Source organism: Diceros bicornis, chromosome 6 (assembly GCF_020826845.1).
Source record: "Diceros bicornis minor isolate mBicDic1 chromosome 6, mDicBic1.mat.cur, whole genome shotgun sequence".
Lineage (NCBI taxonomy): Eukaryota > Metazoa > Chordata > Mammalia > Perissodactyla > Rhinocerotidae > Diceros > Diceros bicornis.
Window position 1 is genome coordinate 55,636,466 of NC_080745.1, and position 144,179 is coordinate 55,780,644.

Genomic DNA, 144,179 nt, shown 5'->3' on the forward strand with positions numbered 1-144,179 from the left:
AAGGTTGAGAAACTGACTTACATGTATTTCTTGGAAGAGTCAGTACTTAAGTTTCAGTTTCCCAAGCAGATTTTAGCTCAGTTGTCATGTTTCACTTTCTATTTCCCTTTTTCTCTAGTTGTCATGTTTTACAAGTTGAAAAAAATAAATTCAAAAGACAATAGACTACTTCTTTTCCCAAGATTCCACCCAACCCAACAATCTGTGAAAAAAAGATTGATATTCAAATTACATCCAGGAATTTCAGCATGTTTAACACCCACTCAACTGTCAGGTCTTTGTTTCTTCCCAATCCTAAAAATGTATATTCCTTTAAAATTTTTACAGATGTTTTTTGCATTTCTGAATTTGAATTCCTAAACAATATAAGTAGATAAGCAGGATTTTTTTTTCCTTTTGATTTTTACCATTGGTTGCTTACTTGCAATCCATTTAAACCTTAATAAGCAAAGACTATCTCTTGGCCCAGGAAGGAAACAAGTAGAAACAAGGAAGACAAACATGATCAATGAACTGGAAACTTTTTCAAATCTTGGACCTCTATTAAATTTTTCTTTATCCTTGGTAAGAAGGAAACTCTAGATTATTTTTCTACCCCAAAATAAACCATTCAGTACCTTTTCCAAAAGGTGGCTTCCCTCTTAAGATAAACATTACAATAGCCCAGAGGCACCCACCACACACATTACCTCTCTGACCTCATTTCTTATGACTTTTCCCCTGCTCTCTCCACTCCAACCGCACCAACCACACACGCCAAGTATGGTCTCACCTCCAGGCCTCTGCACTTACTCCTTCCACTGCCTTGAACACTCTTCCCTAGCTCCATATCCCCAGTGCTCACTCCATCCCCCCCTTCAGATCTTTGCTCAATTGTCACTTTCTCAGTGAAACCTTCCCTCACCAACATATCTATAATAGCAAAATTCACCACACTCCAACTCTCTCTATGCTTTTTCTCCATGGCACCATCTGACATATAATGTCTTATTTCTTGAACATCTTTATCTCCCACACTAGAAATTAACTCCAAGGAAACAAACAAGAGAGTAAGAAAATCACAAATGCACACCAAACTGCAGCTCTGTACCTACGCTGTTTGCCACGTTTAACATGATTCTGGAGCAGCAGGTACTAACTTTAAACACAAGTCCCTTTTTTCTGGCAAAACTGAATTAAAAAACAAAGTCAGCATTTTTTAAACTAGTGGCCACATAGTAAAAACTGTACATCATTGTCCACTCATTTACAAAGCAAAATCAATAGGACGACATAAAAGTGATAACCGGTGTCTTTTTTAAGTTGTTCTCAAAGTTTGAGAATTATCTTCACTCTCTCTGCATAACCAGGAGCAAGAAGCAGAAGACAGTGAGGAAGTAGGGCTTGTCCCTTGTGTATTTTATTCATTGCTATATTGAAAGTGCCTTGAACAATGTCTGGCTCTTAGCAGGTGTTTAATAAATTTGTGGAATGAAGGAATAACTGAATTCGAAGGGGACAAAACTTGAGTGTATTTATTTAGCATTTTCTGCTTAGAATCCCAATACCACCCTTCTTTATTAGGACCTTATTACAAGAAGCACGGTTGGCAAGGGCATGGAAGGCAAGCACTCTCATACGATTGTGGGTGAGGGTGTATAAACCTCTTTGCAAGCTATTCAGCAAAAGCTATCAAACTTTAAAATGTCTATACATTTTGACAAAAAATTTCTCTAAATTTATGCAACGGAAATAACGGCAAGGTGCCCAGCATTGCACCTGTGTTGTTTGTTGACTCAAGAGTGGAAGCAAGGACTTCAGTTTCAGCTTAGGGTACAGAAAGCTGGAAAGAGCAACGCTGCCACCCTTACAAAAAACATAACGCTGCACAATCTCCTGTCACGTTATTAAAAACAAAAACAAAAACAAAAACAACTCAATCGAGAGGCCCGCGGACTCAGCGAGGCAGATGACAGCTAAGCCCAAAGTCCCCAGGCCCAGCTTCAAATTCCACCCCCAAGGAGCCCGTGCTCCCAGAACTGGTCCTCTCAGCTCCTCAGACCGGCCACGGCCCCACTCAGCTCTTCCATAAGTTTCGCTTCCTGGAGCTGAACTCCGCCTAGTCGGGGATCAGATTCACTTTCTAGTTACCTTTTCCCGCCGCTCGGTCCCGCCTTCGAAAAGACGAGCGGCGCAGCACCGACCCGGCGCCGCAGCCGCCTCGCGGGATTCCCGCGCCCGCACGCACGCCCGCGCCGGCGCACACGCGCACACGGCCGAGCGCGCCGCCGCCGGCAGCCCGGGCTCCCCGTCCTGAGGAGACAGCTCGCGGGGACTGCGGCCTCCCAGGACGGGCCGCAAGCCCAGCCGCCATGAGGTAAGGGCTGTTCCCCACCACTCCTCCCCGACTCTGCGTAGGCTCTTCTTTCAAACTGGTGTTTTTCCTTTATTCCGATTCCAGCGCAGCGCAGCGGCCCTTTGAGGGGCTGAGCCCCTCGCGCCCCGCAGCCAGGCGACTGCTTTAGGGCGCTGCCCGGGAGCCCTGTCCGGGCCCCGGGCATCTGAAGTCGGCCTGTCGGGGAGAGTCTTCCAGCGCCCCCGGGAGAGTCCCGACCCTCCCGGGCGTCCGCGGTCGGCCCTGCCGGGCCCTAAGGCCGGGCGACGCGCCCCGGAGGCCTGTCCCCTCCTGCGGCTCTTCTTGGCGGCCGCGGTCTGACCGAGCTTGGCTCGCGGCCGCCCCGGGACCATGCGGCGGCGTCTCCGTGGCGCGGGTCTCCTGAGGCCCGTGGCCTTCCCCTCCTTCCGCCGCCGTTCGGTCGCTGCGGGCAGACGCGGTTGGCCGCGGCCCTCCCGGCGGCACGTCCGTCCGCTACTGCCATTTTGCCTTTCTGATTGCTGGCTCTGCGTTCTTCCCTTCCCGGGAGCTACCTTGTACCACGTACACATTCTTATTGCTCCGCCCGATCCGCTGTTTGATGAGGATTTCTCTCGCTGTCCCCTTTACTGATGTGTCGTGGTGAGGTCCTTTGCTTACCCATTTTGTATCCCCGGGGGCTAGCAGCCTGCCCTGCCCCTGGTTAGCGAACCATCCGCCTTTCCTAAGTTGAGGAATGAGAGGTAAAGATCTTGGGCGCCTGAAGCAGGTAGTCAGTGCTTTGTTCTGAATCCTGACTGCACATCTGCTAGTGGGGTGACCCAAAGCGAAGTTTATTAAACTCTGTGAGTCTGTTTCTTATAGATTGTAAAACTTGATGGCATCCGTGACTTAGGACTGTGGAAAGGGTTAATTGCTTAGCACATGATATTTTCAAATGTTGACTATTATTATAAGTAAAAAAAAAAGTAATAAGTGCCTCACTTTTAACATTCGTAAGAAGGGAGGGGGAGGTATCAGGAAGGGGCCTGAAGAAATAAGGAGGAAAGGGGGGGTGCACTGTATGTGTATACAGGATGGGGTGGAAGAGGAGTGAACCCCACTGGGGACTGTCTCCCGAGGACGGGGAGAGACCGCTCCTTCCAGGCAAAAACCAAAATTACATAAATATAAATACCCGTTCAGAAATAATAGCCTCTCTCTGCCAGCTTCCCAGAGACAAAGGTTAAAAATTAAGTAAACAAAGTTTACAAAGGAAAACTCATGGCATCCAGTTGTGCACAAATCCCAGAGTCTGGGCAAAGCACTTCAGTGGCTGACTAAATGTCACTTTAGGATCTCACAACCACATTCATAATACCTGAGGCAGCCCTCCTCATTGTCCTGGGGCTGGGCTGATAGAAACCTTCCCAACAGAAGCAGATGTTCCTTTTACTGTATGAACAGGCATGGGGCTAGTAAGCCCATATTGTCATGGATCTGGGCAGGCTGTTAAGCTCAAGGCATGAGATTTTGGTGCAATTACACCGGAGAGAGGAACAACTACCCAGGGACAGTCTTACCAGGGTTCCCCGGCAGGACCATAGGAAACAGTTCAAAACCTATTTTCAAAATCGAAACATGGAGCCACACACACAAAGCATGCCAAGACATAAAGACAGGTGGGATATGGCAGACTGAAGTGGTAGAAAGTTTAGAGCCGTTAGCAGAAGAGAAGAACTAGCAGGAATTCCCTCATCTGGCATTTAGGTGCTTTTTATGCTAGGCTTATGCCTCTGGGTTGGATGTGCCAGAAGTTGCCAGTATGTAACTGCGTTCATTTATTCATTCATTCAACAAACATTTATTTATTGAGCTTCTACTATAGGCCTAGAATAATGGATGCCAGGGACATAAGTGAAAAAATAAAATCAAAACAAGGTCCCTGTTGTCATGGGGCTTACATTTAAATGGGGAAATAGACAAACAATAGATAAGTGAGTAAATAATCAACATAATTCAGAAAGTGATAAGTGCTATAAGGAAAATAAAATAGTGTCATGGGCCAAGACAGTGACCTAGAATGAAGGGGGCTATCTTAGATAGCTCTGCCACAGGTAGCCTCTTGGGTAGGGAATTTGAGCTGAACTTACAAGAAAGAGCTAGTCATGCAAAAATTTAGGAGCAGAGCATTCCGAGTAAAAATAACAGGTGTAAAAGTCCTTGATCTTGATATGCTCAAGATAGGAAGAAGGTCAGTATGTCTAAAGCACAGTAAATGAGGAGAGTAGTAGGAAAGAACGTGGACAGGTAGACGAGGCCAGCTCCTTTAGGGGCTCGTAGGACATGGCAAGGGCTGGATTAATATCTAGGGGGTGTTGAGAGATTTTAAGCCAAGAGACTGATATCCTGTTTACATTTTCAAAAGTTTATTAGTACTATATGGGAACTAATAGTGGAAGCAGGGAGATCAGATTTTTCCCCAGCTCAAAGGAAAGGTAATTGTGGTTTAGACTAGGACATTAGCAGTGGAAATGGAGACAAGTGGATGAATTTGAGATGCATCTGGTTGGTAGACTTAATAGGAATTCCTGTTGGATTGGATGAGGGGTTAAGAGGAGGAATCAAAGATTACTCCTAGGTTGTTTGGACTGTGGAACTAAGAGGTGCCAAAGAAGGTGGGGAAGACTGAGGGAGGAACATGCTTAAGGAATCCACATTTCTGTGTTGGAGATGTTTATTTCAGTTGCTAGTTGAACCTCTAATTGAAGATGTGAGCTAAAAATTAGGTAAGTCTGGCATTCAGGGGAGAGGTCAGAGTTAGAGAAAATACCTTAGAAGATCATCAGCAGATACAGCAGAAAGTCTTTAGTTGGATTATGGGGAAGAAAGTATTTTAATTCCCTTAATAATGATGATAATTATTCTTTGATAACTAAGATTCTTGCTTTTCCTTCAGATCACTTGTAATACATTTTTACCCATCTCTTGTCTTATTTGAGAGAATCATTAATCATCCTTAAAGAAATCTCTCTGCCACTTCCTGTCTGAAGCAGTCTGCACAGCACATTATTTTGAGAAGTTGGTCCGTCTCAGAACAACTCCAACAATGTGGAATGTTGTGACTTTAGATTGAGGACTCATATTTGAAACCATTGTTTTCTTAACCTGAGACTTTTAAATATCTGGCATGTCTTTTCTAATGGGTAATCACACAGACCTCTTACTTACTCTTTAAGCTGCTCTAAAATCTCTTCATGTTTTTTTTTTAGGTCCTCTTGAGGCAAAATGAATTTTACATACATTAGATATATCTTATATTTTAAAGAAAACTATTCTAAAAAACAGCCTCCAATTTTTATATTAAAGAGGCAATATAGTATTATGCTTGAAAGGCATTTGCTTTTGAGTCAGGCAGAACTAGGTTTAAATCTCGGCTCAGCCCCATGATAGCTGTGTAAGCTTGAACTGTCTCTCAGTCCTCATCCATAAAATTGTGAAAATAATAAGAGATTGTTATAAAAATTACATGTAATTTGTATAACATGCTTGGCACACTGCCTGGCGTGTGGTAAATTATCAACGAATGGTAGCTTTAGTTATTTGTTTTTTTGAGTACTCATCTGATTCTAGATAGTATATTATAAATAGTGTAACATTTATACTATTGAGCTGAATCTGCACTGAGCCCAGGTCCTATGCATAAAGTTGTTTTTTCAAATGTATCCCTGTTTGCCATTTAATTTAGCTCTTCACCTTGAATAAAATAGCAAAAATTTCAAGTTAAAGGAGAGTTCTAACCTGTGGGCTTGAGGCCTTTTTATCCATTAAGCCCTATAGGCCCAATGTCTCCAACTAACCTGTCCCATACAGTAGTCAGTAGACATATATGGCTATTTAAATGAATTAAATGTAAATAAAATTAAAAATTCAGTTCCTCGGTACGAGCCATATTTCAAGTGGTCAGTGGCCACATGTGGCTAATGTCTACCATATTGTGCAGCACAGATAAGAACATTTCCCTCATAGTGGGAAGTTCTATTGGAAAGATCAAGTTTAGAACCTACAGTCACTAAAATCTGGGACCTGTATACATGTGTGTATGTATGTACACAGACAGAGAAAGAGAATAAATAGGAAAAAATTATAAAAATTGAAATTAATCATTATAAGTTAACTTAAATGTTAATGTTTAAATAATGTTTATTAAAGTTGGAAAACATTTCATGGAGTAATATATTATAAATATGAAATGGTTTTATTTTCCCATCGCTGCCACTAATTGTGCAATTAATCCAATTCTCTAACTCTTCTGTCATTTTTGGCTATTAGGACAGCCCTTTCCAGTTCCTAAAGACTCAGTCCAGTTCAGTTTAAAACCTCAATCTCACATTTGATTCAAAGGACTCTTCTCCTCCTTCCCAACCCCCAGAAAATATTGATATAAATGCTACGGAGAACAGGAAAATGGGATAGACTAGATTTTAGGATGACTGGCAAGGTAGAGGTGCAGCTTTAGCTAAGGTGGCCAAGGGTACGCCCCTGAAGAGCTGACATTTGAGCCAAAACCAGAATTATCAGAATAAGTAAGCCCTAGAACTCTCTTAGGAAGAGTTCACAGAGGGAGGGAATAAAAAGCAGGTGCAAATGTCCTAAGGTAGGTACATACTTGGCATAAGAAATAAGAAACAATAAAATTTTTTTAGAGGCCAGTATGGCTAGAGTGCAGTGAGTGAGAAGAAAGTGGTACAAAATGAGGCTAGAGAAGTAGACATGGGCCAGATGAAGGGCATAGCAGCTGTGGTTAGGAGTTTGAGGCTAGAGATAAAGATTTGAGCATTAACAATGGATAGCTTTATTTCTGCTTCATATTCCATCTGTCTTGCAAATTCCCCCCCCCCCACACACACACAAGCTTCATTTTTTCCCTTAATACTGGATCATTCCCATTAAGTCATTAAAAATATCATGATTAAAATTTTTTTTGACAATTCCCCCAGCCTCCCTCCAGCTGTAGCTCTATATCTCTACTCCCTTTACAGTAAACGTCCTTGCAGGAGTGCCCTGTATTCCCCATATCCACTTCTTTACCTCCCATTATTCTCTCAACTCACTCCAGTAATGTTTTCAACCCTACCATTCTATTAAAACATTTATCAAGGACGCCCACAAGTTTACTTCTGCCAGAAAACAGTAATCTCATCTCTGTCCTCATTTTCTCAACCTCTTAGAATCATTTTACACATCGAATATTCATCTTTCTTTCTTGAAATAAACATTTTCTTCCTTAGGCTTTCATGACACCAGGTTTCTTGGTTTTCCTGCTCCCTCACTGATTATTCTTTCTTGGCCTCCTTTCCTGGTCCTTCTACTCTGCTTGACCTGGAGTCTCTTACAGCTTAGTTTTTGATCTTCTCCATTTGTGCTCACTCCTAAGGTAATTTCATTCTAGATTTCGTGGTTTTAAAGTTCATCTGCATGCTGATGACTCCCAGTTTTATATCCTAAGTTCTAATGTCACTCCTCCGCATCTCCAGAATTTTCTTCATTAATATCCAACTCCATACGTGACATCTTCACTTGAATGTCTAATAGACATCTCAAATTTAACATTTCCATATAGTCCTCTTGATATATCCACTCAGTTCCTGAAGACAAAAGCATAGGAATTATTCTCAATTCCCTCTTTCCCTCATGACCCTCCCCACACCCAGTCCATCAGAAGGACATGTCAGCTCTGCCTCCAAAATATAACCATCCAGTCCTCACTAGCCCTTGACTACAACCCAAGTGTGAGCTCGCATCATTTCTCCTTGGATTCCGTAACAGCTGCTTTCATGTCTCTTTCAAGCACATTTGTTCTGGCCATGCTATTTAAATTTTAACTAACTCCCAGGCCCCCTGCCAGCCTCCCATTCCCCTCTCCTGCTTTATTTTTCTCCTTAGCACTTATCATCATCTTTTTCTTTTGTGAGGAAGATCAGCCCTGAGCTAACATCCATGCCAGTCCTCCTCTTTTTGCTGAGGAATACTGGCCCTGAGCTAACATCTGTGCCCATCTTCCTCCACTTTATGTGGGATGCCACCACAGCATGGCCTGACAAGCGGTGCGTTGGTACGCACCCGGGATCCGAACCCAGGCCGCCAGAAGTGGAGCGCATGCACTTAACCGCTACGCCATGGGGCCGGCCCCAACTTATCATCTTCTTATACACTCTATATTTTCATTTATTTTTTGGTCTTTTTATGGCACGCCCCACCCCTGTATTAGAATGTAAGCTACATGAAGTCAGGATTTTTTTTTTTTTCTGTTTTGTTCACTGTTGTATCCCCAATACTTAGAATATTGCCCTGCACATAGTAGGCTCTCAGTAAATATTTGTTGAATAAATAGCTTCCCCACTAGTTTCCCAACTTCCTCTCTTGACCCCCTGTAATCTTTTCTTCACAGAGCAGCTAGAAGGATTTTTTTAAACCTACATCAAACATTATCATTTCCCTACTTGAAAATCTCCCTCTGGGGTCTGGCCCAGTGGCATACTGGTTAAGTTTGCGTGCTCCACTTTGGTGGCCTGGGTTCCGCAGGTTTGGATCCCGGGCACGGACCTAGGCACTGCTCATCAAGCCATGCTGTGGCAGGCATCCCACATATAAAATAGAGGAAGATGAGCGCAGTTGTTAGCCCAGTCCAATCTTCCTCAGCAAAAAGAGAAGGATTGGCAACAGATGTTAGCTCAAGGCCAATCTTCCTCACCAAAAAAAAAAGAAACCAAAAAGAACCCCTCCCTCCAGTGCTTTCTCATTACAATTAGACTAAAATTTATATTCCAAGCCCTGCATCCTCTGGCCCTGCCTACTACTACACCTCATCTCCTGCTACTCTCCTTTTTGTTTACTGTGTTTCAGTGACACTTTTCTTCCTTCTGTCCTCTGATCTCTCCAAGTTTGTTCCCACATCAGGCCTTTGTTCTCACTGGTCCCTCAGCCCAACCCAAGGTTTCTCAACCTCAGCATTATTGACATTTTGGGCTGGATAATTCTTTGTTGTTGGTGCTGACCTGTGCATTATAGTATATTTAGCAGCATCCCTGGTTTTGACCCAGTAGATGCCAGTAGCATTCTTCCAGTGGTGACAACCACATTGTCTCCAGACATTACCAAATGTCCCCTAGGGGGCACAACCACCCTGGTGGAGAAGCACTGGCTTAGACCATTCTGCCCTCAGATCTTTTATGACTGCCTCCTTTTCATTGTCAAGATCTTCCTTCAATAGCCCCTTTCTACAAGGGCTATTCCTTGTCAAGCATAACTGCAATACCCCCCACCACTATCTAATCCCATTACTCTTTTTTTTTTTCTTCTTTACACTTAGTATTGTCTGGAATTATGTTGTCCATTGACTTGTTTACATGTTTATTTTCTCTCAACTCCTTTTGTTCCCTCCTCATCCAGAATGGAATTAGCATGAAGAAAAGGCCCCTTTCTGTCTTGTTTACTATACTATCCACTGCAACTAGAATATTGCCTGTCAAGTATGACTGAGGTGATCACTAAAGGTTTATTGATAGAAGTATTACTATAGTTCCCATAAACATTTATACAAATATATATTTATATTGTACATACAGGGAGGAGGGTCCTGTATGCAGCAGAAAGGGAAATACACACACACACACACACACACAATACACTGTTCATCTCATAGTTAGAGCATTTCCCTCTTGCAGAGAAGCCTTAAGTAATTTTTTTCTGTACATTTTTTGTGACCCTCAATGATGGCCAATAGTAGATTTGGAAAGTCTTTCCTGACTGCCTCACCACCACCACCATACTAAAACAAACAAGCAAATAAAACTGGTATATTAATTAGGACTGTATCAGTTATATACAGTAGAAATCCAGTTCAAACTGGTTAAGCAAAAAGAGAGAGAAAGAGAGATTATTTGCTTAAGAAAATTGAAGTCCAGTGATGGACTGGGTGATCCAGGCAAGACTGGGTCCAGGTATTTAGTCAGTATCATGAGCAGTCTGTCTTTCTTCCTGTCTAAGCTCTGCTTTCTCTACATTTGGTTCTTTCTCAGGAAGACTCTCCCCAAGAGTTTGAAAGGTGGCCACCAGCAACTACAGGCTTATATTCTACCAGCTTAAAATTTTTAGAGGGAAGAGAAATAGTTGAACCAAAGTCCTATTTCAGCAAAATCATATTTTAATTGGACTATCTCTTAATAAATGTCTAGGACCAGGGAATGGCTGAAATGTCTTGTGCCTTCCCACAGACTGGAGTGAAGAGTGGACAACCTCTCTCAAATCACGTGGACTGAGAGTAGGGGGAGAGGACATTCCACGGAGGAAAACCAAAAGAAGGGATCCTCATCAAGTAAAAGCCACAGATGTCCACAACACTGGACTATGTATCCTTCCTGGGTCACTTCCATGGAACTTTATTGGAATGCTGAGTTGTAATTGACTGTTTACTTGTAATATAGGCTCTGTATAAGCAGGGCTATGTCTTGTTCACAGTTACATCCCCAGGGTTATCAGAAGATCTTGCACATAAAAGGCTCTCAGTAAGGAATAAATATTTCCTATCCCTATCTTCCCCCTTCATCTTCCTAGTTTCAGAAACAGTGTTTCCAATGGGCCCTGCAGAGCTTACACTGTGCATCCCATAAAGGGAGCTCAAGCAGTATTTCTTGAAGTGAAGTCAATATTAAGAGCAATAAGTGCTAGCCTTTATTGTTGCCCAGAATTCCAGAGGGCAGAATGATGTGGCACTTACAAAAAACCTACTAGGCTTCTTTTCATCCTTTCCCCATCTTTTCTAAATCTCTGTTACTCTCCTTTTATCTATCTCAAACTTAATGCTTCTCCCTATCCTTGGTATACCTGTTCTTGTCTGTTTCTATGCCTTTTCTCTCTGTGGGGTTTTCTTTCTTTTGTTTTTTTGTTCTTTCTGTATGTCTGCAAAAATGATGTATTCATGTGGTTTCTCTGTCTCCTCAATGTACTACTTTTTCTTGTTTATCACTCTCTCTTCTTTTCTCCCTTCACTACTCATAATACAGAAATGGAATTTTATATTAATTATTGACTATGTATATATTCATTATTAATTTTCAAGGCTAGTAAATAAAACATTTTAAATTCCCCTTTCTAAAAATCAGTGATCCTTGTGGGTCAGTGACTGCTAAAAGGAAATACATACCCTGTAATATAGAAAACCCTGTCATCCCTCCAGAATTTGTTTTGCAATAAATAATGAGAATTTAATGAAATACTTCTAGGACATAACTGTACACAGAGGAAACTAGTATAAAGTTATAGGAGCCTACTGCTTTAACTGTAAGATCAAGTAAAAGATAAAATTGGTTGTTAAGCAAAGAACAGGATTTAAGGTTTAAAAATTGATGATTTCCTTTATTTCTTTGAAAATTAAAAAGGAGTTTGTCTTTGACAGTGAAATTCCTGAGGACTCCTTGATGGCCATCCTGTTGGAGTTAGAATGTCACTTTACATGGAGTTTACTTAAGGAAGACATTCTGTTTGATGTGGAAGACACAATTGAGCAACAGCTTGAATTTCTTACCACAGAATCCAGACTTACTCTTTATAACCTGTTGGCCTATGTGAAACACCTAAAAGGCCAAAATAAAGATGCCCTAGAGTGCTTGGAACAAGCAGAAGAAATAATCCAGCAAGAACACTCAGACAAAGAAGAAGTACGAAGTCTGGTCACTTGGGGAAACTATGCCTGGGTGTATTATCACATGGACCAGCTTAAAGAAGCTCAGGTGTATATAGACAGGGTAGGGAACGTCTGTAAGAAATTCTCCAGTTTTTCTAATTACAAGTTGGAGCATCCTGAGATTGACTGTGAGAAAGGGTGGGCACACTTGAAATTTGGAGGAAAGTATTACCAAAAGGCTAAAGCAGCTTTTGAGAAGGCTCTGGAAGCGGAACCTGACAATCCAGAATTTAACATTGGCTATGCCATCACAGTCTATCGGCTGGATGATTTTGACAGAGAAGGGTCTATAAAGAGCTTTTCTCTGGGCCCTCTGAGGAAGGCTGTTACTCTGAACCCAGATAACACCTACATTAAAGTTTTTCTGGCACTGAAGCTTCAAGATGTACATGCAGAAGCTGAAGGGGAAAAGTATATTGAAGAAATCCTGGACCAAATATCATCCCAACCTTATGTCCTTCGTTATGCAGCCAAATTCTACAGGAGAAAAAATTGCTTGGACAAAGCTCTTGAACTTTTGAGAAAGGCCTTGGAGGTGAAACCAACCTCTTCTTTCCTGCATCACCAAATGGGACTTTGCTATAGGGCACAAATGATCCAAATCAAGAAGGCCACTCGCAACAGACCTAAAGGGAAGGATAAACTGAAAGTTGATGAGCTGATTACATCTGCCATATCTCATTTTGAAACAGCTGTGCAACGAGACTCTATGTATGCATTTGCCTACACGGACCTGGCCAACATGTATGCTGAGGGAGGGCAGTATAACAAAGCTGAAGAGATTTTCCAGAAAGCCCTTCGTCTGGAGAACATAACTGATGATCACAAACATCAGATCCACTACCAGTATGGCCGCTTTCAGGAATTTCACTGTAAATCAGAAAATACTGCCATCCACCATTATTTAGAAGCCTTAAAGTTCAAAGACAGGTCATCGCTACGCACCAAACTGACAAGTGCTCTGAAGAAATTGGCTACCAAGAGACTTGGTCACAATGCTTCAGATGTGCAGAGTTTAAGTGCCCTAGGGTTTGTTTACAAGCTGGAGGGAGAAAAGAGGCAAGCTGCTGAGTACTATAAGAGGGCCCAAAAGATAGATCCAGAAAATGCAGAATTCCTTACTGCTCTCTGTGAGCTTCAACTTTCCATTTAAATACATACTCTAGGAAATTAGTTGTAAGCTTTTCTCTCCATTTTGGGTTCTTATCTTTTTGTTTATTGTTTTAATCCATTGTTCATTATAGGGCCAATTTTTATTGAATGATTATTGTGTACAGGCATCATACTAAATACTTTATATGCATTATGATGAGTCTTTTGTTGTTTTCTATTTTTTTTTATGTGTGTGTGTGAGGAAGATTAGCCCTGAGCTAACATCTGTTGCCAATCCTCCTCTTTTTGCTGAAGAAGATTGGCCCTGGGCTAACATCCGTGCCCATCTTCCTCTACTTTTATATGGGACGCCGCCACAGCATGGCTTGACAAGCAGTACGTGGGTCCATGCCCAGGATCCAAACCTGTGAACCCCAGGCTGCCGAAGCGGAGTGCAGGAACTTAACCGCTACGCCAGCAGGCCGGCCCCTTTTATTCTTTCTTTTAATTAAAATACCATAATCTATTGAGAAACAGCAGTGTCCCAGCTGTTGCAACTTTTAAAAATGGTATAGCCATGTGACTTTATACCCTTTATCTCTGCTACTTATAATAATTTTCTGATTATATTTTGTCTTCCCATATTACTCACTTATGCAGTGAGTATAATCCTACATAAGCCTTTGACACCTAGTCAAGAATACTCTTTCAGGAATACACAATTATATTAGGTAAGCTGTTAATTATGCAGTTTGCAAAAGACGGAACTTTCCAGTTACAGATGTTCTGACTTGGATGAGGATATTTCACCATCAACCTGGTAGTCACCTAAAGAATCCTCTTTGTTGAAAGAAAAAAGGTCATACTAATAAAAAGTTTGTCATCTCTGATGGCTTCGATAAAGGGAGAAAGAAGTAGAACAGAAGGAAAAAGATTTCCTCAAATACAAAACTTTAGGGATCCATGAGAAATCTGAAGTATTATCTACCAAAATGTTCATTAACTAGCTAGAAATAGAGAAAAATGAATAATGGAAAATTGTTAGTCTCAAGTTTCTCTGGTTCTTTCTTCCAATGGAATCTACATGGAATTAATTTTATTCCTTCCAGTTAAAATTGCAGTATTTTTGGTTAAAATCATTGAGATAGAAAGGTGATCAATTGAGAAACTGGAAGAAATGATAAACAGGTAAAGTAGATGTCCCTAACCTACATCTCTAGATTGCCAAGATTTCAGTGATTTAGGTTTGGGTCTGAACTGGGTAAAGTTCTCACCCCCAATTTCTGGCCTTTTGTTAACTGTTTGGGTATTCCAAAGTTACTTCTGTGAAGCTTTTTCTTTAGTCTGAAATTTTCAGGTTGATATGTTTTCCTGTAGACTCTCCAGGAATAGTTAAACCTTGCTTTCAATTTTAATGTCCACCTTGAAGGGTCACTGCTTAAGGGCTGTTATCCCACGGGACTTTTTAAATTGGGATGTTACTAAAAGTGGCTTCTCTAAGAGACTTTCATGATAGACTGCACAATTATATTTACCATCACAGTATTAGTGGAGAAGTGTGCCATGTGATTTAATTCTCCATACCGCCACTGTAGCTCTTAAAACTACCGTGTATGTGTGTATTTTTTACTTTTTGTTACTATTTTTATTTTTTATATTTCTATTCTGGTTTTATTATAAAAGTAATGAATTATAATTCTAAAATTTTAAACAATATACAGAAGTATATAAATTTAAAGCTGAAAGCACTCCCTTCACCCCACCCCAGTTCCGCACCCACAAAGTAAACTGTTAACAATTTGATATGTATTGTTCCAGATATTCTTTTTCTATGCATATGCAGACATACATGTATACTGCAGTGTATCTCATGAATTAAATTTTTAAAAATCTTTGTTTTACTTAAGTCTGCTGTTTTTATTTTGCTCATTTCATTTGTTTATTCAACAAGGAAGAACAGAGAAGGGAATGATCTTTACTCAACTATTTCAGAAAGTCAGGATTGAAGTTAGAAGTATCAGTAGAAGCATTTGTCCAATTTGGCAGCAAATATTTTATTTTGCAGCAAGTCATTATCCCCCATTGGGAATAATGTTGTAATTAAGATTATGTTCCCAAGTAGAGACTTCATAACACTGCAATAGTTATGATATCAAAACAAAGATACAACTATAAGCCACTATGTTTTAAATATTAGACTTTAAGGTCTATTAAATGACTGAAATTCACTAGATATTAAAACACTAAAATATAAAGAGGTTATAACATACTGTGTTGAAAGGTTCGGGGATTCGATCGGAGACGTAAAAGACACTTTCCACTCCAAACAAATGGACTGAAGGTATATTTTATTATATAGAGGATAGTAAAGGTGACAGTCTGCAAACAGATCCAAATAGGTCAAATATTAAGAGGGAAAAAACATCAGCCCGACTGGAAAGGGAAAACACCCACATCGGCGGAAGAGAAATGACACAAATCAACCAGAAAGAGAAACACCAGGTTGACCGAAAAGAGAACACATCAAATCAATTACTTCATATCAAATCAATTACTTCACATCAAATCAGTTACTCACAACATCCACGCCCCACTGCCGGGAGAGCCCTGTCAATCGACGCGGCTGGGCAAGGATCACACGTCCTGGGCAAGGTGTCCCTTCCACAGGTGGAACTCTCACCGGGGCTCAGTTTCCAGCAGTTTTTATATCATCAGTAATTTTCAGAGTAAGCAATTACAGAGTTTGCAGAGCAAGCATTTAGTGTTTCCATGCACAAATGGTTATCAGTGGCGTACGTGCACTGAGCCCCCTGGCTAACGTCCCAGCCCAGTAGTTGTGTACGTGCATTGTTCTCTTTGGTTATCGTCCCAGCCCGGCATAGATGGCCAGTCCATCCCGTGCTACGACGCTCCAAGAGCCTTGAAATGTTACAACCTGCAACTCCCTCCGTGAGAGAAGGGCCAGTTCCTACCACGCAGAAAGCAGCTTTTATATTTCTTTTTGTGCTGGTGGCTGTAGGTCAATGGAGCGGCCAAACATGGCTGTACTCATGTCAAGACACATACTAAGAAAGTATATAATCAGCATGTGAAAAATACAACTGTAAAATGAACTAAAATTGATTTATAATAACTTTACATTTGGTCAATAATTGTGGTTTCCTTCCTAAACTTTATGACTATTTAGACAGAATTTCATGGACTCTTGGGTTTAAAAAAGACCTCAGAGGATTGGCAATAGATGTTAGCTCAGAGCTGGTCTTCCTCAGCAAAAAGAGGAGGATTAGCACGGATGTTAGCTCAGGGCTAATCTTCCTCACACACGCACAAAAAAGACCTCTGATTTCACCTTTATCAATTAACCATCAAAACTTGAAGCTTGAATTATCTTCCTATATGATAATTTTGTCTTGAGATGGTCTTTCTTAGAAATTTGTCCCTTCCATGTAACTGAAGACTTTTGGCTTGAAGTTTACACATTTTTGTCTGTCTTTAGGAACCTCAGAGATCTAATCCTTTTTAGAGGTGACATTTTGTATCAGAACTCTTGATGCCAGTGGCAGAAAACCCGGCTCAAACTGAGCTAAGCAAAAATGGGAATGTAATGGCTGATGTAATTTAATAGTCCAGGAGCAGCACTAGTTTCAGATAAATTTGAAGGGATAAGCAAGTTGCCAAATACATATCAGTGGCTATTAATGGAAGTCAAGTGATGCTGAGTAACCAAAAACCAAACGTCTACTACACGTCTTGAAATATTGGAAAACAATTGCCCTATGTACCCTGAGACTGCTGTTGGGGAAGAGGGAGAATCCTCCTCTGCCCTTTCCCTTAAGGTCCTTATGGCTGGCCAAATAATTAAAAAGCAGGTTAGCAGGAGAAAATAATACCAAATTTAATAACATGTATACATGGGAGGAAATCAGGGAGACTGAGTTTCTCAACAAAATGGCAGAGCTTCTCATCTTAAGTACTATCTTCAGCTAAAGACAAAGGAGGATGTTGGGGGTGGGGGATTTGGGATTTCAGAGGGAAAGAAGACAATTAACATGGAGAGAGAAATGTAAATGTTTGTCAAACAATTCCTTGCAGGGCGACCTATAGAGAATGTGACCGGAGAGACAGAAATTATAGTAATCAAGAGTACGTAGATTTAAGTCCTCTCCTTCAGTCTTGATAAGGGTTTCTAGAGATAAGTTCATCCTCCTCTCTTCCCAGTACACAGAGGGAGATACCTTTACAAATGTAAATGTTTGATAAACAGAACTTTGATAAGAATGGGCTTAGCGAGGACCCTGCCAGTCTGCCCATACCCAGAGTTAAATTCCTGTAGGCAGTTGGGGGGGAGCTCAAATGTCCATCAGAGGAAATAATCAAGGTAAAGAGATATATTTTGAGGTGGCCAAATTTTGATCTCCCACACTGCTTTAAGTCTAACATACTGTTTCTTTCACCCATCCCCATGAGACGTATTGAAGTCTCTTCCCCATCGTGGTTAACTTGAATTCTCTCCAAATGGTCTTGATCCTTTGCTAATGGTTTGTGCTCAGAGTTTAACTTAATACCTAAAGTGAGGTTTTAGGACTGTGGTAGAATGATCTCTCCTTTTTCCTATGAACTATACTTCTATTAATGTAGCCTAAATCAAGTTATCCGCTCCTGTAGGTTTTTGTGTGTAGGTATCTACTTACGTGTAGGTTTTTCCACACAAGCCATTTTAAGGTATTTCTTTCACATCCTATACTTCAGCGGTTGGCTTTTGAAAGTGTTTTATGTCACTTGATATCATTCAGCACTTCAGATAACCAAATCTCTTAAAGAAGTTGTTGAGGAAATACTTGTATATAAGATGCTATTCATTGCAAATAACTGAACAGATAATAGAAAACCCAAACAAAAGACTACTGTCTTTAAAACAGTAACAAAAGTAACAAAATAAAAAAGTAACATCTTGTTTTCAACTTGATTAAGCAACACTTACCCTTTTTAAGCAGTGTAACTAAGATAATCACTCTCTCTACTTCTCAGCTCTCATTTATCAATCTTGCTCCATTCTGAGAAAGCTCTGCCCTTGTGATCCTAAGATGACTGCCACATGCACTCTTGTCCCTATATAGTGTGAAAGAGCATATCTCCTTCCCCAACCATATATGAAGTCCAGGTTTCCAGTCTCATAGGACCATCTTAGGTTACATGCCCATTCTCAATTCAGTCATCATGGCCAGAGAGGAAGGTATCATACTAGTTAGGCCTGAGGTTTGCACCAGTTAAGAACAGCTAGATACTGAACATCATCAGGGAACATGTCAAACACATTGCACTGAATAAATCATAAGCTATAGACCTGAATTTCAAGATACAGTTCCAAGGCCAGTATCGCTGCATCACAGTCCTATGGCTCTCCCAGCCTCTCCCTGCTCCCTTCCATTCTCTCTCACAGGTGTTTTCCTAATAAATTTCTTGAATTCAATCCTATCTTGGTGTCTGCTTTTGGAGGTCACCTTAACTCACCTAGTGAAAGAAATGCAATTACATGATTCTAATTGGCTGTAGGGTAAATCATGTTTACATAATATAAGTGCTGTTTATTGTTTTTCAACTTTGTGGATCAGTAATTATTGCTAAAGAACAGAATATAAATCTTTCCAACCTTGCTAAATTTGATTTGGAAAAGAGGGAAAAGAGGTTATGGGAAGGGTAGAGACCAAAAAGAACCCCTCATCTTACAAAAAGGGAAGTTAAGAGATATAGTTAAAACTTAATGGACTAAGAAATAAAGTTTTAAGCATGTTATTGTAAATGATAAAACTAATTGATAAAGTAACTAAAAAGTGAGCCATAACTGTGAAAAACTGGGAGGAATTGGAATAGGAGAAGTTCTTTAAATTCAACAATTAAATCCTCACTTAACCTAGCAGGAAATCAATAGGTAAAGTCTTCATTAAATAGATCAAGAAATGGCACCCCAAGTAGGACATACCTTAGTCAGGTAGTACGGGTTAATAGGATCCTCCAGCATGGCCTTCCACTGTGGGGCATCCCACCCTAGGGTTTCCAGTCCAGTCTGAAAAATTCAGGTGAGTCCTTGGTTTCAGAGGGACTGCCTGAAGCAGTCAGTTCCAAACACTTGTTCTTTCATGACACCAGATCATCTGCCTCATGAGTGAAGATGACATCTGGCGTTTTCTGGGTAGAAAGTTCAGGAGTTGGCCCCCACCCTCACTCCATCACTGCTGTCCTTGGTGCTCGTAGGCTCAGCAGTCTGAGTTCAAAACACTAGTAGTGGCTTGGAAAGGCAGCAAGGGGAGATTTCCTTCAGAAAGAAAAGAAAGCTTCCAAGGACAGTTCTGAAAAACAAAGATCATTAATGCCCCTCCCCTCCTCCATGCCTCCCCACTTGCTGGGTTTTTATTTTTCTTCATTGTTACAAATCAACGTGTCCCATTCAGCAATCAAAACTTTACATTTTTTTAGTTATCACCTATTCTCAACTAGACCTTTTGACTGGAAAGGCTACATGCAGAGGGACAAAAGCATTTTTACAGAAAAACATTTTTACACAACCAGAAAGAGACATCATGGTCAGGGATTGGCCGGGACAAAATCCTGAATTTTTAAAACTTTCTCAGTGGGTTGACTTAATTCCCCATCCCTTTTGTCCTGATCATTTATACAGTGAGCCTAAAAAAGAACAACCATTTTCTGGGGTCAATTGCATTTAACAATCAAACTACCTTACTAACGTGTGTATATTAGGACAAAGGGGAGGGGCATAGAGTAAGGCTATCAATCCGTTCTCACAGACTGCAACTATTTGGAAAAGTTGAAAACAGCAAGTTAACAGCAGTGAGATAGCCTTGAGAGGGATCGAGAGTCCAATCTGTCAGGAGTGGGTGAAGGGGTCACACTCCCTGTGATGTGTCCTCTCCCAAGTTGCAGCTTTCAACAGGAGTCACTTGTCAGGAATGCAATTAGCTGCTGTATCATGAAGGGTTCAGAGTATACTACCTCAATATATGCCACTTTATTTTTGTGTGTGTTTGTGAAAGATTAGCCCTAACCTAACATCTATTGCCAATCCTCCTCTTTTTGCTGAGGAAGATTGGCTCTGGGCTAACATCTGTGCCCATCTTCCTCTACTTTGTAGGTGGGACACCTGCCATAGCATGGCTTAATAAGCAGTGCATAGGTCCATGCCTGGGATCCAAACCTGCGAACCCAAAGCAGAGGGCACTAACTTAACCACTACGCCACCGGGCTGGCCCCAATATATGCCACTTTGACATAAGGATTATTTTAAGCTGAAGGCAATTGAGAAAAACCAGACACAAGATGAGCTCTCTATCCTCCCCCATCTGCCTGAAGCAGAACATAAATTCTACTTGTGAAGGTATCCCTCCACCCACTTCCTATACCAGCAAGGGGATAACAATCTTATTACTGAAGACAAGATGGCACCATAAAGAGTCTACACAAACTTTATTAACTAGCACTCATCTTCCATTAGTTTCTCCCATATATTTACCTTCCCACAATTTGCCACCCCCCAAAGCTCAAAGTCCCTTCCCTTTGTCTTGTCACTTCTCTACAAATTTACTGTTCTTTTGTTAAGATGCTATATAAGCCCAAGTTCTAACCACCCCTTTGAGTTACTTATCACTGGGAACTCCCATGACTGTGCATGATGCACATGTAATGAATTTCTGTTTGTTTTTATCGTTAATCTATTTTTTGTCATTCTTATTGGCAGAGCCCCAGCCAATGAACCTAAGATGGGTAGAGGAAAAGATTTTTTTCCTCCTCTACAATCAAAAATATAGAGCTGAGCAGCAGCTGGATATCAGATGGTCCAATCGGAGAAAAGCCCTTTCCTGTATGTGTTTGTATGTGACTCAAAAAGTCTCGCTGGCATTCATGGTGTTTTCATAATAGGACCCCACAGAGGGGCATCCTAAATGGGCAGAGGTTCTCCAGCCTGACTTCTGTTCCTTGAGCCCATGCCTGCTTTCAGTTCCGCACAGCACAAAGTAAGGCTGAAACAGCCCAACAGCAGACAGCCCCAGGTTTCAGTTTAGAGTCAAGGCCAGGCAATTAGGATCTGTGAATTCCAGATTCCAAAAGTCAGCTGCTTTTCCTCACGCAGCAGCAAAGCCAAGACACTGCAGGGCCAGACAGTCGTGGTCCAAGGACAAGGGACAAGCAAGGCTTTCCTAAACCCTTTTTGTCTTTTCAGTCTTAGAGTCCTAACTGACCCACTCAAAAATATGCACATGGGGCTGGAAAATCATCAGCCTCTGTCAGACCTCTGACTTCACAAGGGGTTTCATTAGCAACTAAAAACTGCTTTTTCTAACTTCACAAGTGTGTCTCAGTCTGGAGAATGCCTCTCTTTTTATGCTATCTCCCTTTTTCCAGAGACTCCAAAGGTAAACATCATAACATAAATCATTAGTTATGGAGATGTTCTGTTTCTAATACTTAAAAAGTTTGAATTCCAACCCTTGCCCAAAGGGCAAAAAGCAAGAAAGGTATGTCTTGCTAGCACTTCTTTTTCTTTTATTTTGGCAGCTTTACCTTGATAAATAAATGGCAAGCAACAGGATATATTGGAGCATATGAGGAAGCCATTTGATGTAAAACTAATTCAGCCTGAGCTTGTTTTTCCAAAAGGGCCTGTCGCCTTTGAACATGCATTGTATATCTGCTTTACCATGTCCCAAAGATAAGAACGAATGCCCTTAAGATAAAGATGCAACTTCCCCCACATTGGCATTTCCTTAAGGATAAGAATTTCTCCCTACTGTAGGATTTGATTGCTGCACTCATCCTGTGACCACCCAACCTGAGACAACAGACCTGCTACCTGCTGTGCCCATCAATCGCTGTGCCAGCAGGGCAATCTTATGACTATTGTAAAAGGGACACTGCAATCATATATGATACATGCTCTTTGATGGTATGTAACTGCTCTGTACACCCCACTTCTTTGGTGCCTTTCTATAGGCCCCAGGCTATATGGTCCTCAAATTTGGCTCATAATAAACTTACCCCAATTTTGATTTATAGATTGGTTATAAATTATTTGTGTCGACAACCTGATTGAAATGATCCCACTAGCATTTATGATATTATAAGTATATAGCAGTTCACATTAATTTTCTTTATATATCCAAATGCTATAGCCACAAAATACAAGGCCATTTCCTTTTTGCTCTCTCATTGCAAATTTACTGAAACTCCTCTCAGTAAATTCAGCACTTACAAGGTTAACATTAGCTGCCTGGGGACATCTGGGCTGGAATGCAAGAGGGGGACGGAAGAGGCTATTATAGCAATGGCAGCAGCCAGGCTGAAGAAATGACTAGACCCAGGGTTTTTTCTTTTTCTTTTTCCTTAGGAACTGAGTTAGCCTTTTTCTCTTGTACTTACAAGAAAGAGCAATACAAACTTTTAATATTTTTGGTTCATCTAAGCTCAACTCTAGGAATGTTCCAGCACTTTCTCCTCCCACTGGGAAGAGAGAATAAAACCCAAAGGCATTGCTTTGGCTGCACAACTTTTCCCCTCACTCTAGCCAGCTGGGCCAAAAGCAGCGAGAGAATCCACAAGCCAACTCTATTGGGGTTGCATCTATCAGTTTCAAGTTCTTTAAGTAACTTAAACCTCTTACCAGCAGAAAGTAGTAGCTCAACTGCTGTTGCATACCATGAATGACTCCATAGTCACCAGACACCAAAGTTTTGTCATCCCCTGCCGCTTCATCCTTCCTTTTCCCAAACAAGGCTTTCACTGTATTTCAGTGAATCAGGGTACTTCAAGCATGGGGACTGGGGAGACCCAAGACCACTTGCATGTTTGCTAATTTGCTTAAAGGACTCACAGACTCAGCAGGTAATAATAATCATCGGTAAGAAGCATTATAGTATAAGAGAAGAAAATAAATCTTTTTCCTCTATCCTCCCAGGTTCTCTGGCTGGAGCCATGCAAATTAGACTGACAGAAGTTTTAGCAAGAGAAAAACGAACAGAAGTTTATTAATATGTGCATCATGCATACACAGGGGAAAACTCGGTGATGTCTAACTCAAAAGAGGTGGTTAGAAATTTGGTTTATATAGTGTAGGGGAGGAAAAATCCTTTTCCCTCTATCTTTTTATGTTCAATGGCTGGGCCTATGAATCAAACTAATAAGAAATATATTAACAAAAAAAATTAGTTTATGTACATGTACACAGGAGTTCACGAAGAAAAATGTGACTCCCAGAGGTGGCCAGATGATTGAGGCTTATATACCAATATAGGCTAAAGAACAGAAAAGGGATTTGGGCCTCTGGGCAGGGGAACCAAGTTGTGGGAAGGGGAGAGGAGGAAATGTATGGCCGATTAGGGTTGTCTTGCTATGCAGATAAGAGTCTCTCAGGTGATGAGAGTTGTCTCTGTGAGTAGCTGGCTTCCCAGTATGCAGACATCTTGATATGGAAATTTCTTTTATAAATGTTAATTCCTTTACAAAAGGGGAAATTTATACTCTATTTTTAGGCAGTTAGAAGGAGATAAAGAGCTTTTCCTGAGTCCCCTGGCTCTCAATTGCCTTTAGCTCAAAATAATCCATAAACCCAAAATGCATATTTGGGGGCAGCATATTTTGGTACCCTTCAATAACATCTTAACAAAAGATCAATAAATTTGTAGAGAAGTAGTGAGACAAAGGAAAAGGGCTTTATGCTCTTAAGGGTGGCAAACTGTGGGAAGGTAAATATAGGGGGGAAAATAATGGAAGATAAGGGTTGCTTTAGCAAGGTTTGTTTGTATAGACTCTTTCTGGGTCCCATCTCATCTCTGGTAATAAGATTATTATCCCCTTCCTAACATAGGAAGTGGGAAGTCAAAGAGATTTTCTTGTGTCTGATTCTTCTCAACTGCTTTTAGCTCAAAATAATCTTTATGCCAGAATGGCATATTTTGGGGTGGGATACTCTGAACCTCTTCAATAGCAAAAGGATACAAAGCAAAATCAGCAAGGGAAAAGGCATATTGGGAAAACACCAAAGAAAACCAGGTACAAGTTTCCAAAAATCCTATCCCAAAGGAGTCACAGAGAACGTACTTAATTCCTCCAGCATCGAATTGTGACAACACATTAGTCTACCAGGAAAGCTCATTAGAGACTCAATACTCAAGGTTTTTCATGGGACTTTTCATGTAGGCACCCTCAACCTAGTATGTACCAAAACTGCAGACTTTCAGGAAGAAAGCAGGAGGTCAGCATTAACCACAGTGTTTGCACAATTTAGGCACAGTGAGCCATTTTTATAAAGAATGGTGAGAACCGAAATCTAAGTTCCCCGAGGCCAGCCAAGGGCTAACTTTGCAAGCAGGCTTCTCTTAAAATAGTCTCAGGCCTGCTACATTAACTCTTTTCTGCACAGATGTGTATCTTCAAGGAGAATCTACTTGAGTTGAAGTGCCTAGATCTTAATCCAAATTCCCTAGGGAGGGGACACTGAGATTTTCATCACTAGTTTGATCAACTCTGATCAGAGCACAAAGTCTCATTTTTCATAAAGACCTATTCAGAGCTTACTAGAAATCTACATGAATTTGTAGAGGAGGCATCTGGACAGACAACAATCTAAGAAGCCATTATTACTAAAGTGAGCCTAGCTCCCAGCTCAGGCCCCAATCTAATTAGTCTCTCTACTTTTCATCACATACATAATAACTTTCATGATAGAATGGCATTTGGAGTTTTGGGAATTCTCCTGTCATATTTTTCAAGCAAGTCAAGCTATTCAGTATCTGCAGATTAGATCACCCCTGTTAAAAGGCAGAGGAAAAATATTTGATTAAAAATGAAAATATTAATTGATTCAATAAAAATGACAAGCATTTTTTTGTTCAAAACATCAAATAGGTACTTTATGTTTCAAGTTTCTGAAGACAAAGAGGTTTAGAGTTATTTGTGTGATCTTTAATAGAAGAGTCAAAGAAGAGGCTCATGAGTCTGGTGGGAACTTGTTACACCAACTGGTTAAGGGGCGAAGGCCCGGCCAGTGATCTTTTTTCTTGTTCTGTTTTTTTTGAGGAAGATTGGCCCTGAGCTAACATCTGTTGCCAATCTCCCTCTTTTTTTCCTTTTTTTCTCCACAAAGCCCCATAGATAGTTGCATGTCATAGTTGTACATCCTTCTAGTTGCTCTATGTGGGATTCTTCCTCAGCATGGCTTGATGAGCGGTGAGCAGGTCCACGCCCAGGATCTGAACTGGGGAACCCTGGGCCGCTGAAGTGGAGTGCACAAACTTAATGGCTCTGCCACCAGGCTAGCCCCGCAGCCAGTGTTCTTAAGCAAAGACAAGAATCAGTGGGCCACTGGAGGACTGAAGTTTTCCTGATGAATGAGGACAGTTTAGCTATTCTTGACTGGGAAATACTAGAGAATAAGAAAAAACATATGAAGCAGGTTCATATTTTATAGAAGAGCGTGAGGCATTTCTCCATGCATTCTCTTTTCTGTGCATTAGGAAGAGGGTGGAGGTATCCACCCATTCTCTTGATGGGGGGAAAGGGCATAGGCACATGAAGTTATCAAAACAAGGTCTGTTAGAGTAGTGGCTATAAACACAGTTCCATATTCCAGGTTACATATTCATGGAATTTTAAACTCTAAAGGAACATGAAATTTTCCCTAACCTATCCTTTTTGTTATAGTCATGAGTAATGAGGCCCAGATGAGTGAAAGCAACTTACTCATCACACAGCCTATTTGCACAGGGGCACCTGCCTATAGGTCCAGTCCTCACTCCACAGTGCTGCATATTCTAAGGTTCTAAGTTCCAGTCCCCAAAGAGAGGTAGCATGAAAAAGCTGCTGCTCATAATTTCCTTCTCAGAGAGTCTCCTCCTCAGAACAAAGACATCCCTCACAGTTAAAGTTTCATTGCCTTCAAACTGACATCTCCCAGCCAGATTTTTGTTTCCTTTTCTGGTTTCGATATTTCCACAGTTGTTATGGGGTTTTTTTCTCTCATACCAACCACTTCTGACCAACTCTACAATTCTTCTATTCTCTGAATACCAACTGGTTGTCCAACAATTCAATTCTATTCTGACACTAACTACCCGGAGTTTGCGTCAGTCTCCAGAGGTTTAAGGACACAGTCCCCCAGTACTGCCCTCTCTTCAGACACCAGTCACAAGTACCAGGTCCCCAGGTTACCCACACTTCTGTCTGACTTGGCTACAAATTCAAGAGTTCCAACAACCCCTTCCTCAGTTTCAGTAATTCACTAGAACAACTTACAGAACTCAGGTAAGTGTTTTACTATTACCAGTTTATTGTAAAGAATATAAGTCAGGAATAGCCAAATGGAAGAAATGCATGGGGCAAGGTGTGGAGGGTGGGTGGTGCAGAGATTCCATGCTCACTTCTGGCATGCCACCCTCCCAGCACCTTGAAATGTTCACCAACATAAAAGATCTCAGAACCCCGTTGTTCAGGGGTTTTTATGGAAGTTTACATTATTGTAGGCATGTTTGATTAAATCAGTGGCCATTCCAGCCCTTCTCCCTCCCCAGAGGTTGGGGGGTGGGGCTGAAAGTTCTAACCCTCTAACCATGCCTTGGTTTTTCTGCCAACCAGCCGCCATCCTGAAGCTATCTAGGGAACCCCAAAAGAGTCAGCTCATTAGCATAAACTCAGGTATTGCTGAAAGGGGCTTGTTATGAATAACAAAAGATGCTCCTATCACTCAGGAAATTCCAAGAGTTTTAGAAGCTCTGTGCCAGGAACCAAGGACAAAGACCAAATACATATATTTTTATTATACCACAGCAGTCATACTCACATGGGGAAACAACTTGTGTGGGGAAGCAATCTGCCCCTGAATATAAGCCCCTCACTTGCCTAAGAAGCACCAAAAGGCACTGGATAAACCTGGAGGAGCTTCTCAGCTAGAACCAAGCACTGCTTAGCAATTGTGTATCTCACAGAAACCACAAGATAAAGCTCTTGGTGCACCTAGACTTCTGTGTCTAGCATATTTTAAAATTCTAGTACTTTTCTGGATTGCAAATTGCCAGGCAGATACCTCCTAAGAAAGGCAAGCTTTCTAACTCTTCTATTAGTGTTTTCTTAACTGGCATAGACCTAAAGAGAAAATAAAGCTGTCTTAAGAGCAAAAGCAATTTTATTCGTGTCATAGTCTAACCCAAGAACACATCACAGGAGAAGCTCACAGAACTGTGAACCAGACAAATCCAGCCTGGAGTTTGGGAGGAGCTGGGTGGGACAAGATAATAGGAAGAGTGAATTTAAATATATTCAGGCCAAATGGGATCACTCAAAGGTAAGTAGCAGAAGATAAGAATTTTAAAACGTAACCATTGTTTCAGTGGTTTCAACGGCCTGCTGAGTCTTTCCATCTGAAATAGTAACAGGAGAGGGAGAACGGAGAGACAAATGGGCCCCATTTGCAGGACGCCCTTTCCACCAAACACCCTTAACTGCCATGGGGAGAATTGCAGGGATGATGAAGGATGGAGGTTGCTTACTGTTAGCTCTTCCGAGAGATGAGTAGAAGAGGACCTGGTTGCTGGCCTAAGCCACAGTCTCAGGGGGTCCCATTAAATGCCCTGCAGGGCAGTGTTTGGGGGATGGGATACTGGTGAAAGAGATTCACTGCCAAGAGGCTCCCTTTTTCATTTACTGGGTTCCTGGTTATGAAATCATGTTAGTTCTATCTCTATGCATGGAGTTGACCAGAAACCCAGGCCCTGCCCAGTGCCCTCGTAGCCAGCCTGCTCAAGAAGCTTTTCAATGGCCTGTGCTTGGATGTGTCCAGAGCCCCTGACTTGAAGCAGTCTGAGGAAGGCTCTCTGGACTGAAGCCCACATTAAGGTGCCCTGTTCCCAGAGGCTACAAGGCCACAGGCAGATTAGGCAGCTCCTCCCAGCAGTGCTAAAAATTGCCAAAGGGGGAAACCACGTGGGGAAGCACCTGGTACCTGCCAGCTACTGGGCATCCTCCTTTGCCCCATCCATTGAGGGCCTGGGTCTCTCTCTCTCTCTCTTTCTCTCACACACAGATACACACTAAAAATGATAATGCCAATATTAATGCTGATAACTAATTTCTTATTCTGCTTGATAATGAGCTCACTCTGCTTTGATCTTTGATTACATTACCTTAGCATTCTCACTATAGTTCTATAAAGAGGAACTACTATAGCCACTATTATTGTCATCTTGCAAATGAAATATTTGGAAATTGGAGTAAATTACTTAAAGTCATACAGCTAGAAAGTGGCAGAATTGGTTCATCAACCAGATTCTCTGACTCTATGCTTCCCAATCACAAAGGTATATAAGAATGAACTATCTTACTGCTCTCTGCTCAGTTTTGAAAAGGAATGGGAACTTGGAGGATTTTAAGTGCTTAGCATCCTATTTAAAGAGTAAAGACTGCTCTTTGGTGACGTTTCACCTCATAGTGTGACTATGGCTCAAAACCTAAAAAGTAAAAGACAACACAAGTCAAGGAGGATGCACCCCGTATTCTAAGCAAAAGAAAATCTCTCCTGCTTGGTTGCAAGGCAGCCAAGCATTATTGTTTAGATTGTCCACTGGCTGAAGGGGCAAGGGATGGGAATAAAATCCAGCCCATATTTGGCTCACCAAGGTAAGTGTCTTGGTGAAGGCCATATATACTCACAGAGAAGGACACCCTTTTCTAATTAGCATAAGCATCCTATGGCATGTGTGAGGCTGGGAGTAATTGTTTACAAAGAATTAAATTTGCTCTTTCCCAATTAAAACTGGGGATTCCCCAAGGTCATAGCATCCAATCTGAATGATCTTTACCTAATTCAGTGTTTGCCCTCTAGATTAATTCCTTAGAACCACCATTAATAGTACTACAAAGTAGGTGGCTTAAAACAATAGAAATATATGCTCTCTCAGTTCTGGAGGCCAGAAGTCTGAAATCAAGGTGTTAAGAGGGCCATGCTCCCTTTGAGGCTCTGAGTAGAATCTTTTCCTGCCTCATCTTAGCTGCCAATCTCAGCCTCCATCTTCACATGGCCTTTCCCCTGTGTGCCTTCACATCATCTTCCCTCTGTGTGTCTGATTCTGTGTCTCTTCTCCTCTTCTTGCAGGACATCAATCATATTGGATTAATGCCCACCCGATGACTTCATCTTAACTTGATTATATCTGCAAAGACCCTATTTCCAAATAAGGTCACATTCACAGTTTCCAGGGTAGTAGGACTTCAAAGGATCTTTTTGGTGGATACAATTCAACCCATAATCCCCTCCAACGTGTCATGGATAAAATGGGCATAAAGGAGCAGGTGAGTCAAAATCTATTCCTGATCCATTCTCTTTTGGGTTGCTGATAACTCTAAGATACAACTCTGTGAGAAAAAGGAGAAGAGCACGCCTAATATTGAGTTTATCAAGAAAAGTAATCTCTGGGGGCCAACTTGCTTTTAACTATAGTCAGTTAGTTGTTTGTTTGCAAAAGTAGTTAGATACTGCATTACTAAAGCCTACCCTATAGGTAACATCTCTGATGACTCTTGGGTCACCATGATAACGGTCCGCTGATCAATTTTTTCAGGAACTGAGAGTCGACTCCTTGTCCACTTCCGGCCGATTTAGACCACCGTCTCATTAACTGGGCCTGCAAGAATGACTGATAAATGAGCATTTGATGTCAGGGAGCTAAAAACTCCACCCTCAGATCATGGGAATGCCACCATTTTGTGAACATGCGTCCTATGAAGAGCCACGAAGCTGGACTAACTCACACAGATCATCAATTACCTCACTTCTCCTTACCTCCAATCATCTATTCCAACACTTCAGACCATCTTGCCCCCTATCCTGTAAACATCCCTGAGTCTCCATTTTCGGGAAGGCAGATCTGAGATTGATTCTCTTGCCTCCCTAAGCTGCCTTGTGATTAAATCCTTTCTCTTTGCAAACATCTTGTCTCAGTGATTGGCATAATCCTGCGGCGAGCAAAACAAACCTGGTTTGGTAAAAATTTTAACAGGAAAATGAAACTAGAAATGTTTATTTCACTATTTCCTCCTTGAGGAAAGGGGCAGTTGTTTCCAAATTTTAATGGACCAACTTGGAAAAATGGTGAAAGGTGGGACACGGTTCCTCCTTCCCCCAAGTTCATTTCTCCTGATAGCATTGTTATTTTTCAAAATGTGTGATCTATTATAGCAATTGGAGCATTTTGAGGAGGGAAAGTTTCATGCAGTGTTGATAAGTCATTGGCAGATCTAATCCCTTCCAGCTGGTATTCAAACCTGATGGAACGAATTTGCTGACATCATAATATCGATAATTTTTTCTAAGGCTTCACAGCCTAGTGTGGTGTCTCCTATCTCCATGAACACTTGAATCTCAGAGAGGCCAGAGGTAATTGAAGTGGGATGCTGTAGTGGCAGCACCAAGCATCTGAAATTTGGAATGATGTTGACAATGTTGAACTTGACGTGAGCCCTGTGCTCCTGGAAAACAGCTACGGTCAAAAAATCTACCCCTCCTCCCGATTTTTGTGTCTGGAAATGTCAAGAATTTAGCTAAGCTACTCTGTAGTATTGCTGCCTCAGCATCCATTTCATTTAACCAAATGGCTGTGGGGGCCTTAAACTGACACTAGCCACCTCATGCAAGTGCATGCCCTAGATAGCAGCCTACAGAGTCACAAGCAAATGTAAGTTCCTGATATGACCTCCCCAACAGTCTTTGTGATAACAATCTCCCCCACCTCCCAGGGCCTTCCCCTTCTGCCCCACCCCACTTAGATAAGACCTCTGTGGAACTTAACAATCCCCACCCCCCATTTTGGTTTGAATTCATCAATAGGGCCTTGGCCCAGGAACCCCTAAATACTCCACCCACTGACCCTAGTAAAGGCGTGTGCCCCAGGTCCTGCTTCTCTCTCTCTGCCTGCACCCTGCCTTGACCTCCCCTTGTGGTTCCTCAAGGCATGCTGTGTACTTCCTCCAGGACTTGTGAGTAATAAACTTCTCTATTTCAATTTCTCTTGTGGTCTTTTGTTAAACTGCAAATTTAATAAACACTCCCATATTACTTAGATAACACAAAGCCAAACACAGACCGTCCAAATTCCCATTCTGTGTCTCATAAATGGTTAGCTGAACTATTTGTCCCCACTGATCGATCAGAAGAAAATCCCTATAAATTTACCTTGACCAAATTTCTCTCCTTCCCCACAGGACTCTGAAATTTGACCTACCCCTAAGGTTAAACAAACACTGGAATGTCAAAAAATCCCTCTCAAAACTTGGCTGATGGCACAGATATTCCTGCTCAAATGTTGGATCTCATCACCTACTCCCCTCCTCTCCCACACCCAGTTAGTTCTTTGTAGCCTTGTTTACTCCTTATATATAACAGAAAAACCCTTTTCTGACTAATCTTGGAGACATTTGCAGATCTTATGATCAGAGCCATCTCTCAATTGCCATAGTCACCCCCCCCCATTGCAATAGTCCCCCTCCCTTACTGCAATGGTCTTTTTTTTTTTCAATTAAACTTTATTTTTCAGAGCACTTTTAGGCTTATAGAAAAAATGCACAGAAAGTACAGAGTTCTAATATACCTTCCCCCTCCACACCCTTACCCCTCCTACAGTTTCCACTGTTATTAACATCTTGCATTCCTGTGGTATATTAGTTCCAATTGATGAACCAATATTGATACATTATTACTAACTAAAGTCCATAATTTACATTGGGGTACACTCTTTGTATTGTACATAACATCGTGTATCTACCATTACACTATCATAAGAAAAGTCACTCCCCTAAAATTGCCCTGTGCTCCATCTATTCATCCATTCCCACTCTCCCTAAACCCCTGGCAACCACTGATCTTTTTACTATTTCTATAGCTCAGGTTTTTCCAGAACGTCATATAAGTGGAATCATATAGTATGTAGCCTTTTTAGATGCTTTCACTTAGCAATGTGCATGTAATGTTCCTTCATGTCTTTTCGTAGCTTGATAGCTCATTTCTTTGTACTGCTGAATGATATTCCATTGTATGGATGTACCACAGTTTATCCTCTCATCTGCTGAAGAACATCTTGATTGCTTCCAATTTGGGCAATTATGAATACAGCTGGTGTAAACATTTATGTGCAGGTTTTGTGTGAACATAAGTTTTCAACTCATTTGGGTAAATACCTTGCAGCAAAATTGCTGGATTATATGACAAGCCTATGTTTAGTTTTGTAAGAAGCTGCCACATTGTCTTCCAAAGTGGCTGCGCCATTTTGCATTTCCACCAGCAATGAATTAGAGCTCCTGTTGCTCCACATTCTCATCAGTAGTTGGTGTTGTCAGTGTTTTGGATTTTAGCCATTCTAAGAGGTGCGCAGTGATATCTCTTTGTTGTTTTAATTTGCAATTCTCTAATAATACGTGATGTTGAGCATCTTTTCATATGTTTATTTTCCATTTGCATATCTTCTTTGGTGAGGTGACTATTCAGATCTTTTGCCCATTTTTTTTAATTGGGTTTTTGTTTTCTTGTTGAGTTTAAAGAATTTTTTGTGTATTCTGGATACAAGTCCTTTAACAGATATTTATTTTGCATACATTTTCTCCCAGCTTGTGGCTTGTCTTTTCATTTTCTCAACAGTGTCTTTCACAAAGCAGAAGTTTTTAATTTTAATGAAGTTCTACTTATCAAGATTTTTCTTTCATGGATGGTGCTTTTGGTATTGTATCTAAAAACTTATAGCTAAACCCAAGGTCACTTTGATTATATCTCATGTTATCTCCTAGAAGTTTTATAGTTTTGCATTTATATTTAGGTCTATGATCCATTTTGAGTTAATTTTTGTGAAAGGTGTAAGGCCTGTGTCTAGATTCTTGTTTTTTGTTCTGTTTTGTTTTTGCATAAGGATGTTCAGTTGCTTCAACACTATTTGCTGAAAAAACTATCCTTTCTCCATTGAATTGCCTTTGCTCCTTTTTCAAAGATGAGTTGACTATATTTGTGTGGGTCTATTTCCTGGCACTCTTTTCTGTTCCATTGATCTATTTGTTTATTCTTTTGCCAATACCACACTGTCTTGATTATTGTAGCTATATAGTAAATCTTGAAGTAGGGTAGTGTCAGTCGTCTGACTTTGTTCTTCTTCCATATTGTGTTAGCTATTCTGGGTCTTTTGACTTTCTATAAAAACTTTAGAATCAGTGTGTTGATATCCACAAAATAATTTGCTGAGATTTTGATTGGGATTGCCTAGAATCTTAAATCAAGTTGGGAAGAACTGACATCTTAACCATACTGAGTCTTCCTGTCAATAAATATGGAAAATTTCCCCATTAGATCTCATTTGATCTTTCATCAGAGTTTTGTAGTTTTCCTCATATAGACCTTGTACATATTTTGTTAGATTTATACCTATGTATTTTTTTGGTGCTAATATAAATGGTTTGTGTTTTGAATTTCAAAGTCTAATTGTTCATTGCTGGTATATAGGAAAGCAGTCAACTTATGTATACTAACCATGTATCCTACAATTTTGCTATTATTGTGTATTAGGTCTAGGAGCTTTTTTATTGACTGCTTGGGATTTTCTACATAGAAATCATGTTATCTGCAAACAAAAACAGTTTCGTTTCTCCCTTCCCAATCTGTATACCTTTTATTTGATTTTCTTGTCTTATTGTATTAGCTAGACATTCTACTACAATAGCGATAGGAGTGGTGAGAGGGAACATCCTTGCTTTTTTCCTGATCTTAGAGGGAAAGCATCTAGTTTCTCACCATTAAGTTTGATAGTGACTAAATATGATGTTAACTATAGGTTTTTTGTATATGTTCTTTATCAAGTTGAGGAAGCTCCCCTCTGTTCTTAGTTTACTGAGAGTTTTTATAATGAATGAGTGTCGGATTTTCCTTTTCCTGCATCAGTTGATATGATCATGTGACTTTTTACCCCTTAGATTGTTGATGTGATAGAATACATTAATTGATTTTTAAATGTTGAACCAACACTACAAACTGGAAATAAATCTCATCTAGTTATGGTATATTATTCTTTTTATATGTTGTTGGATTCAATTTGCTAATAGTTTGTTGAGGATTTTTGCATCTGTGTTCATTAGAGATATTGATCTATAATTTTCCTTCCTGCTGCTGTCATTGTTTGCTTTTGGTATTAGGGGAATGCTGGCTCAGAGAATTAGTTAGGAAGTATTTCCTCTGCTTCTATTTTCTGAAAGAGATTGTAAAGCATTGGTATCATTTCTTTCTTAAATGTTTGGTAAAATTCACCACTAAAACCATCTGGGCCTGGTGTTCTCTGTTTTGTAAGGTTATTACTTATTCATTCAGTTATTTTAATAGATATAGCCCTACTCAGATCACCTCTTTCTCCCTCTGTGAGTTTTGATATTGTTTATTTCAAGGAATTCATCCATTTCATCTAGGTTATTTTTGCTTCACAGACGGGCCACAGGACATGGAGGGCAAGGAGAGACCAAAGAAAGAGACAAACCACTCCAGATTGGTGGGTGGCAGTCTTAATAAGCAAGAGAACTTACATACAAGGTTTGCCTTGGGTGGTTGCAAGACAAGTAGATCTCTGCACCCACCTGCTAGAAACCTAAAAGTTTACATAGAGGCCTAAACTGGGTTCAGTCACATGTACAGTCCAGATGGTCTCAACAACACATCTCTCTCTCAAGGCTATGTCCTTGAAACAACTCCTAGTGTGGGAATGGTGGGCAGAATGTACATTCCAAGGACAGGGGAGGGGGTAAGGAGCCTTCAATTGCCCAGGTACAACTCGGGGGTCAATTTGCTGTCACATCCTCTCAATGACCTCCTCCAACAGATATCAAAAATGTGGGGATAGAGCTGTTCATAATAATCCTTTATTATCCTTTTAATGTCCTCACAAAAGATATGAAGAATCTAAGCTCAAAGAACTTAAACAACTTACACAGCATCACAACTTACACAAAGAGTATGTGCTAATTTCATTTGCCATGAAGTCCTCAGGCTCTAGGTTCTTATTTGGAAGGTTTCTTCTCTTTTTCTGTATAAGTCAGGTTCCTAGAAGGAAACTGATGTCAAAATCAAGCTGAGCAATTGAAGAAAGTTGAATAAAGAGGTGGATTGAGTTTAGAGATAATAAGAGATGGTGTAATACCCTGAGGCTAGTATTGCACTAACCTAAAGAGGCAAGAGAAGGGAGAAGTTACAGGGACATAAAGAGAGAACTGTAAATAGCGGGTGAACTGACAGCAACTGTGGACTTCATTAGAGGAAAGTTCTGGAGGGTGGAAGCCCCAGAAGTAGATGTTTGAGAATACTGCTCCCTCTCGCTGATCTCCTGTTATGTTTCCTTTTGGCCAAACCCACTGGAAGCCAAAGACAGTGGACATCATTGATGTATACAAAGGTGGGTGGAGAAGGATGAAGAACGGATCTGAAGGGGAAAATGGAAACAATCTGGTACTGATTCCATGATCTTAGGACACACACATTACTTGATTTTCAGAAATGCATGGTCAAAAGCAAACTCTTAAAGATGGAGGAGAAAGAAACACAAAGAAGTAAATGAAAATAAAACATTTTGGTGTATATCTTCCCTAAGAAGCAAACTTATAAAACCATTCTCATTTGTCACTACCAAATTTTTAGCCTGCCTAAATCTGTGCCCTTAGCCTGCCTTTCCTTCCATAATTTGGAAGAATTATCCCTATTGTAGGAAAAAAAAAAGAGTCAAGCATCACAATTTTGTTCTGGTTTACATTGTATTTCACCTACTCAAGGACTTCTTTCCAGTAATTATCAGCTCCCTTTGTATCATCAGTTTTTCCATCCTTACTGAATCACTCCCATCAGCATATGAACACTCATTAATATCATCCAGTTTCAAAAATAATCTCCTCTTATCTATCTCCAGCTATACCCACCCAAGTTTTTGCTTTTACAGTGAAATTTCTTAGAGGGATTGCCTCTTCACTTCTTGTTTTCTCCTCAAATCATTCCAAATGATTATTTCCCTCTTTCAGTCTTGACGTTTACCTCTTACAAAAGTCACCAATCACCAACATGTTGCCAAACCCAGTGGTCACTTTTATGACTCATTTTAGCTCTTTCTCAAGAACTAATCTCACCACTTCCTCTTTGAAACATTTTTTACTGGTTCTTAGGGTAGCACCACCATCTGGTTTTCTTCTCGCCTCACTGGCCACTCCTCAGCCTCCTCTGCTGCTTCTTATCCTCTATCCAATCTCTGAAAGTCACTGTGCCCCAAGGCTCTCTCTGGGCATGCCCTCTCTTCTACACCTACACTCTTTCTATAGGTAATGGCATTCAGACCCTAGGCTTTCAGAATTTCCTGTATGGTCAGGACTGCCAGATTTATCACTGCAGCCTTGACCTGTGAACTCTAGACTCATCTATCCAACTATTACCTCAACAGCTTCACTTGAAAGTCCAGAAGGCATCTCAATTTATTCCGAAACAGAACTCTTGACTTCTTCCATAAACATATTTCTCCTATTGTCTTCCACAACACAATAAGCATTACTACTGTCCAATAAATTGCTCAAGCCAAAAACTACTATAATCCTCATTTCTCTCCTTACCCTATACTGCAAATCCAATCATCAGCAAATCTTTTTGACTCTACCTTCAAAAACATACTCCAAATCTGTTCACTTCTCTCAATCACTTCTGCTATCACACTAGTCCTGGCCTCCACCACTCCTTGCCTGAATCACAGCAATAGCTCCCTAACTGGTCTAGCAGTTTCCACACTTGACTTCCTAAAATCCAACCTTCATACAGCAGCCAGAATGATTCTGTCCAAATATATACAAAATTAAGTCACTCCTCTGCTTACACTCTCTCCGACACACACCCCTGCCCATTGCTTCTTATGTCACTTAGAACAACATCCATGTTCCTTATCCTATCCGACAGGCCCCATGTGATCTGATCCTGTCTAATCCTCAGACATATCTCACGTGACCCTCCTCGTGCATCAGCCACATCAGCTTCTTTTTCTTAAACAAGCCAAGTTCATTCCTGCCTCAAGGCCTTTGCAATTGCTCTTCTCACTGATTGGAAAGGTGCCCCCAACCCCCAGATCTTTGAAGATCGAGTTCTTTCTTTCTTTTCTTTTTTTTTTTTTTTTGTGAGGAAGATCAGCCCTGAGCTAACATCCATACCAATCCTCCTCTTTTTGCTGAGGAAGACCGGCCCTGGGCTAACATCCATGCCCATCTTCCTCCACTTTATATGGGACACTGCCACAGCATGGCTTGACAAGCAGTGCCTCGGTGCATGCCCGGGATCCAAACCTGGGCCGCCAGCAGCGGAAAATGTGCACTTAACTGCTACGCCACAGGGTCGGCCCCGATCTAGTTCTTTCTTACCATTTAGGCTGCAGCTTAAATATGTCCTCCTCAGAGAGTCTTTTTCAAACTACACAACTTAAAGTAACTCTAGCTCCTCCCTGATCACTACCAAATACTCAGGCAGATCCAGACCAATACACTCAGTTTTAATTTCATCAGGACAGCAGTAATCATGACTGGGTAGTGTCATACAAGGATATTTTCTTCTATGGTCCCATATTTTGAGTTTATTGTTGTCTTCTCCCACTGGAATGTGAACTGCAAGAGAGTAAAGACCTGTCTGTCTACTTTGTTGCTTTATCCCTACTGCCTAAGATGACACCTGGCCCAGTATTTATTGAACAAGTGAATGAGAGAGATATAGATAGATACATAAATTCATTTATTTGATCAACAAACATTATGGATATGTATATGTACATACACACACACTAATATTTGTCCATATTTCAAATACTTGTTTAACAAGTGAATTATATTTACATAGCTGCTATCCATCACTTTAGACTACTAGTTAAGAGTGTAAACTTTGAAGCCAGGCTGCCTAGGTTCAAATTCTACCTCTGCCACTTAATAAACTATATGACCTTGAACAAGTTACTTAATGTTCCAGCTGAAAATTGGGGATAATAATACTCCTGCCCTATAGGGTGTTGTGTGGGTTATGTGAGTTAATACATGTAAAGCCCCTCGGACAGTGCCTGGCACATAATTAGTGCTCAATCGATGTTGGCTCTTGTTTTTATTATCATTATTTATCTTCTATTATATTTTACACATGACAGAACACACGATAGCCTGCATTTGTCTTAGCCATAGAGCTTGATCGTCTCCTCATACCAATTAATGTGCTTCTGCATGTTTGATAAACACCTTTGAACTACAAAACTGCTATTGGTGAGAAGGGAGCACACTGTGTACTTTAGGAGGTGAAAGAATTCAAAATCATTATAAAACAACTTAGATTCAAATATAACATTGAAAATCAAAATCATATTTTGGGCATAGAGTGAAATTGTGAGCTCTTCCTCTTTACTGATAACTGTGCTCATCTTCCTTGGGGATGCTCACTTGCCAAAAGCTAATGCTTCTCTCTCACCCTCTTCCCCTTTCCTTCTCCTCTTCCTGCCTCTGCCTCTGCCCCTCTTGCCCCCTGACTGATATGCATGCATTTAGAAAGACTGGCAGGAAGTTGAGTCAACTGTTCAGTGAAATCTAGGAGTGAATCTAATCTGGGTGGAAAGAAGTGGTCTCTTGCACATAGGTTGGTCTGGCTAGGACTGCTGAGTAAATCTTTAGTCAGTGTTGTTCAGATTGAGTGCCAGCTTCCCATATTAGCATCAAGAATTTATCCTTCTCCCATGTCTGTTCCATCAGAAAATATCCTCTCACCAATTCCTCTGAGACACCTTGAAATAGCATGCAAAAGAGGCCATGAGACCCACGGCTTAGGTTACCAGCATGTGAGGGTGGCTGAAGGGCTGTAAAGTTGCTCGTCTTCTCCGTGTCTAACCTCTTCTCAGAAGTGGTCAAATGGCCATGCTCCAAAGCTGCCGCTTTGTACATCTGCTCACTCACATCCCATGTGTTCACTTTTCTTCTCCTACAGTGAAATCACCAAACATTCCTTGGAAAATATCTTGCCACTGCTGAAATGCCCTTTTATCTGGTATTTACATGATGAAGACAGTTCCTTTGGATTATTTAGAAGACAGAGTGTGTGATCAGGCAGAATTTTCAAAGACTGAATTCAAAGCTATCATGTACAATCTGTTTGCCTGTTATACACCTCGGAGGCCAGAACAAGGGGGCTCTCAATACTCACACCAAGCAGACCAGTTTATCCTGCATGAGCAGGCCCGCCAAGGCAAAATCAGAAATCTAGTGGCCAACTATGCAGGTCTTCTATTATATGGGCATACTTTCAGAAGCATAGGCTTATACCAACAAGGTGGGAAATCTTCGCAAGAAGTTTGCAAGCTCCTATAGAATTGAATGCCCTCAGATTGACTATGAAGGATGGGTGCTTTTTAAATGGGGAGAAAAGTATTATGAACAGGCTAAGGTGTACTTCGAGAAGGCTCTGGAAAAGAGACCCACCAATGCAGAGCTCTCCTTAGGATTGGTGATCACAGTCTATCATCTGGATGACAAAGCATCAACAGAGAACACCATTCGCCCTCTGAGTCAGGCCATCCAGCTCAGTCCTGACAACCACAGTATATGAATGTTCTCCTAGCTCTCACTCTTCAGAAGATCAAGAAGGAAGTAGAAGGACAAAAGCTAGTGGAAGAGGCCTTGAAAAAAACACCGTGTCCAACAGATGTACTCTGCAGTGCAGCCAAATCTTACCAAATTAATGGTACACTGGACCCAGCTATAGAATTACTTTAAAAGGCTTTAGAATCAGGGCCAAACAATGCCTACCAACATCTCCAGACTGGATGCTGCCACAGAGCAAAAACCAGACAAAGAGAGAGGTCAAGAAAGTGCTCAACTAATGAGGATGAAGAACCACAGAAATAATGACAAATGCTTTGGATCACTTTAGGTAAGTTGTTGAATTGAATGTTCACCTCCCCCGTGCCGGCTTGGACCTTGCCTGCCTCTATGTCATGACAAGTCAGTAGGATGAGACGGAGTATTACTTCCAGAAAGAATTCAGTAAGGATCTGACTCCAGCAGAGAGACAAATGCTCCGTGTGCGGTACAGCAACTTCCTGCAGGACCAGAGGATGTGCAATAACACTGCCATCCGCCATTATCTGGAGGGCTTGAACAGAAAGGGGACAGTGACTGAGAAGGAATAACTGATCATAAATTTAAGAAGAACTGCCAAGAAATAACTCTCTGAAAAGGCCTCAGACGCTATGGGTTGGCAACTCTCCAGATTCATTCGTGAACTGATAGAAAAGGGCACCCAACAGCTGACGGCTCGGAGAGAGGACTGGATGCCTGCTGGACGATCCAGCCTCAGACCCTGGCCGATTTGTCCCCCTGCATCTCAGGCTGGGAAGGGCAGTAAGGAAATGGTAGAGGGTACAGGTGGGGCCCACCTCCCAAGAGCAGAAGGCCCTAGAAAGAGTGTATAACCAGGCTTCTGAGCTTCAGAGAGAGAAGAGAGAGCGCAAGAGAGAAGGGTAGGAGGCCTGGTTTGGTGTTCACGAAGGGGAGGGAAATGGGGATTCAGAGAAGCCGCAACTCACAGGAGCAGGGTCGAATGGCGGGGCTTTTCATTTTGCTGCCTCCTTTTCCAGGTTCCGAAAATTCTCTCATCTAGATCTGGAAATTCAGAATCACTTTTGCTCTGGCCTATAGATATTTTGAGCAAAAGCTCCTTTGAGGGAAAGCACTTGCTTTGGGACTACGTGATTCTGGCTTATGCTCAGCTTGCATCCTCCAGATGCCCAGCTGTCACCCAGGGCATTGCACACGGCCTGGCACACAATAGACACTCCATATTTGCTGAGTGAATAGAATGCCTCTGATGACTGGGCCTCTTTCCTTGCTCCTTAAACTCCAAAATGAATTCCATATAAATCAAAGTTTTCAATGTTTAAAAAATAGAAATAGTGAAATTACTACAAGAACTCTCGAGAAAATTTTTTAAATCGTGAGGTCTAGAAGTTGTAAGTATGAAATGAAACACATAAGGCAAAAAATATTAATTAATTCAACTACATTAAAAACATATTGCATGAAAGAGACCTTTAGAAAGTCAAAAGGTGATGACAAACTTAAAAATACTATTTCAACACAGTAGTAGGTTAAAAGATTAACTTCCTCAATGCTGAAATAGTTCCTGTTATCAATAAGGAAAAATCAACTCAGTGGAAACATGGGCAAAAGTCAGGAACAGACAGGAAATGAAACTCACTTTAAACCTGTGAAATGATTGTCAATGTCATTCCTATTTAGAGCAAAGCAAATCAACACTACAAGGGAGGCCATCTCAGGTCAATAAAGAAAACACCTTCCCTAAGAGTGTGCTAGCAAGGATGTGGGTAAACAGGCTCTATTGTGCATTGCCATTGAAATGGTCAAGTGTATAGATGGAGGGAATGTGTTGCTGGCCATTAAGTGTACATGAATCTTTACCCCAGTGATTCCACTCTTATTAATTTACTCTGTGTATGCATGCGAAGACATGTCCATGGATATTCATGAAGCTTTGCTTATAATAACAAAGGACTGAAAATTCAAATATCCATCATTAGGGGCTTCATTTATTCAATTTTAATATTTCATACATAGAACAACCATGCAGCTATTTTAAAAAATAATAAGGCAGGGGCCAGCCCCGTGGCTTAGTGGTTAAGTGTGCGCGCTCCACTACTGGCGGCCCAGGTTCGGATCCCAGGCGTGCACCGATGCACCGCTTGTCCAGCCATGCTGAGGCTGCGTCCCACATACAGCAACTAGAAGGATGTGCAACTATGACATACAACTATCTACTGGGGCTTTGGGGAAAAAAAAGGAGGAGGATTGCCAATAGATGTTAGCTCAGAGCCGGTCTTCCTCAGCGAAAAAAAGAGGATTAGCACGGATGTTAGCTCAGGGCTGATCTCCCTCACAAAAAATAATAATAATAAGGCAGTTCCAAAGTTAGAAATATAGAATACTATCTCTGAAATATATTAGAAAATAAAAAATAGAAGTACAGAAGAGTATGTACAGCATGCTAACATTATTCAAAAGAAGGAAGGAAGGAAGGGCCAGAGGGGAAAGAAAATAAAAGCATATCACAAGGATGTATAGACTGTTTGGGGAAGGCTATATTCCTTCCGGAGTAGCCTCTAAAGAGGGAACTGGTTATCTGGGAGTCTGTATGGGAGGAAAGCTTACTTTCAACTGTATATCTTTTTGAATTTTAAATTTGATACCAAGAGCAAATATTACATAATAAAATAAAGTAAGTAACAAAACGAATTCAAAACAAAGATTGTCAGGCCAGAATGCTCTGACCACCCCACTGTGTCCAAATAGTTCCTACTGTGTGCAAACCACACTAATCAGCGTTTGAAAATCTCTGCACATAACCAACTAGTCTCTATTTCCAGGTCCTTCCCCATGCCTGAATCTCTACCACCACCACCACCCACTCACCCCACCTCAAACATACACAAAATATTCTCCAACTCTTTTCCCCAATCCATAATTTTGTTCATCAAAATTGATTTTTGAAAATTGAACTGCCTCCTGGAAGTTTGCTCTGACCACTCTCCTCCATCTGTCTTAATCTCCTCTGGCTCTTTTGCCATCAGTATTAGGAAATTTACTTTTTGTGCAACAAACTTTTCCTGGGCTTCCAGTGGAAATAATGTGATAAATGAGAGTGTACCAAAATGAAAGGCACACATCTTTAACAATTCACACTGTAATATGGTGCTTCTGTTGACAGCACACACAACATCAGTTGTCTCATGTCCCAGTTATAGCTTCATCAATTCCACGTGCTTTCCAGTTTTGAAGAGCTTTCCTCCCTGTTGTTAGATGTCTGAAAGTTTAATCTTGCAATCAGATTAGGAACTTCCGAAAGGCAGAGACCAGGGTTTTTATTTCATAGTGATAAATACCTGTCCTGATACTGAGGGGCAATTTTAGTCTGCGTTGCTTGGCCTGGCATGAGTATGGGGGTCTCTACCTGTAGCCCTTTAGTAAGTACAACAGGAGTCTAAAGAAAGGTGGAAAGTCTGGTTGGAAACTGTGAAAAACCCTAGAAGCTTTGCTTCCAGAGACCCGGTGAGGCAGCTAAGAGAGGTGGAAATATTCCTACTGTCAACTTCAGAAAAAATCCAGAATTCATATACATGCAGAGAACACATAAACATTCCTACACATTTCCTCTGACTACCCTTGCTGTCCCTTGTACCTTTATGTGGCCTTTTTCACCTCTCTTTTACCTACCAATGCTTCCCTGATAATCTACTTCTAAAACTCTTTTTATTCTCAGAATCAAACATTGACAAATATTTGAGGCATTCTTTGAGGACACTAATGTTTTGAATAAATGGTCTCCAAAGAGCAACAAAGGTCCTATATGTTGGTCCTAACTGGGACCAACAAGGTAAAAACAGAACCCCTACTCCATGGCAAAAGAGGTCAGAATAAGAGAGTAAATGTCAAAAAGAACCTCCTAGAGGATGGAGCCAGGGGATGTGGAGAATCACGGCAAGAGAGTTCCCATCAGAGAGCAGAATCAGGGTCTAAATTAGAAACTTCCACCATTGCCAGGTAGAGGATCTTCAAAATGCCTATCTAGCAGAATTTCATCATTGCTACCAACTTGTGACCTCTGAGATGCCTCCATGTTCCCATTTTTCAATTTGGACTGTGTATTATGGTTATCATGCCCCACCATTGCACGTGGCTCACATGAATTATCTAATCTTATCTGGTCTTTTAGTGTTTTTATCACCAGATCACAAGGAGTCACACCCAGACCATTGGGGAGAACAGTGCATCACCCAGAGATCCCTGACCATGAGCTGGTATAATGATTACTTTGACTCTGGGTTGACTCCCTTGGGAAAGGTCTGAGTAAGCTCTGTGTTTGGGAAGAAGGGTACACTGTGGATATTTATGGCCAGAGTAGGATACTCTGATAGAAATACCTCATGGCCCACCCAAACGAGTGTTCCCACCTCCATAGTATGAAGGATACTGTGATAGAAACAGCTCATGGCCCACCCAAACAAGTGCTCCCGCTTCCATAGTGTGAAGTTGTTATTGGCAGGGGGGCTTCCCAGTCTGGAACTACATTTCCCAACCTCCCTTGACATCTAAGTGGGCCGGGAATTGCTTGGCCCCACCCTTAGCATTTCTGATTCACTAGAAATGGATCTAGAATGGATCCTTAGAATTTGATTTTGTAGCAGGTTCCCAGATGATGCTGGTACTGCTGGTGGTTGATGACAATGTGAGAGGTCGTGTACTATACCACTTTGTAGCTGATACAGCCCCTCAAGGTGGCTTTCCTCATTCTTGGAACAGAAAATACAGAGTCTCCTTTAGTTAGGCTGAGACAGGGGCTGCCCTAGGTCTATATTCTAGGACACAGACACATAAATATTTGTAACAACCAGAGTAATCAGAACTGTCATTGAGTAAGTTTCATTTTTCTCAAAATAGAAATATTGCCAGGAAAAATTGGTTTTCCTTTCCAGTTTCTATTTTGCAAGCACACCGTGTATCCTCACAGTTGATACACCCCTATTAAGGTGGCATTATACACAGGCACTGGCCATATAGATTTCTGAAGAGTAAATCGGTACCTTTAGGCACTTCAAAACTCAGTGACCATGTGCTTTCTCTGTACTTCTCCCCAGCCAGTACCTTTATTAGTAAGATGTAAACATTTTTATCCAATAGTTTTCTTGAATGCAAATCCCCAAAAACAAAACAAAACCCACAATGTTCCTAGTTTCCTATTTCAGCATTTCTTGTACATCTAACATACATTTCTATAAATACATAATAGAATTTGTAATAGAACTAGAACTTGTAACTCTTGAGTGAGACCTAAAAGTAAGGGTTTCCAACTGGGATGGGCTTAGCTGTGTATCCTAATAAAAGGGTAGAGGATTGTCAAGAAGTATAGCTTCTGCTTGCACCCTGCCCAAGGCAGAAAAACCCACAAGAAAGAATGCTCTCTCCAAGACTGAATAACCTGCCTTAGCAGCCTCAGTTTTACTGGAGAATATGTTTCACCAAGTATGCTGTTTAATTTCTAAATATTCAGGATTTTCTATATATCTTTCTGTTATTGATTTCTAGTTTAAAATACAGTATCTTGGTGACTATTCCCTATAAGCTTGAAAAGAATGTGTGCTATGCTGTTTTGGGATGAAGTAGTTGATAAATGTCAATTAGGATTGACAGTGCTGTTTAGTTCACCTATATTCTCACTGATTTTCTGCCTGCCAGGTCTGTCAATTACTGATAGAGGGATGTTGAAGTCTCTAACTACTGATCTGTTTCTCCTTGCAGTTCTATCAGTTTTTGCATTGTGTCTTTTGACATTCTCTTGTTAGGTGTATACACGTTAAGGATGTTATGTCTTCTTATTGTAGTGACCCTTTTATCATATGTAATGCTCTTCTTTATCTCTGCTAACTGTTCTTGCTCTGATGTCTGCTCTGTCTAAATTAATATGGCTCTTCCAGCTTTCTTTTGATTAGTGTGAGCATGGTATATCTTTCCCTATCCATTTACATTTAATCTATCTGTGTCTTTATATTTAAAGTGAGTTTCTTATAAACCCCATTTAATTGGATCTTTTTTGTGTGTGTGAGGAAGACTAGCTCTGCACTAACATCCAGTGCCAATCCTCCTCTTTTTGCTGAGGAAGATTAGCTCTGAGCTAACATCTGTGCCCATCTTCCTCTATTTTGTATATGGGACCCCGCCACAGCATGGCTTGATGAGTGGTGCATCAGTCCATGCACAGGATCCGAACCTGCAAACCCTGGGCTGCCGAAGTGGAGCGCACGAACCTAACCATTACACCACCAGGCCGGCCCTGAATCTTATTTTTTGATCCATGCTGACATTCTCTATCTTTGATTTCTGTGTTTAAACCATTCACATTTAAAGTGATTATTGATATAGTTTAATTAATATCTACCATATTTGTAACTGTTTTCTATTCTTTGCTCTTGTTCTTTGTTTCTTTTTTGGTTTTCCACTCTTTTTCCGTCCTTCCTTTTAATTGAGGATTTTATATAATTCCATTTTCTTTCCTCTCTTGGCATATTAGTTAAACTTCTTTTAAAATTTTATTTAGTGGTTGTCCTAGAGTCCGAGTCCACCGTTAAATAAGTAAATTAAAATTTATAAATGAAAAGTAAATTTTTAAAAAAGTAACACTTTTTGAAAGTAAAAGTAAATTAAAATTTATGACCAAGAAAAATAGAAATTAGACTAGGAAGTTAAGATGTTGGCAAGAGAGAGGGAAGAAGCAGGTCTGAGACATCAGGTAAGTTGTCAACTCTTTCTGCTCAGCCATTGGCCTGGTGCTAGCTCTATCTCAGACTAGAGTTGCTAAGGTCAGAGGGAAAAATAGGAGAAATCCAAAGCGGACAGGGCAAGATAGGCTCCAGAGCATCACTTTAGTTACACACACACAAACTCATATACTCTTTCTCACACACAAACAGAAATGCTTCACACAAAACACTCTCTCTCTCTCTCTCTCTCACACACACACACACACACACACACACACACACACACACCCCATAGGTCAGAAAATATCCAAAGCTTCTATCCCCACCTGTGGAATTCCTTGGAGTTGCCAGGTGTCTGCCACAAGGATTGGATTATCATAATTATTAAACTTAATGATGTCAATCCCTGTCCATGGGCAGGGCTGAGTCTATAGCCTCTCCATGGCAGACAACAAAGGAAATAATTCCTTACAAGAACTTGTGTGTACAAAAGATGCTTTCTACTAACTCCAGAGTGGAGGAGCAGAAACCCAGCCTCCTGCCTAGACTGGGGCCCCGGTATGGCTCCTAAGTGCCGTTCCAAGTGGTGCTTGGTGAATGGGACACTAGGCTGAGGAAACCACTACCCACAAGCCAAACCCTCCTTCTGCAAGCTTCTAGATTCAATATTTGCCAGGATGGGCTACTGGATTGTATCTTTTCTATTGGACATAGATTTAGAGTCATTTCACTTCAGGCAGCCGGGGGGGAGGGAGTGGCAGTAAGCAGAGCATCCCTGCTGCCAGGCAGCCAGAGCCGCATCCCCAGACAGCACCTCTTCACATCTCAACACTGCCTCACCCCAAAAATGACAAAATTCTCCCCAAACCCGCTGCTTCTCCTCTCATGTCTGGCCACTCTTGTGGCTCAGTGGCTTTCACTGGGCACTGGAAGGAGCAGCAGCATCTGTCCTGAGCCTGTGAGCAGCACCACTGAGCCAAATCTCTCTAGGTAAGTGGGCAGAAACAGGAGGAGTGATCATGAATAACGTACTGTTTAGCGTTTCTCAAAGTCCTAGGAATACAGGCTTCATCAGCACAGGCACAGCCACAAAAACCATGGCTGACAAGATCAACCCCATAAAGATTCGTTATTTTATTTAATAATTAATGTATTATTTCTATTTAATGAGTAATTTAATATTTTGAATTAATTAAATTAAATTTTTCAAAAGTTATTTCTTTTTAGCTAGCCATATTCCTAAGAGGATTTAGGCTGGCTATTCAAAATATGTACACAATAAATTAAAAACAAAAGATATCTTGGCACATTATTAATTATTCAAGGGGTATAATATTTTAAAAGTTTAAGTATTTAAAACCATACACTAGCATACAATAACTACTCGAAAATATTTCCTAGTTCAGGTTAATTGCTACATGAGAACAATTTTGAGGACTTATTTTACAAATTATTCTACCTTTCTAAATTCATTAGCTGAGTGAACTAAACCGTGTTCGTATCTTGTCACTTGCAAAATGTGAATTCATCATTTCTGAATCCTTGAAATAAATTCCTTGTCCTAAGATGAACTGGACTAAATGATCCGTCTAATCAGACCCTCAAGTCAAACTGCCAAAAGTGTGTTTTGACTTGGGGAAAAGTTGAGGAGGTTGAAAGGAAGATGACTTAATCTCCAGAGAATGTTGAGGCCTCTCTATCAATATACATTTGCTTGTTTTTCATTATTTCATGTCTGTCTCTTGTCATATTGTGGGCTCTTAACGAGGCTGAAACTTACACACCTTTTTATCCCTCACATCCAACCATGTGCCTCACACAGAGTACATGTTCAGGAAATGATAGACCAAATGAATGAGAGAATGAAGGAATGAATATGTAAATCAATCAATCAATGAAAAAAAGACTCTAATGTTCCAGGACCCCACCGAGGGTCTGGAGTGCAAGTGTAATAGGCAAGGCCAGAGAATTGGCACAGCAGTTGAGTCTTATCAGAGAGGACATTGCCTCTTCTTAAAGTAGCTGTCCAGAGTCAATTTTGTTTTTCTGTTCAACAAGATCTCTAAGAATTGCCTAGAAAATACCGTTTCACAATTGAATGCCATTTCATCTGGAAATTATTCAAAGAAGAAAGTGTCCCATATGATTTAGAAGATGAATAATCAAAGATTAAAATATAGCAGTCCTGGAATGCTTACAGCAAAGGTTCATTTTGAGGTAGCCCACTAGCCCAGCAAAAATCAGAAATCTAGTCCTAGGGAAATAATGCCTGGGTCTCTTATCACATAAGAAGATTCTTTTTTTTTTAACAATTTATTATTATTATTATTATAGCTCATGATTTTGTGAGTCAGGAATTCAGACATGGCTCTATAGAAAGACTCCTCACTGCTCCCAAATGTCTGGGTCTCCACTGGGACAGCCAACTGGTGAATGAAGACTGGTGGGGCACCCTCTCCACATGGCCTCTCTGGGTGGCTAGCTTGGGCTTCCTCACATGGTTGCAGCATCAAAGCTCTGGAAATTCCTTTTTTTTCTTTTGTGAGGCTGACTGGATCTGAGCTAACATCCATTGCCAATCCTCCTCTTTTTGCTGAGGAAGATTAGTTCTGATCTATCATCTGTGCCTATCTTCCTCTATTTTTTGTACATGGGATGCCGCAATAGCATGGCTTGATGAGTGGTGCGTAGGTCCACACCCAGGATCCGAACCTGCGAACCCGGGCCGCCACAGCGGAGCGCTCAAACTTAACCACTATGCCACCAGACAGCCCCCATAAGAAGATTCTTAGAGCACGGACTCACCTAACCGAGGCAGTTTTTGCAAGAAATTTTGAGTCAGAGAATCCAGTCTCCAGAGATTGCTTGTGAGAAAGCATTGGCAAAATAGTAATGTGGAAGAAAGGGCTAAGATGTGTTTCAAGAGAGTTCTGGAAGACAAACCCAATGCCAGGTTGTTGGCAATCCCAAAGAACCATCTGGATGATACACCAAAGAAGTTCCCACCAACCCTAGGAGCTGGACCATAGAGCTGAGTCCTGAAAACTGAAATATTAAAGTTATCACTCTTAAATCTAAAATTGAGTTCTTCAGATGCACTAGTTACATTTCAGATGCTCAATAATAACCTGTAGCGAGTGGCTACCACATTAGCACAGATTTAGAACATTTCCATCATTGCAGAAAGTTCTTTTGGAACTAATGTAGTGTTTCTCAGTCTTGGCACTATTACCATTTGGGGCCAGATAATTCTTTGTTATGAGGGGCTGTTCTGTGCATTGTAGGATGTTTAGCAGCAGCCCTGGCCTCTACTCACCAGATGTCAGTAGCACCCCTATCCGTAGTTGTGGCAATCAAAATTGTCTCCAGACGTAGCCAAATACTTTCTGGGAGAGCAATATTGCCCCCTGTTGAGAATCACTCTTTTAGAGCAATGACCAGCTCCAGTAGGGTTGGGCCAAGCCCCACCAAGAGGAGATACCCTAGACCTCAATACCGAGAGGCTGGTTGACTTGGAGGCTAAGCGTGTCTAATGAAAGACCAAGCACCCCTACACCTGATTCCACTGCCACTTCAGGATCTCAACACAGAAAAGCAATCTTGAAAATTCCATGATTCCACGAATGGAGAGTCATGGAATTATCGTCATGTCAGCGCTATAACTCTTTATTTACCTGCAGGTTGGAGACCAATAACATGACCCAAGAAGTCTCCTATGAGCCTCAGAACAAGAAAAAAAAAGTACTTACGTGTGTCTGTCTCCCACTAGATAGCAAGCCACTTGAGAGGAGGGAACAGATCCTCCATCATTTTACCTACAGATGCCAGCAGAGTGCCAGGCGTACCACAGATAAGCACTACTGGTTCACTGAACATTTGAACTGATAAGGAGTTCCTGTCAACAAATGCTGTCTTGGGAGTTTGGGGGTACTACTTGTGGAGATCTCCTATCATCTATCCAATTATTTTTACCAAAAGAATCGTAAACAGTCGCAAAATTATCAGAGTTGGGAGAATAATGTGTGTGCTGAGCCATGTTCTTTTCAGTCCATCTTATTTAGGATTGTAAATATCAGTTGCAACTGCAAAAGGTCCTTATTCCTCTTAACTCCCTTTGATGGACAAGTTCTCCTTAAGTCCCATGTATTTCAGAGATATCTAAAAACAGTGACCTCACAATACCCATACACATTAAGGCAGCAGACTATGTGATGTCTTATACCTAGCTTAGAAGAAGAAATTCTCTCTGAAATGTATGTAGATGATTCCAGGTGAATTAATCTTGATATGAAAAAAGGAATTGAAAATAATTGTATTGAAAATTAAAAATCTAGGTGAACCCTCTTATCTAACCCTTGAGGAACTAGGCTCATGGAGGCTAAGGATCTTATCGAGGTCACCCAGCTCTTCTGTTAGTTACAGAGCTTGCTCTGAAATCCTGATGTCTGTACTCAAAGTCTGGTTCAAGTAGGAACCCTGTTCAGTGAGAATAAATTTCCTGCTTCAGTTTCCATTTTTCTTTCATATTTGTAAATACAAATACACATTGTCAGCTATTTCCTTTGTGCTTGATGCTGCTTCATCCTGTGTGTCAAGGATCTGTTTATTCCAAGGACAAACACTGCAACTAAAGAATGCTGCCCCTTGTGCCCAGTTCCAGAAGAACAGGCCAGGGCCTCTGGGGGGCGCTACCAAGGACACCCAAGGCACAGAGCTTGGATGAATGGAACCAAGGTGTCTGCTAAAGGTGAGACTGGCTACCTACTCTCACCTGCTTAGCAGCTAAAGTAGGTATTCAACACAAGTCCTTGCTCAGAGGAACCAATGCAACTCAAGGGAATTTCTGGACCCTTCCAATGTGTTTGACCAAATGCACATGCTGGAAGAGTGTGATGTCACTGCACCATACTTTACACACGTAGGTGTAGAGGCTCTTTATACATACATACACCAACAGGGGTACCTGATCAGCCTACTCACTGAGAAAAAATGGGTATCATCTAGCTCTGCACCTCTGCTTCTCTGAGTCCAATCTGTCCCCACGTGGTATTTTGCCTGCCCTTGGAAAAGTAAGGGGCAGATCTCACCTACAGACCATTGAACAATTGATGACCTTGAGGAGGTACAACTGCCAAGACACCTGAAACAAACTCATACTTGAGTGGACACTAACAACATATACCACATCTTGGGGTCCCTATCATAGAAAACTTTCTATTTCCAGAGTACCGCTTGGGTGGCCAGCTGGCACTTTCACAGTTGTATGTTCCCTCACATCTGCTTCTGCAGGATTACTGTGACTTGAGATATGAGAGCTGGTTTGGTGGTCCGAGGCCAAAGCCTTCCAGAAGCCTTAGTGTGTACAGCCAGCATCACTGCACACTGCACGAGTAGCCACAAAAGCTTTCCCTCTAGGGACAGGCCTGGTCACACCACACAGTCTTGAGGATATTCTCTGAGTGGGGAGCCAGCAAGACTGTGATTCTGCCAAACACTTCAGCTTAAAGATCAAGAGTTAACACAAGAAGATTTTTCTATACCTCAGGAAGAGATAAACAACCCTTCCTCTGTGATTACAGAGTGACAAACGTCTACTCCTTTTGGTACAAGTCAATTAAATGCTTATGAATCTGTCTCTCCTGCTAGATGGTGAGTCACTTGAGAAGAGGAAATATGTCATAACCAGGTCAAGACAGAGTGCCTAGCATGTAACTAATGATCATTTATGGTATGCTGCCTTTGAAATGACTTGAAACTAGTGGTAATGAAGGCTGCCTTGGACATGCCAACAATATGTTTGGATCACAGGCTCCTTAAACATCTATGGGCTTCCCAGAGCCATGGGAATGACATGAGTAGCGGAACTTGTTTTCTCAGCCCAATTTAGAATTCTAAATTTCAATTGCAACTAGAATTCTAATATCTTCACCTCTTTTCATTTTCCTTAGTAGACAGGGACTCCCCAAGTCCCAAGATAGTTCAGACAAGTCTAAAAACTATTTGCCTCCCAGGAACCTGAGAACTTTTCTCCTAGACATTATAGGAGCAGACTATGCAATGTCTTGAGCCTAGTTCAATGGTGTAAATGTTCTTTAAATTTCCATTGATAATCCCAAGTGAATGAATACTTGTCATGTAAAAATGAAAATTCAGTTAGAACTGGAATACGTGGGAGTCAGCCAGAAATGTAAATCATTGTGGGCCAAAGATAGCCATCAAGACCCCTGAGATGGTATGACAATTGCTAGACCTTTCAGAACAGAGTAGTTCTTGGTGGCTGAGTATTTTCTCTATGGATGTGATTGGCATGTGTTTGCAAACATGAGTAATCTCCAAATCAAACCTCAGACATGCTGTGTAGAGGTCAAAGCACTTTGACCCCAATTCCCTTATATTGTGTGGATTATTAAGGTGCACACAGAGACACCAAGGCACAGAGAAATGAAGTTACTGACCCAGAGCCTCATGGAAAGATAGGTGTGTACTGGGAGTGAGACACTCTCCACCCTTCCCTAGCATTTACGCCTGAAAGGGACCTAAGAATTGTCTAAGGAAGTACCACTCAAACTTTAACACACCAACAAATAACCTGGACATCTCATTAAAAGGAAGACTCTAATTTAGTAGGTCTGTAGAGGGGCCTGAGATTCTGCATTTCTAATAAGCTTTAGTTGATGTTTATGCTGTTAGTCCACAGACCATACTCTGAGTAGCAAAAATCTAGTTCAGTGGTTTTTAACAATGATTGCACAATAAAATTACCTTGGGCGCCTGCTGGTGGTGCAGCGGTTAGGTGTGCATGCTCCACTTTGGCAGCCCAGAGTTTGCGGGTTCAGATCCCGGGCGTGCACTGATGCACTCCTTGTCAAGCCATGCTGTGGCGGCGTCCTATATAAAGTAGAGGAAGATGGACATGGATGTTAGCCCAGGACCAATCTTCCTCAGCAAAAAAGAGGAGGATTGGCATCAGATGTTAGCTCAGGGCCGATCTTCCTCACAAAAGAAAAAAAAATACCTTTGACTATCTTTCTTTTTTTTTTTGTGAGGAAGATCGGCCCTGAGCAAACATCTGTTGCCAATCTCCATCTTTTTGCTTAAAGAAGAGTGGCCTTGAGCTAACATCTGTGCCAATCTTCCTCTATTTTGTATGTCAGTCACCACCATAGCATGGCTTGATGTGGGGTATAGGTCTGCGCCGGAGATCCAAACATGTGAACCCTGGGCCGCTGATGTGCAGTGGGCCGAACCTAACCACAGTGCCGCTGGGCTGGTCCCTCTTTTTTTTTAATTACTGATAATAATGATACCTGGGCCTCACTCTCATAGATTCTGATTCATTAGACTGGAGATTAGCTTAGGCATCAGTTTTTTGTTTTGTTTCGCTTTTAAGATCTCTGAGAATTTTCTAGTTTGCAGCCAGGGTTGCAAACAACTGTGCAAGGCCAGCCTTTTCATTTCACTGATGAGGCAACTCATAGAATTTAAATTAAATCAAATTCACCCAATGCTTACATTTGCTTACATTTCCATCACTTTCTTTCAGAGTTGGGTCAGGGCTGGAGACTTGCAGAAAATATTTTCACCTAAAGACTCAATTGGCCTACTAGAAGCTTGCCATGTGATATAGAACTAGAAGGAGAGTGCTGAGAGAAAGTGATCCCTCCTCCAAAAATCTCTTCTCTGCTTACATAGGTCAGCCCCTCCTAGGGAAGGGCTGGATGCCTACTGCCCAAGAGGCTTTGCCAGGCTCTATGCTTGGGCATGTCCAGGGCTCCCTGACTTGGGCTCTAAGGTGGAACTATCTAGATGGCCCTGGTCTGAAGCTCACAGCAGAGCACACTGCCTCAGCAGCTGCACAGTAAGAGCTACGATATGAGGCATCTCTTGATGCTCACTGGGAAATATTAGGATGTGGAAGGGCTTCAGCTGGAGGTCAGCGCAGTGCAGACTGCCAGCTTCAGAGATGGACAGACTTGTCACATATCATGAAAGCAACACCCACAATTACTGAATGCTCTTCAGTGAAACATACTTTCCATGCATTACCCCATTTCATCTCACCAGAACCCCATCAGGAAAGTCCTATGACTGTCCTAATTTTATAGGTAAGGAAATGTAGCTTAGAAAGGTGAACCAACTAGTCCATGATCACACAGCCAGCAAGTGGCAAACTCTAGTAATGAATCTAGACAGTGTGACACCAGGTGGCCTGCAACACTATCTTGTGTGCACAAAATCAAATGAAGGTGAAATGTCTTATTATTTCTCATTGTGCCCAAGCTGGGGAAGAGGGAAGGGAAGCTCAGGAAAAATATCCCATTGGCCTCATATCCAGAAAAGGACTGTTCCATGATGGAGCTTTACCCTCTTGTACTCAGAACACATAGCCCTAAAATAGGTGAGATGGTATATGTCTGAGGAATCCCCCACCATCAGGTGATTCTGTAACGGGACAGGTCTAGCAGGTTCTTCCTAGTGCCCTAGGTTTGCTCATCCCCAGATGAAACAACGATTGCCTAACAGTCACTCTTCCCTTTAGGAAACTCATGCTCCCACAGGGGGCCAGGCTCGCCCTGGTTCCTTTTCCTTTGTTCCTGAGTAGTTCTGCTCTCATTTCCACACTCCCATTTTGCTTAGAGAGTTTTACTGCCTACTTCTATAATTAGAGTAGACTTAGGGAGTGGGATTGGGAATCTCATTATTTAAATGATCTTGAGATTTCTTGGGTTTGGGGAAGAATCCATGGATGTAAACAATATCCTGTGCTTATAAGATGTCAGGAGAGCCAGCATATTCTTCTAGGAACTAGGAATGAGCAGATGCAGTCTACCTCAAGATGCCTAAATCTCTCCTTGAATGAGAGATGGAAATATGTTTTGAATTCACACAGAGAGAGATCTTACACCACACATCTTCTCAAGTGTGCCCTTTCCCTAAGATATCTGCATATTTGAACTGGGAATGCTTAAAATAGATACATTTCCTGTTTGATGTTCCTTTCCTGGGTATTCCTTCTTGTCTATATAATCTTTGACCTTAGAAAGGTCAGGATACCCCTCTGTCTGCTGGATCAATAATGTAGAAGTTCCGTGAAGAGGAAGAAAATGAGCCCTGGACATCCGGGAGCCAACCCAATGCTATCAGCTAGGCCTTGGAGTTGCTAGAATGCGACCTGGCATTGACAGCAAGGACTCAGTGTTCTCCTGTAGCACACAAACAATTTCACATTACATCAACATCAGATAAGTCCACCCTGAGACCACAATGGATCAAGACAAAAACAAGGCCACTCCATAATCATGTCTGAACATAGAGAGAAATATCAACATTGTCCAGTTGGGTCCAAACAGCTCCCCATCCTGGCTGATATGAGTGACTGCTACTTCTTTTCAAATTATACCTTTAGCATTGGTATAGTCTTCCTTCCTTCTGAGTAAGATTTATTAAGATACCCAATCATAGAATCATTCCTGCTTCCTGACAGCACCCAATCCTAAACAAAGCCTTGCTTCCTTAAACCCTCCTCAAAGTCACCTAACTTAAGCCCAAAGGTGGTAAGTCCTTTCTAATACCCTTTTACTGAAACATCCTGTGATTCCCCATGGTGTATGTCCTCCCTCACTGCAATGAGGAATATATCCAACTTGCTCAACCACAGATGGGTTCCTGGTAGGTCTTTGGCTAGAGGAGATTGATGCTGACAATGTTCAGCTCTGGTTGTAGACACCCTCCATCATCCATCACTAATTACAGCAAAGCAAGACAAGCCAGAGGTCCAAGGCAGACTGGGAAATGTCCCACACTCAGAAAAAACACTGAAACAGTAAAAGGAATATCTAATATCTAACCTGCGCGGGCATTTCAGTACACAGTGACTAAAAGCTGACTAAGAAAGGTTTCTGAAAAGTCTTTCTCTCAGTGTCTTAGCAATTCTCTCTTTACAATTAAAGAATTAAAGTACCGTCTAGCCCAACAAAAGTACATAACCTGAATTTCAAGAGTTCATGATATCTGAGATTTAGAAAAGTATTTACAATTTTAACTTTTTATGATCATCTCTGTCAGTTAGGGTGATGCAAGCTGTTATCACAGATTATCTAACTCTGAAATGTGACTGGGGAAATAACATACAAGTTTACCTCTCACTCATGTAAAAGGAAAAATATGTATTCCATATTGGCAGGTGGCTCTCCTCCACCCAGTGATTCTGGGACTAAGACTCCTTTCATCTTTTGACTCTACCATCTTTAACATATGGCTTCCAAGTGTTCACACACAAAAGAAAAGATCATGGAGGTTTTGTGGGACAGGCCTGGAAACGACACACATAATGTTTGTCCTTCTTCCATTAGCCAGAACTCAGATACGTGATCACACTCTACAACAAGGGAATGTGAGAAATGTAATCTAGTTATGGACCCAAGGCAAAGAGGAAACAGCACAGCCAGGCAGTCCCACTTGATAACTCTTTGTAGACTGTAATGAAATGTATAACCCTATCTTGAAATATTCACTCAAAGGGAAATTGCTCTCAGGCTTTGCTCTTTTGCTTATCCTGGTGCACTACCCTCTTTGTAACCAAGACACCAAAACTTACAGGATGGCTCACTAACATTTCACAAGTGGATTTCAGACTAGCACTTTACCAAATTTCCCTGCTAACTGTGTAGGCAACTGTAGCAGTCTTGGTCTCATAGAAAGTTTTCATTAAACATGTGAATGTCATTTCATTGACCCTCTGATGATTGCTGCTTTGTAATAGATTACCTAAAAATGTTAGAAACAGAAGAAATGTGAGAACAATCCAGAAGAATTAGCTGAATTTAGATTTAGATTTAACATCCACACATCACAGATTTTTCTAGACTCCAATGGCCCCATCACATTCTCTGAATATATGCATTTGTCCCTCTACTGACCAGTGAAACATGGTTGTTTGAACCACAGATGTTGAACAGTGAAGACCATCAAAATAGCCAATATGCTTGAGCAGGCTCCACCATGATCTGAGTTGGCAGTAATGCAAATGATGCTAGAGGATGTAAACAACGTGAGACTTTTCCCACAGACCAATATCCCCAAACCCAGAGGGAGCCACTTTGTCTAACAGAGCCCCACAGAAGACCTAACCATCTGAAACCTCATTTTCCCACAGACTGACAGTGGCTCTCTACCGTATTCCTTTAAGCATAAACCTCTCACCCTGGTCCCAGGAGTTTCCACTGCAGATGTCCCTGGAACCACATGGCTGGGTACATTGTGATAGTTACAAATTTGACAACAGTCTGACATGTTCCACAGAAATCTACCTCTCTGTCCTCCACTGATCTTTCTACAACACTGAATGTCATCCTAAGGTCCAGGTATTCCCTATCTCCTAGGCCACATTGACTCCAGCAGGGAATTTGCATATCAAAAGTGTCTCTCACAAACATCCTCTCAGCTGCCCAAACTGAGCATGTTCTCCTAATCAAAGTAAGACAGCCCTCTCTCTAAGTTTCATCTTCACCCAGATGGAGCCCTGCCAATTTCACTGGGTCTGGAGGGTTTGCAAAATCATCTGGGGAGAGCACCCTCATATAAATGCCATGCTTATTTGAGAAGCCCTAGAACTCTATAGACAAATCTTAGAGCAGCCTCCCTGCCTGAACCAAAGCACTACCCAGCACCTGCTGTCTCATGGCTCCTTGAGGTAATGACTTGCTCTGCTTTGTTGACCTTGTTTCTGCGCATTTTGAAATTCCAAAACTCTCCTTAAAGGCCAGTTCTTAGGCAGCCCTCCTCCCAAGGGAGCTGACTCACTCACGATTCTGACTCTGACTGACACTTGTAACCTGGTAACTGAGGAGACTTTAATAAGGCGATTGAAAGAGGGCTACTGAAGATGGTTATGGGCAAAGTTCAGGGAAATCAGAAGACAGTGCTGGACCCGGGGCCTAACAACAGTGGTAACATGACTCCACCAGGCCTTCAGGGCAACAGGAGGGAGCAGTCACCAGACCCTGAGAGACCCTCAGCTGTAGCTGTAGGGGAAGGGCTTCTCAAGAGGCCTTTGGTGAAAAACTCAACCTCTGACAACCCAAAGCCTGGCACAGTGGGAGCTTAGGAATTAACACCATGACCTTCACCTCCTTCTGCACTCTAACTTCTGGCTGGTGGCTCCCAGTGGGCCAAACCCAGAAGAAAGTCAAAAATCAAAAAGATCCAGTTAATGAAACCCATACTGTCAGCTTCTGCGAACATGCAGCTCAGTGAAGAATGCAGGAAAGTAGATCTGATGGACAAGATAAGAATATACCCACAGAGGCACCTTTCCTAACTGTCCTATTCCAGAGCTTCTTAGTGAGAGCAGCAGTGCTCTTAAGAGAATGAAGGAGAAAGCTGTCTTAATTCCAAAGGAGATGTCATTTATGTAGCATTTTCTAATGCAGTAACAATTTCCAGGAGACACTTATAGAATGTTCATCAGAGGACAGAGGTCTGAGCCTGGAGGGGAGGTCAGCATGGGGCCCAGTCAGGGTGACAGCATCTAGATCCTTCCAGGCAACATTTATTAAAACCAAGTGGGAAGGACAAGAAGCTGTTTTTTTTTTTCTCCTGAGGAAGATCAGCCCCGAGCTAACATCCGTCGCCAATCCTCCTCTTTTTGCTGAGGAAGACTGGCCCTGGGCTAACATCCATGCCCATCTTCCTCCACTTTATCTGGTACACTGCCACATTATGGGTTGACAAGCAGTGCATTGGTGTGCGCCCAGGATCCGAGCCCCGGGCCACAGCAGCAGAGCATGCAACTTAACCGCTATGCCACCAGGCCGGCCCCAAGAAGTTGTTTATAATGATGGCAATTTTTCTGTTCTTATTGATGCAAAGTCTTGCGATTACCATGAAACGATGAAATTGTGATCACTATGAAATTTGTTTTCTACTAACTCAACTGTTGTCCAAGGGTGGTCCCCTGACCAGGAGCACCAGCATCACCCATGAACTTGTTAGAAATGCAGACGCATAGGCCCCACGCTAGACCAGCTGACTGAAACCCATCAATCTGTGTGTTACAAGTCTTCCAGGTGACCATGATGCACGCTAAAATTTGAAAAGCCACAGTCCTAGACATCAGAAAACAAGAAATCTTATCAGAGTTGTGATGTGTTTGTTCCAAAAAGAATATGTTCCTTTCTTTCCTGGTGTGGTTAGAACTGGTGAACTGCAGAAAATATGTTCTGCTCAAAAGGGTTCTCACCTACTAGAGTTCTCCCATCTGACATTACAGTCAATGGGAGAAGAAGAGCATAGTAAAAGGGGCCCTCCTTCAGGATTCCTTCTCCAGCACACATCTACACCTGTCTCGAAAAGAGATTGCAAGCGAGAGATTGCAATGAAATTTACAAGAGTCTCTGGGTCTCTCTTTTTAATATATAGACTGCTGGTCATAAAATGACGTTAGCGATGTCTGCAAGCCCTCCCTCTCCCCCAGCTGTAATAGCAAGGCTCCCCAAGAGATTGTGCAGTGGTCTGTAGTTATGTTTGTGGAACCTCCTGACCTAAGGCAGCCTAAGGAGCCTAAGGGGGCTCTGGAGTATCCTAGGCTGAATAAAACCCACATTAAAATACCCTGATCCCAGGGTAACAGGCACAGAGAAGCAGATTGAGCTCCTCCTTCCACTCATGCTCACTGACCAAAATAGCTTAAGGGAAAAGGACCCAGGGAAATGCCTGAGGACTAACAGGTATCTGCCACATACGTAGGTCATCTGGGGGTGAGGTCACCACACACATGCACATACTTGTAATTTCATACTAACACATACTACTATTAACAATACACTCTGTGTGCTCACTAAGTAACAGGAGGACTTCTGGTTCTCAGCATTCCTATTTTAGAGAGTGAGGATACCTCTGTGCTGACATTCTACCCCATAGTCTTCCCAGGGCCCAAGCCAAGAAGGTGAAGGATGACACATGTTTATGAATGACTACTTATAAGAAAGAATGATAGAAAGAACAATAATTCTCTTCTGGCAGGTTGGCAGGGCAGCGCTGTAAGATTGTTCAAGTTATGCACTTGAAGTTCTGCAGTCTCAGTCAGGGCTGAAATCCAGTATACTTTCCACTCATCAGTGCATGGCCCCCTGGCCCCCATTAGATCATCTAGAAGAAGGAGGGGCTCTTTCTACTTCTCACAAATGCTTTGGCTGGGCAGAGATTGGGGTACATATTTAGAGAACCTGGAGTGGTTTATCCTTAAATGTTTTAGCAGCTCCCTCAGGTCATGTCACCCTGTGTGGGTGATCTTCCCTGAGCAATGTCTGTCCTCATCATACCATGGACAGCAATGGGCAGAAGGGGAGCATTTGTGTCAAAAGCTCTTCCTGATTCCATCTCCTTTTGGGATGCTGACTGTTCTCAGTGAGCATTCTTGGAACAATATTGATTTTACTCCCTCTTGATCTCACTCCCTCCCCCACAACACACACACACACACACACACACACACACACACACACACGGAGGTTTCATGGGATAATATTTCTGGGGTATCGTTGCTGATGAAGAGGAAGGTCACTGGATCTCCTCACCTCAGCAGTCAACCACGCAGTCATGCCCTGAAGCAAGAACAAACTCAGGTCAAAATGTTACCTCTGAGCCCGGGGGAGAAGGGCTTGGGGGAGTGTGGAGTTTTTTGAGGAGGAAACTTGGAAGGAAATGAGAGGCTATATTGAGCTGCCAGCTGTATTCACAGAGGCAGTAGTAAGCCAGAGAATCTTCTGCTCATCTGGATTTTGTGAATTTTCTCTCTTTATTTTCAAAAGAGAATGTTTCATACTCTGTTTTTGTGATTAGATTATGGTTAGACTTTGTGAGTCAGGATGGTAGGATTTATATAAAAATTGGTTTTTGCTAGATATTGGGATAAAGAAAATTTCATAAGGGTCCCCTTTGGGATCTTTCCTTGGGCCTAATGGGTAGCAGAAATGTCAAGTATGAAAGGTAAGATAATTGTTTGAGGACACAGAGGCAAATATACCTGCATAGCATGTGAGGACCACTTTTTGTAGTATTACAGACATTTATTTTTCTTCTCCCCTATTCTTATAGGGGGAATAGGACTTCAACTCTACTTCACAGGAGGGTGAAATATCGGAAAGAAAACTTTGGGTCCTGCTGACCTAATATTATTCTTTCTTCCTTATGGGTTGCTGAGAGAACACTAAAATTGTTGGGATTTTGAGTACCTGTCATCCACTAGGTTGCAGGGTTACCTGATATCAGGGTCACTGAATTACAAAAGTGGGACTTACTATTTCTTGGCATAGACCCATCTGACCTCATGCAATGTTCACCCATCCCCCTACTTCTGTTCCCATGCAGTAAGTCCCTCATTGTGAGATGGTTCCACCCATTTTTCAGTCTCTGGGATTGGTTGAGTAAGTTCATACGGGCGTAGGAGGCAGGTTGCTCTACCACTTTCTCCATCCTAGCTTAAGGATTCAAGAAACCCATCATTTGGAACCCTATTTGGCTCAGGACACTTTCTGGGCAATGAAGAAACCAAAACACGTTTACATGTTGGGACCATGGAAATGATGAGTAAGAAATCTACCCTTCTGTGAACACTCTCTCCACATTTCTTCTGAGACCATTAGTGATATACTACAATGTTGAGAAGGGGCAGCAGGAGAGAGGGTTTTGCAAGGTTGAGAATGTTGCTGAAATTATTTTCACATTAGCAGAATTAATCTCCTTTGAGCTGCCTTTTAGAGTTCACATAGCCTACCTGTTGGCACCATGAAGTGATTCGCATTTCCTCAGGGTTTTTATCAACCTGCTCTCTGTCTTAATGACATGACCATAGAACCCTGGGAGGCTAAAAATAATGAAGGCATGGACAGAATGGGGTAATAGTTCACTACTCAACATGCTGGCTTCATTTCCATTAGACTGAATGCTCCTAAAAAGTACAAATAATTGTTGTCTATTTTTCTAGTGAGGAATCAAATGGGAATCTCATTGAAGACAGCCTGTTTCAGTTGAGATGTCACTTCACTTGGGATTTGCGAATTGAAGACACTGAAATGCCTGACTTAGAAAACAGGATCTTGGATGAGATTGAGTTCCTGGACACCAAATCCAATGTGGGAATACACAACCTACTGGCCTATGTGAAACACCTGAAAGGCCAGAATGAGGAAGCCCTGAAGAGCCTGAGAGAGGCTGAAGACTTAATCCAGCGAGAACATGCCGACCAATCAGGCATGAGAAGTCGGGTTACCTGGGGCAACTATGCCTGGCTGTACTACCACATGGGCAGACTAGCAGAAGCCCAGGCTTACGTGGACAAGGTGGAGAACACTTGCAAGAAGTTTCCAAATTCCTCCAGCTATAGGATGGACTGTCCTCACATGGACTGTGAGGAAGGATGGGCCTTGCTGAAATGTGGAGGGAAGAATTACAAATGGGCCAAAGCCTGCTTTGAAAAGGCTCTGGAAGTGGACCCCGAAAACCCTGAATTCAGCACTGGGTATGCAATCACCGCCTATCGCCTGGACGGCCTTAATGGAGCACCACACAGTAGTGAGGAATTTTGTCTGAACCCACTAAAACAGGCCATCAGGCTAAAACCAGAAGATGCGTATATTAAGGCTCTCCTTGCCCTGAAGCTTCAGGATGTAGGACAAGAAGCTGAAGGAGAAAAGTACATTGAAGAAGCACGGACCAACATGTCCTCGCAGACCTATGTCCTTCGATATGTGGCCAAGTTTTACCGAAGAAAAGGCTCTCTGGATAAAGCTCTCCAGCTCTTACAAGAGGCCTTGAAGGCAACACCCTCCTCTGCCTTCCTGCATCACCAGATAGGGCTTTGCTATAAAGCACAAATGATCAAAATAAAGGAAGCTACAAACATGCAGCCTGAAGGACAGGATAGAGAAAACGTCAACAAATTGGTTGGCTTGGCTATAGAGAAATTTCAAAAGACTTTGACACTAAGGCCCACATTTGAGTTGGCTTATGTTTCCCTGGCTCAAATGTATGTAGAAATAGGCGACCACAGAAAGGCTGAGGACACTTTTCAGCAAGTGTTGTGCATGAAGATCTTTGATGATCGTCTACTGCAAGAGATTCATTACCACTATGGTCGTTTCCAAGAATTTCACAGGAAATCTGAAGATAAAGCAATTACCTATTATTTCAGTGGTCTGAAAATAGAAAAATATTCCTTATATCAGCGAAAAACTTTTCAGTGCTTTAGAAATATGTTCATCGGAATGTATGTGTTGTGGAAAGTTTCAGCCTCCTTGGACTCATCCACAAATTGAAAGGGGAAGTGAGTGAAGCCTTGGTGTGCTATGAGAAGGCTCTGAGGCTGGCTGCTGACTTGAATACCATGTTTTGAAGTAGAGCTCACCACACCTCTTTAATGTGTTCATAACTAAATATAACAGAAAACTTTCCTGATTGCTGCCTTCAGAAATATATAACATGCTGATACAAAATAGTTTGATACAACACATACTCTGCTGCCTGCTGACCCCCCTCTTTCTTTCCCCTTCCTTCCATGTCTATGAGAGGAGCATTCACTCTTCTATAACACATCCCTGTACTCATTGACCAAAGCTGATTAATGCTGTTTGGGGTACCCATCATCTGCTAGACCAACAAGAACCCTTTTCCCTAAGGCTTTGCATTTGGAACGAGCAGCTTCCATCCTCAGTCTAGCTGGTCTCCTGAACAGAGGTGTCTTAAACAGGGAAGGTTTCAGCCTTCTCCTGGGCCCAGCACACAGGGTCACATGCCAGTATAGCTGTGTGCACACACCTGCACATCTGCAGGCATGCACCCATAGGACATCCACACATAGGTTCAAAGACATTCCTGCTGGTTGGTTCACACACTCAAAGCATGAATTCCCGGAGACAGTTATTCTGAACCAAGAACACGGGTTACTCATATACACATGCATCACACATCTCTACACACACACACACACACACACACACTGATTCTTGGGCTCACATAGGTGCATTCCTACATATTTGTGCACATACACATTCTCTATATGGAGCATAACTGAAACTACTACCCGCTCACAATTTTAAAAAAAAGGAAGTTTCCTTTTTCATGTGGGTAGGGGGGCTGGCCTATAAGATCTAAGACCAAAGCAAACAAGCAAAGACAGAGTTAGAGAGATGAAGAGGGCTTCAGGAGTTTACTATAGTTCCAGCCCTGGATTCTATTTCCCAAGGCCTTACGGTAGCCCAGACCTCCTGGTCAGTGAGCCAAGTCTATGACCTCAGAACATATTCAAATTTTTAGTTTACATTTTTCAAGCTACTGGCAACCGCAAAGGATCTACATGTTCCAAACACATTGCTGGACATTCATTCACACTGAAGAAAAGTTAAAATGTACAAGGCAAGGACAAAGTAAGGAAAAAAACTGTTTAGGATGTGCAAACTGAAAATGACATAAATATCTCAATGCAGTTTTTAAGTGCTTGCTATGTGGTGTGTGATAGAATCTTCTCCTTTTTTTCCCTAAAATATTTTCTACAACAATATTCAGTAAAGTTAACAACTTCATTAGCTAATGGAGTCTTTGAGTGTATTTTATTTGTGAAATTTTAAAAAGATGTGTATTCTATGTCGGTGGAAGTGTTACCGAACCAAAGTGAGTTTGCTTCTTGGTGAGTTGAAATCAAAGCCTTCACCAGAAGAAGTTGTCACACAAAGTAAATTTTATTTGCAGCACATAAGGAGACCACGGGGGAAACTTTTCCAAAGCTGTGGCTCTTTGAGCAAGGGAAAGCAGGTGTCTTTTATTTCAGGTGGAGAATGAATATTCAAGAGGGATGTTTCATCATCACATATAGAGGTAGATAAAGCTCACACAGGCATAGTTTGAAATCATGCTTTCACATACATTGCATGTTATGCTAATAAGGTTTAAGCTCCTCCTGGGGTGGAGATCTTAGCGTTAAAATGAAGTAAACGTAACTTTTTAGGCACTTCTCAGCCCATCTCCATAGGCGTCATTCTTGTGTTGGGCTTTGGAGCAGTTCAGGGTGGCTGGTGGTTGCTCATCTTCCTGGAACAGACCTGAAAAATAACTTTGAGGAACTGTTAAGTGCTGTTGAAACTTCCTTTAAGTAACTTGGGGAAGTTACCTGTTGACAAAGGTAGAAAAACACAGATGCAACTTACATAGCAACTGAAGGCATGAGGCAGAGAAATCCATGTAAATATAAACCCTACCAAGAATTTTAAAAAATACTGGGGAGGGATTTACTTCTACAGGTCATGAAATTATAAGGCTGACTTATTGACCTTGATCCCTCAGAGCTGGAATTGACCAATGGTGGGGGGCAGGGGAGTTTGAGTGTGTCATTTAGATGACACCTGAGGAACACACAAGTAACACCCTTTATAACTTTGTTGATACTAAACAAAGAACAGATTTATTAGATTTAACTAGAAGAAAACTACTGGGGCAGGAAATTGTCTTTTCCTGGTAAACAAGGTATGACTCAAGTTGTAACAATATGCATGCTGAAATGTTTTATCAATTAATTGTACTGATTGCCTTCTTACTCAACAACAAAAAAAACACAAGATAAATTGATGGATAGAGAAAATGATGGATGAAAAGATACATAATAAAGGAAATATAGTAAAATGTTAACTGTAGAACCTAGGTAGTGAGTATAGCAGTGTTCACTGTAAAATTCTCTCAACTTTTCCCTACCTTTGACAATGTTCATAATACAATGTTAGGATAAAAAGGTCAAAAAGCAATATATAAACAGTAAATCAAAATGAGGCAAATAAACCAAAATATATGTGAGATAGAGGATAAAACCACATAAAGAAGAAGTATTCCAAATGATTTTTTATACACTGTAATTTGACTCTACATCTTTAGAAGGATATATCTTATGGATAAAAAGAAAGCAAAAAGAATGTTAAACTCAACTCAGCAGTCATTTTGAAGGTGTTTTGTTGATTTTATTAGTCTGAGACTATTGTTAGTATATGTGGAATAGATCATATGAATGTTGGTATCACTTAGAAAAGAGAGCTTCAGTTCGGGAGGAAAGATACACAGATGTGAGGTCAATTAGGTTAAGTGAAAACCATGTAAACTTGAATTTGTAAGATGAAGTCATGATATATCTTATCCTTAAAATATACACACAATACCAGTGTCATTTTCCTGGTTTTCATATTATAATAGTCATATAAGATGTCATTGGGGCCAACCCCGTGGCTTAGTGGTTAAGTGTGCGTGCTCTGCTACTGGCAGCCTGGATTCGGATCCCAGGCGCGCACCAACGCACCGCTTGTCCTGCCATGCTGAGGTGGCATCCCACATACAGCAACTAGAAGGATGTGCAACTATGACATACAACTATCTACTGGGGCTTTGGGGAGAAAAAGGGAAAAAAAAAAAAAGGAGGCGGATTGGCAATAGATGTTACCTCAGGGCTGGTCTTCCTCAGCAAAAAAAGAGGAGGATTGGCAAGGATGTTAGCTCAGGGCTGATATTCCTCACATACACACACACAAAAAAAGATGTCATTATTGGGGGTGCTGGGTGAAAGGTACACAGGACTCTTCCTGCAACTTCATGTGAGTCTATAATTATTTCAAAATAAGCCTGAAACGTAAAAAAGGAAATGATAAAAAATTCAGTTAGCACTTGAATATGTTGCAGTAAGCCAAACTATGGGCCAAGGTGGGCTGAGTGGACCCTTGAAGACCCATGAGAAGATGTGAAAACCATCGGACAGTTCACAACAAAGGACTTCTGGTGTCTTGGAGTCTATCTCCATGGATGTGATTGAAAGTATTTAAGAATAATCTCAAAAACCAAGAGCATACTTTTATACAGTGGTCAAAACACTCAGAGTTCCATTCTTTTTCCATGCCATCCTGTGCATCAGGAAGAGACTGAGGAGTTAACTGCTCACTATACAGGTGGGGAAACAAGGCACAGAGTAATGAAGATACTGATTCTGGGCCTCACAGAAAGGGAAGTAGGTCCAGGGGTTGAGTCCCAGATCACCAGTCAGAGAATTTGGGTCATACAATAGACATCAGGGATCAGCTAGGCCCTGGGTCCAGCCCAGGTGTACATCAAAATCACCTGAGGATTTCTTTGTAATACTGAGACTGGGGGTCCACTTCCAGGGATGTATTCAATTGGTCTGGGAAGGGGCCTAGTTAGCATTATTCTTAAAAGCTCCCTAGATTTTTCTGGTATGCAGTGAGGGTTGAGATTGGCTCATCTGTTCCAAATCACTTGTTTATCAGCTGAGGAAACAGAGGCTCACAGAGGTGAAGTGGCTTATATAGCTGGTCAGTCACTCAGAAAGCTGGACTCCAGGGAATGGACTTAGAGCCGAGTGCTGAAAATTCATTTTCTAAAAGTGTCACTATCTCCAGTTCTTGTTTTCTTTCCTAACTGTAAACACACACCACACACACACACACACACACACACGCACGCACACACACAGTCAAGTGTGAGTGCACTTTGTTGGCTGTTTCCTCTCTCCTGAATGCTGTTTTGTCTTGTGTCCCTCGTGGCTCTGTTTATCCCAAGGAGACAATGGGCAAGATTCTGAAAACCTAATCAGCCTGAGCCAGAGCCCCACAGAACCAGGACCACTGCCAAATTCACAGCAATGACAAGATAAACGTTTTGTCTGCTTTTCTGCATTCTATCTAGTGCACTGGAAAATTACAAACCCACCTACTTTTCTCCACAAGAATTCCAAAGACATCTTGCTCCCAAAAAGGAGAGGTTTTCTAATTCGTTTATTTCAGCGTTTGCTTATAGCCTGAACATTGATCAGAATACATGGATAAACCTGTCTTATTTATTCAGAAATTTTTATTTGTGCAGACTTTCTGACTAGTTCAGGATGTCTCAGTGGAAACATAGAATTGGTTAGGTCTGTGATGGGAGATAAGCTGGGTGGGAGGGACTGAGCAGAAACTTTTTAGATCTGGGAGTGAGTCCGATTAAGTGTTTCTAAGAGGAAAACATTCTTGTAGCTGCTCCCCTTCTGTTTCTTATTTTATGACAAAGTATGGGTAGCCTTTTATAAAGAAAGCATTATTTCAACTTGACTGAAAATATTAATAACAGTCTCCTCTTATTTGCATGCTCTATGTGCCAGGTAGTTGTTAGTTATTCAAACTCAAGTTCCATGAACTATAGCTCAGGTTGAGTTGGAATTTGACTCAGAACATGGGTGTCCATGAGAGACCAATAGAGGGCTCTCTATGCCAAACCACAGCACCTTGCTTTTACCTCCTGCCCAAGTGATCAGGGATTAAGAGCCTTTCTTAGTATTTGGCCTACCTCCTGAACCAGCAGAATTGTTTATTTCCGTCAAGTTTACACCAAAAGTAACAAACAGAATTCTGGTCACTTAATTAAGAGTAGGTTTTATAGTTTATAGCAGAGTCCTTCTATACACATATAGGAGGCTAAGTGAAGATGGGGCTATCTCCCACAATTCTCCCTTCTCTGCATAGTCATCCAGAATCCAGCCACCAACCTCCAGGATAGGCAATAATAGGATGAAGCTCTCCTTTAGGGTATGAGGTAGATCTGGTTGCAAATCCTGGCCAGTCACTGGGTTTCTGTAGCACTAGGCACATCCCTCAATATGGTCTGAGTCTAGTCATTGGTAACCTGTTTTCATACAACTCAGTACTCACCAGGAAACCCCATAAGACACTGCACATGGTCCTTGCCCCTTGATTCTTGATGATGAAGCTCTGAACAAAAGGCATCAACAGAAACTTTCAACTCATCTCAAATTCTCTGTTTCTCTTGGCTCAACCACTTGATAATTTACTCTGTGAATAAGCTTCCTCTGTTTTTATTATTTTCAGGCCACATGGAAAAACATGGCTGACAATGATATCCAAAAATATATGTTACAGATGCAACACTTCCCAGATTCACCCAGAAGCAAATCTAACTATCGCCTCTGTCGTGACATGAGTACAGCCATGTTTGGCCGCTCCATTGACCTACAGCCACCAGCACAAAAAGAAATACAAAGCTGCTTTCTGTGTGGTGGGAACTGGCCTTTTCCCGGGAACTGGCCTTTCTCTCACGGAGGGAGTTGCAAGTTGTAACATTTCAAGGCTCTTGGAGCGTCGTAGCACGGGACAGACTGGCCATCTGTGCCAGGCTAGGACGATAACCAAAGAGAACAATGCACGTACACAACTACTGGGCTGGCATGTTAGCCAGGGGGCTCAGTGCACGTACGCCACTGATAACCATTTTGTGCATGGAAACACTAAATGCTTGCTCTGCAAACTCTGTAACTGCTTACTCTGAAAATTACTGATGGTATAAAAACTGCTGGAAACTGAGCCCTGGTGAGAGTTCCACCTGTGGAAGGGACACCTTGCCCAAGCCGTGTGATCCTTGCCCAGCCGCGTCGATTGACAGGGCTCTCCCAGCAGTGGGGCGTGGATGTTGTGAGTAACTGATTTGATGTGAAGTAATTGATTTGATATGAAGTAATTGATTTGATGTGTTCTCTTTTCGGTCAACCTGGTGTTTCTCTTTCTGGTTGATTTGTGTCATTTCTCTTCAGCCGATGTGGGTGTTTTCCCTTTCCAGTCGGGCTGATGTTTTTTCCCTCTTAATATTTGACCTATTTGGATCTGTTTGCAGACTGTCACCTTTACTATCCTCTATATAATAAAATATACCTTCAGTCCATTTGTTTGGAGTGGAAAGTGTCTTTTACGTCTCCGATCGAATCCCCGAACCTCTCATAACATAATTGGCGCTGTGAGCAGGATTCGATTAAGGAGATGCCTTTCCTATTCAAACGAAAGGTAACTGAAGCCAAGGTGGAAGAAATTCCAGGATGGGAGGACCCTCCCTTTTACACTCTGGCTGGGGAGTGGGCTCATAGGTCAGGGTTATGTGAAGCTTGGGATGCTCGTCTGCGACGATTTGAACCGTTGGATGTGACCAAAGCTTTGCAGACGGTGGAAAGGAAAGAGAAAGATGATGTTTCTTTTTTGACACGGCGAGGTTGGTGTTTGTTGACTGCTTATTGTCGGGCTATAGAAGATAGGGATAAGATACAGACAGAGAAGGCACTCTTGGAAACAGAATATTGCCGGGCTATAGAAGATAGGGATAAGATACAGACAGAGAAGGCACTCTCGGAAAAAAAAAATTTAGATTTGCAGTCTCGCTTGGCTATGATTCAATGTCAATATCATGCACTGGGAGATCAGGCTCGAAACTACCAAGCTATAGCAGAAAAGGCTGCTGTAAGAGTTGCCAAATATAAATATAGAAAGAGGAGAGGAAAGGTAAATAAACGAAAAGTTCATATGGCCATAGCATCGGCCGGTCCTAAGTGGGACCCGGACACATGGGATGGTAATATCTGGGATGATGATTCTGAAACTGATTATGAGGAAGAGGAAAAACCGCCCAAACGCACAGAGGCACGTCCTCTTCGCCGTCGGCGGATGGAAATGGATGGTAATCATCCTGTAAGGAAAGATGTGATTGAGGATTTTAACCAACAAAAAATTTCTGATATTTTAGCCCGGGCTACACAAAAGCCTGGAGAAGCCATTATAACCTGGCTTGTTCGCCTATATGATATGGGCGCTACGGGAATTAATCTGGATGCAGGAGATGCTTTTAAATTTGTAATTTTGTCCAATGATCCAGTAATACAGGGAGCTTTCAGAGACTGGAGCATGAATGCTCACCCCCCAAATAATCGTGGACAAGACACTGATGGTACAACTTTATTGGCTCTTGCAGTAAAAGGAGCTCAAGATAAATACCCCACAGATGATATGTGGCCAGACACTAATAGACCGTGGTATACTTTAAAAGATTGTGTCCAAAAGATGAGAGAAGAAACCATGAAACGGGCTGTGTTTCTGGGGTGTGGTGAAGCTTTAAATGAAATGACTTTAAGTGTCCAGGTGCGAAACAAGTTGATAAAAACTGCACCTCTGGCATACAAACAAATAATTACAACCCTTCTCATGAATAAAACTGAAAACCCTATAGCAACACTTGCAGATAAGATTATGCAGCTAGCAGACTTGGGAGACTGGCAGACAACTGAAAACTCTCCAGGAAGGGAAAAAAGAAAAACATTCTTTAAAAAGGATAAAATGACTCGAGGTGATATGTTTTTGGCCCTACTCTGGGCAGGAGTACCCAAAGACCAGATTGATGGAGTTGCCACTAAAGAATTATGGAAACTATATAAAGAAAAAGGGCTGAATGTAAAACAAGTGAATAGAAGGGACAATATAGAGAATGCTTCCAAACCAGTGCCTGCTGCACCTAGTGCACCACCTCCTCCCTCGGATCCTCTTCTTGCTGACTTATGTGATTGAGGGGAAGGCCAAACCTCTGTATCGATTAGTGCCACTAAGAAAAGATATTAGACCACATGTACCAATTAAAATATTTTGGAAGAATGGATCTACAACTAGTGTGCAGGCACTTGTAGATACAGGGGCAGAGGCCACCCTTATCTATGGGACTCCAACTAAGTTTCAAGGTACGTCAATTCTGATAACTGGATTGGGAGGAAAAAAAATCCAGGCAGTTACCACTAATCTTTCTATGCAAATTGGGCAACTAACCCAGCGCACATATCTAGTTATGATTGTGCCAATACCAAAATATATAATTGGGATTGATATTCTAAAAGGATTGACATTAAATTTGGCTGATAGACGATACCAATTTGCTATTAGAGCTTTGTCTTTTCATATTAATGCTGTAATTGTGGGATGTTTGCATCATGAAGTAGAAATTCCACCTGCCACGCAAGTGATCAATCAAAGACAGTATCGCATCCCTGGAGGACAACAAGAAATATCTGAGACCATAGAAGATTATTTGGCTATAAAAGTCCTTCGCAGAGTAACTACAGCCTGGAATAATCCTATCTGGCCTGTTAAAAAAGGTGATGGGACATGGAGAATGACTGTAGATTACAGAGAGCTAAACAAAGTGACTCCGGCTATTCAAGCGGCCGTCCCTGATTTGATTACTCTTATAGAAAAAGTGCAATGTTATCCAGGCACTTGGTATGCAGTCATAGACTTGGCTAATGCCTTTTTCACCATACCTATACCTAAAAGTGTCCAAGAACAGTTTGCTTTCACGTGGCTGGGACAACAATATACCTTTACTAGACTTCCTCAGGGATATGTGCATAGTCCCACTATCTGCCATCGACAGGTTGCTGAAACCTTGACAAAGGTACCTGCTTCTGATGATGTCCAAATAGTACATTATATAGATGATATTATGATCCAAGGAAATGAAGAAGAAAAAGTACAACAACAGTTAGAAAAAGTAATGGACACACTTGAGGAGGATGGATGGAAAACTAATCCAGCTAAAATTCAGGGCCCGAGTTCAAATGTTAAATTTTTGGGAGTACTTTGGAATAATGGAAAACAAGAAATTTTACCTAAAGCTAGACAAAAGATATTAGATTTTGCAGCATCCCGTAACAAAAAGGAAGCACAAAAATTTATTGGATTATTTGGATTTTGGAGGGCACATATTCCACATTTAAGTCGGCTCCTTGCACCTTTATATAAAGTTACCAGAAAAAAATATAAATTTGAATGGGGAATGAAACAAAAAGAAGCTTTTGAAGCAGCCAAGCATGCTATTCAGACTGCTTTAGATCTATGGCCAGTTAAACCGGGACCCATTGAGTTACAGGTAGATGTCATTGATCAGTATGCCAGCTGGAGTTTATGGCAAAAACAAGGTGCCCGACGTTATCCTCTGGGATTTTGGAGTCGCAAGCTTCCCTGTTCCAGTGAAAGATATAGTCCTTTTGAAAAACAGTTGTTAGCTTGCTATTGGGCTCTAATAGACTCAGAAAGCCTTACCCTGGGACATGAGGTAATTATGCGACCTCAAATACCCATCATGCAATGGATTCATAGCACGCCTGTTACTCATAAAATTGGACATGCACAAGAATTTAATATCATCAAATGGAAATGGTATATTCAAGACCGGGCCAAACCTGGCCCAAAGGGGTTGTCTCTATTGCGTGAACAAGTGTCTCAATATAGCAGTGAGCCAACTGTGTCACCCAAGACTGATATAACAGAATCTCCTGTTAAATGGGGTGTCTCATATGATCAATTGACTGAAAAACAACAAAAACATACCTGGTTTACGGATGGTTCTGCCAAAATGATATCGAGCTCACGGAAATGAAAAACAGTTGCCTATAACCCATCCACCCAACAAACAATTGTCACCAGTGGAGATAATATGAGTAGCCAATATGCTAAACTTTATGCGGTGTATCAGGCACTTCAACAAGAACAGGGGCAACAATGTCATATATATACTGATTCATGGGCAGTGGCACAAGGTTTGGCAACGTGGATGCCACAATGGAAAAAACATGATTGGAAAATTAATGATAAAGAAATATGGGGAAAGAAATTATGGGAAGACATATGGTTACGGTGTCAAAACACAATTGTTACTATATTTCATGTTGATGCTCACAGTTCTTTAATTTCTACAAAATGAAAGCATAATTCTCATGCTAATCAGCTGGTGCAGATTCGTGCAACACACAACCCAGGCTTAGCACAATGGGTCCACAAAAAGAGTGGACACTTGGGAAAACAAGCGTCATACAGGTGGGCACAACAAAGGGGGATCCTTGTCACTCACGATGATATTGCCACTGCAATACAACAATGTCAGTTATGCCAACAGTTAAATAAATGGGGAGTTCCACACCCCTACCAAGGTCATATCCAAAAGGGATTATTTCCCGCCCATACCTGGCAAATAGATTTTATTGGACCATTGCCAAATTCTTGTGGATATACTTATGCCTACACTGCTGTTGATACATATTCTGGTTATTTATTGGCTATACCAGCTAAAGTGGCCACCCAACAGAGTGCCATAAAATTATTAGATACAATTAAGTTATATTATAAAACACCAAGGCAAATTCAGAGTGACAATGGTTCCCACTTTACAGGTAAGTTGATTCAAACTTATACCAAGAAAAATTATATAGAATGGATTTATCATATACCTTATTACCCCCAAGCTGCAGGCCTCATAGAACGAATGAATGGATTGCTTAAACAACAATTGAGGAAACTCGGTCATGGCTCATTAAAGGGGTGGCACAACCATCTAAGTACTGCTCTAAATATGTTAAATAACAGGCCGCTAGGCCCTAATGAGACTCCTTTGTCAAAGTTGTTACCAGCAAAGATTACAGAAGTGGCAACCGCCACCCATGAGTTTATGACCTTAACCTATTGGCCCCTGACTCAGTCTGCTAAACCGCCTTTTCGTGCCACGGCCGAAGCGGCTGGATTTGACTTATCTACTGTTTATTCTATTCAATTGCCGCCAAGAAGCAGTCTACAGTCCCTACTGGGATAATGATACAATTTCCCAAAAACACCTTTGGCTTATTAAAAGGACGCTCTGGACTAGCAGCAAAAGGTATTGATGTACTAGGAGGAGTCATTGATCCAGATTACCAAGGAAAAATAAAATTTATATTATATAATGGTAGTGACACAGTACTAACTGTAGAGTCTGCGGAACGAGTGGGACAATTATTGGTGCTTCCCCTCTTGACTCCAAATGTGTCACAAGGACAACCTCCAAGTGAATTAACTAAAAGAGGAATGCAAGGATTTGGGTCTACAGATGGATAAAAACCTGGAGCAAAGGTGTGGGTGACACATCCACCCAATGCGGCTCCGCGTGCCGCAAAAGTAGTGGCCCAAGGGCCCACTACAACGCTCATAGTTATGTATCCAAAAAATAAACAATTATATCATGTTCCTAAAAATTCTGTTTCTTTGCGTGAATAGATATTCCTGCTGTGTTTGCTATGCTGTGCTGCACTTCCATGTCTACTGCAGACCTACATGCCAACTAACGTCTCCGTAGGACAACCTTTGACCCTGCACTGCTGGACCAACTGTTCTACACCAGTGGGACCTATAACCTGGACTATGAATGGCCGAGAAATTTGGTCTCAGAAACATCAAGCAATCTCTCGGTACAAGCCCATATCTAATCAGTCACGCAAAACTAGTTATAATTTCTCTATTACCCTGCCTTCTGTTACCCTCCGTGATGAGGGCTGATCTGGACTTCTACAAGCTGGTTTGTTATGCCTAAGTGTCACTTTATCTAATGTTATCTTTGATGCTATACATGATTTGCAAGATCAAGTTAATAACATTTCATATTCTAAGGGGTTATTTGATTGGTTACCTTGGGGTTTGGGTCCTTTATTGCGAGATAGTTTTATAATTATTGTAGTCATTAGATTTTGGATTCTTAGATGCACCTTATATACTTGTATACAAAGTTCATTGTCTGTGCATATGGTGTCTTATGGTAACGGAGACGGCCACGGCCGAATATGTCTTGACATGAGTACAGCCATGTTTGGCCGCTCCATTGACCTACAGCCACCAGCACAAAAAGAAATACAAAGCTGCTTTCTGTGTGGTGGGAACTGGCCTTTTCCCGGGAACTGGCCTTTCTCTCACGGAGGGAGTTGCAAGTTGTAACATTTCAAGGCTCTTGGAGCGTCGTAGCACAGGACGGACTGGCCATCTGTGCCGGGCTGGGACGATAACCAAAGAGAACAATGCACGTACACAACTACTGGGCTGGCATGTTAGCCAGGGGGCTCAGTGCACGTACGCCACTGATAACCATTTTGTGCATGGGAACACTAAATGCTTGCTCCGCAAACTCTGTAATTGCTTACTCTGAAAATTACTGATGGTATAAAAACTGCTGGAAACTGAGCCCTGGTGAGAGTTCCACCTGTGGAAGGGACACCTTGCCCAGGACGTGTGATCCTTGCCCAGCCGCGTCGATTGACAGGGCTCTCCCGGCAGTGGGGCGTGGATGTTGTGAGTAACTGATTTGATATAAAGTAATTGATTTGATATAAAGTAATTGATTTGATGTGTTCTCTTTTCGGTCAACCTGGTGTTTCTCTTTCTGGTTGATTTGTGTCATTTCTCTTCAGCCAATGTGGGTGTTTTCTCTTTCCAGTCGGGCTGATGTTTTTTCCCTCTTAATATTTGACCTATTTGGATCTGTTTGCAGACTGTCACCTTTACTATCCTCTATATAATAAAATATACCTTCAGTCCATTTGTTTGGAGTGGAAAGTGTCTTTTACGTCTCCGATCGAATCCCCAAACCTCTCATAACAGCCTCTCAATAAGGGGCTTCCCCTTGATTAAATTAACTGTGGTTGGGGATAAGTTTGCTTTGCAAAAGCTGCTGGGGAATCATCACTTTACTACACATTTCAGGAGAATGGGGCAATTTCCAATGACAAGTAGGGAGAAACAGGAGCTTGGCAGACACCAGTAACAGGAGCCTAACCTGTACTCAGGACCCCAGTCTCGGCACTTATTCTTCTCAATCTCTTACCACAACCACGACTACCGAAGATTACATGGGCCAGGTTGAGGGAGGCCAAGCCCGGGTGCCATGGGCGCCAACGGGACTGGAAAATGCTCTTGCATAGGTACGATAATCACATATGGTGAGTAAGAACACTTCAGATGACTACAATAGAGAGCACTGAAAATAAGAAAGTACTTTCATTTAGGCCAATCATGTTTGGTTTGAAGTCTCAAGATGCTAGCACGTACGTTTTCTCTGTTCCTACGAATAACGAAGAGGTTACAGGCCTCTTATTGTCACTGACCATTCTCCAGAGGAGTACGCAGGGGGCAGAAAAATCAGAAAGATACAACCTCTCAGAGAATAGGAGCAAATTTGGGTTAAGACTCCAGTTTAGTGATTTGCAGAACTTTATACCATAAAAAGAACAGTCTCTGTTTCCAGATGAGCAAACAGAGGCATGGATCAGGGGGCCAATTTTCACAGGTCTCCCTGGCTCTGGGTTCAGTAGACTCTACATAACTGGCATGTCCTAGCTCCAAGGCTTCTACAAGGTCTTGTAGAACCTGAGAGAGGAGTTAGCACATCAATAAAACTGCTTTTCACCAGCCTCTTCTCAATCAGTTTTCAAAAGAGAACAAAAAAAGCTATTACTGTTTAAGTGTCATTTTCCACAAGCAGGAACTCCGCCAACTTTAGTTGCACTTTCTACTTTCAGTTTTCATCTTGGTTTCTAATTTATCTTTGCAACAACATGCCCACAGATTACATCATTAGCTGCTGTTTATCTCCCTTCTATATGTAGCCTTGTCCTGGGGCTCAGATTTATCTGAAAATCCACAAGAGAGGCTGGCCAGATCACAGAGGAGCCCAAGCACCTAAACAAAACACTGCCGAACTGCTGCCTACTTCATACCAACCAGGAGGTAAGGATTTCTCTGCTTCTCTGCCTTCCTGTCTAAAGTTTTTGGAAACATGTTAATCAATACTATCTCAGCAGACTTAGTTTCAGTGACGTCAATTTTCCTTACTCTTCTATTTGAGCATCTGCTTATGGACTGAATGTGTGTCTGTGAATGTGTGTGCGTACACACATTCACACACACACATAAACTCTCTTATTAATTCAGGCATTTTTATTTTTGTTAGCATCGCCCTGAGGAAGCTTATCTCATGTTAAAGCCCAAAGAAGAAGAGGGAAGTGGGAAAAAGGTTTTGCAGGAAGGGAGAAAATGATCTCAATCTCTGAAATTATTTTCCACCAAACTCACTTCTGCCTGACCTAAGGAGGGAACGGACAGTTTGTCTGGATAGGGACGTTGTTTTCTGCAGGCTCCTCTCACCATGGAGGAAAAGTAGGACCCACACAGCTGTTTGAGCCACAGTCGTGGAGTCTCTCAGATGTCTTGAGGGAAATATCGTGGGGATGTGGTGGGAGAAGCTCACTGCTTAGAGAGCAAGGCCTTTCTCTGGAGGCTTCTGGTCTCACTATCTGCACTGCTGGGCGCCTAGGTCAGGTCTTCTCAATTTGACTGGATTTAAGATTAGCAGATTACCTCTCCCCTAAGGAAGCCAGGTGGTCTGCAGATTCTTGATATCCTCCTGTCTACAAGGCTTGGCTGGAGTTCTGTGCTTGGAAATATCCACACCTTCCTTAGCTAAAGGGCCTAATGTGGGATTTTCTATATTGTCCAAATTGAATCTTGATTCAAATAACCCCCGATGTCAGCAGATTAAAAAAAAGACACATTCATTAATATTGAACTGCAAATTTTCCCTCAGTGTTCCCGTGGGCAAAATTTTGAAGGGGCAAAATTTCCAGAAAATGTGCAATTAAGGGCTTATGATCAACTGTCCTCCCCCTCTTTGGCCATAGACTAAGTTGTCACTGATAATTAAAATTATAAAATAAAAGTAGCTATCACTTCCTGAGAGCTTATTAAGTGCCAGCCTGCCTTCTAAAAGTATTATGTAAATTATTACATTTAACCCTCAAATGAAACCTGTGACACAGGTACTCATATTATACAGATTTTGCAATAACAAATCTTAGATTTAGAAAAGTTAAGATCACACAGATAATAAGTGATACAGCTGAAACATGAACCAGAGTCTCTAGTCAATGACACCTTATTGAACCCTTAAGCCAATGTTTCTTAAAGGGTACCAGAAAGGGTTTATGAGATCATTTCAGATGGCATACTCATTAGCTTTTATGTTTTAATGCTTTTGTGTTTATTTGAACATGTACTAGAAAATATATATATAATTTGTAAAGTTTCTGTTCAAGTTCGTAATATGATTCTTTATTATGATACATATAAGATGAAATTTACCATTTTAACTTTTTTTTTGGTGAGGAAGATTGGCCCTGAGCTAACATCTGTTCCAATCTTCCCCTATTTTGTATGTGGCATGCCGCCACAGCATGGCTTGATGAGCAGTGTGTAGGTCTGCACCCGGGATCCCGCCGCCAACCCCAGGCTGCTGAAGAAGAACACGCGAATTTAACTACTATGCCACCAGGCCAGCTCCCTTTTAACTATTTTTAAGTATACAGTTTGGTAGTATTTAGTACATTCACAATGTTGTGGAATTGTACCTCATACAATTAAGCATTCACTCTCCACTCATCCTTCACCCCAGCCCTGGCAACTATTAATCTGCTTTCTGTCTCTATGGATTTACCTATTGTGGATATTTCATATAAATGGAAGCAAACCATATGTGGCCTTTTGTGACTGGCTTATTTCACTTAGCATAATGTCTTCAAGGTTCATCCATGTTGTAGCATGTGTCAGAATGTCCCTCCATTTGAGGCTGAATAATATCCATTGCATGTATATACCACATTTTGTTTATCCATTCATCCATTGATGGATACTTGGGTTGCTTCCACCTTTTGGCTATTGTGAATAATGCTGCTATAAACATAAGTATAAAAATATCTGTTAAGTCCCTGCTTTCCCTTATTTTGTGTATATATCCAGAAGTGGAATTACTGAATCATATGGTAATTTTTTTTTTTTTTTTTTTTTTTGGTGAGGAAGATCAGCCCTGAGCTAACATCCATGCCTATCCTCCTCCTTTTTTTTTTAGGAAGACTGGCCCTGGGTTAACATCCATGTCCATCTTCCTCCACTTTATATGGGATGCCGCCACAGCATGGCCTGACAAGTGGAGCATCGGCGCGCCCGGGATCTGAACCCAGGTCGCCAGCAGTGGAGCGTGCGTGCTTAACCGCTACGCCACGGGGCCGGCCCCTCATATGGTAATTCTACATTTAATTTTTTGAGGAATCACCACCATCTTCCACAGCAGCTGCCCCATTTTACATTCCCACTAATAATGCATAAGGGTTCTAATTTCTCCACATCCTTGCCAACCCTTGTTATTTATTTATTTATTTTACAATAGCCATTCTAACGGGTGTGAAGTGGTATCTCATTATGGTTTTGATTTGCATTTCACTAATGATTGGTGATGCTGCGCATCATTTCATGTGCTTATTGCCATTTGTATATCTCTTTTGGAGAAATGTGTATTCAAGTCCTTTGCCTACTTTTTTTTTTTTTTTTGTGAGGAAATCAGCCCTGAGCTAACATCCGCCAATCCTCCTCTTTTTTTGCTGAGGAAGACGGCCCTGGGCTAACATCGGTGCCCATCTTCCTCCACTTTATATGGGATGCCGCCACAGCATGGCTTACCAAGCAGTACTTCGGTGTGCGCCCGGGATCCGAACCAGCGAACCCCGGGCCGCCGCAGCGGAGCGCGCGCACTTAACCGCTTGCGCCACCGGGCCGGCCCCCCTTTGCCTACTTTTTAATCAGTTGTTTTTTTGTGGTTGAGTTGCAGGAGTTGTTTATATAGTCTGGATATAAATCTCTTATCAGATACATGATTTACAATATTTTCTCCTATTCTATAAGTTTTCTTTTCACTCTGTTGTGTGCTTTGATGCACAAAGTTTTTTTCTTTTCCTTTGGTGAGGATGATTCACCCTGAGCTAACAACTGTTTGCAGTCTTCCTCTTTTTTTGCTTGAGGAAGATTAGCCCTGAGCTAACAACTCTTTGCAGTCTTCCTCTTTTTTTGCTTGAGGAAGATTAGCCCTGAGCTAATATATGTGCCAGTCTTCCTCTATTTTGTATGTGGGATGCCTCCACAGCATGACTGATGAGTGGAGTAGGTCCGCGCCAAGGATCTGAACCCATGAACCTGGGCCGTCGAAGCAGAGAGCCTGGAACTTTAACCCCTTGGCCATGAGGCCAGCCCCTGCACATGTTTTTATATTGATGAAGTCTAATTTATCTATTTTTACTCCTGTTGCCTGTGTTTTGCTGTCATGTTCAAGACATCGTTGCCAAATCCCACGTCACGAAGCTTTTTCCCAATGTTTTCTTCTAAGATATTTATAGTTTTAGGTCTTACATTGAGGTCTTTGGTCTTTTGAGTTCATTTTTTTGTATACGGTATAAGGTAATGGTTCAGCTTCTTTCTCTGGCATGCAGTTATCCAGTTTTCCCAACACCATTTGTTGAAACACTGACCTTTCTACATTAAATGGCCATGGTACATGTGTCAAAAATAATTGGACCATTGTTATGGACTGAATTGTCCCCCATCCCCCCAAAAAATTCATATTCCTAACCCCCAATGTAACTATATTTGGAGATAGGGCCTGAAAGGAGGTAATATATAGGTTAGCTGAGATCATAAGTGCGGGGCCTTAATCTCACAGGGCTGATGTCTTTGTAAGAAGAGGAAGAACAGTCTCTCCATGCACCAGTAGAGGAAAGACCATGTATGGATTCCAGAAGGAGAGCCCTTCCCAGAAACCGAATTAGTGGGCACCTTGATCTGGACTTCCAACCTCAAGAACTGTGAGAAGATAAATTTCTGTTGTTTAAGCCACTCAGTCCATAGTACTTTGCTATGGTAGCCCTAGCTGACTAATACAACCATATATGTGAGGGTTTATTTCTGGACTCTTCATTCTATTTCTTTAGTCTATATGTCTGTCTTTATACCAGTACCACACTATTTTGATTACCGTAGATTTACAGTGACTTTTGGAATGAGAAAGTGTGAGACCTCCAACTTTGTTCTTTTTCAAGATTATTTTCGGTATTCAAGATCCCTTGAAATTCCGTATGAATTTTAGGATAGATTTTTCTATTTCTGCACAAAACATCATTGGGATTTTGATAGCGATTGCACTGAAGCTGAAGATTGCTTTGTGTAGTATTGATATCTTAACAATATTAAGTCTTCTGGTCCATGAAGACAGGATGCCTTTCCCTTTATTTGTGTCTTTAATTTCTTTCAGCAATTTTTGTAGTTTTCAGTTTGCAGGTCTTTTGCCTCCTCGGTTAAGTTTATTTCTAAGCATTTTATTCTTTTTAGTGCTATCACCAATGGGATTGTTTTCTTAATTTCCTTTTTAGATTGTTCATTAGTAGTGTACAGACACAAAACTGATTTTTGCATATTGATTTTGTACACTGCAATTGTGCTGAAATCGTTTATTAGTTCTCACAATTTTTGTGCGGAATCTTTAGGATTTCCTACATACAAGATCATATTGGTTGTGAACAGAGATAATTTTACTTCTTCCTTTCCAATTTAGATGTAGTTTATTTCTTTATCTTGACTAATTTCTCTGGCTAGGACTTCCAGTACTATGTTGAATAGAAGTGGCAACAGTGAGCATCCTTGCCTTGCTCCTGATCTTAGAGGAAAAGCTTTCAGTCTCTCACCATTGAGTATGATGCTAGCTGTCGATTTTCAATATATGGCTTCATTTGAGACAGATTCCTTATATCCTAGTTTGTTCGAGTGTTTTTATTATTAAAGGGTATTGTATTTTGTCAAATGCTTTTTCTACATCAATTGAGATGATCATGTAGGTTTTTTCCCTTCATTTTGTTAATGTGGTGTATTAAATTTATCAATTTTCATTCACCCAACCATTCTTGCATCCCAGGAATAAATCCCACTTGGTCATGGTGTATAATCCTTTTAACATGCTGTTAAGTTCAATGTGCCAGTATTTTGTTGAGCATTTTGAATCAATATTCATTAGAAAATTCATCTGTGGTTTAATTTTTTTGTTTTTGTCTTTGTTTGGTTTTAGTATCAGGGTCTCAGAATTTATGAGTTTGCAAGTGTAGTGTTCTTCCTCTTTAATTTTGGAAGACTTTTAGAATTGGTTTTAATTCTTTTTTATAAGCAGTCGCACTCCTGGTTTAAAATCTACGTGTGATTTTTCAGGCCTGACCATAGGTAATTACAGAGGCTTTACCTGACAGGCCTCAGCGGGGAAAGCTGTCTTCCCCACACAGACCTGGTGCACAGGCAATGCACTGCAGTCTCTGAGGAGAGTTGTAGTCAAGGACTCAGGCCCCTCTGGCTCATCACGCTCTTCACATAGTTGCATTCCTAGCCCAGGCATCTTCATTCCTTGGTCTCTTGATCTGAGGCCTTGGGGAGAGTCTTTTCCAGGCACTTTTGTTGACACCTCCTTATAGGCAGAAGGAGAGGAAAACTTGAAGACACTTTTCCCCACTCTGACTCAGTACCCTGTACTTTTCCACTCCTAGCCCTTCCCCTCACACTGCCCCCACTTCAGGGTCCAGAGACTTTTGTTCGGGGCTTTCAGCCATGTCTGTGCTGATCTACCTAAGCATCAACTTGTGTGCTGTTCTGTTGAAGGAAACGGAACAGGGGTATCAACATTTTCTCCAGTTTTCTCCTCTTGCTTATATCATCATAGTAATGATGAAAGGCTTAACTCTTTCATTTTTGCCTTGTTGCTTTAATGGGCTACTTTGACACCTGGCAGATCAGGTCCCTCTCTCTCCCAGCTTAGCTGTGCTCCTAACACTTGAAATGCATGGTAGAATTCACCAGTGAAACCATCTGGTCCTGAGCTTTTCTTTGTTGGGCGAGTTTTTAAATTGTATACACATATACCTATTGTCTCCTAGATTATCATCTAATATTTTTATTGTTTTCTGGGTTTGGGTTTTTTTTTTTATTTAAGTCATTTAATTTGAGTGGAAGGTAGGGTAGTTACTTATTGAGATTGTAGTCTACCCAGTCTGCCTCTTTCGCATAGGAAGTATGGAATGACTAATGTAACTGAGAAGGCCAGAAACTGTCATCCATGGGCCACATTCTTACTCAGTAAAAGGCAACTATTTCTGACTTGGCTTACTTGGACATGCACAGTGTTTTCTTCTCCTCAGTTTCCTTTCCCCGGTGCCCTAGGACTGGCTGGATAAATTCAATATGACACGTCAGATCAACGCATCCTCATATTCCCTGATCCAGCTCTGCCATTCGAAACCTTGGTAGGCCTAACTCTCTATTCTGGAAGTCAGTATCCTACAGAGAAGGCATAAGAGGAAGTGTTCTTTCCCTTGAATAACAAATCTAATTGCCTTACCTACAGAGCAAATGGAGAACATGGGGAAAAAAGCAACAGCACCTTTCCCCCACTCTTCCTAACACACACACACACACACACACTCACACACACACATACCTTCAAACACAATCGTTATTCTCATTTCTCTTGATAGCATTTTAGTGATGGCAGTGGGATAAACCATATTAATACTTGGGCAAAGGACTTCTGTATCCAGAAAGATGGAATAGATGTATATTTCCCATTTCCTCTTAGTATGTACAGTTAAAATATAAAACAAATATAAGAACATGCTGACTGGTGGATAAATGACGGCAGACCAGCTAGGAAACTTGGGACCTAAGGAACAACACTGCGGTGAGTCTTATGGGCATTCCCTTTTCTGCATATATCCCAGACTGAGTGCTGGAGAAACAAGCAACCTAGAAATGCCAATAGGCATGGACGGAAAAGTCTCATGAAAAGCCTACTCTCTCTAGCCAGAGGACCAAGAAAGGGACAGCCTAGCAAGACAGAAAACTTATAAACAACAACCATTCAACTCCAGCCAAACAGCAAAGGAAAAAATAAACAAATAAACAAAAACTGTAGCCCCATTCTGAACAGTGCCAGCAAGGCTGAGTGGGGAGCCTAGACTTCTACCCTAAACAGGCTATTGCTAGGCATCCCATCTTTCTCCCTCACCCTCTGCCCACCAGGGTGATGCCAGACAAGGCCAAGTGGGGTGCAAAGACTTTCACGGGTGGTAATGAGGTTCCCTCTCTCTGCAGTGTCCGTGAAGTCCACAAAGAGAGTCTGGACATTAACCCCCACCTGGTGGTAATGAGATGCCCTCCCACTCCCCACTGAGGTGGTTTCAGAGAGGCCTAGTGGAGTTCAGGATTTTCACCACCACCCAGAGGTAATAAGGCCACAATTCCCCAGTCTTCTCCCTTCCTGGCTTCAGTAAAGGCCACATGGGGAAGAATAACAAGGCACAGCTGCCCCTCCCGGCCAGGGTAGTATCAGCAGAGGCCTGGGGGGAGCCTGACCTTCCACCCCCATCCAGCAACAATGAGGAGCCCAGGACCCCCATAAAGTGTTACTGAAAGACAAGTGGGTAAACTGGATTCCACCTTGACCTGGTGGTGTGGAATGGGGTGGCCTTCCGCTACTCCTAGCAAAGCAGTATTAGAGGAGGCATGCTAAAATAGATTTAAATGTGACTCAGAGTCTCATAATACAATACCCAAATGTCCAGGGTTCAATAAAAATTGCTTGTCATACCAAGAACCAAGGAAATCCCAATGTGAATGAGAAAGAATAATCATCAGACAACAACAGTGAAATGACAGAGATGTTACCAGTGTCTAACAAGCATTTTAAAGTTGCCATCATAAAAATGCTTCAATGAGCAATGATGAACAAACCTGAAACAAATGAAAATATAGAAAGTCTCAGCAAAGAAAGAGAAGATATAAAGAACCAAATGGGAATTTTTGAACTGATAAGTAGAATAACCAAAATGAAAACTCAATGATTGGGCTCATGTGCAACCATGACATACAACTATCCAGTGGGGCTTTGGGGAAAAAAAGGAGGAGGACTGGTGATAGATGTTAGCTCAGATCCGGTCTTTCTCAGCAAAAAGAGCAGGATTAGCACGGATGTTAGCTCAGGGCTGATCTTCCTCAAAAAAAAAAAAAAAAAAGATTGGGCTCAACAGCAGGATAGAGAGGACAGAGGGAGGAATTCATGAACTTGAAGATAGCATTATAGAAATTATCCAATCTGATACTAATTTCAAGTAGCTGAGCAAACTCCACAAAGGACAAACCCCCCAAAATCCAAGACACATCATAGTCAAAATTCTGAAAACTAAAGACTAAGAAAAAAACCCATGAAAGTAGTAGAGAGAAATGACACCTTACCTGTAAGGAAAAACCCTGCAGTCCTAATGGCAGCTAATTTCTCATTAGAAACCATAGAGCCTAGAAGAAAGGAGCAAAACAATTTTCAAGTGCTTACGGAAAAGAACTTTCAACCCAGAATCACATATCTAGCAAAAATATTCTTCTGGAGTGAGGAGAAAATCAAGAAATTCTCAAATGAAGGAAAACTAGGAGATTTCACATCAGCAGACCCACCTAAAGGTATAGCTAAAGGAAGTTCTCTAATAAATAAAAAAGGTATATAGGTCAGAAAGAAAACATAAAACTGTCTCTATTTACAGATGGCATGATGTCTCATAGAAAATCCCAAGGTATCTACAAAATAACTCCTGGAACTAACAAGTGAGTTCATCAAGGTTGCAGAATACAAGACTGACATACAAAAATTAATTGTATTTCTATATACTAGCAATGAACATGTGGAAATTGAAGGTAAAAATACAATATAATTTAAAATTGCTGAAAAAGACATACTTTAGTGTAAATGTAACATATGTGCAGGACTTGATGGCCTAAAACTACAAAATGCTGATGAAAGAAATCAAAGAAGATCTAAACAAACAGATATAGCATGTTCATGAATTAGAAGACTCAACATAGCAAATATGTCAATTCTCCCCTAATTGATACAAAATTCCTATCATAACTACAGCAAGATTTTTTATGGATATAGATAATATTAATCTAAAATTTATATAGAAAGGCAAAAGAACTAGAATAACAATTTTGAAAAACAAGAATAAAGTGAGAGGAATCACCCTACCCAATTTTAACACTGATTATATGCAAAGCTGTATGGTATTGGTGGAGGGATAAACACGTAGAGCAGTGGAACAGAATAGGAATCCAGACATAATCCCACACAAGTACTGCCAACTGATTTTTTTTTAGTGAGGGAGATTGGCCCTTAGTTAACATCCGTTGCCAATCTTCCTCCTTTTGCTGAGGAAGATTGATCCTGAGCTAACATCTGTGCTCATCTTCCTCTATTTTGTATGTGGGATGCCCCCACAGCATGGCCTAATGATCTGTGCATATGTCCCCACCAAGGATTCGAACCTGCCAACCCCAGGCTTCCAAAGAGGAGTGCTTGAACTTAACCACTGCACCACCTGGCTGGTCCCTGCCAACTGATTTTTGACAAAGGTGCAAAAGCAATTCAATGGAGGAAGAAGAGTCTTTCCAACAAATGGTGCTGGAGCAATTGGATATCCATGGGCAAAAAAACGAGCCACCAACCTAATCTTCACATGTTATGCAAAAACTAACTAGAAATGGATCATAGATTTAAATGTAAAATGTAAAACTACAAAACTTGTAGAAGAAATCACAGGAGAAAATCTTCAGGACCTAGGGCTTGGTGAAGAGTTCCTGGACATGATAACAAAAGCATGATCCATAAGAGGAAAAGTTCAATAAATTATACTTCATTAAAAGTAAAAACTTTTGCTCTTCAAAAGACCTTATTATAAAGGTAAAAGACGGGGCCGGCCCAGTGCCATAGTGGTTAAGTTCGTGCCCTCCACTTTGGCGCCTCAGGGTTCGCAGGTTCAGATCCCAGGCGCAGGCATATGCACCACTTATCAAGCCATGCTGTGGCAGGCATCCCACATATAAAGTAGAGGAAGATGGGCATGGATGTTAGCCAGGGCCAATCTTTCTCACCCCCCCAAAAAAAGGTAAAAGACAAGCTACATGCCAAAAGAAAATATTTGAAAAAAATATACCTCACAAAGGACTCATATCTAGAACCTATAAAGAATTCTTGAAACCCAACAATAAAAAACAAACAATCCAATTAGAAAATAGGGAAAGAGATATTTCACTAAACAAGATATATGGATGGCAAATAAGCAGGTGAAAAGATGTTCAAACCACTGGCCATTAGGGAAATACAAATTATACCACAATGAGAGATTACTGGAAAACCTATTTAAAAAAAAAAGTGGAAATACCAAATACTGATAAGGATGCAGAGAACTAAATCATCCATACATTGCTACTAGGAGTCTAAAATGATACAGTCACTCTAGGAAATAGTTTGGCAGTTTCTTAAAAACATAAGCACACACTTAGCATATGACCTAGCAATTACACTCCTGGCATTTATCCCAGAGAAATCAAAATTCACGTCCATGCAAAAGCCTGTACACAACTCTTCACTGCACCTTTATTTGTAATAAGCCAAACCCAGAAACAACTGAAATGCCCTATAACAGATGAATAGTTAAACAAACTGTGGTATACCCATACCATGGAATATTACTCCCCAATAAAAAGGAATGAACTATGGACAAACTGAACAACTTGGATGGATGTAAAGGGCATTCTGATGAGTGAAAAAAGCCAATCTCAAAAGGTCACATACTGTACAATTCCACTTATATGACATTCTCAAAATGACAAAATTATAGACATGAAGAGCAAATTAGTGGCTACCAGAGGCTAGGGATGTTTGGGGAGGTAGGGAGGCAGCAGGTGTGACTATAAAGAGATAGCATGAGGGAGATGATTATGATGATGGGATAGTTTCTGTGTCTTGATCGAAGTAGTGTTTCCATGGATTTACTCACGTGATAAAATGACACAGACCTATACACATATCATACCAAGTCAATTTCCTAGTTTTGAGATTGCACTCGAGTTGTGTAAGATATTATCAGGCGAGAACTGAGTGAAGGGTACACTGAACCTATATAATATCTTTGCAACTTTCTGTGAATCTAGAATTATTTCCAAATAGTAAGTGGAAAAAAAATTGGTCAAATATTATCTCTTTTAGGTGGTCTTAATTTGTTGCATAATCTGCAGACTAAGGTCCTGAGGTCAATAATGTTTTCTAAGTTTCTGTATTTCTAACTGATCTCTGTCCTAATTATATTGATAGGAAAATAGGAAACTCTTATATAGTACATAATATGCTCTAAGTCTTTTACTATACAGGCTTATTAATCCTCAGCAAACCCAGTGTACTAAGTACTATTATTATTCCCTTTTCACAAATAAGAGTCTGAGCACAGAGCAGTTACTTGGCTAGAAAGAGCTGGAGCCAGCATATGGAGCCAAGCAAATGCACTCAAAGTCTATGTGGATCTTAGACATACAGAGACTCTAAGGAAAATCAAAGCAGGTCTTCCCTTTTCAAGGCTCAGCTCTAAATATGAGGTGTTTCATCTGGCTTTTTTCTATTGGCTGTTCCTCACCAAAGAAAATCTGCTTTTGTTTTTACAGTAAGAATGCCGATGAAGATCAGATCAAGGACAGGCTGGAGCAGCTGAGATGTCACTTTACATGGGATTTGCTAATTGAAGACACTGAAATGCCTGACTTAGAAAACAGGATCTTGGATGAGATTGAGTTCCTGGACACCAAATCCAATGTGGGAATACACAACCTACTGGCCTATGTGAAACACCTGAAAGGCCAGAATGAGGAAGCCCTGAAGAGCCTGAGAGAGGCTGAAGACTTAATCCAGCGAGAACATGCCGACCAATCAGGCATGAGAAGTCTGGTTACCTGGGGCAACTATGCCTGGCTGTACTACCACATGGGCAGACTAGCAGAAGCCCAGGCTTACGTGGACAAGGTGGAGAACACTTGCAAGAAGTTTGCAAATTCAGATGGACTGTGAGGAAGGAGGGGCCTTGCTGAAATGTGGAGGGAAGAATTATAAACGGGCCAAAGCCTGCTTTGAAAAGGCTCTGGAAGTGGACCCCGAAAACCCTGAATTCAGCACTGGGTATGCAATCACTGCCTATCGCCTGGACGGCCTTAATGGAGTACCACACAATAGTGAGGAATTTTGTCTGAACCCACTAAAACAGGCCATCAGGCTAAATCCAGAAGATGCGTATATTAAGGCTCTCCTTGCCCTGAAGCTTCAGGATGTAGGACAAGAAGCTGAAGGAGAAAAGTACATTGAAGAAGCACGGACCAACATGTCCTCGCAGACCTATGTCCTTCGATATGCGGCCAAGTTTTACCGAAGAAAAGGCTCTCTGGATAAAGCTCTTCAGCTCTTTAAAAAGGCCCTGAAAGCAACACCCTCCTCTGCCCTCCTGCATCACCAGATAGGGCTTTGCTACAGAGCACAAGTGATTCAAATAAAGAAAACTGTAAACTGGCAGCCTCGAAGACAGGATAGAGAAAATGTTGACAGAATTGCAAGATCAGCATATCTCACTTGGAATTTGCTCTGAAAGAAAAACCCACACTTGATATTGCTTATGTATACCTGGCAGAAATGTACATAGAAGCAGGGGACCACAGAAAAGTTGAACACATTTATCAAAAAGTGTTATGCATGAACATACTCCAAGAAGAAAAGCTGCAAAGGATACATTTCTCCTATGGCCGATTTCAGCAATTTCAAATGAAATCTGAAGACCCTGCAATTATCCATTATTTAAAAGTAGCAACAATAGAAAAGGCAACATTTGTAAGGGACAAAAGTATCTGTTCTTTGGAGAAATTGGCTCTAAAGAAATGTCAGAGAAATCCATTAGACACAGAAACCTTGAGCATCTTTGAGTCCATCCACAAATTGAAAGGAGAAATGAATAAAGCTCTGGAGGGTCCTCAGGCTGACTGCTGACTTTGAGAACTCTGTGGGACATGATGCCTAGGCACTGAAATATTGACCACTTTCCTATTTCAGCTGATTTTAGGTTAACATGTACTAATCATCTTATCTGCTTGCTGCTTTCAGACCAGATTATGCAATTCACTGTAAGGATGTGATTTTTGAACAATTACTCAAACCTAGTAAAACAGGTGCATTCAGAAAATAGTGAAACAGAATATATTGTCTCTGTGTGTGAGAGAAAGGAAGAGAGAGGGAATGGAACCATTTCTCTGTGAATGCTATATAGTAGGAAAAAACGGTTTGTTGAGTAGATTTGCAGCAAATAAAACAATGGACTTACAGAAAATAAATGTTTAATTCATCCATTTTATCAACAAATTGTTTTCAGTGCTAGATACCAAAAACACTATGGGGATGTAGGGGATGAAAAAATTCTTTTTCCTTTACCCTTCTTAAGTTCATTGGCTGGGGCCCGTAAATTAGACAAAAGACAGTTTATCAAGAAAAAACAAGTTTATAAACATACACATCACATATAAACATGGGATTACCTAGTGATGAGTAACTCAAAGAAATGGTTAGAACTTGTGCTTATATAGCATCCTAACAAACAAACAATACATTTTTAGAGAACTGCTAAGACAAAAGAACTTTTGAGTTTCTAGGGTAGCAAAGTAAATATGTGAGGGAAACTAACGGAAGATGAGGGCTGGGTAGTAAGGTTTGTTGCGTAGATTTCTCTGGTAGTGACTCTGGGCTGATAAGATCCTAGAGTTATTTCAGGAGATTAACTTCTGTCCTTCCTGGTGGGGGGAGGAGGAGACACCTTTACAAATTTATGTTCTGCTTTTAGGCAGATATGGGGATGACAGAGAACTTTTCTTATATCTGCTTCTTCTCAATTACTTTCAACTCAAAATAACCCTTATGCCAACGTGGTATATTTTGGGATGGCATATTCTGCTATCCATCAGTGAACAAAGCAGACATTTTCCCCAAACCTCATGTAGCATATAGTCTAGTGAGAGAGAGAGACAGTAAAACAAGCACACAGTCAATTAAAGGTCAGCTTTCTCCATGAAGATGTTAGAAATTTAATTCATTGTCAAACTGTCCCAAGTAGTTTCTCTTGTTTTACGCCATTTTGTTTGAAGCACTATTTATTCAGTCATTTGCTGGTACTGATCTAGTTGGATCAAGAAATATGAAAAGGATGCTAAACGATCTGGGAGATGATCTGTAGCAATCACCTTTGATTATGACATTTTATTAAAAGGCAATGCACAACAAACAACATTTTAAAAAGGAAAACTAAGGAAACAATGTAATTGTTTTTTCATTCTTGGATTTGTTTTGGGAGAGGATGTATTAATTTCCTATTGTGGCTGTAACAAATTAGCACAAACTTGGTGTCTTCAGATGACACAAAGTTATTATCTTACAGTTCTGGAGGTCAGAAGTCTGCAATGAGTTTCACTGGACTCAAATCAAGCTGTTTTGGCATAGCCACACGCCTTCTGGAGGCTCTAGGAGAATATCCTTTTTGTACCTTTTCCAGCTTCTAGAGGCTGCCGGCATTTCTTGGTGGGAATTCCTAAACCAAGAGAATACAAGTCCCCAAGGAATAACAGAAATATTGGGGAGGGCTTTGGATATTTCCTGAAATTCTATAGGAATTGAAGTGAGCAAAATTTTTATCATTGAGGGGCAGGCATAAGAGTTACATAAAAGTAATCTTCCCAACCTCATTATCACTAAAACAAGAGATTTATTAGATTTAACAAAAATGATAACTTCAAGTGCTTGATTTGGGAGAAAGAGGCTGTGTGGTACTAAATAAGTCTAACCACTATGAACTCTCGCAGAGTCAGTAACACGAAAAGCAAATAATTGTTGGATAATTGGTCAATTCTTTGACTATTAGGCAATTCTTCCCAGACATTGCTATACATCATTTGCACCCAGAAAGCAGAGCTCATTAATGCAAAATTAATCTCTGGATTATGTATTCTGTTCCTGGGAGGTGTGTCTGACAATCTCCAGGGATCAGGGTTACTTAGTGTTTCTTATAACCTTATACCATCTCTCTATCCAATCCTTCCCAACTCGAGAAGAGATCTCTGCACTTCCCAGAACTCAGTAATACTAAAGTGTAGAACAGTCTGGATGTTCACAGAGAAAAACAAGCAGAAAATCCAGCAAAATAGATGCTCTTTGGTATTGAAAATACTATTGCCAAATTTACATATGAATATCTCCAGGCATTACCAAGAGGTCTCTTTAAATTGACAGCCTAATTTCAGAAGCTTGTTACTCCCATGAAAATGACTGACAGAACTGCAGCTGGTGTCCTTATTTAGAGTTCTTCCATTCAAGAATTTCTCCAAGTGTCCAGCGAGTGTCTCTATGTTACCCCTAAATCAGGCCAAACTACAGCTCCTGCCATTCACTACTGTTGTCGGTACCCCAGCCCAGGTCTTTGCTAACTGCTATCTACACACCACTGCAGGCTCCAGCTCGAGCCTTGGGGATCACCTGGGCCACCAACGTCTCCATTCTCATCATGCTGCTAGAGCTGGACCTGCACTGGGACAAAGGGCCTCTACCCTATAGTCTGCCCCAGTTTGAACTACCCACCCTCAGTCTGTGTCCATAGATCTGTATCTTGTCCCCAGTCAGACCAAATGTGATTCAGCCACCTCCACTCTGGAGTCCCAGGCTGAAGGGAGTAGGCCTTCTCTGACATTCCCCTTGATACCCACCCTCTCACCCAGGCCTCCTCCTGAACTCCAGTGCCATCCTCAACTTCACTTGATCTGTATTCAACTTTTGCTCTCCTACCTGAAGTCTACCTCCTATCTCTTGCAGGCTGTACAATGAGAACCAATTCAAATAAATTAGGAATATACATGAGGGTAGTATTTACAGCAGTGATACTCAACTTGGGGCAGGGGTGGGGAGATGTGCTAAGAGGAGAAAGGAGGATTTGGGCCTCAAGCGAAAAAGAAGTTGCATTTGGCACCATCAGGAGACAATTTTGTTTGTCACAACTGCAGGGTGCTACTGGCATCTGGTGGGTATATGCGAGCATGCTGCTTAACATCCTACAATGCACTGGACAGCTTCCCACGACCTAGAATTATCCAGCACAAATGTCAACAGTGCCAAGGTTGAGAAACTGACTTACATGTATTTCTTGGAAGAGTTAGTACTTAAGTTTCAGTTTCCCAAGCAGATTTTAGCTCAGTTGTCATGTTTCACTTTCTATTTCCCTTTTTCTCTAGTTGTCATGTTTTACAAGTTGAAAAAAATAAATTCAAAAGACAATAGACTACTTCTTTTCCCAAGATTCCACCCAACCCAACAATCTGTGAAAAAAAGATTGATATTCAAATTACATCCAGGAATTTCAGCATGTTTAACACCCACTCAACTGTCAGGTCTTTGTTTCTTCCCAATCCTAAAAATGTATATTCCTTTAAAATTTTTACAGATTTTTTTGCATTTCTGAATTTGAATTCCTAAACAATATAAGTAGATAAGCAGGATTTTTTTTTCCTTTTGATTTTTACCATTGGTTGCTTACTTGCAATCCATTTAAACCTTAATAAGCAAAGACTATCTCTTGGCCCAGGAAGGAAACAAGCAGAAACAAGGAAGACAAACATGATCAATGAACTGGAAACTTTTCAAATCTTGGACCTCTATTAAATTTTTCTTTATCCTTGGTAAGAAGGAAACTCTAGATTATTTTTCTACCCCAAAATAAACCATTCAGTACCTTTTCCAAAAGGTGGCTTCCCTTTTAAGATAAACATTACAATAGCCCAGAGGCACCCACCACACACATTACCTCTCTGACCTCATTTCTTATGACTTTTCCCCTGCTCTCTCCACTCCAACCACACCATTCACGCACGCCAAGTGTGCTCTCACCTCCAGGCCTCTGCACTTACTGTTTCCTCTACCTTGAATGCTTTTCCCTGGCCCCATATCCACAGTGCTCACTCCTTCACTCCCTTCAGATCTTTGTTCAATTGCCACTTTCTCAGTAAAACTTTCCCTCACCAACATATCTATAATAGCAAAATACTCTGCACTCTCACCTTCTCTATGCTGTTCCTCCATAGCACCATCTGATATATAATGTCTTATTTCTTCTTTAACATCTTTATCTCCCACATTAGAAATTAACTCCAAAGAAACAAACAAGAGAGTAATAAAATCACAAATGCACAGCTAACTACAATTCTGTACCTATGTTACTGGACACAAACAGGTTCTTTACCCGCCCCACAAGAGGGGCCAAATAAAACTGGAACGCCAGGTTTATGGCAAGGAAAGTGTTTTTATTTCTGGTGATGTCAGCTGGGAAACGAGAGTGAGCCCTCAAATTTGTCTCATCTCCCCGAAAGATGGGAGGCAAGGGGTTTTAAAGGTTGCAAGGAATGTGGCTGCTTGTAGGGAGGGGGAGCCTGTGGCCTTGCTGGCCAGCGCTTTCCTACCAGCCTGCCTTTGGCCTTGTGAGGCTGCTTGCAGGGAGGAGTACTGAGAGATAAGGGAATCTGCAGGTAGGTGTCCTTGGTTGTCTGCCTCTGTGCTGGAGGGTGTATTGTGGTGCCAGGAAGCCAAGGAGTTGAGGTCTGGGAAGCTTCAGCTTCTTGATATTCTCTGGATATCACTTTCCCTGTAACAAAACTTCAAAAGACCCATAACTAGCCAAAATGTTAGCATGGGGCCAGCTGGGCTCTAACAATTTGTAACTTCTATTTGCCTTGTGAAGTTCAGGGATACAAACGTTTAAAAAACGGATATTTACATATGAATATAACTTAGAGAAGCAGGGAAAGGGGATGAGTGCTTTTGCTTTTAACCCCGTATATCTTGGGTTTAATATAGAGGAACTGACATCAGGGCTGGCATCACCTACACTGTTTGCCATGTTTAACATGATTCTGGAGCAGCAGGAACTGACTTTAAACACAAGTCTCTTTTTTCTGGCAAAACGGAATTAAAAAACAAAGTCAGCATTTTTTAAACTAGTAGCCACATAGTAAAAAATTATACGTCATTGTCCACTCATTTACAAAGTCAATAGGATGATACAAAAGTTATAATCGGTGCCTTTTTAAAGGTTTTCTCAAAGTTTGAGTATTATCTTCGGCCTCTCTGCATAACCAGGAGCAAGATGCGGAAGACAGTGAGGAAGTAGGGCTTGTCCCTTGTGTATTTTATTCATTGCTATATTGACAGTGCCTTGAACAATGTCTGGCTCTTAGCAGCTGTTTAATAAAACTTGTTGAATGAATGAATGATTGCATTCAAAGGGGACAAAACTTTCGTGTATTTAGCATTTAGCATTTTCTGCTTAGATTCCCAATACCACCCTTCGAATTGGGACTTTATTACAGGAAACAGTTTAGGCAAGCACTCGCATATGATTGTGGGTGAAGGTGTATAAATTTCTTTGCAAAGCTATTTAGCAATAGCTATCAAACTTTAAAATGTGTATGTTACCGGATATATACCCAGGTTCTTTACCCGCCACACAAGAGGGGCCAAATAAAACTAGAATGCCAGGCTTATGCCAAGGAAAAAGTTTTTATTTCAGGTGACGTCAGCCAGAGACGAGAGCTCTCAAATTTGTCTCATCTCCCTGAAAAATGGGAAGCAAGGGGTTTTAAAGGTTGTGAGGAATGTGGCTGCTGGTAGGGAGGGGAAGCCTGTGGCCTCCCTGGTGGGCGCTTTCCCACAGCCTGCCTTTGGCCTTGTGAGGCTGCTTGCAGGGAGGAGGATGGTGGATAAGGGAATTACTGGTGGGTGTCCTTCAACTGTCTCTGTGTCCGTGGTGGATGGTGGATTCTGGCACCAGGAAGCCAAGGAGTTGAGGTCTGAGAAGCTTTAGCTTCTTGATATCAGTTTACCTGTAGCAAACCTCAAGAACTGGTAATTAGCCAAAACATCAGTGTGAGCCCAGCTTGAGGCCACCTGGGCTTTTAACAATTTGTAACTTCTATCTGCCTTATGAAGTTCAGGGATAGGGAAAAAACCAAATAGTTACATATGAATGTAACTCAGAGAAGCAGGGAAAGAGGATGAGCGCTTTTGGTTTTAACCTCATATATGCTGGGTTTAATATAGGGGAACTGATATGGGCCAGTATCATATATGACCCAAAAATTTCTCTAAATTTAGGCAGTGGAAAGAATGGCACAGGTACAGAGCATTGCACCTGTGCTGTTTGTTGACTCAAGAATGGAAGCAGAGACTTCAGTTTCAGCTTAGGATACAGAAAGCTGGAAAGAGCAACGCTGCCACCCTTACAAAAAACATAACGCTGCACAATCTCCTGTCACGTTATTAAAAACAAAAACAACTCAATCGAGAGGCCCGCGGACTCAGCGAGGCAGATGACAGCTAAGCCCAAAGTCCCCAGGCCCAGCTTCAAATTCCACTCCCAAGGAGCCCGTGCTCCCAGAACTGGTCCTCTCAGCTCCTCAGACCGGCCACGGCCCCACTCAGCTCTTCCATAAGTTTCGCTTCCTGGAGCTGAACTCCGCCTAGTCGGGGATCAGATTCACTTTCTAGTTACCTTTTCCCGCTGCTCGGTCCCGCCTTCGAAAAGACGAGCGGCGCAGCACCGACCCGGCGCCGCAGCCGCCTCGCGGGATTCCCGCGCCCGCACGCACGCCCGCGCCGGCGCACACGCGCACACGGCCGAGCGCGCCGCCGCCGGCAGCCCGGGCTCCCCGTCCTGAGGAGACAGCTCGCGGGGACTGCGGCCTCCCAGGACGGGCCGCAAGCCCAGCCGCCATGAGGTAAGGGCTGTTCCCCACCACTCCTCCCCGACTCTGCGTAGGCTCTTCTTTCAAACTGGTGTTTTTCCTTTATTCCGATTCCAGCACAGCGCAGCGCAGCGCAGCGGCCCTTTGAGGGGCCGAGCCCCTCGCGCCCCGCAGCCAGGCGACTGCTTTAGGGCGCTGCCCGGGAGCCCTGTCCGGGCCCCGGGCATCTGAAGTCGGCCTGTCGGGGAGAGTCTTCCAGCGCCCCCGGGAGAGTCCCGACCCTCCCGGGCGTCCGCGGTCGGCCCTGCCGGGCCCTAAGGCCGGGCGACGCGCCCCGGAGGCCTGTCCCCTCCTGCGGCTCTTCTTGGCGGCCGCGGTCTGACCGAGCTTGGCTCGCGGCCGCCCCGGGACCATGCGGCGGCGTCTCCGTGGCGCGGGTCTCCTGAGGCCCGTGGCCTTCCCCTCCTTCCGCCGCCGTTCGGTCGCTGCGGGCAGACGCGGTTGGCCGCGGCCCTCCCGGCGGCACGTCCGTCCGCTACTGCCATTTTGCCTTTCTGATTGCTGGCTCTGCGTTCTTCCCTTCCCGGGAGCTACCTTGTACCACGTACACATTCTTATTGCTCCGCCCGATCCGCTGTTTGATGAGGATTTCTCTCGCTGTCCCCTTTACTGATGTGTCGTGGTGAGGTCCTTTGCTTACCCATTTTGTATCCCCGGGGGCTAGCAGCCTGCCCTGCCCCTGGTTAGCGAACCATCCGCCTTTCCTAAGTTGAGGAATGAGAGGTAAAGATCTTGGGCGCCTGAAGCAGGTAGTCAGTGCTTTGTTCTGAATCCTGACTGCACATCTGCTAGTGGGGTGACCCAAAGCGAAGTTTATTAAACTCTGTGAGTCTGTTTCTTATAGATTGTAAAACTTGATGGCATCCGTGACTTAGGACTGTGGAAAGGGTTAATTGCTTAGCACATGATATTTTCAAATGTTGACTATTATTATAAGTAAAAAAAAAGTAATAAGTGCCTCACTTTTAACATTCGTAAGAAGGGAGGGGGAGGTATCAGGAAGGGGCCTGAAGAAATAAGGAGGAAAGGGGGGGTGCACTGTATGTGTATACAGGATGGGGTGGAAGAGGAGTGAACCCCACTGGGGACTGTCTCCTGAGGACAGGGAGAGACCGCTCCTTCCAGGCAAAAACCAAAATTACATAAATATAAATACCCGTTCAGAAACAATAGCCTCTCTCTGCCAGCTTCCCAGAGACAAAGGTTAAAAATTAAGTAAACAAAGTTTACAAAGGAAAACTCATGGCATCCAGTTGTGCACAAATCCCAGAGTCTGGGCAAAGCACTTCAGTGGCTGACTAAATGTCACTTTAGGATCTCACAACCACATTCATAATACCTGAGGTAGCCCTCCTCATTGTCCTGGGGCTGGGCTGATAGAAACCTTCCCAACAGAAGCAGATGTTCCTTTTACTGTATGAACAGGCATGGGGCTAGTAAGCCCATATTGTCATGGATCTGGGCAGGCTGTTAAGCTCAAGGCATGAGATTTTGGTGCAATTACACCAGAGAGAGGAACAACTACCCAGGGACAGTCTTACCAGGGTTCCCCGGCAGGACCATAGGAAACAGTTCAAAACCTATTTTCAAAATCGAAACATGGAGCCACACACACAAAGCATGCCAAGACATAAAGACAGGTGGGATATGGCAGACTGAAGTGGTAGAAAGTTTAGAGCCGTTAGCAGAAGAGAAGAACTAGCAGGAATTTCCTCATCTGGCATTTAGGTGCTTTTTATGCTAGGCTTATGCCTCTGGGTTGGATGTGCCAGAAGTTGCCAGTATGTAACTGCATTCATTTATTCATTCATTCAACAAACATTTATTTATTGAGCTTCTACTATAGGCCTAGAATAATGGATGCCGGGGACATAAGTGAAAAAATAAAATCAAAACAAGGTCCCTGTTGTCATGGGGCTTACATTTAAATGGGGAAATAGACAAACAATAGATAAGTGAGTAAATAATCAACATAATTCAGAAAGTGATAAGTGCTATAAGGAAAATAAAATAGTGTCATGGGCCAAGACAGTGACCTAGAATGGAGGGGGCTATCTTAGATAGCTCTGCCACAGGTAGCCTCTTGGGTAGGGAATTTGAGCTGAACTTAAAAGAAAGAGCTAGTCATGCAAAAATTTAGGAGCAGAGCATTCCGAGTAAAAACAACAGGTGTAAAAGTCCTTGAACTTGATATGCTCAAGATAGGAAGAAGGTCAGTATGTCTAAAGCACAGTAAATGAGGAGAGTAGTAGGAGAGAAGGTAAACAGGTAGATGAGGCCGCTCCTTTAGGGGCTCGTAGGACATGGCAAGGGCTGGATTAATATTCTAGGGGTGTTGGGAAGCCATTGGGAGATTTTAAACCAGGAGACTGATATAGTCCTGTTTACATTTTCAAAAGTTTACTAGTACTATATGGGAACTAATAGTGGAAGTAGGGAGACCAGATTTTTCCCCAGCTCAGAGGAAAGGTAATTGTGGTTTACACTAGGACATTAACAGTGGAAATGGAGAAAAGTGGGTGGATTTGAGATGCATCTGGTTGGTAGAATTAATAGAACTTCATATGGGGTCGGCCCGGTGGCGCAAGCGGTTAAGTGCGCGCGCTCTGCTGTGGCACCCCGGGGTTCGCAGGTTCGGATCCCGGCACGCACTGACGCACCGCTTGGCAAGCCATGCTGTGTCTGGGTCCCATGTAACGTAGAGGAAGATGGGCACGGATGTTAGCTCAGGGCCAGTCTTCCTCAAGAAAAAAGGAGAGGATTGGCATCGGATGTTAGTTCAGGGCTAGTCCTCCTCATACACACACACACACACACACACACACAAAATAGAACTTCATATTGGATTGGATGAGGGGTTAAGAGGAGGAATCAAAGATTACTCCTAGGTTCTTTGGCCTGTGGAACTAAGAGGTCCACCTTACCAAAGAAGGTGGGGAAGACTGAGGGAGGAACATGCTCAAGGAACCCAGATTTCTCAATTGGATATATTTATTTGAGATACCAGTGGTACTTCTAATTGAAGATATAAACTAAAAACATATAAGTATGAAGTTCAAGGGAGAGATCAGACTTAGAGAAAATATCTTAGAAGATCATCAGCAGATACAGCAGAAAGTCTTTAATTGGATTGTGGCGAAAAAAGTATTTTAATTCCCTTAATAATGATGATAATTATATCTTTGATAACTAAGATTCTTGCTTTTCCATCGGATCACTTGTAATACATTTTTACCCAGCTCTTGTGTTGTTTGAGAGAATCATTAATCATCCTTAAAGAAATAAATCTCTCTGCCACTCCCTGTCTGCAACTCTCTGCACAGCACATCCTGGTGAGAAGTCGCTCCATCTCAAAACAACTCCAATAATGTGGAATGTTGTGACCATAGATTGAGGACTCATATTTGAAACCATTGTTTTCTTAACCTGAGACTTAAATATCTGGCATGTCTTTTCTAATGGGCAATCACACAGACCTCTTACCTACTCTTTAAGCTGCTCTAAAATCCCTTCATGTTTTTCTTTTTAGGTCTTCTTGAGGCAAAGTGAATTTTACATACATTAGATATATCTTATATTTTAAAGCAAGCTATTCTAAAAAACATCCTCCAGTTTTTATATTAAAAAGGCAGTATAGCATTATAGTTGAAAGGCATTCACTTTTTTTTTTTTTTTTTTTTTTTGTGAGGAGATCAGCCCTGTGCTAACATCCGCCAATCCTCCTCTTTTTTTTTTTTTTTGCTGAGGAAGATGGCCCTGGGCTAACATTTGTGCCCATCTTCCTCCACTTTATATGGGACGCCGCCACAGCATGGCTTGCCAAGCAGTGCGTCGGTGCGCGCCCGGGATCCGAACCAGCGAACCCCGGGCCGCCGCAGCGGAGCGCGCGCACTTAACCGCTTGCGCCACCGGGCCGGCCCCGAAAGGCATTCACTTTTGAGTCAGGCAGAACTAGGTTTGAATCTTGGGTCAGCTACTTGATAGCTGTGTAACTTTGAACATGTAATTTAAACTGTCTCCCAGTCTTCATCCATAAAATTGTGAAAATAATAAGAGATTGTTATAAAAATTAAATGTAATTTGTATAACGTGCTTGGCACGCTGTCTGGCATGTAGTAAATTATCAATGATAGCTTTAGTTATTTATTTTTTTGAGTACTCATCTGATTCTAGATAGTATATTATAAATAGTGTAACATTTATTCTATTGAGCTGAGTCTGCACTGAGCCCAGGTCCTATGCATAAAGTTGTTTTTTTAAATACATCCTTGTTTGCCATTTAATTTAGCTCTTCACCTTGAATAAAATAGCAAAAATTTCAAGTTAATGGAGAGCTCTAACCTGTGAACTTAAGGTCTTTTTGTCCATTAAGCCCTGTAGGCCCAGTGTCACTGAGTATCCTGTCCCATACAGTAGTCAGTAGACATATGTGGCTATTTAAATTAATTAAAAGTAAATAAAATTAAAAATTCAGGTCCTCAGTATGAACCACATTTCAGTTGATCAGTGGCCACATGTGGCTAATGTGTACCATATTGTACAGCACAGATAAGAACATTTCCATCATAGCAGGAAGTTCTTTTGGAAATCTTAGGTCTAGAACCTACAATCACTAAAATGTGGGACCTGTATATACGTGTATATGTATATACACAAACACTCTCTGTTTGTATATAAGAAAGAGAATAAATATGAAAAAATTGTAAAATTGAAATCATTATAAGCTAACTTAAATGTCTACTAAAGGTAATTATGTCAACTAGGAATATTTAAATTTAGTTTTTATAAAAATTGGAAATAATTTCATAGAGTAGTATATTAGATTATAAATATTAAATGGTTTTATTTTTCCAGTCACTGCTACTAATTGTGCAATTAATCCAGTTCTCTAACTCTTCTCTGTCACTTTTGGCTATTAGGACAGCCCTTTCCAGTTCCTAAAGACTCAGTCCAATTCAGTTTCAAACGTCAATCTCATATTTGATTCAAAGCACTCTTCTCCTCCCTCCCTACCCCCAGCAAATATTGATATAAATGCTATGAAGAACAGGAAAATGTGATAGACTAGATTTTAGGATGACTGGCAAGGTAGGGGTGCAGCTTTAGCTAAGGTGGTCACGGGTAGGCCTCTTTGAAGAGCTGACATTTGAGCCAAAACCAGAATTATCATAATAAGTAAGCCCTAGAACTCTCTTAGGAAAAGTTCACAGAGGGAGGGAATAAAAAGCAGGTGCAAATGCCCTGCGGTAGTTACATACTTGGCATAAGAAATAAGAAACAATAAAATTGTTTTAGAGGCCAGTATGGCTGGAGTGCAATGAGCAAGATGCAAGTGGTACAAAATGAGGCTAGAGAAGTAGACATGGGCCAGATAAGGGCATAGCAGCCATGGTTAGGAGTTTGAGGCTAGAGATAAAGATTTGAGCATTAATAATGGATAGCTTTATTTCTGCTTCATATTCCATCTTTCTGGCAATTTCCTCCCCTCTCTCCTACAGCATCATTTTCTCCCTTATACTGGATCGTTCCCATTGGTATATCATTGTCATTAAAAATATCATGATTAAAATTTTTTTTGACAATTCCCCCAGCCTCCCTCCAGCTGTAGCTCTATTTCTCTACTCCTTTCACAGTAAAGGTCCTTGCAAGAGTGGGCTGTATTCCCCATATCCACTTCTTTACCTCCCATTATTCTCTCAACTCACTCCAGTAATGTTTTCAACCCTACCATTCTATTAAAACATTTATCAAGGACGCCCACAACTTAACTTCTGCCGAAAAACAGTGATCTCATCTCTGTCCTCATTTGCTCAACCTCTTAGAATCACTTTACACATTGAATATTCATCTTTCTTTCTTGAAATAAACATTTTCTTCCTTAGGCTTTCATGACACCAGATTTCTTGGTTTTCGTGCTCCCTCACTGATTATTCTTTCTTGGCCTCCTTTCCTGGTCCTTCTACTCTGCTTGACCTGGAGTCTCTTACAGCTTAGTTTTTGATCTTCTCCATTTGTGCTCACTCCCAAGGTAATTTCATTCTAGATTTCGTGGTTTTAAAGTTCATCTGCATGCTGATGACTCCCAGTTTTATATCCTTAGTTCTAATGTCACTCCTCCGCATCTCCAGAATTTTCTTCATTAATATCCAACTTCATACGTGACATCTTCACTTGAATGTCTAATAGACATCTCAAATTTAACATTTCCATATAGTCCTCTTGATATATCCACTCAGTTCCTGAACTCAAAAGCATAGGAATTATGCTTGATTCCGAACTCTTTCCCTCATGGCCGTCCCCCGTCCCAGTCCATCAGAAAGATACGTCAGCTGTGCCTCCAAAATATAACCATCCAGTCCTCACTAGCCCTTGACTACAAACCAAGTGTAAGCTTGCATCGTCTCTCCCTGGATTCCTTCAACAGCTGCTTTCATGTCTGTTTCAGGGGCATTTGCTCTGGCCATGCTATTTAAATTTTGGCTACCTCCCAGGCCCCCTGCCAGCCTCCCATTCCCCTCTTCTGCTTTATTTTTCTCCTTAGCACTTATTATCATCTTATACACTCTATATTTTCATTTATTTTTTGGTCTTTTTATGGCACGCCCCACCCCTGTATTAGAACGTAAGCTACATGAAGTCAGGATTTTTTTTTCTGTTTTATTCACTGCTGTGTCCCCAATACTTAGAACATTGCCCTGCACATACTAGGGTCTCAATAAATATTTGTTGAATAAATAGCTTCCCCACTAGTTTCCCAATTTCCTCTCTTGACCCCCTATCATCCTTTCTGCACTGAGCAGCCAGAGGGATTTTTTTTTTTTTTTTTTTTTTTTTTGTGAGGAGATCAGCCCTGTGCTAACATCCGCCAATCCTCCTCTTTTTTTGCTGAGGAAGACGGCCCTGGGCTAACATCTGTGCCCATCTTCCTCCACTTTATATGGGACGCCGCCACAGCATGGCTTGCCAAGCAGTGGGTCGGTGCGCGCCCGGGATCCGAACCAGCGAACCCCGGGCCGCCGCAGCGGAGCGCGTGCACTTAACCGCTTGCGCCACCGGGCCGGCCCCCAGAGGGATTTTTTTAAACCTACATCACACATTATCATTTCCCTACTTAAAAAATCTCGCTCCAGTGGTTTCCTGTTGCAATTAGACTAAAATTTATGTTCCAAGCCCTGCGTCATCTGGCCCTGCCTACTACTACACCTCATCTCCTGCTATTCTCCTTTTTTTTTTTTTTTTAACTATGCTTCAGCCACACCTTTCTTCCTTCTGTCCTTTGATCTCTCCAAGTTTCTTCCCACATCAGACCTTTGTTCTCACTGGTCCCTCAGCCCAAACCAGGGTTTCTCAACCTCAGCATTATTGACATTTGGGGCTGGATAATTCTTTGTTGTTGGGGCTGACTTGTGCATTATAGTATATTTAGCAGCATCCCTGGTTTTGACCCAGTAGATGCCAGTAGCATTCTTCCAGTGGTGATAACCACATTGTCTCCAGACATTACCAAATGTCCCCTAAGGGGCAAAACCACCCTGGTGGAGAAGCACTGGCTTAGACCATTCTCTCCTCAGATTTTTTATGATGGCCTCCTTTGCATTGTTGAGATCTTCCTTCAGTATCCCCTTTCTACAAGGGCTATTCCTTGTCAAGCATAACTAAAGTGCTCATGCCCCACTACCACCATTTAATCTCATAACTCTGATTTTTTTTTCTTCTTAATACTTATCACTGTCTGGAATTATGTTGTCCATTGAGTTGTTTACATGTTTATTTTCTGTCAACTCCTTTTGTTCCCTCCTCACCCAGAATGGAATTACCATAAAGAAAGGGCCCCTTTCTGTCTTGTTTACTATTCTATCCACTGCAACTAGAATATTGCCTGTCAAGTATGACTCAGGTGATCGATAAAGGTTTATTGATAGAAATATTACTATAGTTCCCATAAATGTTTATACAAATATATATTGTACATACCGGGAGGGGGGTCCTTCTGCTCCCCACTCCCTGTATATTGTACATACAGGGAGGAGGGAGCAGAAAGGGAAATGAATATAACACAGAGTACACTGTTCATCTCATAATTAGAGCATTTCCCTCTTGGAGAGAAGCCTTAAGTAATTTTTTTGTGTACATTTCTTGTAACCCTTAATTATGGCCAGTAGTATATTTAGGGAGTCTTTCCTGACTACCTCACCACCACATCAGCAAAACAAAAAAATAAAACTGGGTATGTTAATTAGGACTTGGTCAGTTGCAGGCAGTAGAAACCCAATTCTAACTGGCTAAGCAAAGAGAGAGAGAGAGAGAGATTATTTGCTTAAGAAAATTGAAGTCCAGTGATGGACAAGGTGATACAGGCAAGATTGTATCCAGGTATTTAGTCAGTATCATGAGCAATCTGTCTTTCTTCCTGTCTAAGCTCTGCCTTCTGTATGTTTGGTTCTTTCTCAGGAAGGTTCTCCCCAAGAGTTTGGAAAGATGGCCACCAGCAACTCCAAACTTATAGTCTACCAGCTTGAAATTTTTAGAGGGAAGAGAAATAGTTTTAAGTGAAGTCTCGTTTCAGCAAAATCATATTTTAATTGGACTATCTCTAAATAAATCACTAGGACCAGGGAATGGCTGGAATATCTTGTGCCTTCCCGCGGACTGGAGTGAAGAGTAGACAACCTGTCTCAAATCACATGGACTGAGAGTAGGGGGAGAGGACATTCCACAGAGGAAAACCAAAAGAAGGGATCCTCATCAAGTAAAAGCCACAGATGTCCACAACACTGGACTATGTACCCTTCCTGGGTCACTTCCATGGAACTTTATTGGAATGCTGAGTTGTAATTGACTGTTTACTTGTAATATAGGCTCTGTATAAGCAGGGCTGTGTCTTGTTCACAGTTACATCCCCATGGTTATTCAGAAGATCTTGCACATAAAAGGCTCTCAGTAATGAATAAATATTTCTTTTTTTGTTGTTTTGGGTTTTTTTGAGGAAGATTGGCCCTGAGCTAACATCTGTTTCTAGTCGTCCTCTTTTTTTCTCCCCAAAGCCCCAGTGCCATAGTTGTATATGCTAGTTGTAGGTTCTTCTAGTTCCTCTCTGTGGGTTGTCACCTCAGCATGGCTTGATGAGCAGTGAGTAGGTCCACACCCAGGATCCGAATTGGCGAACCCTGGGCCACCAAAGCGGAATGTGCGAACTTAACCGCTACACCTCTGGGCCAGCCTCTGAATAAATATTTCACATTCCTTCCTTTCCCCATCATCTTCCTATTTTCAGAGACAGTGTTTCCAGTGGGTCCTGCAGGGATTACACTACGCCTCACACAAAGGGAGCTCAACAAATATTTCTTGAAGTGAAGTGAATATTAAGACCCTGATAAGTAAGTGTTAGCCTTTGTTGTTGCCCACAACCCCAGCGGTCAGAAGGATGTGGGACTTACATCAAAACCTACTAAGTTCCTTTGGCTTTTCCTCATCTTTCTCTAAATCTCTGTTACTCTCCTTTTGTCTGTCTTAAACTTATGTTTCTCCCTGTCTCTTCGTCTACCTGTTCTTGTGTGTTCCTGTGGCTTTTCTTTCTGTGGGGTTTCCTTTCTCCCTCCCTCCCTTGCTCCCTCCCTTCTTTGCAAAAATGATACTCATGTGGTTTCTCTCCCTTCTTCAATGTCTTATTCTTTTACTTCTCACCTTCTCTTCTCTCCTTTCACCACTCTTAATACAGTAATGGAATTTTTATATTAATTATTGACTGCATATATTTATTATTCTTAATTTTCAAGGCTAGGAAATAAAACATTTTAAATTCCCCTGTCCAAAAATAAGTGGTCCTTGTGAATTAGTGACTGCTAAAAGGAAATAGATACTCTGTAACATAGAAAACCCTGTCATCTTTCTAGAATTGGTTTTGTAATAAATAATGAGAATTTAATAAAATATTTCTAGGACATAACTGTACACAGAGGAAACTAGTATAAAGTTATTGGAGCCTACTGCTTGAACTGTAAGATCAAGTAAAAGATAAAATTGGTTTTAAGCAAAGAACAAGATTTAAGGTTTAAAAATGGATTATTCCCAGGGCCGGCCTGGTGGTTGTAGTGGTTAAGTTCGCGTGCTCTGTGTTGGTGGCTGGGAGCTTGCAGGTTTGGATCCTGGGTGTGGAGCTACACACCACTCATCAAGCCAAGCTGTGGCCGTGTCCCACATACAAAATAGAGGGAGATTGGCATGGATGTTAGCTCAGGAACAGTCTTCCTCAAGCAAAATGATGAGGAGTGGCAACAGATGTTAGCTGAGGGCCAATCTTCCTCACCAGAAAAAAAAAATTGATTATTTCCTTTTTTTCTTGACAACTAGAAAGGTTTTATCTTTTATTTTTAAAAATTTTTTTAAATTATTTTATTGAGGTCATATAGGTTTATAACATTGTGTAATTCCTGGTGTACATTATTATATGTCAGTTTCTGTATAGACTACATCTTGCTTACCACCAATAGTCTAGTTTTTTTTTTTGCAACTTTTTAAAATTTTTATTGATGTCATAATAGTTTATAACATTGTGAGATTCCAGTTGTACATTATTATTTGTCAGTCACCATATAAATGCGCCCCTTCATCCCTTCCCCCTGGTAACCACCAAACTGTTCTCCCTGTTCATGTGTTAGTTTATATACCATATATGAGTGAAGTCAGACAGTGTTTGTCTTTCTCTGTCTGGCTTATTTCACTTAACATAATACCTCCAGGTCCATCCATGTTGTTGCAAATGGGATGATTTTGTCTTTTTTATGGCTGAGTAGTGTTCCATTGTATATATATACCACATTGTCTTTATCCAGTCCATCAGTTGATGGGCACTTGGGTTGCTTCCACTTCTTGGCTATAGTAATAATGTTGCAGTGAACATAGGGGTGCATAAGCCTCTTTGGACTGTTGATTTCAAGTTCTTTGGATAAATACTCAGAAGTGGGATAGCTGGATCATAAGGTATTTCTATTTTTAATTTTTTGAGAAATCTCCATACTGTTTTCCATAGAGGGTGCACCAGTTTGCATTCCCACCAGCAATGAATGAGGGTTCCCTTTTCTCTGCATCCTTTCCAACATTTGTTATTTTTTGTCTTGGTGATTATAGCCATTCTCAGGGGTGTAAGGTGATATCTTAGTGTAGTTTTGATTTGCATTTCCCTGATGATTAGTGATGTCGAACATCTTTTCATATGCCTATTGGCCATCTGTATATCTTGGAAAATGTCTGTTCATATCCTCTGCCCATGTTCTGATCGGGTTATTTGTTTCTTTGTTGTTTAGTTGTGTGAGTTCTTTATATCTTATGGAGATTAATCCCTTGTTGGATATATGATTTGCAAATACCTTCTCCCAGCTTATGGGTTGTCTTTTCATTTTGATCCTGGTTTCTTTCCTTTGCCTTGCAGAAGCTCTTTAGTCTGATGAAGTCCCACTTGTTTATTTTTTCTTTTGTTTCCCTTGCCCAAGTTGACATGGAATTCAAAAAGATCCCTCTAAGACCAATGTCAAAAAGTGTTCTGCCTATATTTTCTTCTAGGGGTTTTATAGTTTCAGGTCTTACCTTCAAGTCTTTTATCCATTTTGAGTTAATTTTTATGTATGGTGTAAGATAATGGTCTACTTTCATTCTTTTGCATGTGGCTGTCCAGTTTTCCCAGCACCATTTATTAAAAAGACTTTCCTTTTTCCGTTCTATGTTCTTAGCTCCTTTGTCAAAGATTAGCTGTCCATATATGTGTGGTTTTATTTCTGGACTTTCAATTCTGTTCCATTGATCTCTATGTCTGTTTTTGTACCAGTACCATGCTGTTTTGATTATTATAGTTTTGTAGTATATTTTGAAGTAAGGGATTGTGATACCTCCAGCTTTGTTCTTTTTTCTCAGGATTGCTTTAGCTATTCAGGATCTTTTATTGCTCCATATGAATTTGAGGATTCTTTGTTCTATTTCTGTGGAGAATGTCATTGAGATTCTGATTGGGATTGCATTGAATCTGTAGATTGCTTTAGGTAGTATAGACGTTTTAACTAAGTTTATTCTTCCAATCCATGTGCATGGGATATCTTTCCATTTCTTTATGTCATCATCGATTTCTTTCAATATTGTCTTACAGTTTTCATTGTATAGGTCTTTCACCTCCTTGGTTAAATTTATTCCTAGATATTTTATTCTTTTTGTTGCGATTGTAAGTGGGATTGTATTCTTGAGTTCTCTTTCTGTTATTTCATTATTAGAGTATAAAAATGAAATGGATTTTTGTAAGTTGATTTTGTACCCTGCAACTTTGCTGTAGTTATGGATTATTTCTAATAGTTTTCTGATGGATTCTTTAGAGTTTTCTACATATAAAATCATGTCATCTGCAAACAGTGAGAGTTTCACTTCTTCTTTGCCTATTTGGATTCTTTTTATTCCTTTTTCTTGCCTAATTGCTCTGGCCAGAACCTCCAGTACTGTGTTGAATAAGAGTGGTGAGAGTGGGCACCCATGTCTTGTTACTGTTCTCAGAGGGATGGCTTTCAGTTTTTCCCCATTGAATATGATGTTGGCTGTGGGTTTGTCATATATGGCCCAATAGTCTAGTTTTTATCCATCACCATACATATGTGCCCCTTTACCCCTTTCACCCACTCCCCTACCCCCTTCCCCTCTGGTAACCACTAATCTGTTCTCTTTATCCATGTGTTTGTTCATCTTCCACAAATGAGTAAAATTATACACTGTTTGTCTTTCTCTGTCTGGCTTATTTTGCTTAACATAATACCTTCAAGGTCCATCCATGTTGTTGTAAATGGGACAGTTTTGTCTTTTTTATGGCTGAATAGTATTCCATTGAATATATATACCACATCGTCTTTATCCATTCATCAGTTGATGGGCACTTGGGTGGCTTCCACGTCTTGGCTCTTGTGAATAATGCTGCAATGAACATAGGGGTGCATAAATCTCTTTGTATTGTTGATTTCAAGTTCTTTGGATAAATATCCAGTAGTGGGATAGCTGGATCATCTGGTATTTCTATTTTTAAGTTTTTGAGAAATCTAAAAAGGATTTTATCTTTGACAGTGAAATTCATGAGGACTCCTTGAAGGCCATTCTGTTGGAGTTAGAATGTCACTTTACATGGAATTTACTTAAAGAAGACATTGATCTGTGTGAAGTGGAAGACACAATTGGGCAACAGCTTAAATTTCTTACCACAAAATCCAGACTTACTCTTTATAACCTATTGGCCTATGTGAAACACCTAAAAGGCCAAAATAAAGATGCCCTAGAGTGCTTGGAACAAGCAGAAGAAATAATCCAGCAAGAACACTCAGACAAAGAAGAAGTACGAAGTCTGGTCACTTGGGGAAACTATGCCTGGGTGTATTATCACATGGACCAGCTTAAAGAAGCTCAGATGTATATAGACAGGGTAGGGACTGTCTGCAAGAAATTGTCCAGTCCTTCCAACTACAAATTGGAGCGTCCTGAGATTGACTGTGAGAAAGGGTGGGCACTCTTGAAATTTGGAGGAAAGTATTTCCAAAAGGCTAAAGCAGCTTTTGAGAAGGCTCTGGAAGTGGAACCTGACAATCCAGAATTTAACATTGGCTATGCCATCACGGTGTATCGGCTGGATGATTCTGACAGAGAAGGGTCTGTAAAGAGCTTTTCTCTGGGCCCTCTGAGGAAGGCTGTTACTCTGAACCCAGACAACACCTACATTAAAGTTTTTCTGGCACTGAAGCTTCAAGATGTACATGCAGAAGCTGAAGGGGAAAAGTATATTGAAGAAATCCTGGACCAAATATCATCCCAACCTTATGTCCTTCGTTATGCAGCCAAATTCTACAGGAGAAAAAATTCCTGGGACAAAGCTCTTGAACTTTTGAAAAAGGCCTTGGAGGCGACACCAACCTCTTCTTTCCTGCATCACCAAATGGGACTTTGCTATAGGGCACAAATGATCCAAATCAAGAAGGCCACTCGCAACAGACCTAGAGGAAGGGATAAACTGAAAGTTGATGAGCTGATTACATCTGCCATATCTCATTTTGAAATAGCTGTGGAGCGAGACTCTATGTTTGCGTTTGCCTACACGGACCTGGCCAACATGTATGCTGAGGGAGGTCAGTATAACAAAGCTGAAGAGATTTTCCAGAAAGCCCTTCGTCTGGAGAACATAACTGATGATCACAAACATCAGATCCACTACCAGTATGGCCGCTTTCAGGAATTTCACCGTAAATCAGAAAATACTGCCATCCACCATTATTTAGAAGCCTTAAAAGTCAAAGACAGGTCATCGCTACGCACCAAACTGACAAGTGCTCTGAAGAAATTGGCTGCCAAGAGACTTGGTCACAATGCTTCAGATGTGCAGAGTTTAAGTGCCCTAGGGTTTGTTTACAAGCTGGAGGGAGAAAAGAGGCAAGCTGCTGAGTACTATGAGAGGGCCCAAAAGATAGATCCAGAAAATGCAGAATTCCTTACTGCTCTCTGTGAGCTTCGACTTTCCATTTAAATACATACTCTAGGAAATTAATTGTAAGCTTTTCTCTCCATTTGAGTTCTTATATTTTTGTTTATTGTTTTAATCCATTGTTCATTGTAGAGCCAATATTATTGAATGGTCATTATGCACCAGGCATTACGCTAAATACTTTATATACATTATTATGAATCTTTTGCTATTTTCTATTTTAATTAAAATATTGTAATCCATTGAGAAATAGCAACCTTCCAGCTGTTGTAATTTTTTTAAATGGTATGGCCGTTGTGACTTTATACACTTTATCTCTGCTACTTATAATAATTTTCTGATTAAATTTTGTCACATTCCCATATTATTCATTCATGCAGTGAATATAATCCTACATAAGCCTTTGAACCTAGGTCAGGAACACTCTTTCAGGAATATAAGATTAGTTAAGCTCTTAACTATGCAGCTTGCAAAACATGGAACCTTCCAGTTACAGATGTTCTGACTTTGATGAGGATGTTTAACCATCAACCTGATAGTCACCTAAAGAATCCTCTTTGTTGAAAGAAAAAAGTTGATAATAATTAGTTTGTCATCTCTGCTGACTTCAATAAAAGGAGACAAACTAGAGCATGAGAAAAAAGATTTCCTCAAATACAGAACTTTAGGGACCCATCAGAAATCTGAAGTATTATATCCCAAAATGTTCATTGACTATCTAGAAAGTTATGAGAAAAAAATGAATAATAAAAAATCATTAGTCTCAAGTTTCTCTGGTTCTTTTAACTAGAAGAATAAACCTAAACTGAATCTAGTTGGAATTAATTTTATTCCTTCCAATTAACATTGCAGTATTTTTATGTGAAAATCATTGAGATAGAAAGCAGATCAATTGAGAAACTGGGAGAAATGATGAACAAATGGGTCAAGTAGATGTCCCTAACCAAATCCTAGATTGCCAAGATTTCAGGTATTTAGTTTTGGGTTTGGACTGGGTAGAGTTCTCATACTCCCAATTTCTGGCCTTTGGTTAACTGTTTTAGTATTCCAAAGTTACTTCTTGGAAGCTTTTTCCTTTGTCTAATGTTTTCAGATTGATATGTTTTCTTGTAGATCCTCCAGGAATAGTTAAGCCTTGCTTTCAGTTTTAATATCCACCTTGAAGAGTCACTGGTTAAGAGCTCTTATCCCAGGAGACTTTTTAAATTGGAATGTTACTAAAAGTGGCTTCTCTAATGTTTCTTTGATTATAGACTACACAATTATATTTACCACCACAGTATTAGTGGAAAAGTGTGCCATGTGATTTAATTCTTCATACTGCCAGTGTAGCTCTTAAAACTATTATGTATGTATGTGTGTGTTTTTTACTTTTCATTACTATTTTTTTATTTTTTACATTTAGATTATGGTTTTAATTATTATAAAAGCAATGAATTCTCATAAAATTTTAAGTATACAGCAGTATATAAATTTAAAGGTGAGAGCACTCCCCTCACCCTACCCCAGTTCCCCACCCCCAACATAAACTGTCGACAATTTGATATGTATCCTTCCAGATATTTTTTCTATGCATATGCAAACATACATGTATACTGCAGTGTATCTCATGAATTAAATTTTTTTAAATGTTTGTTTTACTTAAGTCTCTGCTGTTTTTGTTTATTTTGCTCATTTCATTTGTTTATTCAACAAGGAAGAACAGAGAAGGGAATGATCTTTACTCAACTATTTCAGAAAGTTAGGACTGAAGGGAGAAGTGTCAGTAGAAGCATTTGTCCCATTTTGCAGCAAATATTTTATTTTGCAGCAAGTCATTACATTACAATAATGTAATTAAGATTATGTTCCCAAGTAGAGACTTCACATGCAATGAAATACAGTTATATCAATTCAAAGATACAACTATAAGCCTCTATATTTAAAATTAGACTTTAAGGTCTATTAAATGACTTTAAAATTCACTAGATATTAAAACCTTGAAATACGAAGAAATAACATACTAAGAAAGTATAAAATTAGCATATGAAAAATACAACTATGAAGGTTGAACTAAATATGTTTATAATAACTTTAAATTTGGTCAATAATTGTGCTTTCCTTCCTAAAATTTATAATTATTTAGAGTTAATTTCATAGACTTTTGTTTTAAAGAAGATCTCAGAGTTCACCTTTATCAATTAACCATCAAAACTGAGGTTTGGGGGCCGGCCCAGTGGCGCAAGCGGTTAAGTGCGCGCGCTCCGCTGCGGCGGCCCGGGGTTCGCTGGTTCGGATCCCGGGCGCGCACCGACGCACTGCTTGGTAAGCCATGCTGTGGCGGCGTCCCATGTAAAGTAGAGGAGGATGGGCACCGATGTTAACCCAGGGCCATCTTCCTCAGCAAAAAAAAGAGGAGGATTGGCGGATGTTAGCTCAGGGCTGATCTCACAAAAAAAAAAAAAAAAACTGAGGTTTGATGGCCAGCCCTGGTGGCCTACAGGTTAAGTTCGGCGTGCTCTGCTTCAGCAGCCTGGGTTCCGTTCTCGGACACAGACCTACACCACTGGTCTGTGGCCATGCTGTGGCAGTGGCTCACATACAAAATAGAGGAAGATTTGCCACAGATGTTAGCTCAGGGCAAATGTTCCTCAAGCCAAAAGAGGAGCATTGGCGACAGATGTTAGCTCAGGATGCATCTTCCTCAGCAAGAAAAAAAAAAAAAAAAACAGCTGAGGTTTGAGTAATCTTCCTAAGTGATAATTTCATCTTCAGATAGTCCTTATTCTTAGAAATTTGTTTCTTCCATTTAACTGAAGACTTTTGACCTGAAGTTGATAGATTTTCAACTGTCATTAAGAAAGTCAAAGATCCAGTCCTTTTCAGAGGTGACATTTTATGTTAGTTAGAACTCTTGATGCAAATGGAAGAAAACCCAGCTCAAATTGACCTAAGCAAAAATGGGAATGTAATGGCTGATATAATTTAATAGTTCAGGAGCAGCACTAGTTTCAGATAAATATGAAAGGACAAATGAGTTGCCCAATACATATCAGTGGCTACTAATGAAAGTCAAGTGATGCCGAGTAGCCAAAAACCAAATGTCTACTACACGTCTTAAAGTATTTGAAGACAATTGCCGTATGTCTCCTGAGACTGCTTTAAGTCTAACGTGCCATTTCCTTTCACCCATCCCCATAAGACATATTGAAGTCTACTCCCCATTGTGGTTAATTTGAATTTTCTCCAAATGTTCTTTATCCTTTGCTAATGGTTTGTGCTCAGGGTTTAACTTAAAGTGAGGTTTTAGGACTGTGGTAGAATGATCCCTTCTTTTTACTTCTATTAATGTAGCCTATCAAATTATCCACTTGGTATCTACATATGTCTAAGTTTTTCTATACATGCCATTTTTTTTGTGTGTGTGAGGAAGATCAGCCCTGAGCTAACATCCATGCTAATCCTCCTCTTTTTGCTGAGGAAGACTGGCTCTGAGCTAACATCTATTGCCAATCCTCCTCCTTTTTTTTTTCCCCAAAGCCCCAGTAGATAGTTGTACGTCATAGTTGCACATCCTTCTAGTGCTGTATGTGGGACGCGGCCTCAGCATGGCTGGAAAAGTGGTGCGTCGCTGCACACCCGGGATCCAAACCCTGGCCACCAGTAGCAGAGCACACGCACTTAACCGCTAAGCCACAGGGCCGGCCCCCATGCCATTTTAAAGTATGGCTTTCACATCCTATACTTGAGCATTTGGCTTTTGAAAATGTTTTATGTCACTTAGTAGCATTCAGCACTTTGATTCAGATGACCAAATCTCTTAAAGAAGTTGTTGAGGAAGTATTTGTATATAAGATGCTATTCATTGCAAATAACAGATAATAGAAAATCCAACCTAAACTGTCTTTAAAACAGTAACAAAAATAACAAAACAGTAACAAATCTTGTTTTTAAATTGATTAAGCAACACATAACCTTTTTAAGCAGTGTGACTAAGATACAATCACCGTCTCTACTTCTCAGCTCTGATTTATCAATTTGGCTCCATTCTGAGAAAGCTCCGCCCTTGTGATCCTATATAGTGTGAAAGAGCATATCTCCTTCCCCAACCATATATGAAGTCCAGGTTTCCAGTCTCATAGGACCATCTTAGTTTGCATGCCCATTCTCAATTCAGTCATCATGGCCAGAGAGGAAGGTGTCATGCTCATTAGTTAGGCCTGAGACACATAGCTGGCCCTGAAAGCCAGGAACTGGGAGAAAGTTGACTTCCCTGGAAGCATATGGACTGCAAGGTGCAGGGGTGGAATGATCAAGAAAATTGCCATTGGATACTGGCAGCCAGAAACACCAAGGGAATGTGGATTCAAATCAGTACCTTCTTCCCCTACTCCATACACTTCTCTGTAGCAAGTAAAGTATTTCAAAAAGGAACTAGAGTCATTCTTAACACTGAAGCCCCCAGTAAACTTTGTTGGGACTTCAGGTGCTGTGTCTCTTCAGTCTGGTTGTCTTATTCCTTCAGATGTCTGCTCTCCACCTCAGCATTATGGAGTTCAGCCTGGTAGGGTGGTGGTATATGGAAGACGGAGCAAGGGAAGAAGTTATACTCACATTGTAGCAACTACTACCAACTGTACTTCAGACGACTTCAATGAATGTGTCTGAAGTACCAAAGATAGCTGTGTTGACTGAAATAACGACCTGTATCCAGCAAAGCTGAGCAGCCCCTGAAGAAGCCATCACCAGCTTATTCACCAGGTGCTGTGAGGTCTACAGGCCTTAATAGGACTAGTCCAAATTCCAGGTAGCAAAGGTAGGTGATAAATGTGGGCATGGGATGATCTGGACATCAAAGGACTAAACCAGATTACCCACGTGGTCAGCCTGCATATGTATATGTTTGTGATGGCAAAGGCCCATATAAAAATACTGCTTAGCATTCACTAGATTAGGCCCTTTAATATGTTGCCTTATTTAACTCTCTCAGCACTGCAAAAGAACAGAGCAAGGCTCAGAGAAGTTAAGTAACATTCTCAAAATCACACAGCTACTAAGGCATTAAATGGTAGGACTAGGATTTAAAACCAGATCTGACCTAATTTACAGCACTCTCTCCCCACTTTATCAGTGGTTCACAAACCTAACCCTAAATCAGAATCACTGGTGAAACTTTTTAAAAATCAAATTCCCAGGTCCCACCACCGACCTACTAAACCAGAAGCTGTAGGGGTGGGGCCTAGAAATATATATGTTTGTAGAGCACCCAAAATCATTCTGAGGATCAGCCAGGTAAGGAAATGACTATTACAGCCTATAATACCTTTGGTAGGGGGCCCTTGTCTGATCTATATCCCATGCATTCCATTTGTAAGTAGAAATCCTAAGGGAAACTATATATATGTGGAAGCTCTCTGAATAAAAAGGTTAGGGAAAATAACAGAAGGAATAAGCAAGAATAATGAAGAATCAGGTTTGGGGAGGCTCTTACTTCAAATGTCAGCCTGACACCCAACTCTGGAACCACATCAGCTAAGGTAGAATGAGATAACCCAAGATTACCTTCAATCTCTTCCCAAAATTCCACCTCATCAATTATGTGAAGAGTCTCCTCAAAATCCATCAGAGTTGCCAACTAACAAAAATATTAATCTGTTTCTCTGACAAACACGTGTGTACATTTGCATTGTGAAATTGGATTTTCAGGTTCAACTCTCTCTCCATCCCTTTCCCTTCTTCAAGGCCTTTCTCTGGAGCCACACTGTGAACTGTAGAGAGCCGCCTTGTTCTTTTAACTTCAAGTACATAATAACTCCAACATTTGCCACATAATTCAGAAAACTCTCCCAGTCAAGGGCCATTCAGACAGTGAGTCATGGAAAAGATTATTTGCTTCAACTAACCTGTTTTTAGAAATCAGCAGACAGGAGCTACTTATAGACAGAACAATTCTTTGGGAAACACAGTCTACCACAGCACTTCTCAAACTTAATGTGCATGCAAATCACTTGGGAATCTTGTTACAAGGCAGATTCTGATTCCGTAGATCTCACAAAGGGCCTGAGATTCTACACTTTAAACAAACTCCCAGGTAATAATGATGTTGCTATTCTTCTGACTACATTTTGAGTAGTAAGGTCTACAACATTGTTGCTCGAACTTGGCTGCACATTAGAATCACCTGAGAAGTTAAAAAAAACATACTGATGTCTAGGGCCCAGCCCAGAGACTGATTTAATTGGCAAGGGGTACAGCCCAGGCATTATGATTTTTAAGTTTACTAGATGATACTATTGTGGAGCAAAGTTTGAGAGCCACTGATGTACAATATGGAAAATATAAACAGAGAATAAAATTAACTAGGCTAATAGGCTTAAGCCGGGAAATCCTCAATTCCTTGAGTACCTGATTAATGTTTGAATCTCTCAGCATATAGCACAGTACTTGGTATATAATAGGTCTAATAAAAGTTGCCTGAATTGAATTGCATAGAATCCTGCCCCCACCTCTGAAAGCTGGCCTTACAAATTGACTCAAAACCTCCAAAATGGGTCCAAATCCTACTAGTTACATAATCTCATCCTATGGTCCTGATAAAGTCCAATGATACCAGCCCCAAGTTGTTTTCCATGCCTATTAGACAAACCAAAAGCTAAGTGATTGTAATTGCCCTTCAGGGTAATTTGACCCTTCAGAAAGAGAGAAGTGCCTCTTTCCCAAATTTCGAAGGTGCTCCTGGAAACTATTTTGTTCAGCACTAAAGCTATGCTACCAGCCTCATACAAGCTGAGAAAAGCCCTTTCAAGGAGTGAATCCCCTGGCAGGAAAACTAGCTGCAGAGTATTGTAGCTCTTAAACATATTTTCTGTCGTCTCTGGAGGCAGAACTAGTCTTAGCAGTTGATCACGTGCTATTTGCCAGAGTTTCAAGGACAATATAAGCAGCCACTATTCCTCTCTGGATTGAGTCCAAGGGGCAAATTAATTCAGTTCAAGAAAAACTGCACAGACCCACAGACCTTCAGAACCAGGAGAACCCTGATAAATGCCTGCTCCAACAAACTTTATTGATAAGAAAGTTGGGACCCAGATTGGTGATATGACTTAAGATTTCACAACTGATTTGTGGACTATAATTTTTTCTCCATGCTCCTGGTTCAGCAGCATTCTTCCCTATTTGACAGTTTCTACCTAAAATCAATAACATTTCTTATGCCAGGTTAAACCTTAATTGACAGTTTATCTGACCGTGATGTGACTATACTCTCATGACATCCACCACGACACAAGTAGACCCAAGGATGGTTCTTATGTGGAATGTGTTTATTGTTGAGATTAAAGAACATGACAGAAGTATAAAACAAATTAAAATGTGGTGTGCTTTTGTATAATTGGTGGATTATAAGAAATGAGAATCCATTTGGCTTTGACAATTAGAACAGTCTTCTTTGAGTAGTTCGGGGTAATAACATTGTAACCCTAATATGGACACCATGAGAAGCACCTCTCAGATCTCCAGCTGCAGGGATTATAATTGACTGAGGGTCCCATCTGCTAACACTGACATCCATCATTGCGTACTAACTCAGGCCCTGACCTGGGAGATGCAGAACTCCTCTGACAGGCAACTTGGGCTCAAGGATTCCCCACCAGCCTTGCTTCTGCCCAACTTTTCTTCCTTTTCTCTTTCCTGCACTTGGAGTCAGACCTGCATCACAGTCCTATGGCTCGCCCAGCCTCTCCCTGATCCCGTCCATTCTCTCTCACAGGTGTTTCCCTAAATTTCTTGAATTCAATCCTATCTTGGTGTCTGCTTTTGGAGGTCAGCTTAACTCACCTAGTGAAAGAAATGCAATTAGATGATTCTAATTGGCTGTAAGATAAACCACGTTTACGTAATATAAATGCCATTTATCGTTTTTCAACTTTTTGGATCAGTAATTATGGTTAAAGAACCATAAATCTTTCCAACCTTGATAAATTTGATTGGGAAAAGAGGTTAAGGGAAGGGTAGAGACCAAAAAGAATCCCTCATCTTACAAAAAGGGAAGTTAAAAGATATAGTTAATTCTTGAAGGAATAAGAAATAAAGTTTTAAGCGTGTTATTGTAAATGATAAAACTAATTGATAAAGTAACTAAAAATTGAGCCATAACTGTCAAAAACTGGGAGGAACTGGAATAGGAGGAGTTCTTTAAATTCAATAATTAAATCCTCACTTAACATAGCAGGAAATCAATAGATAAAGTCTTCATTAAATAGATCAAGAAATGGCATTATAAGCACATCCTAGGCACCCATTGCAAATTGGGATAGCCTCCTCCCCAAAAATTGACTTTTCTTCTTCTTTCCCTCCCTACAGAACAACAAAGCTAGTTTATATTTAATGGCCACAACTTTTTATCACTTAACTTTCTGTTCTAACACTCCCTCTCTCCTCTCTCCCACTTCTCTCCCATGACCACAGCCTCTCGTTCCTCTCCAGTTCTCTCTCTTCTTAGCCAAGGTTCTCTGGATCATTGAAATTCTCCTCCTTAGCTTCCTCTTTTCCCTTGATCAAGCCACATGGACCTCATCCCACCCCAAACAGAACTCTCACCTTCTCTGGCAGTTTCATAATTACTAAGATAAATTTGTTCATGAAGCATTTTGTTGTATTTTACTTTGTAGAAAAAAACAGCATGTAAAGCATGCACAGCAATGCAATGTCTATATTCCCATATCTGCTGGAACCTAGGGGTCCTCTGTAAATGATGAACTAGAATTCTCAATATCTCATTTCTTGATGGCATTTAGGCAGAGTAAGCAACAAAATAATGAAGGTGAGATGTATTAAGTGTTGATAAAGCCATACCTCATGGGGACACAAGGTAAACTCATCAATAAACTCTGAAGAACAAGGATGGATTGATGTCACTTGGATTGAATACTGAAGACACTGAACACACTGGCCTTTCCTATGCTTCAGAAAAAGCCATTCCTGTGTAAGCTTCTTCTGTTCCTACATCAGAGGGTAAAACAGGGTGAAGGTAAAGAAAGATGACACTCAAAAGTTCAGGAGTGAGCCTATAGATCAGTTCCATCTATACGTGCCCCTAACTTCCACAGATTGGAGCAAAGCCCTAAGAAAGAGGGAATGCTAGTTTAGCCACATCTATAGACTCTAGTGACACGTGAATAATCAAAGCTAACTCTTACACAGTATATAATATGTACCAGGTGCTATTCTAAGTGCATTACATGTATTAAACTTATAAAATGCTCACAAAAACCCTACAGATAACCATTTTTATTATTTCCTTTTGCATATGTGTACACTGTAATTTAGAGAGATTAAGTAAGCCCAAGCTCACATAGTTAAGAAGAGGCGGAAAAAGGATTCAAACCCGGGATGTTTGGCTCTAGAATCTAGCACTTAACCACTATACGATATTATCTAAATAGTCTTAAAATTTGGAATGAAGGATGTGAGAAGAGAGGACCAATCTTTACAGAGACTGTAGGATAATGCTACAAAGGATCACACGGAGCTCAGATGTTCTACAATCATATGTCCCTCAACACTGTTTTACATGGAATCCCAAAAGTACCTGGGAGGAATTATGAAAGAGAACTAGTCGTCCACATCAGCTGCCACTTGACTGGGATTCAAAGCTTCTCTGAGTCTCTTGGAGAGAATGGCCAAGAAATCAAGGGATTCAATGTAAGGGAGTGGCTTGTCTCAAGAGTTGGATGTTGGAAATCAGAGATTTGGAATAAATTCCTCAAAAAAGGAAGCAAACCTCCTTTGGAAGGCTGACGAACCAGTAAACAATTAGAAGCCAGAACACCCAGTCTTTTGTGCTTGGGAGGAAGGATACATCTCCCATGCACACACTAACCAGCATCAGAACATTCACCCAGTGTGGAGAGCAACACAAGAAGGCCATTAAGGAGAGTGCTGTAACACACATAACAACCAGAGGTAGGCTGGGATCACCTGCCCCTTAGTATATCCTGGGTTTGCCTTGAGCCTCCAAGCCATGTACTTTGGAAAGTGGCTCTGAGCCCCTAATTCCATTGAATATTAATTTAGTTTAAGAGTAGCTTCACTTTTCTTCACATGCTTTCTCTTTTCCGTCCACATTAACGCCAGCAACCTTAGGCTTCAGTCTCACCAAAACAAACAATAACAAATGGAAAAACCTAAACACCAAAAATAAAAACCACTTAGGTAGGTCATTTGTGTATAAAAACCCTTTATTGAGAAGGTTTCAGGAGAGAAGAATCTATAACTTAAAGCTTAGTATTAGATAATCCCACCCCCCGTTTCTTTTTTTTTAAAGGAAGAGAGAGGGACAGAGCATAGAAGGAGGCAGGGGAGTGGGGGAAAGAGAAAGAAAGAAGGAAAGAAAGAAAAGAGAGAGCGAAGGAAAGAAGAAAAGACTCTCAACCATTTCTTGATATTCCTGCCTCTTCCCGTGATTCTAGGCCTTACCTCTTTCCCTATCTCTATTCTTCTCTCTCTGAAATAAGAACAAATTCCTCTATTTTTCTTAAACAGAGCAATTCAGTTCTCTTTCAGTTCTCTTCTCTTCACACTCAGCCACAGAGTCACTTATGCATAACCAAATTCATCAAGTTGCTCAGTTCAACAGAAGGGTCTTTCATTTTAACAATAATACACTTGTCTCTGAAGGCAATTGTTGTTATAAATAAATAGCATCCCCTTGGGGCCAGCCTGGTGGCGCAAGCAGTTAAGTGCGTGCGCTCTGCTGTGGCTGCCTGGGGTTCGCAGGTTTGGATCCCAGGCGTGCACCGATGCACCACTTGTCAAGCCATGCTGTGGCAGCGTCCCATATAAACAGTACAGGAAGATAGCATGGATGTTAGTTCAGGGCCAATCTTCCTCAGCAAAAAAAAAAAAAAGAAGAGGATTGGCATTGGATGTTAGCTCAGGGCCGATCTTCCTCACAAATAAATAAATAAATAAATAGCATCCCCTTATAATTTCACAGGAATTACACATTTTAAAGTTAATTCAATCACTAACCCTGTTATAATTTGTGTACAATATAATAAGCACAATGTTTTATTTTTCCAAATTGACACAGATCCCCTATATCATTTGATTGCAATATTTCTCAAAATCTGACTTCTGATATGTGTTTGAGATGCTGTGTTTTACACTTTAATTTTTTATCAACTCATATCAAATCAATTAACACATGACTAAGGGACCAAGAAGGGGACCCAGAATGGCAAACTGGGTTCCCAAGGAAGGCAGAGGACTTCAAGAAAAAATTTTTTTACATTAAAATTTACCAATGGTTATCTCTAGTCAAGCCAATCAAAATCATCTTTAATGTTAACTTGGATACTCCACATAGAGAACTGACCTAGGCAATCAAAATGCTGAAAAATACAACACAGCATCTTTATCCCTATATTCGTACTTGCAAGAGGAAGAGGATAAATGTGGAATGGGTAATGAGCAGAGACTGGGGGTAGGAAGAGAAGGAAACAATAGCAAACTTTAATGTTTGTGTTAAGGCTGGCCTTGTCCAGTTGAACTATAATTGGAGGCGTCACCAGCTTTTGGGAGGTGGTCTCACTAATTCCAGCAGATGGCAGTGCTGCATAATAAGACGTCAATTAAAAAAAAAAAAAACTTTCCGGAAGCTCTGGACTCTTTAAGAAGAGAAAACTTACAGATGACTCCTTTTTAGAGTTGAGGTGAATATTGAAGTATAATCTCATGCCCTGAAAATCCCTGTTTTCAGTTTAGAGAAGCCAAATGCAACCCCAAATCCTAGCACTCCCAAAAGTCCCGGATACTCTTGTGGATCCCCTCATCAGAACTTTATTAGTGTCAACTTGTGTTGGGTTCTGCATTGGCCTTAGGTATCTGTTGGAACCTCAGGTAGCCACATGAAGCGGCTGCCCCACATCCCTTTCCCATACTCCGAGCTTCTTCCTGGGAAAAGAGTAGTGGCTAAATCCAACCCTTTTGATCCCATACCTGGGTTCCTCAGAACCGCCTCAAATTTCGCCAGCCCATAAGAATTCTTCCTCTCCTAACGCGTGGAGTATTCAGTGCCCTCAGCCTCAGGTCAGTACTGAATAACTTCATGATGTCGTTCTCACCTGTGAGAAGTTAGTTTCAATTTACCAATTAGGCAGTAAACTTGAAATCCTGGAAAGGGAGCAATAGGTATTTTAAATTCTCCACCATATAGAACCTGGTGCCGGATTCCAATGAAATGCTTAATAATTAGTTATTGGTTGATTAACTCCTCTCACTAACTCTTAAAAATGTTTGCCAGCATGCTATCTAATTTTCAATAACACCCTCTCAGTTAAGAGGCCAGCCATAGGACTGGGCAAAAGACCCTAGTGAGGGACTTGTGCTTCTTGCCGGGTAAACCCTGGCATAGAGCTTTTGTGTAAAAGAAGCTTGTGTGGTGCCTGTAACTGAAATCCCATCTTTTTGTGCATGAGGCACAATGTGCTCCACCTTTTCCCAGTGTTCCAGGGCTCCCTTTGTGAGCAGTGCCCCATCTCTGGGCCTTCCACTCATTTGTGCACAAAAGAGCTATTTAATTAAGCCTGTCTGGGTTGAACACAGTCATATCCTTTTTACATTCGGGCCTCAATTAAAAGATTTAGTTATTTAATATATTTCTACCAACTCTTCTCTTTGCCACCTTTATTCCCTTTCCTAAACCTGCCCCATGACACTCAATGCTCCGGAGCTCCTGCTATTTATGTGATGCTTCTCGCCAGGTGTCTTATTTAGGCCCATGGCATTGGGAACATCTAACGTATCCTATCCATTCTGGGTGCAACTTCAAGCAAACTCGACTCTTTAATCAGCCCCATCCTTGCTGTTACATTTCTCTTCAGCAGTTTCTTCATTCATTCTTTTTTTCATTTGTTCGTTTGTTCTTTTCATTCATTTATTCATTCACCAGGTATTTACTGAGTGCCTGCTATGTGTTAGGCATTGGACTCAGTGGTGAATAAGTCAGTATGATCCCTATTCTCAGAAAGCTTGTGGTTTTGTGGAGGAGATGACATTTTAAACACACAAATTAATGTGTAATTATAATTAAAATTCATACTTTGAATGAAAAGACCAGGATGTTATGAGAACAACTAACGTGGATGGTGATAGTGGGGATATGTAATTTAGTTGGGGGCAGTGGTTAAAGATGGACTCTGTAGGGAAGTGACATTTAAACCATGGCCCCAAAGATGAGAAGTGGGTATACCGAGGGATCAACATACGCAAAACGACCTGGGGAACCTATAGAACAGGGCCCTGCAGTGTAGTGAGGTTTAGAGGTCAGGCAGGAGCTACAACCTGCACGACCTTGTAGGCCAGATTCCAACATGGGCACTGAATGCTCACACCAGATGTATAACTTTTGTGATTCTAAAAAAGGCTTTCTCCTTCCCTGTTTGAACTTTAGAAATTAGAGTAAATTATTCCACCTCTACTTGGGCAGAGAATGGCAAATTTAGAGACCCAGAGGCCTCTGGTGTCCCCTGGAACCTCAGGTGGCTGCACATCCCTTTCCCCCACTCACAGCTTCTTCCTCACCCTGAAACACACCCAGACTCTGCTCGGGGCCCAGTTGTAAAAATAAGCTCTCCAGGAATGAGAATAGGTCTTCACCTTTCCAAGCGTTGGGACCTCTAACTTTTCCATCATTACATCTGTCAGTGGGAAAAGACCTAACTTATAATCACAAAAGAAACAATTTTATGGGAAAACTTTAAAAGGACTGTATTTTAAAATACTAATTTTAATGCTTTTTAATGTCAATTCAAATCTTAAGTGGACCATACATTAACTCCTCAAAAATAAAGTGCTTTTCATTTAATTTTTGACCAATGCTAGGTCCCAGACCCCTCAGAGAGGCCTCTGACACTTAAATAATTAAGAGTAATAATAAGAGTAATAATGATTACTCTCATCAGGAATTCAAAAGCACTTCTCACTAATTGGACACTTCCTTAGGCTTCAGGGAGATAGATCGTATGGGGGCTGGGGGAGAAGGAGGAAGAGTTTTAACCTGCAATTCAGACACCCAAAGCCCACAGCAAGAAAGAGACCCCCAATCTGCTTTGTAAGTAATGATGTGGTCCATTAAGAGGTAATACTAACCACCCAAACCTTCTGCTAGCATGAACAAGTTATGCTTGCCAAGTTCAGTTATTCCTTGACAGCTAAAGGAAGACATGTCCTGTCAACATGTTAATATATTTCAAATAGCTTTATCAAGGGGGAGGGGAATGGGTAGATAATTGTAGATGCTAGGGGATGGGTACATCAAGTTCATGTTTCTTTTCTTTCTACTTTTGTACATGTTTGATAAGTTCCTTAATAAAATGTTTTGTTTTAAATGTCAGTCTTTTTATCATTATTTAATATTTTCCCACTCCCCCCACCAAATATTTCTCTGCTATGGGACAAAATCTCAGTCACCTCTCACTGGTAGCTGCCCTGGCAACAAGTATAAACATCTATTGTTTGGTGGAGTTAAAAAAAAAAGAAAAGCTCAAACTTTGAAGTATGAGACTAGAAACTCAGATATCTACCTTGAATTCACACTATTTCATTTCAATAAACAATTTCAAAATTAGACCTGTTGGGACTAGGAAGATGAGTGCCAAATAGACATTACCATCTTTGTCATTACTGGTCAAAGTTGCAGGCACTTCAGAAAGAACTCAACACCCGACTGAGAAAGCATGACTTTGGTAATGTAGAAGATGGAACTCCCTTTTGGAATAAAGTGTGCTCCCCAACCTTCCCCTCACACACATACACAAATCCTCCCAAAGAGAAGCCTGGACCAACAGACAGCAAATTAAACCTCTTAGCCTGGCAGTAAATGTATTGATAGATCCAGACTCTTGGGAAAACTCTTGGAAGTTTCCAATCTAGAATCTTCCCATCTATACTAAGTGGAACATGGAAGCATAATCCAAAGGATTTTATCTGCCCAAGGGAGGGCCTGTTTCCAAATGGCTTCTTGAACCCACATAAGAAGATGATCCAAGTAGGCACAAATAGAAAGAGGCAGGCTCCAGCATCAGATAGCTTCCTAGTTTTACGAAATTTCACCAGAGGCACTGGAGTGCAGTGGCTACCGAGTCACTAGCTGTGGGACCTGGTCCCTCAGTTTCCACATCTCCAAAATAATGATAATATAGGTTAATATGGGGATTAAATAAGACAATGCATAGGAAGCGCTTAGCGCAGTAGCTAACACATTAGAAGTACTCAATGAATGGTTTTGGTTTTTGTAAATTATTTGATTGCTTACCACATCTTTGTGTGCCAGCTACATCTTAGCATGATCCAGATAGGCCTACTCACCATCCAATCCAAACACCTTGTGCAGAGGAAAAATGTTTTTCCATACACGATGATAAACTCATTTTATTATGCTTTTGAAATAAGAAAATATTAGCATAAATATCTGATCTACTAGTTGAAATCACAATCTGAAAAAAGACCCAATGGTACAGTGTTTCTACAGAAGTTAGTTTCTTTTGCTTTTCTACTTTAGTCAATTTCAAAGCAGAGCTTGCAGTGATATAAGAAATATTTGAGATGTAGAATCATCCCACCACAATTTTTTTCTGATTCCACAAAATACATTATTCCCATGAATCCCTCCATTTTGAAATAAACAGTATAGGCACATGGAACCTTAACAGTAAAATTTTGTGTAGATGACAACGGTAGACTCTAAGATTTACATTTTTGTTACTGGTTTTCTAAAAATGCTGCTCCAAAAAGGAAAGTAAAATATAAATTTATGCACGTATAAAGTCAAAATATCCCAAATATTTTATACAAATTTTTAAAAGCTCTGATCTCTATGCTTATTTTTCATGAATACTTATAATACTTTAAAGAAATTATATTGCAGAGCCAGATAAACAAAACTTTACTGTGGTCATCACTGGGAAAAAATATGTATGAGAATATTTATAACTTTATATTTCAAAAAATCTTTAGGCTTGAACATTCAAGAAATGACATTTAGTGTAAAGTGCTATTCCAAACACATAAAACTTCATTTTAACTTTGACTCTTTAGATATTTTCCAAATATTGTTTTTAAATTTAAAAATGACAAAGTAAATGGGTTCAAAACTAAATTCTCAAACTAAGTAAAAAGATAACAGGAAACATTCAAACAACTTTGGAAAACAACTGTAAATATTACAGTGTTCTCCCAGCAAATTAAGTCAATATTTCATTCTGAAAACAATGTATTAATATGTAATTTTATGAAATAATCCAGTTATAGGCAAACACTTGTACTGACCATGCTTAGTCAACCTAGGATCTTCCTCATTGCTGTGTTTTTTCTTTCAGGACCCCTGGCAGGGCATTTGTGAAGTCTCTCTGGGGACAGTGGATTTCCTTGAGGAATATTTCCTTGAGGTTCAGATTTTAAGTTTTTGAATAATTAAAATCCCCCTTTCAATTGTATAACTTGCCCCTCTTTACAGGTGCAACATGATTTGGGATTCAGAATTGCAATTCTGTGGATTTAAAATAGTTGGAGACAGGCTGTGGGATCTGGCTTTTCTCTTCTCTCCCCATGTCCTCTCTCTTCAATCTGAAGACTCAGAAATTATCCTAAACCATAGGAAAGTGGAGTACTTGGGAATAAGTATACTAGTCTAATTCAATGAGTTAGGTACGTGAAAGGGTTCTATCAACTGTAAAACATCACACCACGAGACTTCTTAACCTTCTCCTCCCTCTCCTTTGACCAAAGCTATAATTTATGAGAGTGCTATGATGCTGAGGTTAACCCCTGAAGCCTTCTCATTCAGCTGAAAAATTCCACCAAATTTCTAATGATTATTCATAAAGAGATGAAGAGCAGTGGACACTGGAACAAGAATTAACACAGGGAGAAAGGAATTTCACCTTTAGAATATCTCTAGAATAATATTTTTCGGGCAAAACTCCAAGTCCTGTTTTGGGTAATGATGAACCTAAGTATCTGATCTGAAAAGAAAATAACCATAGACCTGCTGATTCAAGAATTCAATTCCTGCCCAGTTGGAATACTGCCAACATTTTTCTGTTCCTAACAGGAATGTGTCTGCAATTTAAAGAAAAGCTTTATTTCTAAAGAAAAAGAAGGGAAGTGTTGGTGTTGACATTTCAGGTAAGATTTAGAAATCACCCTGTGACTCGGTGTGTTCTGCTAAATTTAGAGTTAAGTATTGTATGTAATAAAGGTGAGCCCATGATCAGAGGTGAGCCTCAGACTTAGGAAAAGAGCTTTCAGTGGTGGAGGAAGACGAAGATGCAAAACCTTTTTCATAACGGAGTTTCTCATTAGGACTTTAAATAGGGTTGTTGAAGAATACTTTCAATTCTTCAAGAGGCAATGATTCTTGCAGACTCCCCTTCTCCAAACAGCATAAAATAAGCAAAGCTACATGTCAAATGTTTCCGTTTACCTTCTAACTGAGGGGGGAAGATGGAGGGGCAGAAAGTTTGAGACAAAGCTGCTGCCCAGTGTCATCTGTTTGGTCATGCCTTGAAATTACTCCTAATTACTGCTAATTATATCAGCTATATCCTAACGTTCTCCATGGAGTGATGCTCATTGCTTGAAAGATGTGAGTTCAATTTGGAGTACAAATGTCAAATGAGAAAACTCTGAGCCAGTCCAGCTTGCTTTGTTATTTGCTGTTTTCCCCTACAAATATGTTAACAAAACAATAATAATAATTTCCTTGGAAGGCAATGCTTCTGCCAAAATAAAATGCTTTAGAAACTTGTATAATCCAGTGGTCCCACCTCTCTCAGACCTGAAGGTGCCCAGGCTCAAGGCCACTGGTCATGTGGGGTTGTAACCAGGTGCTGCTATAGCCGCAGACTCCCCATCTTTCTGATCTAATTCTCTTGCTACAGAATAAGCCACCGATCCATTGGTCCACAGCTGTAGCTTGGGATCAGATTCTTTGGCAAGGAACCGCAGCTGGGTTTTTCTCATCTTCTTTACAAGTCTAGCAAAGCCAAGCAACACAGAACTAAATATCATTGAAAATCCACAGAGAAGAAATGCTGCAGTGTAGCTGCCAGTAGCATCTACAAGCCAGCCTGGAACAAACAACAGCAAAATTATATTGTTGAGTTGAAAATTCAGTTATGTACCTACTCTCAAATCTAATAATTTGTAAGGATAATAACAATAGATTGCTAGCACCACTGTTACAATTTTGACACAAAAAGCAGATCGCCTAAAAATACTGCAAAGCAACTGAAAAATATATTCTATTTTTCTAGAGAAACTTCTAAAATGGATTGTTGTTACTATGTAAAATGCTTGGAGGAGTGTCACAGTCTTAGTAATCATACAATTAGTATTCGTTACTATTATTAATCCCAAGAAATATGGTAGAAAAGATAAAAAATAGCATCCTTCAAATTACTGATGTTGCGATCATTTATCTAGGGTATGATTATATTCTCTTAGAATATAATCTCTTAGAATATAATCATACAGAACACTAGTAGTATTCCCAGCACCCATATACTGTCTATCTTGAATGACGTAACATGCTTCTGGATAAAGCAGAATTCAGTTTTTCAATTGGATCTAGTCATTGTACCTTATTCAATTTGAAAATCACAACTTTGGGCCATCTTAGAAGTCGCATATGCAGACTTTAGAAGGCATAATTCTGTAATCACATCTTTTTTTTCCTTTATCTCTTGTTGCAACAAGTTAATCTTAATATCTGTTCCAGCTCTAAATTTTGAGGAGAACCAGGACATACGATATGCAAAATATGGGCCATAATGATGAGAGAATCAATGGGTTAAAATTAGACCTTGGCAGGCAATTATTTTGTGATTAAAAAGTTTTAAAAAAATTCCTTCAAACTGTATTTATATGCCAAGAAAATCCACCAGAGAAGTATATGGTTTCTCTTCTCACCCACTTTCAATCCGTTGGTCAAAAATGGCATGTAGAAATTGTTTATAAGCCCCACAAAGTTCCCTGCAATCCGAAGTACTCTCAAATATTTCAGTTATGTAATTTACTTATGCATTTCTGCAGCGCCAAACAGAAGAGACTGAGTAAAGAGCTGTCATTTTAAAGGTAATTAAATAAGAGAAGTATTAACTCACAACCCAATCCTCTAATACCTAGCAATGAGTATAATGTCTGATTTGCCAAATGAAGGCCATGGGTTGAAAAAAAGATCCAGGAATACCAGTTTCATTTATGTTCTATGACTTTTTAACAGAATTACACCACTCCTAAACACAAAAATTGGCTATGGAGGGAGGAGGTGGGGACATTTTGGGGGCAGTTTCCAAAAATGAAGCACTAAACATATAGTCCTATATCGTCAAGTTTAAGCTGACCAGGAATTTTCATCTGTGGCTGTCAAGCAGCCACAGTTTCCCCTGGTTGCTGTTTTAGCAAATGTTGGGTTTGGAAATAACCCTAAACTGTCTATTCCCAACAGCAGCTCAAGCAGAAATCCTGCCTTCTTCAAAAAATTCCCTTCCTTTCTTCTAGGCAAATGTTTGACTCATTTCTCTTTTGTCTGTCTTTAGAGACCTTCTTCACTCTCTCGGTTTTAATTTAGGCAGGTAATAATCTCACCAGTTATTCTCAATCTTTTGTGTGCATGGGCATCACAAGAAAGCTAGTTGAGAATGTAGATTCCAGGAACTCGCCTCCCAAAATTCAAATCACAGTGGGACGGTCAAGGAATCTGCATTTTAACAAGGGCCCCAGGAGATTCTGATGCAGGTGGTCCCACCACCTCATTCTGAGAGACACTATACCAGACCACATACTCCAGGAAGGAGGGGCAGGTTCTGACCTGTTTGCTGGTCTTCCAAGAGCACCAAGCACAATTCTGGTGTACACAAGCAATAAATATTTTTTGAATTACTTGTTTAATCATGCTTTAAATTTCTATAGCATTTTACAGTTTACAAAATATTCTAGATGCTTTATCTGATGATTCCCAAATCTGTATATCCAAATCTGGCCTCCCTCTAGAGCTCTGTTGGGCATTTTATTGGGTATTTCAGATATCTGAATATGTCTAAACTTTACATTCATTATTTTTCTACCAAAGTCACTTTCTCCAACTTCCTTATTTTTTTCAACCATGCCATTATTTTCTAAGTTATCTTTGACTTCTTCCCCTCCTTCACCTCCATATGCTAAATTCAGTTGATATTTTTTTCCCAAAACTTCCTCCTTGCCCCTAGAGCTCATTTCCATTTCTGCTGTAGCTGCCCTAGTTCAGGCCTTTATCAGTTCACTCCTGAACTAGTAGAATGGAATCCTGACTGCTTCTTCCATAAAGTAGCAGATCAGTTGCTACATCACATTTTCTAAAATATACTCTTGGGCTGGCCTGGTGGTGTAGTGGTTAAGTTCGCTCCACTTCCGCAGCCTGGGGTTCACGGGTTCGGATCCTGGGTGCAGACCTATGCGCTGCTTATTAAGCCATGCTGTGGCAGGTGTCCCCCATATAAAATAGAGGAAGATGGGCACGGATGTGAGCCCAGGGCCAATCTTCCTCAGCAAAAAGAGGAGGATTGGCACAGATATTAGCTCAGAGCTAATCTTCCTCACCAAAAAAAAAGTAAATAAATAAAAAATAAATAAAATATACTCTTTACCATATTACCCTTTTGCACAAAAACTGCAATACTATCCATAGTCTCTGAAGAATATAGGGTCCCAGCTCCTTTGGCTGGCATTCAAGACACTCCACAATGACACCCCCACTTATCATTTCAGCCTCACCACCCACTGTTCTCTATTGGAATCCTGTACTCCCACCAGACATCCCTCTGAATGTACCCAATTTATTTATAAGTCTGAACAGCTATTCTATTCCATTTTCCATATGACAAAGAGAAGAGGTGGTTGGGGGTTCTCTCTAGAAACTTACCTGCGATGGGTGGGCTCACCAAGTATGGCACTGCATGAAGGAAGTACACTACACCGAGTGCTGATGACAAAGAGGTGGTCCCCACTACTTCTGCAGTGACTACTGGGATCAAAGTCACGTAGGCACCATCAAAGTAGCCAAAGGTACAAGAGAAAGGCACGAGCAGGGGAAGACTTTGAAGCATTGGGAGGCAGAGATAGCAGAGCCCATCTAGTCCCACGGCAAAGAGGTAGCAAACATACCGGTAATTCTTCAGACACCTGTGGATTTGAAGAACAAGAATGAGTGTAGTATGTACATGTTCTATCAGAGCTTTAGAACTATGGCCATGCAGCAATAAGCATTACAGCTATTTATAGAGATGGCTTCCCCATTATGTGTTATGTATGTTGTCTGCCTATCTTCCTTTTAGTACATAAAATGCACGAATTTGTCTCCCCAGGAAGCATAATGTGGTAGAAAATAATATATGCTCTAAAATTAGAAAGATAGAAGTTTGAATCCAGTTCTATCACCTACTAACCGCCTAACTCTAACCTCTATTTCTTTAGCTATAAAATGGGAAGGTTATCTATCTGACAGGGTTACTCTAAAGATAGTTGTAAAATAACATGTAAAGGGTCAGGAGAGTAGTATTTTCTAGCAGTATACCATATTAGATGCTTTCAGATATGTTATCCATTGGTATCTGGTACATCATAGAAGCTCAATAACCCGAGTGGTTAAACAAAAGAGAAGCTGAAATATGAAGGCATTAAAATAATTTTCCAGAGATTATGAAGGTCTTGTACTAGGATTGTCTTATTTCAAGACCTCCCCAGTGGTAATGCCATTCCATTTTCCCTCTGTAGCTCCAAAACCATAGATGACACCAGTTATTTCAAAGACTCTGTATATATCAGCACCAGCAGTTTATGCTTTACAAACGTTTTCCACCCACTGTCTCATCTGAACCTCACAAAACACTGAGGTCACCAGGCAAATATTGCACTGGCCTGTTTTACAGACGAAGACCTTTGAGGATCTGAGGGTTAGGTGATTTTCCCCAGGTCACGGGGGAAATAAGGGGCAGAGCCAGCAAAAGAACTTAGGTTATATATATCTCAGACTAGAGATCCCTCTATCAGACCTACACCAGGCTGCTTCTTGTTGAGTTATTTGATTGTAAAGACAGAACCCATTGCTCTCCCCCTTCTTCCTTAACCATTAAAAATGTGGAATTACCCCTAAATATTGTATTCATAACACTGGAGAATGGCAGTTGGATCTTGATTAAATACCAAAGACATAATGTGTGAGAAGCCACATGCTGATAGCTCTCCCAGGTCATAGATCAAGCGTGAAGAGACCATCATTTAGGAGAATATGAGTGGCTTTGTCTCCTCAATCCAAATAGGTAAGCATTAGCTGAAGAAACTACTCAGATTTCTTATAACTTTGGTTTCTAGGCCTAAAATTATAATGAAGTATCTGCTATATGCAATGTCAAACATAAATATGTGGCTAAAGATAATGTGTTATTATTGCACCCAATCCTTCTGCTTGGACTGGATTCTGCTCTCTCCATTGCCAGCGAGTCTCTGGGGTGGTTCAAAAGAAACTAAAACCACAACACCCAGCCAGAAGTCAGCTTACATGAGGACTGACTTGACTTAGGATGGAATTAAATCTGTCACTGGAACTTGTTGTTACCCTAGGCTTCTACAATTTAGACATACCCATCATCCTAAACCATCTAGAACAGGAGCTGGCAAACTATAGCCAAATGCAGCCCACCATCTGTTTTTGTACTATCTGTGAACTAAGAATGGTTTTTCCATTTTAGAATGGTTGGAAAAAAAATCAAAATAACAATAATATTTTGTGAGATGTAAAAATTACATGAGAAATTCAAATTTCAGTGTCCATAGATAAAGTCTTACTGGAACATAGCCACTCTCATTTGTTCACATATTGTCTTTGGCTGCTTTTGTGCTACAACAGCAGAGTTGGGTAGTTGTGATCATACGGCCCACAAAGCCAAAAATAATTAGTATCTGTCCCTTTACAGAAAAACTTTGCTGATCTCTGACTAGAAGAACCAGCAAGGGCGTTGCCTTCGGATACTGAAAACTTGTTATTATTCAGACCTATGTATTCTACAGGGTAAGGGGATAAGGGGAAACTCAAAACCTCAAGTCCCCTAGTGGGGAACCAATTGTGGTTTCACAGATTTTACCTTCTGTCGGTAAGCCATCCAAATGTGATATTGCCAATAATGTCAATCACCCCAAGTATGGACATAAGAAAAGCAGCTTGCTGGTGACTCACTCCGACACTCAAAGCATAAGGCACCAAGTACACAAAGAGAGGGCTGCAGCCATAAGCCATAAACAGAACAGAGACGGCTAACACAACAAAGTCCGACATCAGTAAAAAACTGTATTCCTGCTGCAAAGAGCAGCAAAGGCAGGTCTGCACCCATTCGTTGGTCAAAGTTGAACAGGGAGACACCCTCTTAAAGTCTCGTGTCTGAGTTCTACAGACATGGTTCTGCTCTGGAGTTGTATGGTCCTCCTTAAGAGTAATCGGCCGCATCAAGGCACCACAAACACAGAGATTCAAAACGAAGCCCCCAAGAATGAGTAATGCTCCCCGCCAGGAAAACTGTTCAATCAGGAGCTGAACCACAGGAGCCAGGACGAAGGTGCCAATGCCACTTCCTGACATGGCGATCCCATAAGCAAGGGCTTTCCGTCTGCTGAAATACTTGCCAACCATGGCAATAGCTGGAGAGTAACAAAGTGCAAATCCAAGACCTGGGGATAAAGAGAACTCTATGAGTACTGGTACACTATGAACAGCCAAGGAAAGAAAATATCCCAGAATAAAATTATTTGGATTAAAGAGAATCTGACTTTTTGTTAAAGCCTTTTAAAACTGTTTTCTACATCAACCTGAAAATGAATCTACCCTCACCAATCATCCACAATTTGGAAATTGTAGCATACATATGACTTTCTTCTTGGGAAGAAAAACCTTAACGAAATATGACTTCTTAAACAAAATGAAATGAAGAACTTAAAAACCATTATACAAACTAAATTTGAATTAACTAGAAAATCAGGATAGTGCTGACCTAAGAAACTTATTCTCCCAATCCACACCTCTTTTTAACTTAAATTATCCAGAGAATTACCTCAACTCTTCACTGCCCGTGAAGACACAATTCTGATCATCTGGAATTGGGGTTTAAACAGCATATATGACCCCATGAAAGTTCCAGAGTAATTTCACATAATTGGGAAACATTGTGTCAATTTTATACATAAACAGCATGCACACATAGAAACCTGAAAATATTCCTTCAAGTCAGCAGAAAGCCTTTTATAGGTTTTCAGCTTCTATTCCTTTTAAGTCAAGAAAACTCGAAGGGCTTTAAACCTGGAATTCGTGGCATCTAAATGTCGAGGGAGGAAAAGAACTACCTTCAGCTCCTGTTCCTGCCTGCAGTGCAGGGTGACCAATGATCCCAATTTGCCTGGACTGAGGGGTCTCTCAGATGTGAGACTCTCAGCTCTAAGACCAGGACAGTCCCTGGTAAACTGGGATGATTGGACACCCTGCAGTTGGGCTCTTTGGGTGACATGGAACAGATGCCTTTTTTAGCTGACAGAGCTAGATGTACAGTGTCACTGTGAGATTATATCCTTTACTGGCCTGATCACACTACCTGTATGATTCAATGCCTGGACATGAGTTAGTGCTACTCTTCACACCCCTCTGAGTGATGGGGCAAACTGCTACTCCAGTCCCACCAACCAACCCCACCTTGATCCTATACAGTCCTCTTAAGTGTAATTTATAGAATGCACATATATTACTTCTCTTCCTACAGTGTTCATTATGATTCTCTAAAGAATACTTCCATAATATTGAGAGAGAATGTGTAATATAAGAATATTCACAACAAGAGGCCTTCTTTTATAAATTGTAAATCCCCATTTATTGGACAACGATATTCACTATAAAGCAGGGGCAACTCAGGTTGACCGCAGATAGTATTTTAATGCCTTGGCAAAGATGTTAGGAGAATGATCATTGCTGAAATTTTATGTTGCCCTGGCTAATATCTCGTTGCTTCTGAGTAAAGGATCTCAGCCATACACTGCTGCCAAAGGGAAAGCCAGCAGTTACTTTTGTCATGTGGGTGAATTACAGTGGGGATGCATTTTCATTATAGTAGTACAATCAATTGCATTTCAAGCTCTTTTGTTTAACTGCTAGGTAGGCAGACAAAAGCTAGGTCAGCTAAATTACGCATGTAACAAATGAATAGTTTATGAATTACTGCTCTGTTGATGTGCTTGACAACCCCTGAACAGTGTGGGGTGAGACAAGTGGTACAAAGTGCCCTTACCTGTAACAACTCCCAGAGTGAGGTAGAGATGCTTCAGACTGGTGGCAAATGAGCCCAGGATGAGACCAGTAGATGCAAGCAAGCCACCCAGCATGATTCCCACTTGACAGGATAAATGGTTACTGACAACACTCCCAAGTGGAGCTTCAAAAACAATAATAAATAGGTTCAACAGAAAGACCTTGAGGGCACTGTGAAAAGGCTGTAGTGTTGCATGAGCAGGGCAGAGAACGAATGACCTTTAAAGCATTGAGCCGACCCCACTTATTCTACAGATTTGGAAACTGAGGGGAGAGGAAATGACTTTCCACAGTCACAGAGAGAATAAATAGCAAAGCTGGAATTAGGATCAAGTCTCCTGACTTGCATTTCAGTGCTCATTCCACTTCTCCATTCTATTATAGTCATAACCCCAGGACTATGGGGTGTATTTTATTTTATTTTATTTTTTCAGTGAGGAAGATTGGCCCTGAACTAACATCTGTTGCCAATCTTCCTCTTTTCGCTTGAGGAAGAGTGGTCCTGAGCTAACATCTGTGCCAATCTTCCTCTATTTTGTATGTGGGATGCTGCCACAGCATGGCTTGATGAGCAGCATGTATGTCTGCACCTGGGATCCGAACCTGCAAACCCCAGGCCACCGAAGCAGAGCATGCAAACTTAACCATTACACCACTGGGCTGGCCCTATGGCGTATATTTTAAACAGTGAATCAACTCATTATTTAAACTACATGTCACTTGCACAACTATGTGTCTTGTATGTTTCCTATAATATTAATCATACATATTAGCAATAATTATGACAGTCAAATGGTGGAGAAGGACAGTGGGCAACACTGTGTAAACAGCAGTGTTATGCCAGAAAAGGCCAGGGAGAGAGATCATAGACAAATTCCACAATCTGGCTCTGCTTTCAGGCTTTAGGAAACCCTGTGGATGAGAAATCAAAGCCCAGAAAATCCAGAAAAATGCTTCACACCCATGGTGACATTTTGGTTGGCCTCACTCTGTTTGTGGCTTAACAATGTGTTATAATTGTACCAACTTCCAGGTTTATAGAATATTAATTAAAGCTGAAAGAGGCCAAGGAAATTGAAGTTCAGGGGAATATGACATACCCAAGATCACTAAGAAATATAGCTAAGGGCACCTGACACTGAGTGCTGGGTTATTCTACCCTGTTACTCTGGCTCCTTGGGTCTCCCAGACTGACGGCAGGAGTGATGGGTGGGGAAAGCGTGTGAATTTCTTTCTAAGGAACAATTCATGCTGACATCAGCACTCTTAGTAACAAGATCAGAAGAGCCAATTCTCTGGGTATCTGTGGAGTATAATTTTTTGTATTGGTCAGGTTGAAATTTGGGCCTAACTCAAAGGTACATAACAGAATCAGTCATCAGTGTGATGTCTCTTATCTAGTTAAAACAGTGGCTGGCTGTATTTATAACCTCCGGAGAATAGGAATGAGCAAACCTCCTGAAAATATATCTAATTCTCTAGGCTGCTGCTGCTATGATTATTGGAAAGTGACAAAATTTACACCAAACTCAACGAAAAATGTTCATTTCTCTGTTCATCATAGGGCAGATATGTCCCCAGTGGATATCCTAGATGTGATTCTGCAGCCTCTTGTCCATACTCTGAATCAACTAATGTTGCCAGGTGAGTAAGTGGGTATAGAGTCATTGGGTACAACAGGCCTCAAGACCTTGCACAGAATTTAAATATGCTGCATCTAACATGACCTTGCTTTAGCTCAATGCCTTACACGATCATTGTGACTATATTGCTCACTGAAGCCCATTTCTTCCTCTTTTGGGGATTATAAATATTGTCCAAAAGATAGCAGTGAGGGAAATGAGTCACCTATATATCCTCTGAGAAAGACAAACATGGCTCTCTCAGAGTGCTCATACAAAAGCTGTGACTAATCATGTGACCCTGAAAACAAGTGATTGTCCTACTGGTGGAAAAAAAAAAGGCCAGAAAACCCAAGTATATGATTTTTTGATCCCTTAAGACCTTCCAGTGTTATCAGTAGAAAGAGTCAACTTAGCCTTCTCATGAAACCTGCTTTTAGTCCTAGAATTGCTCTCAAATTCCTCTCAACCAAGGTAATACATTTCAGCACAATTCAACTGATTCCTGAGTATGTACATTATTTTTCTAAAAATAAATATGAATCAGTACCTAGAATGGAATCAGATGACATTATTTATGAGTTACGACATAATATACTAAGTATTTCCCTTTTGCCACCAAGACACGGCCTGAGGAGATAATAGTCTTCTAAAATACTCAGGATTCATCTAAATGAAAGGATTATATGAGTCTAGCCTGCAAATAGATCAGTTCAATTTGACTCAAACTCAGAAACTCTCTAAGACACTAATTTAATAACTTTGGTTTGAAATTTATAAAAAGAAAAATCTCAAGTTTAGTTTTCCTCTACTATATAGATGGAATGAGAGAGTCCATGAATTTTGAGAACACTCTATACACCCTATATAGCATCTTTGGAGTTTCTTTTTTTAATTATTGTTTATTTATTTATTTTTGGTGAGGAAGATTGGCCCTGAGCTAACATCTGTGCCCTTCTTCCTCTATTTTGTATGTGGAACGCCACCACAGCATGGCTTGATGAGCAGTGCTCATGTCCATGCCCGGGATTCAAACCTGCGAACCCTCGGCCGCTGAAGCGGAGTGCCTGGACTTAACCACTACGCCACCAGGCCAGCCTCACCTTTGGAGTTTCTTGAATGAAATTATAGCCATGGTGAATGTGTTTATCTCATGATTTCACCATCCTATCCTTCCCCAATATTTCTCTAAGAATGAAGATTTATGCATGAAAAATAATGAAATCCATGAGCCAAACTTTGAACCCTCTGGGAAGACAACAGAATGAAAACAAGACTTGAGATGTGATGCACATATTGTTGGCACTCATTTAAGGAGATACATATAGAAATGACTCACAGTGCTATACAATGACTGTTTACGTGACTGGAGAACGAGGGGACCACAGCATTCGGAAGAAAGAAGCCAAGCATATACTGTATGGTTAACTGCTTCCAAAATCAGGACAAGTCCTATGGTGCCCAGCATCCTATCTCTATACGCAAGAGCCAAATGTTATGTGTCCTTTTGAGTGTATTAACTACCTGTTCCATCTGACTTCAGCCAAGAACATTAATTCCAAGAGCACGTCTGATGGGGTTTGGATGAAGGTAGGGTTGATCTTTTCTTTTTATATAGTCTTGGCCAATTTTTACCATAGTCCTTCTACTTAGAAACACTGGTAATCAAAGCAGTGGAAGGTCATTGTCATGTACAGTTCAAGAGTAACTGTCTATCCCTGGAAAGTGATACTCACCACAGAGCATGGTCATACAGTCTACAATGGAATGAATCCATGCTGTTTGTGCATAATCCTGAATGAAGTATGTCTGGAACTCCACAAAAAAAATGGAAATACATCTGAAAAATACAGTGCAAGCATTTTGTACAAAAAAATTGAATGAACATGGATTTGAATCAGAACTTAAAGTTTTGGCTCAATCAGCTGTTCCAGTCTTCATGGGTTTTAATTGATTTTAAGTGGTACATTACTGGACCATAATAAGTGGGAAATCAGATGCTGACCATTGGGCCATTCTAAAGGATAAGAACAAGTGTTTATCCACTACAGGGGCTGCTGATGCCAAGTGGATGTGGAGATCACTGCTGTAGGGACAGTCTTATGGCAAAGACAGCAGGTCAAAAACATGGATTCTTACTCATCTTAATATTTCACTAACATCTGTACCTTCTAAGAGGTTGCTATACAAGGTAAAATTTGAGAATAGAGTTATACATCACACAGCAATTTCACTTCTAAGTTTTAGCCAAAGGTATTGAACAGATGATGATGATGATGATGATGATAATAATAATAGATACACATATAAGGATATATTCTGAAGAACTATTTATAATAGCCAAATATTGTAACCAACCTATTTGTCCATCAATAGGAGACAAGTTAAATAAATTATGGCATAACAATAAAGTGAAATATTATTAGGTATTAAAAATTATTTGATTTGTATTTATTGATTTGGAAATAAATTCACGACATAATAAGTAAAAAAATAAGTTACAAAATAGTTCATATAGTAAGGGCTTATTTTATAAAAACATAGTTTATGTAAAAAGAAAAAGCCTGAAAACGTATAAACCAAAATGTACCCAGTCATTATAAGTGAATAGTGAGATTATAAATGATTTCAGTTTGTCTTTGTTCTGCATTTTGAATTCTTTTACAATGAACATGATTTCTTATACAATCAGAAATACGTGTGTGTGTATATATACATATATAGAGAGGGGGGTGCATACAGAAACAGAGACAGAGACAAAGAGACAGAGAAATTTTTGTGTTGAAAAAGTTACTTAGGAAAAATAAGACATAAGTGATCCAGAAGCAATAGTTTTTATCACTGTACAACTTGGAAAGAACTTCATACAGATTAGCATGGTGTCCTAATTCAGGACAGGAAGCTTTCAGAGCTCAGTGAGAGCACGGGAAGAAATCAGGCCTGCGGCCTTGTTATCAGTCTCTTTGGATAGGGCTACATTCCAACTCACATACTTCTGCAGCCCATAGTAACCTCTTATTTCACGTTCCCTCTCCTCTCCAGGTGCTGCTGGATGTGGAAGGTGGGTGATGGAGAAATTAAAGAAGAGGGAAGAGAATCAGGTTTAATCAGGACAGCTGTGTTAGGCAGGTCCGGCTTTAAGGGCGTGCAACCTCTACCGTCGCACAGAATCTGGCACTCAGAAGCATAAGACTTGGTTTAACTCAGCTGTCCCTGTCTTAAAATTCCTAATAATTTTATTTTGAATTTGCATGTTGTAACTGAAGTCCCACAGGACAATGGAGCATGCATGTGAGCAGAGAGGAGATAGACGCACGCTGTGTGTCTGTGATTCTTTGCCTTTCCATTTGCATGTAGTGTTAGAGATGTCCCATGAGCACATAATTCCAGTAGATTCGTGATGTGTGGGAGTTCAGTAAGACTGACCACAAGGCAAGTGTATTCCATTACAACTGAGTAAGCATGGGGGTAGGTGGAGTGAAGGATCTCCCTCCCAAGACAGACCATGCTTGCCTTTCAAACCAAAACTTGCTTCACATGCAGAAAGATGGCAGTGGTGTTCTAAGAAACACAAAGGACCAAGGATTTCTATCATATCCTTTCTTATTCATGTTACTTCTCTGTATTAGCCGACCACGTATGCTGAAAATTATGACATAGAAGGAAAGGGAAAGACAGGGCTACCTGTAATATAAAGATGAATGGTAAACTTGTGCTAGTAGTTTAACATTCCATTTTTTTTACTTAGAACAACACTAAATGGCAAATTAAAGACACTATGAAAAATAGAGATAGACGGCTGAAGAAAGGAAAAGTTTCTATTTTAGCACTTTTAACAGCACTTTTTTCCTGCCTTTTGAACAAGGGGTCCAGCATTTTCATTTTGCACTGGGCCCCACAATTATGTTGCCAGTGCCGGTGACAGGAAAGAGAAAAGGGTGGGTACAGGGTGCTAAATTCTAAGTCCCAGCAGACGCAGGGATGGAGTCTGACGTGCAGAGTATAGAGTAGGGATCAACACTTGTGGAAGGAAGGGGACAGAAGCAGGATTAGGCAGAGAGAGAGGCCTGACAAATCCTTCACCAATCCCAAGTGAAATGGTCGGGCCTATATGTACCTCCCTCAACCAATCATTGGATGTGGGTACCCCTGGAAGGGTGTGCTCTTGGGAGAGGTGGCTCTTGCAGGTGAGAGGGACCCTGAGGGCACTGACAGCTGGGCCATCTGCTGATGTACCCCCTTCCCCTTAGGCTGTCTGAGTGGCATGTCTCCATGTTCACCACAGTCCAGTTCTTGTTCTCCACCCTGAGCACTGTATGTAATGACCTCTGTCAAAGGGATATAAAAAGTGGTCCTTCTCCATCCACTGATTTAAAAAACCAGACGACATGCTGCAATAGGTCTCATGCTAGATCAATTTTTATATCAGAGTTTGGAGTACTGAAACATAGTCACAGCTAGCAATACAGAGAATGGTAACATAAACTACCTGGCTGATTATATAAATTTAAATTTAATTAAAATATTGCAGAACATTTTTAAAGCATGAATTAACTGCAACAGCCTTACACTAGTTTTAATTCAGTGCAACAACAAAAAACTCTATGATGTTTCTTAACACCCTAAAGATTGCTAGACTAGTACTAAAAAGTCTATTACTTTCTCCTAACCACTAGGCCTTCAATTTAAGTGAATAATGATTTCTTGGATGTAGCCACATTATCAAAATAGTTAAGTTATCCTTAGCCCACGGTTTCTCAATGGAAACACTACTGATGTTTTGGGCCAGATAATTTTTTGTTGTGGTGGTCGTCCTGTGCATTGTAAGATGTTTATTTAGCAGCATCCCCAGCCTCTACTCAAAATGTTTCCA

General features: G+C 41.0%; 4 protein-coding genes and 1 pseudogene across 9 annotated transcripts in view; 4 read left to right on the forward strand and 1 right to left on the reverse strand.

The window, feature by feature from the left end:
- Nucleotides 1-2,272: 2,272 nt before the first annotated feature.
- LOC131407237 (interferon-induced protein with tetratricopeptide repeats 1B-like) lies at nucleotides 2,273-65,129 on the forward strand. The gene is given in 4 exon segments (XM_058543500.1): nucleotides 2,273-2,356; nucleotides 29,320-29,516; nucleotides 62,535-63,802; nucleotides 63,805-65,129. Coding segments are annotated over 2 exon segments (1,317 nt in total). The 5' UTR covers nucleotides 2,273-2,356; nucleotides 29,320-29,516; nucleotides 62,535-62,622; the 3' UTR covers nucleotides 63,942-65,129.
- LOC131407230 (interferon-induced protein with tetratricopeptide repeats 5-like) lies at nucleotides 2,274-15,061 on the forward strand. Of its 5 annotated transcripts, none has more exons than XM_058543488.1 (3): nucleotides 2,287-2,356; nucleotides 10,609-10,899; nucleotides 11,790-15,061. In XM_058543488.1, exons 2-3 carry the CDS (start codon nucleotides 10,838-10,840, stop codon nucleotides 13,228-13,230), a joined length of 1,503 nt encoding a protein of 500 aa, XP_058399471.1. In that variant the 5' UTR covers nucleotides 2,287-2,356; nucleotides 10,609-10,837; the 3' UTR covers nucleotides 13,231-15,061. The 5 variants fall into 5 exon arrangements, with proteins under 5 accessions (XP_058399475.1, XP_058399471.1, XP_058399470.1 ...); XM_058543487.1 differs by having other exon boundaries at nucleotides 2,292-2,356; nucleotides 10,570-10,899; XM_058543489.1 differs by having other exon boundaries at nucleotides 2,292-2,356; nucleotides 10,570-10,743; nucleotides 11,773-15,061.
- Nucleotides 65,130-80,246: 15,117 nt separating the features above from the next.
- On the forward strand, nucleotides 80,247-91,338 carry LOC131407231 (interferon-induced protein with tetratricopeptide repeats 1-like; annotated as a pseudogene).
- Nucleotides 91,339-97,603: 6,265 nt separating this feature from the next.
- IFIT5 (interferon induced protein with tetratricopeptide repeats 5) lies at nucleotides 97,604-113,121 on the forward strand. Its single transcript, XM_058543503.1, has 2 exons — nucleotides 97,604-97,806; nucleotides 110,923-113,121. Exons 1-2 carry the CDS (start codon nucleotides 97,802-97,804, stop codon nucleotides 112,364-112,366), a joined length of 1,449 nt encoding a protein of 482 aa, XP_058399486.1. The 5' UTR covers nucleotides 97,604-97,801; the 3' UTR covers nucleotides 112,367-113,121.
- Nucleotides 113,122-128,453: 15,332 nt separating this feature from the next.
- The window catches only part of SLC16A12 (solute carrier family 16 member 12), a 20,270-nt gene continuing 4,544 nt past the window's right edge, over nucleotides 128,454-144,179 (reverse strand). Inside the window, exons 2-6 of one of the 2 annotated variants that reach the window (XM_058543501.1) lie at nucleotides 141,043-141,146; nucleotides 137,665-137,808; nucleotides 135,484-136,063; nucleotides 133,266-133,525; nucleotides 128,454-130,434 (exon numbers count right to left, since the gene is read on the reverse strand). In XM_058543501.1, the coding sequence (XP_058399484.1) occupies nucleotides 130,172-130,434; nucleotides 133,266-133,525; nucleotides 135,484-136,063; nucleotides 137,665-137,808; nucleotides 141,043-141,146 (1,351 nt within the window). In that variant the 3' untranslated portion in view covers nucleotides 128,454-130,171. The remainder of the gene's footprint in view (nucleotides 130,435-133,265; nucleotides 133,526-135,483; nucleotides 136,064-137,664; nucleotides 137,809-141,042; nucleotides 141,147-144,179) is intronic. The other variant, XM_058543502.1, reaches the window with a different exon arrangement.

Excerpts from the sequence above, each read along its gene's own strand:
- LOC131407230 (XM_058543488.1), top strand. The coding sequence starts at position 10,838 with ATGTCTTGTTCACAGTTACATCCCCAGGGTTATCAGAAGATCTTGCAC. Across the intron at positions 10,900-11,789 it reads TTGCACATAAAAGGCTCTCA|TGAAATTCCTGAGGACTCCT; the intron begins GTAAGGAATAAA and ends TGTCTTTGACAG.